The 106587-nt window shown below is 40.3% G+C and overlaps 1 protein-coding gene across 1 annotated transcript; it reads left to right on the top strand.

Annotated features, from left to right (window-relative positions):
- The first annotated feature begins 15342 nt into the window (after nucleotides 1-15342).
- Nucleotides 15343-94988, top strand: kcnb2b (potassium voltage-gated channel subfamily B member 2b). Its single transcript, XM_044338842.1, has 3 exons — nucleotides 15343-15716; nucleotides 16821-17534; nucleotides 92952-94988. The coding sequence occupies exons 2-3, from the start codon at nucleotides 16950-16952 to the stop codon at nucleotides 94941-94943; spliced, it is 2577 nt and encodes an 858-aa protein (XP_044194777.1). The 5' UTR covers nucleotides 15343-15716; nucleotides 16821-16949; the 3' UTR covers nucleotides 94944-94988.
- Nucleotides 94989-106587: the final 11599 nt, after the last annotated feature.

Here is a 106587-nt window from a genome sequence, read left to right on the forward strand (position 1 = left end):
CTTAACAGCAGCTAACTCAGCTGTTTTTGCATGTGTGTACACAATGGTGTCATCTGCATACATTTGTAGTTCTACATCATGACACTGTTGAAGGAGATCATTAATATATAAGCTAAATAATAGGGGACCTAACAATGACCCTTGCGGAACACCCATTGTGCACTTCATGTTACTGGACAGTGTGTCACCAACTTTAACACATTGTATCCTATTAGATAAATATGAAGACATCCATGCCAGTGCTCCAGATGAGTTAAAGTTAAATTTAAATTAAAATTAAAGTTAAGTTAAATTTAGAGAGTTTAAAACATTATGATTGACTGTGTCAAATGCTTTACGCAGATCTAAAAATACAGCACCAACTACTCCTCCTTTGTCAAGTCTTGATTTAATTTGCTCTATTAAGTGCAAGGTAGCAGTTTTGGTGGAATGATTTGCTCTAAAGCCAAATTGCATACAATGTAGACCAAAATTGCTTGTGTTAAGAAATGTTGTCAGTTGTTTAATGACAACTTTCTCGGCAACCTTTGAGAGTACTGGCAGTATACTTATTGGTCTGTAGTTACTGGCTTCAAGGCGGTCTCCAGATTTAAAAATAGGCATGACAATGGCACATTTCCAATCATCAGGAAAGGAGCTGTGTTTAAAAGACAAGTTAATTAAATGAGTAATAGGGGGAGTTAAAATATCTTTGTGTGATTTGACAAATATGGTGTCAAATTGGAAAGCATCTCTCCTATATAAATGCTATATATATAGATTTCCTAATAATGCTGTTTTTATTTACTTCTCTTTTTTCTTGTATAAATTTATTTCCGTTATTTTTGATCAATTTGTCCTTTTTTTGCAAAATATAATTGACTTTATTACCTTTTTATTAGTGTGCATTTATTAATTAATCTATCCATTTTATATTTATTTTCTCATTTGGCCCCCACAGATAACATTTATGGTTAAAGGAAAAATAAAATCCTTTAAAGATTCAACAATGTTTAGTGAGTTTGACAACAAGTAAATGCTTTTGACAGGGCACTATGCTGCTATTTGGGAGAAAGTTTCCTAGTTTGCTTTTAAACTTTGATTCTTGCTTTCTATGTGTGATATCCGTGAGTTTACTCACATGAGTTGATATGAGTCAGTTGTCCCCCAGCCCCCTCTCTCTATTCTTTGTTTTCCATCTCTCAAAGCCCCAGCTGGTCTGAGCTAAGCTGAGGTGAGCTCAACTGCATTGTCTTGAGACTGCGCGCATTATGACTGCTGGAACCCCCTAAGGTCTAAATCCTTGATCCTGGTGCCTGTGATTATCTGTGTGGATTCGCACAGGTCAAATTGGAAAAACAATCATGAGCTACACAGGCTGCTGTTGCTTGTCAGGTCAGAGACAGTATCATTTCTATCCCATCTAGCTACACCATCTGCTCAGTTTGTAAGGCTGCACCCTCACACACTTGGTAGTGAAGCATTGTATTTGTCAGTATTCCAGATCTTTCTCAATTTTTTTTTTTTAAATTGTGTGAATGTATTGTGCTGGATTTTTCTAGAAATAAAATTCAAGGTAGAGCATGAATCCAGATATTTTAATAGCCTGTTTCTTTGTAATCTTTTAAAGCAAAGTCAGAGATTTGTTTCAGTTGATGACACCAGAACAGTCCTTTTCATCAAATCACACAGATCAGCAATATCTCCAGACCAGGACTGAGGAAGAAGATGTGAAGGATGTGTGTTGCCGCTGCTTCCAGAGTGTAATCAATGCACTTCATGTGCTTCTCTGTGCTCCATCCCCTGATGTACCTGGTGGAACACTTCCCCTGAGCCAACCTTTAATCCTCTTTAACAGTATTCTTCCATCTGTCAATGTGGTGCCCTGTGCCGATCATTAACACTACATTTACACTTCAGCCACCGACCTGGTGGATTTTCTTATCCATAGTGGCTTACAATGTCAGTGAGAGAAAAGTAAGCTCCAGCTCTGAGATAACCAGCATCACCAGTAAACTGTATTTAGAAGTTAAATTGTTAAAAAAAACAAAAAAAAAACATGCTGCCCTGGATTAATCTAATCTTAAATTCATTACTAAATTTGTGTGTTAAGTATTTCATAGGTTCTTCATAAGCAAAAACTACCAGCTGGAACTGTGTAAGCAGGAAGTCATTGCCATCATAAGCTGTAGCATAACTGCCAAGAGTAGCCGTTTTAGCAGGGCTAGCAATTTATTCAATTTAACTGCCAATCCTGAATATATGTATACATATTACCTTGCCTTATTTAACAAGGCTATGCATACATGAAGAAATATGTATGGTTCAGTATTAGGATAGTATGCATAGTTCAGAGTGGAAAATGTCTGACTATGCTAATGTAAGAGACGCTCTGTAGTGATTTAGTTTGAGGTTATTAGCATAATGTTTCGTAATTTGAGGCATATTGTGTTATTTTTTTGTGAAATGTTTTTTAAAAGCTTTGCAGTTTACATCATTATTAAACAGCGTTTTGCAGAGGGAGATATGTTACTCCTCTATTTATTTGTGATGAATAAAAAAATAGAGTTTTTGGGATGTTTATGTACAGAATGGGGGGTTGTTCCTGCCATAGTGTTATCACCTGTTGTATCAAACTGACCTAACTGACACCTGGCATTTAGCAGGTGTAAATAACAACTAATATTGAAGAAAAAACAAGTTTGTGTAGTGCAACCTGCAGGCTCTACAAATGCTGGATGCGGATCAGTAAGCTGATCATGACTCGTGGTTAGTTCCACGTGCTTAGCCCAGACAAAGCTTGTTAACCCTGACACCAAGGGAGACATGCCTGGGTAAACTCAGCCACAACTAGAGCTGACCACCAGGGCAATGTGTCTGGGGAAGAAAGCGGTTTACTTATAATTGTGTTACATAATCACTCATCATTTGTTTTTGCACACAGTGGGGACTTACAGGTTTAGAAAATCAATGTATTGATTCATTTCCATTTATTTTTGAAGCTATGTATAATGACAGAGAGCAAATGAAAGTCAGAAGACACGGAGGAAGAGATTAGGTTGGAAGGCTCAGGAAAGAGGAGATAGAGATGAGAGTCAAGCTCTCACCACAACAGGATGACCTGTTTTCTTGCCCTTATTTAGTGATTGAGGATGTATGAGCTAGTGGACTGACAGGCATTGTGGGTAATGAACTGTCTCCACTCCACTGCAACCATTATTTTGAAGGTCAATGGACGGGTCAAGACAGCCAGCTCTTTCGGGCTGATACCTCCCAAACTGTGGTAATGAGTGGTTGGCTTCACCGTCTCACTTCACTGAACTGCTTTCAGCAGTGAATGATTTTGTATAGTCGCACATGGCACTTCATACTACAAGATAACAAGACAGTTTTAACTGACTGTAATAAACAATAAAATACACATGCACATTTATTCTAATATTTATGGGCTCAGATCTACTTTGCATCTTTCTTTCAGCAAATAATGTAGATATGGGAAGGGGTGAGGTTGTAGTTTGAGTATCACTCACACAACTATGTACACTGATGCAAGAGTCAGACTGGCTGTGAAAATGAGCTGCAACATTCAGCTAATGAGCATGACACCACCTTGTGGAGACAAGACAGATTTCCGACTGTAACATTGTGTGTGTGCTTAGAGATTGTGCTCAAACTGCTGGAAGACTTTCAGTAATTTAGACATCATTCATGAACATCATATTTTGCTTAGACAGGCAGGCTGTTAAATTTTTAATTGGAGAGGACATGCTTATCTGGCAAATGGATGAATATGCTAATGGAGTGCAGTACCATCTTGAAAACTGTGGCACATTGTGTTAATCTTTTTTACCTTGTGGCCATAGTCTATCCTACTTTATTTTTCCCAGCATTGCTGTATCAAGGACGTTAGTTTTGAAATGTGTTCCACTTCACTGTTTAGGAGGCAACACCAAATCAAATGGCGACACCTCCTTTTTCTCCCTCCAAAATCCAATCAGACCTGATGAATTTGAAATTGATGGCAAATCTTTATGAGCACCGGCACTTACTCGGGTGATGAGGGACGCTGAAAAATGAGAAATGAGTGGATGAAAAGGTGGAGGGAGAGATAGCGAGGTGGAGACAGCTCAACAGAGAGAGAGAGAGGGGGAGGGAGAGGAGAGGAGTGTGGATACACTGGTAGATTTATGACTTCTTGTTTAGAGCATACTGCTGAAACACACTCATAAATGTTTTTGATGGTCCGCAAATAAATAACTCCCAGCATGTCTGCTCAGCACACAATAAATAATCCTAAAAAGTTTAATCATTCACCATCCTTTCGATTTATTTTTGGGGATATTTATGTGAGCTCATATATATACAGTACATACAGTCAAGGCAGAGGCTTTACACTATCTTTCCATCTTACCCCATGTGTCATCTTCAAATATGTGATATTTTAGTGAAGTTGTATATTAAAGTAAAAATGTACCAGCAAGATTGTGAGAAACATGTACCGGCAAAGCTTTTTGTTACTACATCTGAAACTCTATTGGTTGTCTCCTCTGTGCAGTAATTTCAGTGTATTTGCTAAGAGCCGTGTTCACCCTTGAACCTCCTCCTCTCCCACAGCAAACAACTTCCCACATGCACAGGTCAAGAGACTCACTGTAAAGGTGCCCTTTGTATAACTCAGTACTCATTATAACATATCAGGCTCAGAAAAAGCCTTAAAAAGGAGACTGTATGTGTGTGTGTTTATGCACAAATGCATCTCTTATAGTTGCGTGTTGCATGCATGCATGAAATTGTACGGTATGTTCTGCAGGTGCATGTGTGTGCTCTCATAAGATGCATTTCTGTGTAGGAAGACATCTGCAGTGATGCATGTGTTGGTGGCGTGCCTGCAATTGACCAGTGTGTGGGACTGCATTTGTGTTTGTGTGTATGTGTGTGTGTGTGTGTGTGTGTGTGTGTGTGAGCTCATATGTGTTGGCGGAGGTTTCCCTGGAGGAGCCAAGCAACAGAGCTGACCTTGCAGTAAAAAAAAAGACAATAATTTATTCATTGGCATTGCACAAATTTCTCTCTATCTTATATTAGGTGTTCAGCTGTTATCTCAGCTGTTTTAAAGCGTCTCTTCCTGCTCTCTGTGGATTATTGATTTCTCCAAACACTCTGTCTTTAGTTTAGGACACAAAGATTGAAATCATAATTTATGATCTGATCAGTGTGTTTTCAGTAGCTTCTCCTTCATAGTTTGGAATCAGTTTATTCCTCTTACAACTTTAAGGGCCCACACTTACCAATCTGGCTGCATTGTGTATTTTTAAACCCTGAAGCTTAACCTCACTGTAAAAATGTCTCTTATCGGACAGGGTCCAGCTGGCAATGTCAAACAGATGGCTTTATACCCTCTAGGGTTTCCATTCAGAATAAATTAGTTCAATAAAATACCAAGAGGGCATTTAGAAAGCAGACAATTAAACACCTTGCATAAAACGCAGTCCAGCTGTATTTCAAATGACCAAAAGCTACTGATGAATGCAGTCATTAAAAAAGACATCACTCAATACCATTTCAACAATGGACACTAAAACACACAGCCAACCTTGAAGTGCAATCGGCCGCAGTCAAGATAAGGTTCAGAAACCATTCTTTTAATGTATCTATATAGTTGGGATGAAGCTGTTATATAAAGACTGCATTACTTAACAGGAAAGTGGTTATGTTTGCTTTTGATTTAAATTAACCATCACGTGACATGCTGAAACCTCTCAATTTGTGTATAACGCATGACTGAAGGATTTTTTACCAGTATTCTTGCCAACATAATCACTGTGCTGTATAATATCAGTACATTAATGGAAACCATGTATTGTTACACCATGAAAGATGATGGTTTTTAAATTGTTCTGTTCAAATTGAGGAGCTACCATTTTTTTCTATATCTTAAAAGATTCTGTAAAGTAGGAATGATAAACATCACAAATTGCTACTTTAATTACTTCTATAACCAGTGAAACAAAAAACAATTCTCTGGATGAATTATCAAACAGATTGCCTGCTCCTCTCAAGTGACTGTCGGCTTGTACAAGTTAAATAGCTGAGTGTGGTGGCTCTGGGAGTTTTAATTTCAGGACCCACGTTCAATCGAAACTGCCATCCAGTGATACATGTTGGTGGCACACCTATCTCACACTGCACTGCACTGCACTGCCTGTAACCATGGATAACAATGAAAGGCCCCCCGACTCTGGAACGCCTTATCAGAGAAATTTAGGCTCACCACCTGAGTTTCAACCTTCACATCTCTTCTTAAAACACACTTGTACAGACAGGCTTTCTCCTGTTCTCAATCTGGTCTGCTGTTAGCTTATTTCAAATTTATTGTGCTTGGATTTTGAGTATTTTTGTTTGTTTGCTTTGCTTTGCTTTGCTTTGTTTTTATTTTATCCTTTATTTTAATGAAGCTTTCAGTGTTCCAATGCTCTATGAAGCACTTTGTAACTATTTTTTTGAAAAGTGCTATACAAATAAAGTTATTATTATTATTAAACATTTATTGAATCCTACTCAACATAATTAAACTCTTTTCACTTAATTACCTCTGCCTCTGTCACGGTAATCAAATGGATAGAGTTCAGCTGTGCGCTAACCTTTCCCTCAGATGTGAGTTACACTCGAGGGATAGCATTACCACCGCTGCCAAGGGCCTGTCTGTCGTTTCTGTTGATGACTTCATTGCTTTTTTGTCTATCTGCCAGGCCCGGAAGCATTTTCAGCCAGAGGAGCTCCTTAACGTAGGTCTCTATGATTGCCCTCCAGAAACCAGAAAAGGTATTCTTAGAACAATGACCCAACTGCCTCGTGAAAGTAAGCTTGTGCCTGATCCCTTCACAGGAAGGTTAATGTGGGTGCAATGATCCACGGACTGCCATCTGTCCTCAGGGGTTCTCTTTTATGGTGACAGCAATAACTCATTTTGATACTTCTCATCATGACTCTGTTTTTGGACAAGGGCTTGAACCTGCGCGCTGCGTAGAGGGCGTGTTGAGCTGCACGGGGTTGCCTGGCACACCTCATGATGGATGAGGGGAAGGGAGTCTCACTCCTGACAGGATCCATTGGGATTTTTCAGTGCAGGACTCTTGTCAGATTTTTCAGTGCAGTAAAACTCTATCAGGGCACTGTTCCCTAAAATCACCTTAAGGTTAAGATACCACCTTACAACAGCAATAAGATCATCTTCACCTTAAGATTGTTTTGAGAAACATGGTCGAGTCCCTCACCCATGACCAACTTGATATATGTTTGGGCATCATCACCTCACAGGAACAATACGGATCAACTGAGCTTTTCCACGTCCAGAGAAATCTATCCACCAGGGTTTTACCTGGCTTAAACTGGATTTACAGATGTGCGTTTACGGGATTACTTAGCCTCAATTGCTGCACCATATCTGACATGCATCTCCTTAAAAATGTAACTACGCTGCAGGGCTATGGCGTCTATGGATATACCATGCTTGTGTTTTCTCCTTTTCTGATGCCAGTGCAACTTGAAGCACCTGCTACAGTACTTAGCAATCATTGATCTCAATGAACAAAAGAATGTAAATACTCAGAGTGCATGAAATTATTTCATACTGAGTAATGAAGTACCTTCCCGCCCTCGCTCCTACCAAGAAGTTAACAAAGGAATGTAAACACAGTTACTGTGAGGAATATTATTAAAGCAGGGCACAACCTGATTATGTACAATGTATCCGTCTAGTGTTGTTGTGGTTAACTATGAATCAAAACCAATGCCAGCTTATGGTGGTACCAAACAGAGAAGCCATGACACATGCGACTGAGTTTAAGGTTTGGCTAAACAGCATTTGGCCTTTCTGCTTAACTAGGAAGTCAAATTTAAAAAAAAAAAAGATGAAAGAAAAAAAAACCCTTAGGGTGGCATGTCTTAGACTTACAGAGGTAAGGAAGTCCCTATTGACTCCTACTGATGGCTAAGTGCAATGAAGTATCGGGCCATAAATAACTGTGTGTAAACCTCGTGCAAGCAGACCAAGACATAATCCATCCTAAAATGCACATGTCAGCCTTATAGAACATTTAGTGGCATTATACACTATATCTAAAAGGCGTGTGTATAAGCATTGGATGGTTTTCCCAGACATAAGCCTGGTCATCAGATCTATTTTTAAATTAGAATTCAGACACATCACGAGCATCAAAGATGATGACACTGGATCAGTATTTTTAACTTTATTAGTGAATCAATTGCCATGAATGACACGTATATGACCCTAAAGCATTGATCCCTCAACTATTGTGGTGCAGTACATTAAATGGCAAGAAGACTGTGGTCATATAGACTGACGTTGACATTGGAAAAAATGCCTTCAGACCACATCACTGCTAAATAAGTTTAAAAAATTGGGATACAGCCTTTTATTCCTCTGAAATGAAATGCAAAATTGTTCTGAAAGCATCTTGCATGTTTGTATGTGGTATTTGTGTGTGTGGGGAGCCAGGGAAATAAAGAGGGGAAGAGAGAAAGAAACACAAAGAGGACAAGTCCAATTTATCTTTTTCACAGAAGTGGCAGAGGGATTTTCTGGACTGTGCTATTTAAAATTAGAAAGTAGTTGTACAAAAGGTACAGTGTACAAAAATTTGAAAAAGAGGAAACTGGTGATGGCAGAATCAGTTGGTGCAGTTAAGGTAATGGCTATTAAATATCCATCTGGAACATTGCCCAAAGTGATGGTGTTCTTTTTTTAGGTATAATTTTACTCCTCTATACACAAATTGGAACGCCATGGCAAACATGAGCTGCTTGGCCCCATAACCCTCTGTTCTGTGTAATGTAAAGCTTCTCTTTAAATGATGGAACGGCTTTGCTGCACATTTACAAATATGCAACAAATGAGCATAAAAACAACATAATGACGGTTTTAAAACAAATTTTTGACAAAGGGATCCTTATCATTTCAGTTGATATTGAGCTTGAGCGGTGCAAATTCTCAAACAAATTTGCAATTAGTATAAATCAGTTCACAGGAGCCTTTGGGGCCCCTGGTTTTTGCCCGGTTGGCAATCCAGGCACGTCCCCAGTCCCACATGTTCCATCTCCCTATACCATGATGCTGGTCTAGGTCAATCACTGCAGCACATGTTCGGGGGCTCACCTACTGTCAAGGACAGAAATCAAGATCAGCACCAGTGACCTCTTTAAATAGACTGGTTTGAATTAGATGGTGCTCCCAGGGAGCGTGTACCAGAGTCCATCGGGGGCCTTGACATCAACAGCAGTTAGCATTATCTTTAAAGTCCAATATGTGTAACCTTGAAGGACACAGGCGAGATGGAATGATATCATATCGCCATCGGACATTGATAGTGATTGGATATATCAATTGTGTACATTGGATGGCTGCACGTCTGGTGATTTGATGAATTGGTTAATGCAAATATCCAAGGTTATCACTCATGTGTACATACACACACACACACACAGGCCAGTTGGCTGGGGGGCGAGGGACTGGATGTCAGCGCAATGCCATCTCCCATATTTAAAGCCCAGAAATGTCTCACTAATGCTCAATTTCCTCAACGTGACCGCGGACCCGAGCCAGCAGGTGAACAACAGCCTGAACAAGGAAACAAGATAAGGCAACATCACCTGTTTGACCTCGACACACCGACAATGTATGTCCACACACACCTAGACCTGTTTGTAAACATTTGCCACTGATTGGTCATTCACAGCAGGATGCAGAACGCAGACATGAATACATAAATCGAGTAAATCAGGATCAAGCATGAGGGAAATTAATGAAAAAGGGACACAAATAGAAATAACATAAAGATATAGATATAGATATAGATATAGATATATACTGTATATTAAATTATTATTGATGTCAGGGCATTTGCTGCTTTATGTGCTACAGAGATAGTGTCTTTTAACTTTAAAAGAAGCCATTAAACTAAACCAGAAAATGGACACACAACATATTGAATGTTGTTTTCTGCCAGCCAAGCCATTTAAGAAAGTGTATTCCGCCAAAAGGCCACCAAATTGGACTTGCAACACATTAGCAGTAAGTACAGTATCAATATTGCTGGGGGCCATTACACCTCAGTCAGATATGAGGCTGGCATCTGAACAAACTGCTTCTCTATTTTCCAATCATTGCCTTTTCTATTAACATTGTGTTATAATATATATTTGTGTTTGGGATTTTCTTAAATACATTTAAAGTATTCTGCCAAATTAAAGATGAGATCAGTTGTAAAAAAAAAAAAAAAGAAAGAAAAAAAAGAAAGAAAGAAAAAAGATACAAACACAGTCAGCATTTCTCTCCTCTCTCTTCTGTGTTCATTTGTGAGAGGATGAAAAAATTTCCCCATCACAATATTCCCCCTCAGGAGTCGGCAAGTTTTGGTTTCCTGTCCAAATGATTAATCTTTCACATTATTTTGCACAGGGACTCATAACACCATAACACAACCTGTGGACCCAATAGCACGACTGACAACAGTATCAATGCAACTCTCTGACTTATGGCAGCACAAACACGGCAACCTTTGCGTTACATCAGCTTAAGCGATTTACAGAAATTATCTGCATTGATTAGCACCCAGCATCAATGCATAAGGATGTACGAGCATCTCTTGTTAAAGATGCAAAACAGTGGGAAAGCTTATAATGATGATAAAAAAAAGTTTCACCAGATCCTGTAATATAAAAACTCACACCATATGTGCTGCAATATACTGTAGTAAACTGTGGCAGAGTTTTATGTATTGAAGGAACAAACCAGGTGCAGACTGAATATGCTAAAGGGCTCACCCCAAGTCCAGCTAGAATGTCAGCTACACTCTCCTCCCTGGTCTCCACCTTGTCTTTCAGTACAACGTACAACACAGTGATCAGTGAAACATGCCACATCTGCCATAATTACACAAATGCTTATTCTCATAGGACGACTCTTGACAGTGTAGTAGCAGGTCAAATTGCCAGCCTGGGTGTTTTTGCAGCAATTAGACCAAGTGCATTATATTCACATTATCATGCTGCCACAAGCACTTTGGGTTAAGGTGCAGCACTGAGCATGCTGTCTACCCTGCAAGGCAGCATTATTCACACTGATGAATGCTAATGAGTGTGGTGCAAACTCCTGAAATTTTGGAGGTTACACTGTCACTGTGCTGCAAAGGATGTGGCACTCTGGATTTGGTAAACAATGATGCTGACGTGTAGGAATCGAAGCAGAGTATACTGTAGCACCTCTGTGTGTTTCTTTCTGTATGCCTGTGGCAGTGTGCATGCTTTGCCTTGCCGGATGATGTGATTGAATGAGCAGTTGACCATCTGCGATCACAATAAAAATATCAAAACAAAACAACACCCATTCAATTAGGGCCTGGATGTAATATGCAAACATAACCAGCAGGATGGAGTAGTAATCAATCATGTTTGTTTGTCCTCTGCTGCACCAGACAGAATGCTGTGGCCAAAGCGCCATGGACATGTACATATCTAAAAAAAACAGGGTGTATTTTATTAAAAGATTGTTTTTATGGCAGTATTTGATTGATGGCAGTAGTGACAATAAACACTGGGAGATGCAAAGAGAGATGACATATCACAAAGTTCCTTGGTTGGATTCGAACCAAGTTGCAAGATTTTATTGCATGGATACACGGTATAGACATAGACTGCTAAGCCCCCGGGGACACCCCACATACTATAGTTGCAGTAACCAAATACCAAAGTATGTTCATGTTCAATGTGTTGTGTATATTTTTGACACGTTAAGTGTTGTCGGTAGTATCAGAGGTGAACAGGTGTGTTTGGCGGGATGAATGAAGAGATGACAGAGATTAATGACTGTGGTTTATGGCAGACCATTATATAGAAGGCCACTGCTGCCCACTGTGGGTGGGTGGTTGTGTGGACCTTGACATGGCCAGCAGCTAAAAATAGCCAAAGAGAATAAACAGGCTGCTGCTATGGTGTGTTTCCTCCCTCTTATTGACAACACACACAAGGGCGCTCAGACGCAGGCACACACACACACACACACACACACACACACACACACACACACACTTTTGTACATACAGCACTGTAGCATGGCGTACTTACAATGTGTTCAAGCTCACGGTTGGTGGTCTCACAGTGAGCCAGTCAGGGACCTTCCCCAACTTTGATTTTCATAGAATAATAAAGGACACCTTTAAAAATTGCATTATGCCAAGTCCTCAAAATATCATGCGCTGAAAGCTGGCAGGAGAGAAATAGAGTGGGAGAGAAAGAATGCCTGCATTTTTTAACCTTGCCCACCCATGAGATTTTTTTTTTCTTTTTTCCTTACAAGTATTCACATCTATTGAAGCTTTCTATTAATAGAAAAGTGTCCCACATTGATTGAATTATTGTAATTTGACTGAATGTGACTTTTGCTCTCTGCCTCCTGCAGAAGCTCACAATAAATTAGAGCCATCCACATTTATGTTTCTGTGTGTGTGCGTGTGTGCATACGTGTGTGTGTGTGTGTCTTACATCGAACACAGGCCCATTTTACATTCAAGGCAACATGACTTGTAAGCTTAATTCTGCTCAGCCTTTGCTAAAGAAAAGTCATGCGTAGGGCTTTTTCCATGCATAATATCTAATAATTTACAACCCCAATAATTTATCTATAAGCAAATACATTTAGGTATCCTGATGCTTAATGGGAACATGTTATTACTCTCTTAATAGCAAACCTTCTAGTGTGTCTCTCTAATGAGTACATTATGAACAGATGATGATGTGTCTCTCTTATGTGCTGACAGCATCAGAAGCAGGAGCTGTGGGGTGAAAGTGTGTCCACAGTGTTCTTTGGATGATGGAGTGGACACATTTTATGACAAATTGCAGGGAAAATACAGCAGGCTGTGATGGCTCAGGGATGAGGCAGCAGGTGTATTCAGTCAACTCTTTTTGGTCTGGGATTGATGAGAGTGTACTCACAAAGAGAGAAACTAGAGGTGGCTGTTATAAAGGTGAGCTCCTAACCTTTGAGTTCAGGACTTTCTTCTTCATAACTTTCTTTCCTCTGCCGTCTTGCACAGAATGAATAAAACTTCCGCGTAGCATTTCATCTCCACTCACATATCACTATTGTCAAGGTCCATAGTATATTCTGATAAAAACAGACACCAATGGTTAATTGACCAAACAGTTGATACAATCGCTGTCATAAAGAGCAACAATGGTAGCGTTCAAGTCTATCTGGCTCCATGGTCCAAAGTGTTTCTTCAGCATGATGCTACAATTTGGGTTGCTATGGCAACAGCCCACACAAGCACACATGCCCACATAGTACACAGGAATTTAAAAGAAAAAAAAAACCTGCACAACCTAATTTTTCCAAACACCATCCAGGAAAAAAAAAAACACAACGTTTTGTAGTCTTTGTAACCTGCAGTGCATCAACAGATTTCTATATGGAAAGTTAGTAATTACAGATATCAAGCTGCTAACAAATTATTCCGCCCATGTGGTGGGATGGGGGCTGGCTTCCACTCCCCGGAGTATATGCATGCAGATAGTGTTAGTATAGAGCTGGAAGCCTCTATTTCACAAGGTATTACATTATTCCACACAACACATTCAGTTCTGCTGGTTATTTTCTATCAACATCACTGCTACCTCACACATCATGAATCATAGCTGATTGGCTGCCAGTTTGGTAATAATTAATGTAAGGGGACACAGACAACCACCCTTAATAATTTCTCTGTTCCATAAGTAATTAACAACAGTGTCATCTGCAGTTTTGTTGTCATCAGGAGAATAATTTACTTCATTCAATCAGGGGTCAAGGAAATGCTTCACTACTCTGGACATGAATACTGTCAAATTTCATGATGTCAAGAAATAAAAGCTTCTATCTGCAAACCATGTCTGTATCTAAGTGGAAAACATTGTTGGGGAAAAAAAACTATGTTAACTGAATTGTTAAATATTAAACGTATATATTCTCCCCTATAACCATCTTGCCATATTCACATCAAATTTGCATGGCAAAGTGATGAAGGCAGCCCATGTGCTAGACAGCCAGAGTGCTGAAGTCACATTCAAATAATTAATCCATATGTGATTGCCATAAAAGTACTGTGGGACTGTACAGAATCTGTGTATCTGCATAGCTACAGATTCATATGTGACATCTGCACAGTGCCAAAGCCTTTGACCTTCAAACAACAGTACACGTACAGTTAAGATACACTATACGTGCACACAAAGGCCCCGTTTAGTCAATGCAGCATTATTGATCACTTGTCACTGGAAGGAAGGAACATGGCAAGGAAATCAATTACACATATGCAGGGTATAATCAAATTTCTGAAAACCGCTTGGCTAAGGGGAAATGTTCAACGGACACATAAGCTCTACAGGGAAATATCATTGCTGTATTGAACACTATTCATATGAACTGAGGCATAGAGGGAGTGAGAGAGAGAGGAGAGAGGGAGAGAGCAGTCCAGCAGTGTAGGTAATGATCTGAGGGATAATAAGGGATACATAATTTAATATCTCTATTTATTCATTTAAGACCAGGGAGTGGAGATCATTATATATTGATAGCTAATAGATAAGATGGGTTTTGATTACTTGGAGGCTTAAGGTGTGTTTGGTTTATCACTGACTTACTGCTTACTGCTCTCTCAAGTGGTCAAGAGAAAGGGTCAGGCCATCTCCTTGTCTTCTGCGGATCAGTTTACCGACTGTGGGTCAAACGGAGCATCTCAAATGGTCGGTTAGTTGTTACCTTTGAGGTTTTAGCTGTTTCACTTGTAATGGGTGACAGCCCTGCTTGTATGGGTGAGAGTGAGTAGAGGGGTGGGGGTGGGGGTAGTAATCTGCTGTGCTTACAGTCTTAAAATTAGTTAAATTAAATACCATGTACAATCTTTTTTGTGCATTTACAGACAGATGCATTATAAAGCTTGGTCATTTCACTTAAAGTCAGCAAAGTGTGCACCTCAAAATCAACCTTTATGGGGACTGATATGATTTCTAAGATATGAAATAACAGTTATGACCTGTGTGTTTGTGTTTTTGTTTGTGTTTTTACTGTTATAATATCTTATAATAACTAAACAATAAGGAAAAAAAATCTCAAAACAACACTCTTTACGTCCATACTTAATGTTCCTGCAGCCTGAGTTGAGAAATCTCGGTGTACGGAACAGAACGAGCTGCTTTCATTTTGTTGTGTGTGTGTGTGTGTGTGTATGTGTGTGTATGTGTGAGTGGAAATGCGCCCCTCCGCTCCTCCTCGTGTAGTATACAGCGGGACACTCCGCAGTTCGCTTATCCCGTTCCTTCCCGTTGCCTTTTACGCGCACGACGTCTGCAGATACAGTGATCCAGTTAGAGCCCGTCATCTCTGCACGCACCAAGCTTTTGGATGAAGGCAGGACTCTTTCTCAGTGTTCCCGATGGCGAAGCAGCGTCGGTTCAGTCCTGGTGATCATTTTTAGAGGAAAAAATTCACGGCTTTTTTCTTTTTCTTTTTCTTCTCGACTCATTTTTAACAAAATGTGGGACGCGCGTTCTCTGCGCGGCGTCCGCGGAGTGCTCTCGGTCGTGGCCGCTTGACTAAAGGGGGGATCCCGGCTCCCTTTTCATCCTCTACTCCCTTAGGAAAAAGAGGAGTTTGCATGCAAAAGGTGGTTTATCTCGGCAAGGTGAGGCTGACTATTATTCCCTGCTATTAAAAAAAAAAAACTGGATACCACTTTGAACACAGTCGAAAACAGAATTTGTGAGTTGTCACTATAGATTGTTTAGACAAATTTACATTGAAGGTGTCGGGTTATGAAGGTATCAAAACCTCCTCCGATCACAAAATACGTAACGTAACAGGTTTGCAGCAATGTTTTAGAATTTATAGGACTGCAGAACAAGTCGTTACCTACGGATTATTAATGTGATGCTGCTTTACATCCCTCCCTACACACAGCTATTCATATTCTTGCATTTGGATAAGAAAATGCTGCTTTGTGGCTCAATTTTTTTTAAAGAATAATCAGACAGAGCCAAATGTAAATAAAAACTGTTGCATTCAGGAACAATATAGTTTAGCCCTATTCATAATTAGAAATGGTTGCTTGCTTCAATTAATGATTAAAGACAAGAATGAACAACTTTTTAGAATATTTTTGAGGACTTATTAAGTGTAAAGGCAATTTCAATCAGTGTGTTAAATAAACATTTATGTACAGAGAATGCAGTGATTTGCAAAAAATGTGACTATAATCATCAGATGTGGCAGGGGAAAATATATTTAAAAATTAAGTTAAATAAGACAAGTAATTGCTGACATGCAGGGCTCTTCCATTCAAGCAGTAACAACATGAATGAATTTCAAGGCTCCTCTCAGTTCATTTGTTTTCTCAACCTACCACTGAGTCCCATTTTGACGATGGGCTGCATAGAAAGTAGTGCCTCAGCAGGAGTTCATTGCCTCACTACAGCCATAACCACGCTGGAGTGGAGTGCAAAGCAAAGCAGCCATGTTGACTGTTAAAACAAAATCATTGATTCAGCCCAACACCTTCTTAGAAATGTGATGAAAGGGATCGATAACACTGTAGCAGCTGCTACTATTTTTGACAGACAATATGAAGTAACAGGTGACTGTGTGCTTGCCCTGAAAAGAGATGATTTATTTTTCAATCTTTTAAACATGTAGTTGTGTAAAAATGTAATATGTATCTGCTTGGTACTGTTATTGATTTAACTAATGTGTCATCAGTCATTCTAACAAACTGTTTCTTCTCTTTCCTCAGCCATGGAGGGACTTGCCTAAAGAGGATCCAACATAACTCAGATTTTTAGACTTTTTTTTTCTATTTTCTTCTTTTCTTTCTTAACATCTTCCCAGTCAAGTCTCCCTCCCTCTGGCCTTTTCCATCACCATGGCTGAGAAGCTTGGACCAGCAGGGCTCAAGCCCACCAACATCCGAACCCCTAACTCCCTTCCCCCAGAACCTATCGACATCATCCGCACCAAAGCCCGCTCCCGCCGAGTTCGCCTTAACGTTGGGGGTCTGAACCATGAGGTCTTGTGGCGGACTCTGGACCGGCTACCTAGGACCCGACTCGGCAAGCTCCGAGACTGCAACACCCATGAGTCCCTGATGGAAGTGTGCGACGACTACAGCCTGAATGAAAACGAATACTTCTTTGACCGGCACCCGGGGGCCTTCACCTCCATTCTGAACTTTTACCGAACCGGCAAGTTACACATGATGGAGGAGATGTGCGCCCTTTCTTTTGGCCAGGAGTTAGACTACTGGGGGATCGATGAGATCTACCTGGAGTCCTGCTGCCAGGCCCGTTATCACCAGAAAAAGGAGCAGATGAATGAGGAGCTGCGGAGGGAGGCAGAGACAATGAGGGAAAGGGAGGGAGAGGGAGAGTTTGATAACACCTGCTGCCCAGACAAGAGGAAGAAGCTGTGGGATCTCCTGGAGAAGCCCAGCTCCTCAGTTGCTGCCAAGGTAGGGAACTGAAACTGGAAGTGTGATCGCACCGCCCCCATCTCACATTTCCTGTTCACTGTCAAAGCCGAGCACCCTGCCCGGATCATAACACATTACAGGCACACTTATTAAAGGCCTACTCCCACCTGTAAAAATAATCATGAGTTCATCAATTTGAATCTTAAACACGCGTGTATTGTACTCTTATTAGGTGTTTTCTTGTGCCATCTGCCTGTTTTCCATCTTTGTAAGCGACAACAGTATTCAGGGGTGGATTGGTTACAGAGAGAGCTGCAGTGTTTGTGGAATTATTTGTTTGGATGTAATAGAAAAAAAAAGAAAATATGCAGATTGTAGGTTGACGTGTGGTGTATATATCTCAAGACAAATAACGCTCATATCAGGGTAAAGTGAAACTCACAGTTATGGCACTGATAAATTAGTCATGGAATCACTGCAGGAGCCAGATTTAGACTCCATTTGCTTTGACAAAATAATTGGTACGTGTGTCAGCATCTAGTGTTGCTTTCCTAGTCGGATGAAGTATGTTAGTGTAGACCAGATCCGTCAATGACTTGTGACAGGGCACATCTCTGGGAGGGAACTGTGCAAGTCTCTTCTCTCGTCTAGTGCTATTATGTGTCAGTCTTACTCACTGATTGCGTGCACCGGATCTGGATCCAACTGTGAGTTGGCGAAGTGACAGGATGATGTCAAAAGTTTGTTGCAGGTGTATCGATGAAGCCGTTTACTATATTTAATTTGAGCTCATTTATCCGAGAACTGAGGTAGTCATAAGTGCTTCTCTCTTCTTCCCACGTACCACATGCTTAGAAAAACTGCTGCATCAGTCACATACAGTTCACATTCGCTCCCTGAATCAACATGATAAATCTTACAGAAATTAGATAATTGTGTCGCAATGTCAAGGCTGTCCCTGGTGAAATGATGACATCTCTTTCAACTCCCCCTCCTCCTCCATCTCATTGCATCCCCGCTCTGACTCAGTCCTCAATTAGGTAGGTCAACCTTGATGAAATCCAATCACTGGTAATTTACGTTAGGTCTCCAGTATCCTGATCTCATCATTGGGCGGTGCAGGCCAGGGCTGGCCAGGATTATATTCCATGTCAGAGGATCATAAACACAAGGTCCTGTGTGTGACCAACATCATAACCTGATGTGCTGTACGTGCTGTGTGCCCTGATGGAAAGGATGTTTTCAGCCCATTGTGCCTTGTGCTTTTAAAATGTCAAAAAATATGGTAATGACACTGAATATATAAGGTTCAGGATCTACTATATGACTTCTAAAAAGGAGTACTGATTCTGTTTACCCCTACTTCATTTATTATATCAGGATGGCTTGTTTTCCCTGAATCAACTAGTGATTTATAATTGACAAGGATCCCGCCTCAGCTTAATAATTGTATTCAGTCTCGGCAAGGAAGCTGTATATCACATGAATCAATTATAAGGAGGCTGCCAATATCTAATTTAAGGCAAACTCAGGTGACAGTGGCGGGGTAATTTGATCCGCTGTGTGATTTTTAAAGTGATTTACCTCTTCAGTGCAGTCCCCCTGTTCTCCAGACATATCTCAGTATTGCTGACCTGTTCACTTTCATGTGGGGGGAAGCCTGTGAGACCTTAAAGGGAAATCCCACCCTAATTCAAATTGCATTGACATTCTGCTGAGTGCTTTTCGAGGAGATCTTGAACGTGACTTTAATGGTTCAGCCCTGTGATCGTGCTAAGGTTATTCACAGCTGAAAGTACCTTTGGAAATAGGCTGCCAGGGCTGCTCGACTGTCAGATGACTGCTCCCCGAGGTCAGGGAAGCCTTTTATAGGGCACGAGCCATGCAGTGAGAACCCTTGAAAGCCCTTGACCAAGAAAATGCCATTATTAGGCTGGTACACAGCCATGTGCTATACAAAGCAACCTGAGCCCTTACACACATTCTCTCCTTCCTCTTTTTTTCTCTCATCCTTTTTCTTCCTCCCTTACTCAACCTTAATCAGATATTAGAGCCCAGTCCGCTGATGCATGGCACCTATGGCTCTCTCTGCCCTTAAGTAAAGGTTAAGCATGAGAGGACTGACCTTTTCTAGGATTACATTCATCAGCGGTAACAGTAGCACATGCTTTGGGAGAATGGGCAAACTCTCACACAATGGGAAGAGATAGAGACCAAGTAGACATTGTGCCAGGAAAACTGTCCTCCACAACTAGTGAAGGAGGCAAGGTAGTGAAAGAGATAGTGGTAGAGGAAAGCCCTGAGAGAGAGTGATGTAACATGTGCAGTCATGTAAGTTACGCCTCTGGGTGCTGAGCTGGATGTTTGCAAACCTTTCCCAATGAATAATGAATGAAATGGTCAAAACAAAGAGGACACTGCTAATGCAGTGGCTTCTCTGTGTTACTGCGTGATTTTTGGTTGAGTGCCTTGTCATGTGAGGGGGAGTTATTTTATGTCCAGTTCTATCTAGCGCTTGGCTTGGCTTGGTACAGGGGAGGGTCCAGGGGGAAAAGTGAGAAGTTCACATCGCATTAAGCCCCACCACAAGCTCTTGTACACCTGCAATATCCTCAGTTTGGGAAATGTAACTGAACATAAATGTTTAAAAATGAAACTGCAGACATTACTCACCAAAAAAAGATTAAAGTCGCATCAACAGCAACAGCTGGGAGCCTCTTTCTTAAGGGGTTGAGTGGTTCAGCTAGTAGTATCTCCACAGTTCATAGCCACTGGTGAAAGACTGTCATGTGCTACTAAATTATGTAAGATTAGAGTGGCAATCATATTTTGAAAAAATAAATCAGATGTATGTTTCCATTGTTTCCTTACCGTAGGCTATAATTTCTATTAATCCAGTAGAATGCGTCATCTTTGATATTGAGCCAGAAGGATTTGTGCTGTCCTGACCCTCTTTTGTTTACAATGAGTCACGGGTGTAGTTGTACAGCAAATACACTTAGCACAAGCTCATGCAAGGAAGCCCTATCCAAATTGTTGAACTGCTTTAAGGAGTTTGTTACAGCATACAGAATCACTGTGAAATTTGCTTTTATATTTCCCTGTGTAAATTTATTACCATTGCCAATAATCATTCCTGAAATGACAGATCTCGGTGTGTAAAACTTGCAGATGTAGTTTCTAACCTGCCTATATTTTTCCACTGGAGGTATATTTTGTCAGCGTGGTGGGAAATGTGATTAGATGCCTCAGACGAATTTTTTTCTGTGTTCAGAAAAACAGAGCGGTACACAGAAAATTGTGTAATAAATATCCACGCTTCACCAAGTGTTTGCTACCCCACTAGTGATTTAGTGAGAGCTTCAGCATTAACATATGACTCAGGCTGTGTTCCTGGGTTCATAGATGAATGCTATTAGTTTACATGGATGCTTACAGTACTCAGTCTATAGTTTGTGATTTACAAGAGCAGCATCTTTTTATTTTGATTTGCGTCCATGCAAAGCTTCAGGATAGGCTTTTCTGAATATTAACAATATAAAATATTAAAGCTGTAATACACTGATCGCTCTAAGAGAAGAAACATTTCACTGTTTAGGTTTTCTTCACTTTAGAGTCCATTCAATCTGGACAGCCCTGGAAAATAATGGCTGAGGATTCAGAGCATTTTAAAGAGATCAATGTTCCCACTTGCCAGACATTTCAAGTTGGGTTTTTTTTTATCTCCCCCCCTCCCTAAATCAGCCATGTTCAGCTCTGTCTTTGCTCCTAATGTAGATGTGCACCATTACTCTTTCCTTTATCTAATAAGCCAGTCTAGCTAGTGGGAATGCTAAGCAAGGCCTGCATGGGCATAGTCTAGTGCTGTTTGGTCCTCCCACGCTTAGACACAGCCAAAGTCAGTCCACCACAGACACTGTTGTTGATGAAGATGACACAATGTGAGGAAACTGTGGCATAATAAGGTACTGTAACAGACACCTCAAATGCCAATCTTTGTGAATGTCAGTGCTGTCATCTGTCTAGAAGCAGTGCACCAGCGAATGCACAATACACAGTGTTCATTTTTGTTTGTTGACTCATCAAGTTCTTCATAGAATCCCGGTTATGTGACACAGCAGAAGTGACAACATTAATGCACAGCTTAAAGTGAGACAGGTGAAAATTCAATTAGGACGCTGCTGTACTGTAACCTCACAGCACTTGGAGCTGTTGTTTCAGATCACTGCAGACAGCCTCTTACTCTCCATCCATCTGCTTCCTTCCAGGCTTTTACATCACTAAAGAAAGTGTTTGGCCTTGTGTGTATATCGATGTAGTTTCTGATAGTGGGTGAGTCAAAGATGAAGGGTGGTGGGGGTCGGGGAAAGTGAGGGAGAGGCCTCTAGTCAGCATTAAGTCCAATGTTCTCCATTCGCCCCTGGGTCAAATTCAAGCAGCAGGTCCGCTTCCTTGTGTTTCATTATTATCCTTTTATCTCTGCATGAATTGCGGTGGGTCTTCAGAAGGTTAAATCAATAGGCATTGACATTTTATGGATCAAATGTTCTCAGCTTGTTGGGTAAATGGATTTTAGTTACTTTTTTTCCCTTATTTTGTGAAAAGCCTGCCCGCTGGATGTTGACCTTGACTGTAGTAGCCCTTTGAAAGCAGATTTTGGTTTCCAGTCATAATTCAGAAGCATATTTTATTGTTTCCCAAGTCAGTTATTTATTTCAAGGTGATGCTGCTGTGCAAGTTGATAATAAACTCTGATCTGTATGAGTTATTATTATACTACATTATCTTATTTGGCCTTTAACAAGTTATCAGGATGCATTACAAGAGTGCAAGAGTGGAGATTGTCATTTAGGTAGAGTACACCTTCTCCCTTCCTGCAGTCTCCCGGTTACATAAGCCTTCCACTAGGCCTCTAATCAGTACAGCCTAGCATTTAGGCACCAGCACCTAAATCCTCTTTACCCCGCAATCATAATCAGATAAGAGAGAACCTCCTAGATTACAGGTGGCATGAGTTCTTATAGTCTCTGCATGGGCAGAGGCAGCAGCATGTATCATCTGGATGTTCCAGGTCACACTTTAACCCAGCCCCCTTGTCTTCATAAGTCACCTGCAACATTAAGATTACCTTACGTTGAAATTGATGTTATAATGTTCAGTTCAGAAGTATTAGAAGATATTAGGGGTAAAAGAAAAATGAAATCTTCACAGGCTCTTTAGATGGCTACTGCTAACTAACAAGCTTCTCCTGTGCTCATTTCTGTTCTTCAAATTGTACTCTTGTGTCAGTTTCATCTACAAAGAATAGCTCCAATTTGCTGTTAAGATGCACCCTCTATTGTTTTCATGAAAAGTGTCTCATTTGTTGTATATACAGTGAATACTCGCCATTTACTCACTCTAAACATGAATTTCCTCATATGGACAACAAACTGCACTAGTGTTGTAAGCAGTGGATAGAGCACTTTCCACTCTCCACAGTTTTGTTAGTGTTGTTTGAATTTATAGTTATGTTACCAAGCAGCAAATATCAACTTTCATAACAATAGCATTCTGTGTGTTCATTAGAACTGGGGCATTTGCTGATAGGGCAATGTTACCTGACTGTAAGATAGTAAAATCACTTTAAAAGCTATGAAATGATGCCTTTTAGCTGAAGATGTAGGATCAGATCTGTTTACATTCAGTGAATTTACACCCAAGCTGTGGGTGCATTTGATTTCTGCTGATAGTGTTGATGGACCACTCTGTGTATAAAAATAGAAATGTGCTGTATGTGACAAATGATACTCAAGGGGAGCATTAAATCAACCGTTAATCACACAAAAGCATTTTTAAATTTAAATGCTCTAAAAACTGTGCTGGTGTCAGATTATCTCCCACTCTTAAGAGGCCGACTAGATCTCATTTGGGTTATTACAGCAGAGGTATTCTAAGGTCATATTTAAAATGAAGAGGAGATTAGGACACTGCAGCCCTTTATTGATCTAAATAAAGCTTTGTATCTGTAGAGTTTCACCTGCATGGTTGAAAGGGAACATTTGAAGTGGAGAGGAAATTGTTGAGAGAAAGCTATTGATGCTGCTGACCCCGAAAATTCATCCACCTCAGTGTTGAAATCACGCTGTTGTACTTTTTTTTTTTTATCATTTCAGTACTCGCTGATCAGTGTGTGAGGTAATTGCAAAACGCACATCCATCCTCTTCTCTCTTTTTGCTTTGCTTTGCACAAATAACCCACTGCTGCTTTCTTCAATTTTCATGATTACCAGTGGGAACATTCATGCGGAGGAATTACACTCTTGATGCAGCTCAGTGGCAATGGTGTCCCAAAAGAGCCTGCTGGTCTGTCTTAGGGCTTATTGCGCTTGACCATGCACATATGATGACATAATTAAGGGAAACTCATGAGGCATGACAAATGCACACTATGCTATCCGCACAGTTTGAGGACTAGAGAAGGGAGAGAACAACAGGCAGAATTGGGTTTAGTGGAACTTCAGTAGAACAAGCAAAACTCTCTTTAGCGCAAGTCTAGTATAAACAACATGGCCAATACAAGCCAAGGCTAATGAGTGGCCAGATGGTATGAGAAGCCTGATGGCTGAAGTCTCATTAGTAATTCTACTGTTATATATTTTCTAACTGAACAATACTCATATGACATAGGGGCTGCAATGATTATTTTCATTATCAATTGAGCTGTGAATTATCATCACCTATAAAAGGTCAGAAAGGTCAGCTGCTCCTAATCTCCCAGACCCCAAGGCAAGTCTTTGAATCGCTTGTTTTGTCCGACCAACAGCACAAAACTCAAAGATGTTCAGTTTACAATGATTTGAATCAGAGAAAAACTGCACATCTGCACATTTTAGAAGCTGGAACTAGCAAATGTTTGGCTTTTTGTCTTTATGAATGACTGAAATGATTGATTTCTGTTACTCAACCAATCAGTAAATAAAAAACAATGCCACATGCCTACCACATACAGCACATGTGTGAAAGCATTTGTTGCTCTATCATCAGCATTATTATCTTTCCTTGGCCTACCAATTCTTGTTACACACTTTTTATAAGTTGCACACATAATGCCTGTTCAGTCTGCAAAAAGTCCAAGAAATGTAAAATTACAAAAAGCCTCAGGTCTGAGCACCATCAAAGCGAGACATAAATCCCACTGAAGGCTGGGAGTGGCTGCGGACCAGCAGCGAGCAGCAGCGCTGGCTGGCACTGCCAGCTTGAGTGACACTCTGGGTAAGAGGCTAATGTGTCCCTTCCTCCTCCCGCCTTAATCTCTTCCCTGTCCTCCTGCTCATTGCCTCCACCAGCGTTGCCTCTTTTGAGCTTTTGCTCACCCTGTCTTCAGTTGTTTTCCTAGTCCCAGAGGGTATCAGAAATCGGGGGCGGTGGAGAGAGGACAGGGGCTAAAGGAGAGTGATCTTTATAAACGCTATGAATACTGGGTATCTATTACGTCCTTCAGTGATCCCCCCTTTCACACAGACACACACACACACACACAGCTCACAGCTCACAGCCAGTCTTCCACATCACTACACATGCATACAATAAAACACATATTATGCCCTTGGTAAGCATAGCACACAAGCAGGCGGTCCCATACACACACACACACACACACACACACACACTTACATCTCTTTATCTGAAAATATTCTTATACTGCTGAGCCAGCTTTCCTTGGGTGCCACAACACAGTCAGTGCCACATCGTTGTCTCCATCACTCTCTCCATGCCATCTCTTTTTCAATATCCTACACCTCGTCTCCTTTCCCTGTTCACCACCCCAGCTCCTTTCATAGCCTCCCTTTACATTACTTTTTTTCTCACCATCGCCAACAACGCTCCATTTCCTCTTATAACTTCCTGTGCCCTTTCATCTCTATGTTCTTTTTTCCCGTCCCCTCCACATTTCTGTCTTCATTTTCCTCACAGGGTGTACGCTGAATTGTGATCCTGCTCACTGCTCCATGTTGGAAGCAGTGATAGAAAGTGCATTGGTATTCATTGTGGGGTTTTTCTACATTTGGCTCTGTATCAGTCATGTTTATGATTCAGCACCACTCGTCAGAGAAGTACTTCCTCAGGTGTCTCCACTTCGTGTTAGCTACCAGAGCTGCAAGCAGCACAGTGGTGCTCTGCTGCTTCTTGATAGAGAAACTGAATGGCTTTACATGCATGGCCAATAAATGCGTAAACCATTCAGGCACCTTGAAAAATGACTAGTGGAGAAACTAAACCAAGTGATGCACATTGAGAATCCTCAGAAAACAAAAGGGATATCCTTTAAAGGCATGGCAGTCTCCTCCAACCAAAGAAAAACCCTCAAAGAAGCTCTTGAGAAGGGAAAAAAAAAAGGAATGTGTAATCAACTTCATTTTACTTGTTTCCTCGGAAATGCTGTGTTTGTATAGTTTCCATGGTGACCGTGGTGTGCTATGGTGACTTATCGACACCCAGGGAGCAATTCATCTCTATACAGGCTGTGTGAGAGGCAGAGCAGCTGGTACATCAGCCCCCACAAACCAACCCCTAATGCAAATCTACAGGAAATGCTTTTGCTCTACCTCATGAGCACGTTTTAGGTCTCACTGACTTAAAGTTTCCCTCAGATTACACATTTTTTCAGTTGGATGAAGTGTCTTTAAAAATTTGTCTGTTTGAACAAAATGCTTAAATAGTTCTGACACTGAAATTACCTCTTTTTGTGCAGCGGAGTGTTTGAATGAGTTCAGCACTCGCACAGCTGCTGTGATATGATGAGCGTAAAATACCTTCGATTTTAATTGCACCAAGATGTAATAATCTGTTCTCCTCTGTTTGAGATTGTCTGAAGAGAAGTGAGAAGCAGGCAAGTTGGGTTTGTGTTTATGTGAAAGAAAGAAAAAAAATGGTGTCTGCCTTTCTGGCGGCCTGGCTCTCCAGACCAATCATAATGTCTCCAGAGCATCAGAACAGAACAGGGACTTGGTTTTGTTAGATAGAAGATGATTAATTAAGAACTTCTGCTCTATGAAGGAGCCTCTGAGGACATACAAGAGAAAAGAGACAGATAGTGCAGATCAGTGGGAGGTTGAAAAGAGTTGAAGTCACTTGTTAGCCAATGCCTAGCGGATACTGGGTGACGAAGCAGAAGCTATTGTGATTGGGTGTTTTATCACCACCACCACCACGCTTTTCCTGTCTTTTTTCCTATTTTAGCTCCTGTGTTGGACAGCCTCCATTTTCATAAACTGTCTTCCCCTCTTTCTCACTTCGCTTTTCTCTCATGTCATCATCACTGTTGGCGTCACTGTGGGCTGTGCTGCCAGCTGTTTACTGTCTCCCCGCACCCCAGGAAGTGACAGAAGAAATTATTATATCGCCTGCTCTTTGTTGTGCATGTGGGCCTCCCATGTCGTCTGCTGAGCCACAGCGGTGCTTCATTGCTGACCACAGTAACTCTGCCTTGCTTGAAATGCTGTGATGCTCCTTAAAATTCACTTGCTTGTCTACATTTGCTATCCATGCTGAAAAAAGTTAAACAAAAAGTTGCAGTTACAGTTTAATTACAGTTTACAGTGTGTGGCCCAAGGTATTTTTTTCTTGTTTCCACAGTTTTAAAATATGTGCCAAGAAAATCAAACCAAAGCTAACTGAACTAATTTCACTAGTAAAGACAAAACATTTATTTCAAGAAAATTGTTATATGGATTTAAAACTAAAATCACCATATTGGATTTCACCAGGTCAGGTTTTGCTCATTTTAAGAAAAAAAAGAGAAAATCTGTTTCAATCATAAAATTGAACAGTTCCTCTGGCAGCAGGGTTCCTATTACTCAAACCTTTCTACAACCCAGAGGTCATAGGTTTAACCCCGGCAAAAGCTAATGTGTGAAATGCGAGCCAAAAATGAATGGCTTTATAAACTCTATTCATCCCGCTCTTCCTATGTCATTTAGTTTTCACCCAAGCCACTCATAAAATCAGTAAATCTGTCATACACATCACTAAACAGGCTGTCAACTGGAACTGTCCATCTGTGTGTCTAGTCAGGCGAGGTGACAAGAGGCATTGATACAACCGTTTAGCACTCCAGTGTGATTGTAATCAGCTTACTGCCACTGGAGACAAGAACCCGGCTAGCCAGAGGGCGTGCAGGGACGAAGACGCACACTCATACCATGTGACCCGTGTCAATGTCAGGGAACCAAGCAGTAGGTCAAAGGATCAGCGTCTGACACACCTGAAAGGTCACACCAGCTTAGTGGTTTTCGCTGGTGTATATACAGATGTGGGTTTCGTCCACCGTCTGTACTGTAGGTGAACATTTGAAATGTGTGTGTGTCTTGAAAGTTAAAAGAGACTCTCTGAACCTCTTGAGAAGAGTTGTCAGACACGTCACAGCGCAAATTTCCTCGGTGTTCGTATGGGGTACTGCCAGGTAAAAAAAAAAAAAAAAAAGGGTCCGTCTTCCATCACTGCAGGATCAGGGAAGATTTTTGTCTGCTGGGTGTTGACATTTTGTAGAAGCCTTGCCAATCGATAGGTATTGACCGGTGCGCTGAAAGGCCCAACTGTCTCATTTTATTTCACAGCACAGGGCTGTGTACTATGTACAGTGCAAGTGTCATCTGAGAAACAGGAGAAGCCTGCTATAGTCGTACCAATTTCTGATATTTGCTGTTTCACTCCCTCGGCTGCAGATGATATCATGCATTTATGTCTGGATTATTTTTCTGAATGTGCTACTTTTACAGCAGCACACCTCTTCTTCTTTACACCTGCTGTGATTCACTCTCACTGGTTCTTTTTATGTCCTTCTATGATTATCCTCATCTCTTTTGTGAAATCTGCTTCCTCGCCTCCTCTTCTTTACCCTTCATCTTACCCTAGTATGCTCCAATCATACACCCTTGCTCGCAAATCACTCCTTTCCTCTTCAGTCTGCTCTTCCTCCTTTCCAGACAATCTTTCATACAAACCTTTATGGAGCTTCTCTACCTATTTTTCTTTAATTTGCCATGTGCTACTTTCAAATTAGCCTAACCCATAGTGCATCTGAGTTCTTCCCAGCAACCGTACTTACCAGTGCCGGCCAAAGTTTCTGGCCCTAGCCCAGCTAAAGATTTTTGAAGTATACTTGCTTCGCAATAAATCCCCCTTAAGTAGCGACAGTATCTAAAGGCCACCTAGCATTCTTAAGCATCCCTAGTTTTCGCCCCCTGTTCCAAGATAATGAATAAGGTGTCTGAAAGCGAATAACAATACTAATGTTGATGGATGACTGTTGATACAAGGCAAAGTAGCACCAGACTCTGTCACATTACCAGTGTTGCTATTCTCGCCTTTTGAGTGGTTGCTTTCCCCCGCTATACAGTAAGTAGTCTTGCTCTATTTGAATCACACTAATACCACTTTAAAACTGCATTAATGTTGCTATAAAAAGTCATCTAACGCAACAGATAGACATCATAAAGCTTAGTATTAAAAATGCTTAACACTTGCTGTACTTAGAGGCAGATGCAAAGCTCACCTCTAAAAATACCAACACAGCGGCCAGTCCCACCACATTATAACACACCGAGCGAGAGTAAACAACAATGTGTAATCATGTGGAGAATATAACCTGAAAAGCTAGATTTTCTCTTCTCTGGCTAGTCTCAGAGAATACTGGAAGAGATTAGAAGGTCTCATTTAAACATATAGCTGCATTGTGAATGGGTAAAGGCTAATGCGGATTATAATGTGAAGCATTAAATCGGGTAAGGCAGTGATTCATCCACCCTTGGATGCATGATTCATCCCCCTCTGTTATTACTTCAATATGTATTTATTCCCTTTCTTCACATGTCACAGCTGATGAAACCCTGGCCTTTAATCTTTGTTAAATTCAGCCGGGAAAATGTGGAATTTTATAAACACGCTTCCAGGGCAATATTTTGGTTGTTTGTGCCTGTGTATGTATGTTTCAGAAGACATACTAATTTAATGTTGAAGCGGTCTCAAGCACACAAGCCTGCATATGCACAGACACCATTGACTGAGGAATGTTATATTCAAGCAAGACAAATCAAAGCCAAAGAAGATAGCATGGTGTCAGTTTCATTTCCATTTCTTACACGACAATTTCACAAATTCTCTTGAAAGATGAGGAGGCAGCTGAAGAGGAAGACAGGGATGCATTAATCAAAAGATTAACATTTATCTGTATTTTCTCTGATGTGTCCGTTTATTTAACGTTAAAAAGCATAATTTTTTTTGTTTTTGTCTCATTCCTCCGGTTGAGATTCGCCTTTTCATTTATATCTCTGAGTTTACCACCAGATTTACAGGTTTATACAGCTGATGGATCTCCTCAGAGTTGGAGGAATGTGTCTGGAGAAACAGCACACACTTTGGCAGTGGAAAGTTGTGACTGGGGAATGCTGTTTATGTTTAATAGTTTAAAAGTTTAATAAATATTAATTTAAAGATGTTTACCATTTCAGCATGTTTAAGAGGTGCGCAGATTTAATCACGGCAATGTAATGTGTCTTACTGAACGCAAAAAAAAATTTCCACAAATTACTCTTTTCTAATTGAAAGCCCAAGTCTGCCTTCTTGAAAGGATTAACTCTGGTGTAGAGAAGTATAAATCCAGCCTCCTGTCTGTCTGACTGACAGGCAGACACACCCCCAACCTGATGTGCTGCCTGCTACCCTAATCCTCTCTGAGGACACCACAGAGTCTAAGGACAGAAATTAACCTTCCTGTTACGTAGTGTCAGCCGCAACGCTCCGCCTGCCAGTCATCACGACAGACACGCGCTCATGACGGCGACGACTCAATTAGCATTGCTGCCATATATCAGATTAAGGCTAAACAGGGCCAAAGGCGGGCTCATTAAAACGATTGTCTGTTTGGCTTGTCGAATAGAGGGCCAAACAGAGGCTTAAATGGGGAGGGTTAGAGTTGCTGAGGGACACTGTGGATTGCCAGGATTCACAGCCTAATCTGGAGCGATTGGCTTCTCTCTGTCTCCGGGCTGAATAAATAAAATCAGAGAAGGGGAGGAGGAACAGGTGGAGGTGGACATAAATGAGTAGTTTCTTTGCTTGACCTTAACAAAAAAGTGGAAAATAAATGTTTTTTTCATAATTTCATTGAAATCTACATTTCAGTCAACATATTAGTTTAGATAATCATTCACTCAGGAAACTAAAGTCTTTTACGCTGTGTGATTTTGGCCTGTCCCAGACGAAAGTTGGGAATTATGAGAGAAACGTGATGAAAATGATGGTCCTAGATCATATTGTGAGAAAAAGCTGCCAATGCCGATTTAGAACTCTGGCGATGAAAAAAAGCCTGAGTCTGAATTTGAGTATACTGCCAAGCTAGCGTAATGCTATTGATAAAAACATTTACCTCAAATTCACTTTGCAAAGTCAGCATTTCACGTTGCCTTTTTTAGTCTGGCAGCAACAGACTTCAAAGTCACCTCATTCTTCTCTTTTCAGGTTTTTCAACGCACAAAAGTGCCAACGATATGGCCAAAGTTAATTTACCGATGTGCTACATTTTTAAACATAAGAGTGGCACAGATGAATAACCTAAGTAGATGACGTGGACCTAACCATACTGTATTTACCAACTGAAGATATTGTAGAAATTATTAATCATTTAAAAACACTGTCAGAATAATTCAGGATTTTGCAGTCGGTCTTGAGATGTGGTTCTTCAGACACCAGACACATATTGAGTTTGTGGACATACAAGCCTTCCATTTCTCTTTGGGTATGTGTTTGTTTGTGATAACGAGAGTGTCTTCATGCATGTGTGCCCCCATTTTTTCCTCGTTTTCAGGTGGGGAAGCCTGCATCCCTGCAGAAACAGACTCGCCTTCTCATTGGTCCCCACAGGGCCCTGTACTGAAAGATGCAGAATACGCAGCATGCAGATTACATTAGTGTGCACAGCATGCATGTGTGTGTGCGTGCATGACTGTGTAGGAGTGCAAATGCAGCACGCAGCAGCCAGCCATGTAGAACATTGCATGGACAGCATCATGCAAAGCACGTTGCAGGTCAAGCGCTCTGCAGCAAACGTGGAGCTCCGTTCACAAGAATACATTAAATACAGTCTCAATAGAAAATGTCAGACAAATTTCTCTTTAGTTCTTTGCCCTCTAGATTAAACATGTGAGCTAACATTTTGCTGAGACAGTTTTTTTTTCTATGATCTTGGATAATATGATAATAAAATCCTATCAGCCGTAGATATCTGCTCTGCGTTCTGACAAACTCATTTGTATCTAGTAGCACCAGTGAAGCTCTATTCTAAAGGAGAGTTAGTAAGTGAGATATGAAATATTGATAGCTTGGACATTTGCTTGAATTGCAACAAAGTGCTTTCAGACACAAATGGGGAGTTTTGCCAAAAGAAAGCCAAAAGAAAAAAAGAAAAGAAAGATAGGGCAAGGACAGGGAAATTCCATGGAGAGAGGGGTGAGCTACAGTGTGTCAGAGTAACAGACTGTAGCAGTCAGAGGGATAAAAGCCTATTATGAAAAAGTGTGATAGACACAGCTACACAGGGATGGCGCTTTGGTTAAGGCTGTGACTCTGTGACCATAACAGGGAGGTGGCACCAATTGTCAAGACTTTACTGATAGCTTCAGGGCTCGATCCTCTCCTCTCTTCCTGCTTGCAACTACAGCCAGACTGTTTGCTGCTATGTCACACAGAAGACTGAACATTGAAAAACACACAAACAATACAATCAATAGCTCCTAAATATTTCCTAACTCAATTTATTTGATTTTTGGTTCGATCCAAGACTTTAAGCAACATTGCTGTCAAATGAAATAATGTTTTTGTCCATGTAAGCTGGCAACGCCCCCTCTTTCTTGGTAACTGCAGATTGAGATAAATCTTTAATGACCACGTGTATGTTCAGCCCTTGCCTTCAACTGTACCACTCTTTGCAAAGTATATTTTCCGCTCTTGAAATGAAATGTATTGCGGCACAGAATGCTTTTCCACAGCTATGAGTGGATGTACAGTAATCCCCCAGCTTATGCATCCCCCCCTTCTCCACATGAACTCTTTTTCACCTGACCAGTCCTCTGTGTTTGAAGTTCAAAGCTTCAGTTGTACCTTATATCTTTCTGTTTATATATATATGACACCTATTTGTGTTTGACAGGGCATAATGTGCTGTAGTAACAAACACAGCCACAGAGCCAAATCAAGGTGTCAGATTCGGTTTAGGACTTTGAAACCAAGCTGTCGTCACATCAGAGAATAAATATTCTGCGATGTGGAGCAGTGACCCGCTGTACCTGCACCTTATTGGTGCTGTGAAACGCATAAATTCCTTAAATTCCTTTTTTTATTCCTCTCATTCCCTTTCTTCATCTCCTTCCAACCTGCTGCTTTATCTTTCTTCCTGCCCTGATGCCAATCCCTTTTTCTGGCCTCTATTTGCTTCCACCCACACACCCACCCACTATCATCCACTCCTCTATCCAGCAGAGAAAACTGCCCTGCATTTTACCTTTCCCCCATGGAGGACACTATTCATAACCTTTATCATCCCAAATTTTATGTTACATTTGTACTAGCGAGCTAGTTAATTTTTCATGTGACCATTTTTCTCAACAACACCTGGCACCTGAATTTGTTTTGTCCTGAATGTGACCTCGTGTGATTGTGTGTGCATCGTCTACCACAGAGTGAACTCTGAATGACAAACCCATTGCACGCCACCTAATCTGAAGCCATCGCGTAAGACAATTTAGGCAAATTAGCGAGTGAGCCGTGCGTGCGCCGGTACTAATCTGGCATAAACATAGAGTGAGCTATTTAAAGTTCAGTTTCCACTGCGACAAGTCAAATTTAGCGTAGCTACAGAAGTGTATGGATATCACTTCATCATTCTGATAACTTAATCCCTTCTTTGTGTAGTCATGCTAGAGACAGAGATGGAGGGGATGGAGTTGGAGGTTGGATGGGTGTGAGTGTGTATTAATAAGCTCTTGGAACTCTGGCTGGAGCAGAGCAAAAGGAAAATACCGCATATTTCTGGAGATACTGGAAGGTGATGGAGAGGGAATGTCCATGATGGGCTTTGATGGATGGCAACTTGTGTTTATGCTTCTGGTTAAAACAGATTTTTTGAAACTGTTCAGAGAGAATGGGAAACTTGTCTGAGGTTGAAGTTGAAGCAGCTTCAAAAGAGGCAGAGGGAGTGTTCGCTTCAGATAGTGGGGTGTTTAAACACAAAGTACTCCCACACAACTGCTTCCAAGAAACTGAACTACCCGGTGAAAGTGATGTTTACTTTATTCCAAAATAAACTCTCTGGCTATGGGGGATGTGTGTATAAGTTTGTGTCTATGTGTGAGTGTGTCTATGCGTGTACGCATTTTTCTAAGCTCTATCACTACTCACAGTGCCACTGATTAACATTTAATCAAGACTTCTGTTGCAGTTTTCACTATAATTATGCTTACATCCTCATGCAGGGCTGTATCACTGACGGGTGGAACATACTTATTGCGGGACGGGATAGGTGAGGTGGGATTTACTGTACTGGAACAACTGATGAACTGTGGCGCAGTAAACAAAATGTAAATGTGGGGATGTAAGATAGGGGAGTGAGAGAAGCATAGAGAGGAAGATCAGAGGGACCAGCAGGAAGTGAAAGAGAGAGATGAGGGAGAAAGAAACGAGAGATGGTGGGATGAAGGGCGGGGGGACTAATGTGTCCTTCATGGGGTGAGGCTGGACAGAAATGGCTCAGCGTGGAGCTAAATTGACTCCATTACAGAAGCAGCGCACCGGAAAGCATCAGTGACATCACCCACCCATCCCAGACATGCAGTTACAACTCTCAGAGGGAATGAAGGGAGCAGCCTATCTGCAGGATGCAGGAACCGCTGTGGTTTAGGCATGTTTACTGCTGCTTTGAATGTTTTACACGTGACACTGGGGGGAGAACAGCATGTCAGATGTTTTCCTACATGCTTGTGAAACAGCAGACACAGTAAACATGTGAATATCATAGGTTCCAACACAAAAAGTGCAACCACAAACATTTCTTCACTGGTGTAGTTGGAGTGAAACATGCAGGCAAATGTTGATATTGACTATTTAAATGCATGTAGGGTGTGTGTACTGCACTATAAGGGCTGCAACTAATAATTATTTGCATTATAGATTAATCTGTTGATTATTTCAATTAATTAGTTAATTGTTTGGTCTAAAAAATGTCACAAAATTGTAAAACCAACAATTTCCCAAAGCCAAGGTTGGCATTATTCAAGTGTTTGGTTTTGCCAGACCAACATCTAAAGCTATTTAGCCATACATCATAGATGACAGTACATTTTCCTAATTGAGAAGTTCTAACCAGCTGATTTTTTTCTCCGAAAATGACTTAAAAGATTCATAGATGATCAAAATAGCTGCCTGTTTTTTTTTCTGGTGATCGATTAATCATTTCAGCTCTACGCCTCATTAGCCTTCATGTACATGCATTTTTGTGTGTTTGAAAGATTAAAAATGCTGCAAAACATTATGCATCAGAAGAAATATTACATGCTGGGTCACAGATATTTCCATATATTCAAATTCAGTTAGTCCAAGTTCAAAATGGAAGGCAACATCTGCTATCAGGCTTGGAGACAATTTCATATTTCAATAATTCAAAATGATTTATCAACTTTCAGTGAAAAAGTGAAAAAACATACATCTCCCACAGCAAGTTACAGTATGTATCAATATTGGAAACATATTAACATGGTTATTTTGTATGGCAGGCCACCTCATGCGTGCAATGGTGTCTTCGTGTCACCTTACCACCTTATCTGGACTAGCTGGAGTCTGTCTGCATGTTGCCCGTGTTTCACAGAAAACAGGTGCAGTTTTTGAACAACACATTCAACCATCAACACCTGCACTAAAAGCAGAGCAACTGAATACAAGATGTAGTTAAAATTCTGTGCTAAATCCTACCTGCCAGAATGGATCAACAGCAACGCACAATGGAATCCATATCGTCTCTTTTCCAGTGTCGGATTGCTCATGCACAGGCTTAAGAGAAGGTCATGCAACCACAAGTATGCGAATCACATGCCATTGTGTCATGTTGCTTTGTGTATTTGTTCTCTAATAAACAATATGGTTATATGCTCATTAATTAAGCCTCGTTAATGATACGGTGACAGATTGTAAGGTTCAAATTAATCTCTTGTGTCCGACCTTGCCTCCTAATCTGGATCAATTCAGTTTATATGACAACGTACCTGTTTTCAAATGTAATTTTTTTTTTACATTCTGCCATTCATTTTGTCTTCTTCACACTCTGTTCCAACTGTTGACTCATACCATTGGGGGCTTCCTCTGAGTTCAGACCCCTCAGCGTTATTTATAGAGGCAGAAAAGACAAGAAGGAAGATGTAACCAAGACAACAGTGGATACTTTCACGCTTCACACTGGATTGGGCTGAATGGAAAAGAAAGCATACAATTATGTCTCTTCCCTTACCGCGATACAGCTGCCTGATTATAGAGACAGAACATGCACAAGCTGGTGAATACATCCAAACAGAAGCAACTGCAGAACAGACTGTGCAGCATGTAAACAGCTTTTAGACAATAACATCTCATAAAGTAATTCCACTGGCGTTTGTCTTTGTATCGTGCTCATGGATCGACTCAGTGCCAAACTTATCTGAAACAGCGCTGCCATTGGCTTAGACTGCACCCCCTATTGTTCAAAAGAGGCAGCACTGAGTAGTCTCTTGGCTTTAGGGATATGCAACAGTCAGGTAATGAACAATGAACAAGGGCAGAAAAATATGGTATGCACCAGTGAGCGACTGATTAGAGGAGGTTAGAGGAGTAATTATGTAGCTGTATAGAGTAGTTAATTAAAAGGAGCAATTGGCAGATCAAGCGTGTTAGACACACAGAGCACAAGATGGAGGCGCCTTCGCCATGGCCCTGGCCAGGACAGTGGGAATTGTGCAGCTGCGTTCTCTCTGGCCACTGGCCCAGGCCTCGGTTTGTGCCCATGGCCTCTCCTCCATTTCCCCGATCAATCCCTGGTCATTCCACAAAGCCAGAGCACCTGCTGTCTGTTCCTACCCGGATTGATTTCCATCTGGTCTTTTTTGAATAAGCTAGGGGAAGACAAAGGAGGGACACCCTCTCATGGTTAATGCAAGAGAACCACGTTGTCTACTCGTCTCATCTCTCTGGCCCATTACATTATTGATGGCTTTTTCCAAAAGAATTGCACGGCTACTGATTCCAGCCAGCTGGTTTTGATCCATGAGTGACAGTCATAGATCATAGGTCTCCTTCAGAGGGAAACCTTTGCACAGAAAGGTCCAACTATCCTTCATAGCAAAAGGAAGTGCATGTCCTGTATATTATATTTCAAATTTAATGCAGCCTATAGTGAAATATTTCCTCGAATCTCTTGTTCCTGAATGACATTTGATACCTCTAACTAAAGCTTAAGCCTTGTATTTGTCTCACACTGTCATCTTTTGTGTTGGGAAGAGCAACAACAATGGAGATTATAATATGGAATTGAGTTTGTCATTGCTAATAGTAATTAGTGCATCAGAAGAATACGGAGGGACAATCTGGTCTTTACAATTCACTTAACCCCTATTATCTGCACTGATTTGATCTAGTCTCCCCCTTACTCTCATTAGAAGTGTAATTATCAAACAGAGCCCCAAGACACAGAACTGGAGCACAACATTTGGTGGAGCAGGATAGCTCTGTTATCATAACTCTATTAATTAGGCACATCCTGACTCAGCATTTTTTAACTGCTCTGATGTTTTCTGAGTGAGCGGGGTACGATAACGCTCTCACTCTTCTCACACCTGCATCACTGCGCCTCTGTTTCTGGTGTACCTGTTGCCCCTGTCATCACAGTGTGACATTTGGGAAGAAATATAACTAGAAACTGAATTTGAATCATTTATATTTGAATTTGAATTGCTCGACCTGAATAATTGCATTAAAAAACTGAATTTGAATCACATAATTTGAATTTGTATTGTTTAACTTGAATAATTGCGTTGAAAAACTGAATCTGAATAGCATAATTTGAAATTTAATTTATTAGTTTGGAACTGATATCCAATGAACTTGAAACTGGATGTAATATTATGAAATTGAAGTTGCTCTGAAACTGTATTTGATCCTGACTGAAAATTCAACTCTGTATATACTTTCACATTCAGTTCTTGTAATTCAATTTCAGTTCACTTGGACACACATCTGGTTGTTGGGGAAGAGCAATCAAATGCAAATTCACAGAACTCCTTTTCGGCCAAACAGCACCTATTCCTTCTGCACCAGCATCTATTTTTGAGCACTACCTCCACTTCCATTGATCCATTGGGTGCTTTTCATTTAGCTAATTTATGCTTCCTCGCATCCTCTCTCCTCCGTCCTCCGGTCGTGACCTGGAAACCAATATTCTTCTGCCATCATGGAAGATTTTCCAATCCCTTAAATGCACCTTAAGGAGACAAGGAGAGAGGGGAGAGGAGGTTCCTGAGGGAGTTTAGAGCTTCTCTGCTAAAGTTTTTTACCAGACAGCAACACCCCTTTGATCAAATGTGTTTACTGATTGGTCAGCTGATCTGACGGGACAGTGAACAGTCGGGCTGTTGTTGCAATACAGCAGATCAGGAAAACTACCTGTGGAACAGGACTGAAAGCACAAACAGCAGCTTTTCATGTTTATTCATAAAATAAACATTACTGAATCATGAATCAATCATAAAAAGACACCCTTGTAACTTTATTGTTTTTATTCATAAGCCAGCAGGCGTCTCCTTTCTTCTTTTCCATTTCAAGTACATTTCAGCTCCTTCAGGAAAATATGTTGCTGCACAGTTGCGTGTCTCTTATAATATCATCCTGAGCCTGAAAGGACGCCAGACTTTCACAGACTAAACAAGCTTTTAAGATTTTATAAGATTTATTTAAACATATTGTGCAGGCTACAGCTGTTTGTATTGCCCCTTTTCATCTGTTCTGTTCTTTCGGTAAAACAGATGTAGATTGTCTATTTGTGTCTTATTCTTGTGTCTTGACAGCCAGATGATGCAATAGATCTATAATCAAATGATAAAACATTAGAGCAGTTATCAGGTGTTTTCCTTCCAGCTATCACTATGTAGCCTAGAAATTATTAACTAACACTTGTTAATGTCTTAATGTACATGAATTTTAAGTTTAAACTTTTACTTAATCATTTCTACATATTGATAGCTGACTCGTTCATATTTGACAGTGAGATGATGCACGTCATGAGTAGTTGCCGTCTCCTCAAAATGACGATGGAGTGAACCAGGACGTCCCGTTTGATGAATTAAATTCCTCCGTCCCTGCACCTCCTCCTTGCATCTCTCTCTCGCATCCTCACTGGGAGGAGCTGAGATGCAGTTGAGGGAAGCGAGGAGACATGTTAGCTAAATGAAAAGCATCCGTCGTAACAGCACTTCTGTGAATCTGCACTCGATTGCTCGTCCAGTTTCTTGGAACTGAATTTGAATTACGAGATTCAGTTTCTAGTGACACATATTTCTGCCCATAGCGACACTCCATCACCACAATTAAAGCTTTATGTTTCAGGTCACTAGGTCTCCCACTCCAGAGGAGGTGAAATGAAAGGCACTTCATGTTAAAGGGGACTCATGGGAAAGGAAGGCGGGTGTGTTTGAAAGGGTAGGGGGATTATCTGCCCTTGCATTTATGCTAATAACGAAGTTTCCTACTTCACAGTATTTCACAGGGAGGGGAGGGTTGTTATATTTCATCAGCAAGGAAAGAAAAAACTGGCTGATGAAGGGAAAAGGGAAAAGAGAGAAGAAGTTACCTCTCAGACAAAGTGAGGGAGCTGGGAAGAAAGGAGAAAGAGTGGCCATGAAAGGCAGAGGACAGGACAAAGGTCTTTTGATTTAGAGTTGCTTTGGCTCTGGTGAGAGGTCCACCTTTATTGTTCAGGTGCACCTTGCCCATATCTGAAACGGGCTGACTCGGATGGCTCTTTGGAGTTCTCTGAGGCTTATTTCCTTATCAAAGACTGCTACCTCTTAGAAATCATGACTGCAGGGCTGGCTTACTGTCTCCCTTGTCAGTTTATTTAAATGAATCCACCTTTTATGCAAGCTAGTCAGGAGAACGGGGCAGGCGTTGCATACATTTCCATTTCTGTCTTTGCAATGGAGGACTTCACTCCTAAGTGATTTGTTGATATGCCTGGCAGTAACCACTTTTTTTTTTTCTTTTTTGCATTTTGAATTCAAAATATTCACTTAAACAGCTGAACACAGTTTTAATTTTATCTAATTGATATTAGCCACATTGTTTACTGTTCACTATCCTAAGGCTGTATCACAATGTTATGAAATAGCTGCTAATGCCATCTGAACATTTCCTGCTGTTGCTGGTTCACATTAAAAGGATTTAACTGGCGAAACAGGGGGAAATGTAATGTATTTGGTTAGTGCTGATAGTGCTGTTCCATCAAAAATGTGCCTACAAAACAAAACAGTGGTCATTTTCACTTTTTGATCAGTTTTAAATATCGCTGTCTCTTCTGTTATATTTTTGATAAGGTAGCTGTAGGAAAGTAGCAAATATTTGCCAGAACTCTGGGACTGATTAGTATTAAACCGCGCTTATTACAGTAACCGAGGGTGTTGCCAAATCAATCAGGACTGAACTCTGAAGGATTATGAATTTACTATAAAATATGGATTTTTTGAAAAAGCCTTAATGAGGTCTATCCCAGCTTGGATGAATACTATATTTAGCTACATACAGGTGTGTGTCTTTTCAGAGCATTTTGGCTTCTGTTTGTTTAGTCAGCCATTCATAGTTTAAAGCAGAAATACAAGGAGAAAAACGAACAAGCCTGTTTGGTCTAAATATATCCAGTTGGAGGTTAAGTGTATTCTAAGGTGGAAACAGACAAGTCTGTCCCTGTGGGCGCTCTGTCCCAGGCTTTATTTTTATGTCTCGACAGCAGGACTGACTTTATTGTGCTCTACCTGTCCTATGAATGTGGCAGACTCCCCCTCATCCTTCTGTGATCCCTCCCACACAACAGCAAGCCGACATGGCCGTTGGCAAAGTTAGCTTTTCCGCATCCATGAGAGAATGTACACCCAGGAAAAAATAGTGGAGAGAGAAAAGAGAGTGAGACGATGTCGAGAAATGAACGACATGAACCATAACCTGCGAGATTAATAACGAGGAAAGAAAGAAAGAAACAAAGAAAGAAAGAAGGAAAGGAATAAACAAAGAAAGAGAGAAAAGGATGAAAAGAGATGCAGGAAAAAGAAAAGATGAGATGAGATGATAGAATACAGTAGAGACAGCTGAGTCACTTGGCTTCTGTCTGAATAATCAGATATTGTTATTCATGTGGAGCAAGCTGCTCCACACTGCCATGGGCCATGTGCAAAAGCTGAATGACTGTGAAGAAAACGAATGACAAGCTAATGGACGTCTGTGGGAGTACGAGCACTATGCACTATGAGGGAAACTATGGGGATGTGCACACTGTTTACTTAGTGACTTTTGCAACATCATCATGGCTCATTATTGGCTTGTTTTCCTGTTGTTGTTGTTTTTCTCTCTTTTTTTATGCATGTGGATCATCGGGCCTGTCCAAATAACAGAGGAGCAGTGAGAGAGAAAGAGAAATATTTTTCATCTTAAACTGATGAAGAGTATTAACCTGTTTTCAGTGTGATGGTGTTGGCGGTTTGAAAAGCAATCTCTCCTAGATTATTCCTTTCTCTTGTATTTACTTCACAGAGAACAATAACTCTATATTACATGACCTGACCAGAGCTGGGGCACACACACACACACAGACCTACACAGAGATCTGCACAGAACTACACCCACACCTCCATGTAGAAAGGAAGAATGAAAAAAATGAAAGCTCCCGCAATATGCTCCACCGAGCACCATAGTGATATATTTAAGCAAATCATATAACCGTACCCTATGCATAAATGCACATGCCCCTAATACCTTTGGTCTTTCTCTTTCATGTGCACACACCAAGCCAAACCTGTGCACACACATGTGTCCCCTCACCTCATCAAACCTCATAATATCCTGACATTTCATCTAAAACCCAGAGGAAGAGCAGAACAGGAGCTGTGAGGCGCGTGTGAAGCTAAAGTCTCACTTTCTCATCCAATAAAAAGTCCAATCTGTCTACAGTTTCTGTCTCTCCTTCCACCTCTACATGGTGTTGGCACCTGTAATGCACCGCTCTAAACACAGTGAATGTGCCATCCTCATGTTTTAACCAAACAATGAGACAGCGTTGCATCCTCATCTTCCAGTCTCACGTTACTGCAGGCCATCAATTATGAACAAATGCAGAGGTTTGATGTAGGGCTGAACAGCTGGATACAATACATGGAGAGGAGAGTTGGCAAATTAGTTATTCTTTATGTGGTGCGAATGAATGCCCCCCCGCCAAATATTAGAATTAGTCTGTGGGAATGCATCTACTCAAAATCAATACTACATACATATATTTATAGTCAGTGTTGGGCAAATTTATTCAATTACTCATTACACATTACTAATTACTCAATAGCAAAAGTAAATATTTGCATTACTGGGCTCAGTAAAAGTAATGTAATCACTTAATTTCAAATTGTAATCCCTTAAACTACTCGAGTCATTACTGAGAAAAGTAATCACATTATAATATTGTGTTTTTAAGTAATGCCTATCACGTGGTGGTCACATGCAGCTTGGCCTCAAATTTAAAGGGGACGTATGAGGCACATTTTCAGGTCTATATTTCTATTCTGGGGCTCTTCTGGAACATCTTTGCATGATTAACAGTTCAAAAAACTCAGTAGTAGTAATAAAACAGAAGCAGTAAGATTTCACTTCTTTTTCTTTACTCCAAATATAAAATTCTCAAATACATCCATACATGTTCGAGCCCAAAATAGGCGAGTGGACAACGTGAACAACCTGTGGACCAAACTTAGCAACAAAGACTAAGGATGCTAAATTCCATAAAAACATCTTTTTAAAAAATACAATTCAACTAGATAAATCAATGTTTTGTCCTTTTCAGGTTTTTTTTTTACTTTTACCTTCAAAAGTAAGGTTCAAAGGTAGTGCAATTTATAAACTGGCTGGTCTTCAGGTCCTATTATGCCTTGCTGGGTCACTGTGTATCTCCAGAGAACTCTCACAACTCACTGAATTGCAATGAAATGAAGTACAACCTGTCTCTTTGCTGTAATGGTCTCATGTCAGAGTCCTCTCTGGAAAAGCCAGGTGCATGTGATAAGTGATTTGTTGTTATCATTACGTGCAACAATTTACTTGTGTTCAGGGAGCAAATGCAGTCATCAGTGAAGGCTGAAAATTGGCAAATGAGTTCATATAAATTCTGCCTCACATGTGATGCAGTTGTCCAATCTATTACATGAGAACAGCCTCTGTGACAAAGGGAAGAGCAGACTGTAAGTAGGCTCCTATAGCTGGTATTAGTTTGATATCCGGGTATGGAGGAAGGGGGGGGGGGGGGGATCTTTACAGTATGAAGGCCATACTATCCCATATTTTCCTCCTCACAGGAACCATTAATCTGTTTCATTTGTCACATGAGGCATGCAGGACAGCCCTGTGATTAATGGGGGTTTTACGTAGGTGTGCATGTCTCCTTCTTCTCCCTCCTTACATCCCTGTCTTCATTTCATGCCTGTTCTCTCTCTCGTTTCCACATCTCTTTCCCTCTTTTTTGGACAACCCACAGTAGTTGTAATGCTTGAGGAATTTGTGATTGATAGGAACCAGGAAGTTAGAGATGGCTATCGTAGATAGATACTTTAGCTAGAGATAGATAGATAGATAGATAGATAGATAGATAGATAGATAGATAGATAGATAGATAGATAGATAGATAGATAGATAGATAGATCTGGCAAAATCTAAATACAATATATCAAAGTTGTCAGGGTTGATCCATAGTGCGTCTCCCAATTTCATTTCTATTCCTCTTTCAAATTCTTTAGCCTTCGACTTTGTTGTCGTGGTTGTCATGGCCTTCTCTGCAACCTCACATCTCCAGGGGATGAATGGATGGGTGACAATAATTAGCGACCCTGTTAAGATTGGGGTGACATTAGCCTCGGTCTAATTTGATGCAAGCTGATTATATGACACCCTGACATACCTGAAGGGTTTGATTGCTGCATAAAAGGACGTGCGCAGAATTTCTGTGGATCTGCCCTTAGCCTGGTTCCAATGAAAACATTGATTGACTCTTTTATGATGAATGCCTGTAAACAATTTCTGAGGTCCAGTGCTATTAGCAATCTTCTCTGTGAATGAGAGGTTGAGAGATGTAAGGAGGTTCAATATAGAGCGTGCTATATAACCAACACATTGTAGAACATTCCCTAAACCTCCATCCCATCAAATTGCTGGCTGTTAAGAGGTAACATCATCTATGTGGATTTTTTTCAATGATGGGAGTTAAATGCATGTGATGTGTGTTTGGCAGGCTTACTAATGGCCAAGAGGCCTGCTGCGATCTCCTATTACTATTGAATGTTGTAATTTGCTGTACTCTACATGAAAGCCCTCATTAACATGAGCAGTTGAATGATGCTTTGTTGCTGATTGCAGGAAGCAGTGCTGGATCTCTTGTATCATTCCTCAGTTTGACGACGTTTCATAGATTCACATGCAGAAGCATAGACCACATTCACAATGTGTTCATTAGGATATTATCATGCAGGATTATCACATTACACAGGCAGACACATAATCAAAACCACATGTACAAAAACACAGATTGCAAAGATAATGTGTGAGTGCATAGTGAGGCTCATCTATGCCCTAACAGCGTGTCCCAGGATATATTGACTTTATTACTGCACCAATGATGGCTCCACCCACTGATAACCATCAGCTGCATCAGCCGCTGGTCTCAAGCACGTTTCACTTCATTAACAAGGCCATTATCACTGACGATGCTTATCAAGATGGGATGGACACTGAGCATGAATGTGCGTGTGAAGGTCTATGGGGAAAATTATTTTTGCAACTGTCAAGGACTTGATGACTTTCCTCATCATATTTAGATCCAAGGTGTCTAATGTGTTTTTGTGTATGTGTGTGTGTGTATGTGTGTGTGGTGTTGTCATGGCCTGAAATATAGGATGTGCCAGCCCATTCAACACGCAGCGCAGCAGGTGTGACACTGCATGAAAGGATCTGTTAACTGAGACAGAGAGTTTGTCTGTGTTCTATGATGGGGCCTATTTCAGGAAGTTAGAGAAGCAAGCCATCATCATAACGCCGCACCATTGTCCATCTCCGCAGCAATTTGCAGATCCAGTCTAGTAGCTAGCACCAGCTCATGACTCAGTGCGAGCCAATTGTGATTTATCCATGGCTTTTGCCATGTGAAAATGATTCATTGCTCTACTTTATCCAAGCCTATACAGCGTGCATGGAGTGTGGCACATTCCCTTTACCTCTCTGCTTTCATAAATCATGTTCTGAGTATGTATCGATTTACTTTTATGGTTGGACTTCATATTGTTTATACATCTTCCAATTTTGGGTAACCCCTCCCCTGATGTGCTACACTATTTAGTGGGAGCTATGTTGATTTTATGTGGCCTAGCATATTTTACTCATTCATTAAGGCAATCATTTACATTTTCTTTGAAAAGCTATCAAATGATTGGAAATATAAAAGCAGTTGTCCTTATGGAGTCATATCAGGACACAATGCCGCATTATATGTGCAACACATACAAATATGCATTACCATCAGCTTAGTGCCTGGCCAAAATGTCTTTGTGGACATTAATGATACACTCTGGCATCCTTGTGATATAACTGCTAATTGTCAGATATTGGAGCCTCCCTAAAGTCTGTTCTGGGAAATAGAGATGTTAAAAGCTCTTCCATCACAAGGGAATGCTTTCTCACCGCACGTAGCCATCTTCACTTGCCAGTACAACTGTACAGTGTGTTCCTCCTTCGAAAGCTAAATACACTTGTTGGAAGATACACACAAAGGAGAAGAGCATAATGGGTCAGAAGGAATTCATTTAGAGACGCGCACATATGGCGATTCCAGAAATAGAATGCTGCGGTGTCTTACACGGCAAGATGGAAGTGAACTTGAGACTGCTCCCCCATTGTTACCGTTTTACAAACATTAAACTCTTATAGTAACAAGATATTGTCATATTCTCAAGATATTGCTACCCATTATCCTGTTATTTCTGGGCTGTAATATAAAGTACAACCTAACTCTTTTGTCTATCTGTTAATTGGAAGATTGTTTCAGCAACACAGGAGAGAGCACATTGTTCATCTTTCAGTGATGCTTTCAGCCATTTATAGATAAAAATGTCACAGCGTACTTTTTGCATGAGCACCAGACCCACAGTCTCAAGAGTTGAGGCAGGGGCTGTGAAGCGTGCTGTCTCCAAGTTCATCATATCTTTTATGTGTACTGTCAGAGTGCCCTCCCGGAAAAGACAACAGTGACAGTCACCGTATTAAGAGGATGGATGCTGGCATCTGGCCTACCTGTCACTTTACTGAGGCTTGACACAAAGCGGTACACAATGTATGCACACAGCATGAAAAAGTGACAGTCACCCTACCACAACCTGTATTTAACTCACCCACATGTACAAATTCATGGACAAATAGCATGCACACATACTGTGCATACTGTACACATGTGTGCAAAAGGGTAAAACTAAATAAATATATAGACATACTGTAGTACCATTTGCTCCCTCTCTCTAAGATATGACACATATTAATCAGTTGGCACTGCATTGCCTTTTCCACCTTCACTACAGACAATGGTGCAGGACATCCATAATTCATAACATCATTACACATGTACAGAGGGATACTCACTTTGATTTCTCCTTGCACATGTGTGTGTGTGAGACAGAGAGTGTTGGGTCATGTTTAACAAGCCACATGGTCAGAGTTGCTGTACAACCTGCCTGAGTCATAGTTGCATGTTCACTAAGCGTTTGGGGTTAATCTAGTTAAATGGGATTGCACCACACAGTGTGTACACGTGCGTGTGTGTCAGTGTTTGTTGCACCACTGTTTGGCATAAAAGTTCTCAAAGAGATAAGGGGATAGGAGGGAAAGTGTGTGTAAATGTGTTTTGACAGGTTTACAGGAGACAAGCCCGGGCCTCATTTATAAATGTAACTGCACAAAAAGGAGCTTAAAACATGATGTGCTTGTGATGCAAAAGTATGGATTTTTAAAAAATAAACTTAAGTGGGAATTGCTAACACTAAATCCGTTTCATAGGTTTAAACACCGATTTTGGTTTGTTTCAGAGGCCATTTACAGCTTACAAGTGTCCTGTGAAGTGTGTAATTAGGTGCTTTCGTGCTTTGTAACGCACAATAAAGGAACCTCTCAGGTACGAGCAGCGACTTCATCCATTAAAATGTTTGTGTCTCCTTCCGTCTGAGGAAAAACACCTCAGACGAGACTGTCTCCAATTATAGAAGCCAAACACCACAGAGGAGACCGAGCTCAGGTGTCTTCTGAACCTCACCAGCGGTGTTTGTAGCTGAAAGTGTCAGTGTTGCTGTGACATTTTGCCACCTAATAAACCTTCTCTTATGACAACCAAGGTATGACCTGTGAACTATGAATTACAACATGCAAACAAGCACGACCTTTGCAACAATCACATCTGTTTCATACTTCTCACTTAGTCACGTTGCAATTCCCTTACAAACACCTGAATGAGAAGCTAATTTATATGCATATCAGTATTGACAAGTGGTGTTTCATTAACCTTTTTGAAGTTTTATGGGGACTTGGAGGTGGGTTTCATTCCACTCTGGTCAACGTGCATTTAAATTACATTATAACTAATTATCAAGGGGAAATTGCAAGTGGAGGGCGCTATGGATGGTACCATAAATCAGTGTATTTTTATGCTTTGGGTTTTTATTTAGCATTTTAACATGGAATATGCTGTATAGCTATATCTCTAAATGAAGTCTAATTTGATCAACATTGATTTCAGTTACTTAAAGATAAAACATTGGTGAAACAATCTTCACTAGACGGTAAAATGGGCAGCAAGACATTGTTAAAGACTGAAGCAACAGATATAAAGATACAATCTGCTTGTGTTCGAGAGGCTGAGGTGGTGTGTGCAATATGTAATTGGTATGCAGGAACAAGAAAGAAAGTGAGAGGAGGATCATTATGAGCTTTTATGAGTGCAGGAACAAAAAATGCTTCTGTTTCTGCTCAAATGTTGAGCTTTTTCCCACTGACTCTCTGTCTGTCTCTTTCTTTCTCTTCCCATGCCTTAGAGCTCATCCTACACAGCCCTAATCTTGTGTTCCAATGGGGATTAGCCCAAAATTCAGACTGTTCTTAAACCCTGGCATCACCGTCTTGCCTCAGCAGGCAGCATCACGCACATTATGTCTCAAGATTAAGATGTGGCCTGTATGCTTTATTCTTACAGCCCTCTAAGCCTGAAACACAATTCAATTAAAGAACAATTGCAACCCTAATTGCATTCTAATTGCCATTGCATCACTGGCTTGTTGGCAGAGTCACTAAGATGTCTCGGTGTGTTTTCCGGAAAGCTGCCCACCCGCATAACAAGGAGGGATTGTACAGGAAGTTTTGAGTGGATAGAGAAAGACCCACTCGGATTGAATTACTTTGCCATTACTGACCACTTAACAGTGGAGACTTTACCCCCCCACCCCCCCCATACACACAGCTGCATCTAGCTTATGAAAGTCTAGATGATAGGCACTCTATTTCTTCCACTTCCCGGAGACAGAGGTTGGAGACAGAAAACTAAGAAATACACATCAAGCTGCCAAAGTCTACTGTTGGGACTTGAAACTCTCTAATGTATCATAAAAGTCAGAACTGCAGGAAACATTGCAGGAAAAATGTTGATGTTTGATACATACTCTGACTTAATTGCTCCTGAAGAAGCATCAGAGCCATGTGGCATCCACCTTGTGGTTGATTGAAGGATAGTGGTGGGTTCCATTATGTTGCATCTGTCTGTCAATTCAGCCTTAATGTCTTTGTTATAAACCCCAAATCATCACAACCTCAAGAGCATGAGCAGCATGAATTCTTACAGTTGGTTTTCATGTTAACCACCCTGACACTGATGACAGACAACTTACTTGTTATACTGTCTTTTTTCTCCTCTGGCGACTGCTGATATGTGCTAATTTACTCTGTCAAGACTAAACATAATACCCCTCTCTATGAGCTAGTGATTTCTCATCAGCATGAATGATCTGCAGAGAGAGGTGTCTAGTATAATTTTGCAGATTACATGCTGTCGTGTCCAGCCGGGGCTCTTGTCTGGGATTATTGCCCTACATTTAGATGACATTGCCGCACAGGTCGAATCCTTTAGAAGAATGGATGCCAATTGACAAGTAAGAAGGACGTTCAATGGTGTCCGCTGATAAGGCTAGTTACCATGGTGATAAAATGTAATGAGTTGTAAAGGGCTTTGATGATTCTGCCATTGTTGTAGCGATTGGGATGTGATGAGATTAAATCAGTTACAGGTCTACATTACATTATTCAAGGGACAAGGCTGCATAGATCGCAGTACTTAGTAAGCATTGATGATTTGAAGGTCCAGAATGGAAATATAGACCTCTATGTTGAAAACAAACTACAGTTTGAAGTTTGAAAAGTGATTGATTTCAGCGATTAGTTGCTTTACTCTCAGATGTAGTCATCATTTCAACTAAGTTTAGCCTCATTTTAAAGCAACACTGTGCCCACTAGTAGTGCTATGGAGCAATGTTTTTGAGAGTGGTTCCCAGATTTGTGCACATGCACGAGTATGCACATGCCTGTACACGAGAGCATGACGATACAATACACTTTTCTGCCAACAGTTTCAAACTATTCCTCTCATTGACAATCTGTGGTTAACAATATTTATGTTTTAGGAGTAAGCAAGTGCACTCAACATATTTGTTAGACCTCAAGGATACACACTATGCATTATGGTGAGAAACACTACAATTTAGTTTTGAGTAATTCAAGAATTGGTACCAGAGAACTCATTCTCCTTACCCGTAAGAAGAAAAACAACTCTCTCATCTGTCTCTCCTTTTCATTTATTTAGAGCTGTTTCACTCTCATTATTAAAGCAAATAGAAGCAACCTGGGCATTTCCGTGCCCATTTCTCGATTTCATGAACTGAGCCTCCTACTTTTCCTCTGAAGTGATTTATTCATTAATTAGCTGCAACAGAGCACTCCAGAGGCAGCGCTTGTTAGCCGCTGTGCAGAATATCATCTATTCTGAGTGGGACTGTACTGCTGACCCTTTGCTTGTTGCACAGATGATTGTTTGCTCCTCGCCTGGTGTAACACATTGTTCTATTCAGTCAGGTCAGCATGGAGACACACTTGTTGTATTGGTTATATAAGTGCTGGTTTTGGAGAATGAATATTTGATTGGGACCCTTAATGCAGAGTGAGCGTTCAGATGAGGAGGCGGTCAGTAGGCGGAGAGCAGCGAGCTGCATCTCTGTCCAGGGGCTGGCAGTATGCCAACACAGAGGAGAGCTTTTACTGTACCCACTCTTCTACTCTTCTCTCTACTCTCCAATGTTCTTTTCCACTTTTCTCCTCCTCTCCTCTCCTCTCCTCTCCTCTCCTCTCCTCTCCTCTCCTGTCCTCTCCTCTCTTCTCCTCTCCTCTTCTCCTTCATTTCTCGGACGTCATCTTTTTTTGCACTTTAGCTGTCAGTTTTCACTCTACTTTGCCCTTAGATTTCTCTTTATTGCTATTGGGAGCATTTGGGTGTTTTCAAAAACATTGAAAAAATGTGACTGCCTTGCATGGAGAGGGGGTGAAATCAGTATGGTGGGAATGGGATGCGTGTATGCACATGGCTAGGCAAGTGCTCATGTTTATGTATACGACTACATGCGCATCACAGCTCAGGAAAGACATGAGGGAGTTCAGTCACATGTATGAGGGTTTACATTTTCATTTTCATTTAAGGTTGTCGGTTAGTAAGATGAAGGCTGATTACAATAATATGTAAATGTGAAGGGTTATGTAAACCTGAATAACCTAACAGCATGTGCAGCTGGAGCTAATATCAGCAATCAATCAATGCTAAACTAATAATACTAAAGAGATTCAAGAGAGGAGGTGGAGGGAAATCCCTGCAGGTCATATTCTCTTCTGAGGAAATAACGGCAAAGGGGTGACACAGGAAAGTTTTCTCCTGTAATTATCTTTTGATGTTATTCAAATCCTGCCCAAATAATAGTGGGATGAGCCATGCAGAGAAAGAAAATGAGCCTCAGGGCCACATTCAGGTGTGGAATAGCAAGTGCTGCTCTCAGAATGCCTTGCACTTTCATATTCCCAACTATATTTTTCCAGTGAATCAAGCTGCAGCTGCATTATTATGGTCGTAATGCTTAAACAATTAATCAGCCAGCTAAGGAAATTTCATAACCAATAAGCAAACATGATCGTTAATAGTTATTTATCCAGCAGAAATTAAAAAGCATTCCCTATTTTCAGCTTCCTAAATCTGAGGATATGCTTCTTCTCTCAGTTTTTTAAATTTGGGGTTTTTGACTGATGGCTAGAAGAATTGTATGTTTCCACTGTTTCTTTTTAATTTGTGTTATATAACTAGTTATTACTGTAAGATTGAACATGGTTAGACAGTGATGTTGCACTCTAAAAACAAATGTTTTGGCTCAACAAAAAAAATTAACACAACAGTTTGCATCAAGCTTTTTGAGTTATGACAACCTCTGATAAAAATTATGTTGAACCAACAAACTACATTGAGTAAGGGGAATTAGTGTTTACTCTATAATCAAAGACATTTTTAATTACCACATACTTAATAATTGACAGTGTAAACACAAGTTTTTAAGTTGATTACTCAGGAAAATTAAGCTCTTCCACAATATTTAAAAGACATTTTGGTGGGAAAAAAAGTGGGGGGGAAATGTGTTTGTGGCTGAATTGAGATTACACAACATAGTTAACAGTTACATGAATAAGCAAAAACTGAAACATGTTTTTCCTCCCCACTGCACAAATGAAAAGCTTTATCATTCTAATCCACTGCTATGCTAAACTAAAGGGTATTAAATGGTAAAGGGTATAAATATGACTAGCCTTAGCTATGTGTAGTAGTAACAGATTCCATCAAGTTGTGTGTTAGCAGGTGTAGCCTAATTTCTGTGCGCAAGTCCACTATTGGTCATATCACAATTGAGAACATGCTCAGACATTTGTTTAGTAAGATTTGTTTGTAAATGAAATAATACCCACCTTTAAAATGCCCTCTGTATCCCCGTGTGATATTTGTTCAGCCTACAGCTCTTCTAATACACAGTCTGAACTGTCTGATTATATCCAGGCATATTAGGTGGGTGGCGGACGGTACTTGAAATCCTGCACTCAAGGTGGAGAGAAATTAAGTAATCAAGCCAATTTCATTAAGTTACTACAATTTAAATTTTGTTTTAAATCAATGAATGTGGACATTTACTCACAATATAAGGTTGATGTAATTACCAACATCATTATGTCAACACAACTCATTAAAATAATGTTTGCAGTTTAAAAAGCTCATCTAAATCATTAAATTCAAATTTTTATCTTGAAAGTATGCATTAAATTAAGTTTTTTAGAGTGTGTATGCATGATTGGTGAGGTGGTCTCTAATGTTAGTTCATATGGTGGAGTGAATCAGGTTGAAGACTAGTTTGGCCATCAATCTTAGAGTTTGTAGCAACATCCTATTGACCTGTTGTTCTTGATGAGTGGGCCAGATTTTGCAAGGCATGGTCATGTGAAAATACAAGACTACACTCTTATATGCAGTCATACCTAAAAGAGGAAATTGCCTACTGCAATTTTTATTAAAAATAGCCCAATTCTGGTGAAATGGTTTGCCATGACTAAAAATGAAATGAATGGAATGATGTTGATTGTGTGGTTATTTACCTCATTTTTTAAAGTTGAGTCAAGGATAACGTTTTTTTCTGCTCACATGGTCATAAACTTAATAATAAGAACGTCTCGCAGGAAGCTCTTCAAGTCTCCTGTTTTTGTTTTGTTTTTCTGTCAATTTATTGCTTAACAAAAAACAGAATGCCTGAGAGGAAAGACATAAACAATGTGAGTTGTGGACAAAAAACAATATATATAAGCCAGACAGGTTAGGTTGTGGTCAGGTTTGCTGCAGCTCACTGACAAGCAAGGTCAGATAGACAAAGGCTGCTGTAAATTATGTCGCCCCCTTGACTTCCCTTTCTCTCCTTCCACCGTGGGTACGTCTTGACTATTGGGCTGCTACAGTTCCATGTATCTTTTTCCCTTTTCTCAACTAGCTTCTCCCTCTGTTCATCTGGGAGTGCTTTTTAGAGGTTACAGCCTTTGAGGGAGGGGTGCAGCTGTGTGCTGATGCTTTTTCAGCTCTCCTCTCTAAGTTGTCTCCAGGCTCGCTTGCCTTCCCCATGGGGGAGGGCATGGAGAGAGGCGGTTTGGTGCACCAGTCTAATGCCTCCCTAATTGTCGCTCCCAGGTGGGTGAGTGTGGGTGAGCGAATGATAGGGAAGAAGAGAGGAGGGAGAGGTAAGAAGGGGGGAGACAGAGGGATGCGAGGGTCAGTTCTCTCACAAAGGCACAGGCTAATGATAAAAGCACGGATGGCCAAGGAGAGCCAGGTATGTGTGTCCACCTTGTCTTCTCAGACTGGTGGATGAGGGACAATGATGAGGGTTCAAAGGCTCCAGCCATGGTCACATGGACCTTCACTGCCATTCTGGGCAGACACCAACCAGCCATATGGAGAGTCAGCACAACAAAGAAAGACGTAGGAAGAGAGAGGGTAGAAGGCACAAAGGAGGAGATAATGGAGGAGAAAAGGACAAATGGTGATAGGTCAACAGCATCAACACTTACATGTATTTATGGTTTTCACAACACATCAGTTTACAATAAAGGTTGCTCTTGTGTCACTATAATACATCTTGAATAATCTGCAATGGCCTTTTCTCCAAAAACATCAATCTTGTAGTTTCAGCATCTGTTTTTCTCACATGCTGAGACCTCTCAGATCGAATTTCTCACAATCAAGTGGCGATGCAGATATGTTAAATAGAACTAAACAGGACACCGGTGTTTGTTTTTATTTCCCCCGAGTTATGACATAGTTTATTTGAATATTCTTTTGACATTTAGTTGGATTTGTGGTGTGAGTTCCCAGTGGGTAAAATGTGCTCCACTTGTGCTGTGGCATTTAGCCGTTGCCATGGTCGTGTACCGTATTTACCGACTGCAGGCCACCGTGAGTTCTTGACAGCTGTGTGTGTGTGTATGTGTGTGTGTGTGTGCATGTAAGTTCAGGGCTTGTGTGCTTAGGTGTCCCTCATAAACAATATTTAACCCCTCACACACAATTTTAGGCGCATTAAATCAATTTTTTTGTGTATTTAAATTTTTTTATCCTTAAATGAATCTGTCCCTCTGTGCTCTTTATGCTCTGTGCCATAAACTGTTCCCAATAGGGCCACATCCTTCATAAATATGTAATATTTACATAAAGATAAGGAGTCAAATTACTTTCTGATATCGTAATTAGGCATGATTGATTCCCTCTATCATTGTTATTAATTTTGTTGTGAAGGGATCATTATGTAAATTGAAAGGACTGCATTTCATTAAAATTAACTGTCAACATGAGAGGAAAGACTCATTAACTGGAACCGCAAAGGTTTCTTGTGAATGATTTCTCTCTAGCCCTTGTTCCAAAATCGAGTTATTCTTAGCTTTTGTAGCTCCAGGCAACTGTTGCCATGCATACATATCCATAGATACGCTTGGTGGCGCAGGCTTTTTTTTTTTTTTTTCAGCAGTGGGGAGGCGCAGTGGTAAGGAGGGCAAAAAGAAGGTGATTGGTGAAATGAACCCAAGGGACCATTGATTTCCGAAGAGTGGAAGATATAGCAGTTTGTTTCCACAGTAGGCTATGGAACCATGAAATGTCCATTGTTTAACGGTAATGCTTGAATTGCCTCCGGGTCGATGGAGAGGGTCCCTGGTGGTGTGCAAAAGCAAGAAATAAAGTCGGAAATAAAAATGTGAGGCGAAAAATTTATGGGAGTGGTGGTTGGTAGTACGAGCGGTTTGGTTGTGCATGAGCATGTACCTGCACTTGTGTTTGTGCTCATCTGTCTGTGTGTGTGTGTGTGTGTGTTTGTGTGTGTGTGTGTGTTGATGTGTGCACTATGGCTTAGTTGTTCCTCCTGGCCTGGTGTGGGCAGATGTTTGTGGAAAGCTTCCCAGAAAAGAAAGCTCTCTCATGTAAACATTTCAACAATATCTTAAGCTTCTTATAGACTTATATGTCATAGCCGTGTTTGACCCGCATGGCTTTAATTTACTTTTCTTCATCTGCTATTCAGAGCTCTGTCATGTCAATAGCTTACACATTCCAATAATGAGGAAATGAATGCAGCAATTGTAACTGCAGTCTGAAGGTGAAATTTGTGATAGAGAGAATGTGACAGATGCAGTGTGTAATGAGCACCTCGTCACATTTACGTTTCCTGTAATAGAATGCGGTTAGATTACTTAATGTGCATCCTTTTCGATCTGAAACCTAACTCTGAAATTTAACACTTAACAGGACATGTCATTAATCTCATGCCGTTGCTATTCTGTTTCACATCATTCTTGTCATCAAATTTCAGGAGCCCAGATTAATATATTTTGGGTGGGGGTGGGGGTGGGGCGCTTTAGGATTTTTATTTTGTGACTGACTGCTGACAGCTACTTTGGTCATGTCCAGAGTAACTCCAGTACTCGTAAACTCAATTAACTGCTTTCACTCTCCCTCAGTGTTGGACTTGCTGACTTCTGACAACATAGAGCTTACATAAGACCTTGCTATGCAACTGACCTGAAGTGTGCTTGAACTGCTGTCTTGAAAATAAAAGGCAGGCAGATTATATTTTTTTTCATTTACTTCCTTTTCTTCTTGTACTTCTTCTTGCTCAGTTTCATTGGCAACTCACACTCTTGAAACTATAACACTATTATTACTATCAGAGAGATGGTGTAGGTGGGTGTTTCCACTGTAAGCCTCAGGAAGCTAGTTGAAAGACATTCTTATTAGGTTTTAGGTACTTTTTTGGTTGATTGCTCTCCCTCATTAAAGAGAGTGGACTTGATGGATGGAAGCTGTATTGGCTGAACCTTCCAATGTCAGATGTCCAGTGATCACAAATGAAAGGGGGAGGCAAGGAAAGCCTGTGTGTTAGCCTTGGCGGCAAAGGTTAGGACAACAGATTGAATTTCCTCAGCTCTGCTTCATCCATACATGGATTTATCTCAAGTGAGCCTTAAGCTGGCATTCTTACCTCATTAATTCTGTACTTGAAGTGTGTGTGCATTTATGTGTGTGTGTGTGTGTGAGAGTGTGTATGAGCACTTGCTGACAACATGACGTTCCCAAAGCTTTGATGCGTCAAAGCACAGGTGCAGCGACTGATAGAAGGTGGCTGTGTGGGAAGCTAAGGGAACTTGCCTCTGCCAACTTTTTAACTCACTGATTGGCTCCTGATCAATGTAATTATTTATCTTTCAATTTCATGGAGTATGAGCTGAAAGGAGGCAAGGAGTTCTCTCTGCATGAGGAAGTTGGGAGGAGGATGAAAAAGCGTAATTTGACTTCCCTAGTGCCTGTACTGAAAGATAAATTAAACTCGTGTTGTGACATTATTTTCAGATTTCAAAAGTAAGTGAGTATAATCATCACAACCCTGCTGTCATTCTAAGGCAGATGAATTTGTTTGTTTTTACTTTATTTCTGTATGCACTAAGAGAATCATTGTCCCTTCTTACAAAGAGAACCATCTACAGCTAATCATACGCCGGCTGATCAAAGTCTCATGGGATGCTCCGCGGAAGTTCAGCAAGCACAAAGCCGGAGTGACAGTAGCTGCATTTGCTTCTTAATTTAATCACATACATGAGAGGCTGTAATCTAACCACTTAAAAGCTGTGTTATGGCAGAGGGAATGTGCTGGGTGTCACAGCAGATTATGGTTTGTTTGTGTCAGGTGCTCTCAGATTGTGCATTTTACAGTTTAATGCGTTTTTAGTCAAAGAGAGCGGCAGATGATACATTTTCACTCTGACCTAAAATAGAGAGCTGTCAACGGAGGGTTCAAACTTTCGGCCTGGTGACACAGAATTTAAAACAGAAAAATCTTGAAGCATTTTAATGCTTCATCATCATCAACAGCATCATTGTAATGGAATTGCTACAATTAGTAGATTTGCCCATGTGGGCAACATTGGTTGCAACATTGGTCAACTGTGACTCACAAATTTGGACCATAGCAATAGCAAGCCATCTTGACCCATCTTGACAGTACTGATCTTTAGGGTCAGAGAGCTTGAGAGTCCAAAATGGAGAAAGCTACTGTAGCTTATTAGCTGAGTGCCACCATCCATTTTTAACCTCCTCCATTGGAGTAATTGCTCCACAAAAGATGCAATTTGCAAATAGTTTTAGTTGATAGTACAAATACATCTTTTCAGTAAACTAAGGGACCTTATTGTCTCATTACTAACTGGCTAACTGATGGTTAGCGAGCAAACTAGTGAGCTCAGAGTGTTTTTCCTTCCCTCTTCAATAACTCTATATTGTATAAAATGATGTACAATCCCAAGAACAAAATGCCAGGGGGGAGTACATGGCCCAGTAGAGAAAATAGACAGAAGCTCAGGGAGGCCAGGCTGGCTAGCTTGTTAGCAGTTAGAGTAGTAACTAGCCCTGCAAGTAGTCCTTACATCAAGCTTTTAGAACCAAATATTTTGTGAGATGTAAGTGCAGATGAATTTCACAGTGCCACTTGTGACCAGACTGTAATCAGAGATGTATTTTATGAGCAGAAACAGGCTGCATCTATTCCATCTTTTTCACTTAAGTCCAAATCCTTATGTGATCCAACCCTTCATTTCCTCTTGGAATTTTACCTTTGGTGCATTATCTACCATCATGTTTCCTTAACCATACCTCTTTCCTCTCGGTTCGCAGATATTCTCCCTTTTTCTTCACCTCTATTCTGTTCTTGCCTCACCTGAAGACAACCGACCACCACAGTTCAACTTTGCATAATCCTTTTCCCATTTCCATATTGCTGACTCTCTTCCTTCTCTTCCTAATCACTACCCTCCAGTCATGTCCCTGACAATCCACAACCCACCTCGACCTCCTACCTTGTCATGTACTCTTTGGCCTGAGAATAGATTTCACCTCTACTACCATCTGTCATTTTGCATTCTCCTCATCTGTATGTTACTATCACTGACTGGGCTTCCACAGGAAATGGATACATCTTACAATTATGCTTTTGAGTAAACACTAACTGTGACTATTCACACTACACACACACACTTCTCTACAGGATCGTATCAGAGAGCTGCAGCCTGCAATGTGTTCCTAAAGACAAACAAGCCACCAGGAGTCTTTTTCTTTGTATTTCACACCCACAACCTTGCGAGAAGAAATGCCTCTGCTGCTTATTTCCACCCAACTTCAAAGTTATGTTTTGAGCTGGAATTGTGTTTTCAGCAGTAAGAACTAATGTTAATCTTCTTTTCATGTTTCAAGCTGCTTTTGACAAGCTTATCGTCATAAAACAAGACAGTTTTAAGCAGCATTTTATGCAAATCAAGCTGGCATGAAGAGTCATAGCTGTGTCTCCATTCTATTTATACCGCTGGTTGAGTGTGTAATATTTATATCCCTAACACTTTTGATTTAAACTGAAACAACCCAACGCCAAATGGAAATACATTGTTATGCAAAACATAAAAACCTCTCAGTTTTAACAATGAAACCACTTTGTGTGCTTTGATTTGCCTTATGGTGCCTTATAAGTTAAATACTGATTCATATATATGCAGGTGATAAAAGTCTGGGGAGTAACTAACAGTGACGCTACAAATCTGTATTTATGGCTGTTATCACTACAGTTTATTATTATGATCGCCTGGGGCTGGGGTTTGAGAGTTGAGCTGTGTTTGTCTGTCCATCCATCTGTCCACTGCTCTGATATTAACAAAACCTAGGAAGATGGTGTGTCTTGGCATCGCACTATAATATATAAAGCAGCATTAAACTATATTTCCGAATCAACATTCAATCAAATGACTCCCTGTAAAAATCAATGAACCAAGTCAATGCCAGTTCCTATAACACCATGGGCAGCCACTGTCCAGCTGTCCAGCTCACAAAAACTGGTTGAGTGCTACCTAAGCTGATGTAGTGTAATTGTCAGTTTGTTTCAGAGTCTCTCTGACTATAGTTGTGAAAAATGTGCTACGTGCAGTTTTTTAAAAGTACCCTGAAATTTGAATTAAAACATTTCGAATCTTACTATAATAGTATTTCAGAAACTGTGATTGTGAGGTATTATTTTCTGTCTATTTGGCTTTTACAAAAACAACACTAATTGGACTGATGAAGTGTATTGCAGTTGAATTGTATCAAGATGATATGATCATATAGTGTTACCACTTACATTACATTCTGTTCTCCAAATGGCACCAAGCAAAATGCAATTTAATACAAACAAAATGAGACATTGACATTTTTGATTTTGTCTGACGTAATGCATAATTGCACAGAGCATCAATTTGAATTATTAACCCAAGAAAAATCTTAATTCAAGGTCCATTTACTATTTAATTTTTCCAGAGCATTCAACCACATCTAATCTGCAAAAGGCAAGAAGATTCTTTCCATCTACTATTTCTAAGTTCAAGAAAGAACTTGCACGTTCACTGATATGTAATTCAGCATAAAGGTTCCATACAATGAAATATATTGATATGAGAAAAATAATTGTTTTAATATTGTGATATTGATTTTAACCATATCATCCAGCACCCCCAACAAACTGGCACCAGTATCAAATCATTTTAGGGTCAGAAGTGGAGAATAGTCATATCAAAAGTCAATATGGACAAAACTGTGACAAATGTTAAATCAACAACAAACATAACAGCTATGCCTCAACCCAGCAAAATCTGTAAGCTGCACGGAGTGTGAGCAACTGATTGAGAGGATAACACAGCTTTAAAAGAAGCAATTCATTGACTCTGTAGTAGCTACTGTACAAGGTGCCGAGACACCAAATGCTAACGGACAGACACAGACTTTTATACACGGGATTGCACTGGATGTGGAGCATCCTGTTGTGGACTTAGCTAATGTCCTTCCTTGGATGGCCTAACACCACTGGATTAGCTGCCATTATTATTGTTATTATTATTGTTGTTGTTGTTGTTGTTGTTGTTGTTGTTGTTGTTGTTGTTGTTGTTGTTGTTGTTGGCATGTTTTCATAAAACTGTAATCTGACTGGCAGGTTCTGGTGCCTGACTTTAAGGATACAGCTATGTTGCATACTACTGTACATATTATGCCATTTCCTATCAACAGTAGTCTGTGAAACAAAGGATCTTTTTGGAAGTCTAACAGTAAGATTTGATATGTGTAGGAAATAAAGCTCAATGGGCCAGGGGAAATGGAGGGCTGCCACACCCTGAGCAATGACCAAACACTCCAGTGGCTCAGCAAACGGATCACTCTGCTTGGCCAAAAGACACCTCAAACTAGGGATGACATATTTTACTTTTATTCTATTCTGTTGAAAAAAAAGAAGGAAGAATATGAGGGGAACCTTACAGCCCATAGTAGAGCAAATTACCTCATGGATACCCTGCCAGCAGCATGATATAGGAAAAGGCAATAGAAATTTGACCATATAAAGAAATATGACTGTCATAGCCCATACTGTAGATACTTGGTCATCCTTACAGGCTGTAATGCTTGACAATAGCCACCAGTTCATAAGGTACGATTGATTATACTGCTCTACCATGGACACCTTATCCATCCTCTTGCACTGGGGGCTGGAGAAAACCGTAACCATGACCACTTCATTAAAGGAGCAAGAGGAAAAGAAAGGAAAATCATAGCAGAAGAGACAGCCGTATAGCTCTACAAAATACCACACACACTCACACATACTCACACATACACCCACACATTCACAAGCACTGTGAGTTCATAAAGGACTACCACAGTATTAAATGTGAGTTACGTTAAGTAAGTAGTTACAGGTAGTGTAAGTGGTGATGTCAGCTCTGTGTCACGTTGCGTGACTTCAGGTCAGGGATATTTCTGCTTTTTAATTGAATGCCTTCGAACAAATATATTCGATTTATAAAACAGGTGCTATTTTGACATCATTAGAAAGGAGCAGTCGTGTTCCAACGTAGCATTGCTATTTTAAAAGCACATCAAAAGAAAAGCTTGTTGAAATGTTCCTGGGAAACACTTAGGATTTTTCTCCGATCGTATCATCTCTCTTGGACCAAAATGTGGAAAACTCAATACACCCACTTTATACACCCACTTTGTCATTGTGCCTGGAATAGCTGTGGCAGTATCGATCATGGTATTCTTCGGTTTTTGGCAAGGAGTACCAGTCTCTCCCTCTGGAGGACAGAGCACTCAAAAAAAGTGTTCCCCCAAAATACACCATCCTTCAGCCCTCACCCTCTCAATTGGACCGGCTAAAAGAAGCCTGCTGTCAAATAATTACATCAGTCCATTTTGGGGGTTTTGATATTAGTAATGGATATGAATCTCATTATCTGAATCGTCTCAGCAATGTGTTGTTTGGATTAATGTACACTTTGACATGATGGGTTAGATTTTGTACTTTCATCATCTGAGAGTTTGAAATGTACATCATATCATATCATATCTTACAAAGTGAGGCCATTGCTGTATATAAATGTGAAGCCTTTTAGGAATCCAACATTTTATTAGTCAGCTGCTTTACAGCTACTCAACAACCAATAAATAATTGAATGGGTTTGGAAAATCAAGCAGGATGAAATGTCTATATTGGCCACCACTGTTAGATTAGATGAAAGTTTAATCAACCCCTCCAGGGAAATGAGGAAATACGTAACTTCTCAGCATAATAATTTTGAAATTCCAGATGAACAGCTTTGAAATGAGCATTTCAGATTTCCATGTAATACCATAACTTAATACACTTCAATAACACAATTAGTCTGTGACAGAGTTCTTCTGTGTCTACTAGGTGTTTTGTCATTTCCCAATAATAACACTTTCTCCAAGTTTCATTTTTATGTTTTATGATAAAGATTTCTTTTATATGTTGAGACATTTCTACTACCTGTTCAGCTCACTTAAGCCTTTAAATAATATTAATAAAAGCAAGCAGCTTGGCAGCAAGCAGAGAGGTGTTGAAATTTAGAGATAAAGAGTTTTCACTGGACAGGGGCCACAACTTTACTGCTCACATATGATGATGTGATAATTGAACTGCACAAGAATCACAGTTCTACAGAGAGAATAAGCAAAAGCAAGCAAAGATAAGTAGGAAACATTGATGTTTTTGTGATTTTATTGAATGTAGTATTCAGTGCCAAAGACAATTTCACCATTTTTTTATACTTAGGCTGAAAACAAAAGGATGAGGAAAATAGAAGTTCCTGTCAAACACAAAAGACAGTATATGTGTGTAGCAGCACAGTACAATGTATAAAGTCCCCCCAAGCAGCACAGGTATTTTATCACTGCAGTCCCCTGACAAAATGTTGGCTCCTGATGACCCCTTAGATCTGTCATTTCCCTGGAAAGGATTACAAAGTGATGCAGATCTAAATCTCCCTCAGGGCACAGGTCAAGGAGATAGATATACTTCTCCTCCCCATATTTCCTTTCATCTGGAAATGGGCTGCGTCAGTCACCAGAGATACATGGATAAACAACACAAGGAGGATTATATTTATTTCTATCTGTGATTCTGTTTTTTTTTCTGGCTTCTCTGATGCCTGACATTAAATTTATTTGTAGTGGCATATACAATAACATTTTCAATGGAAAGTTGCTGTTTGAATAAATAGAAACATCTTGTTCTACACAGACTCCGCACCTCACAGTGTGAGAGAAAAAAACAAGATTACATTGCAGGAGAGATAAATTCAAAATGTGTACATAATTATGCTTTAGCCATATGGTCATTCGGGAATACAAGAGAGGAGGGCGCAAAGCAAAGATGTTCAGCCCTCCTGCAGCAGCTAATGATGCTACTTTATGCTGTTTGTTGTACAAGTATGCTGTGTGGACAAGCTGTTCAGCCCAGTCTGTGCATGATGTCAAGGCGGGCATGGTGCTGTGCTTTATGTTGAGACTGCATGTATACATTATTTGTGTGTCATGCCTGTTGATTGCTTGCAGCATGTATTTTTAATCCTGTACTTAATTTCTATATCACACCCGAGAATATTTTATGATCTACCATGCATATGCCTGCTGTAACTGCCAGAGTTACTTATTCGCTTTCCTGACAAGAGCAGATTGATTCCACTCTTATAGTGATTAGTTTAGCTTAGACAGGAAGCAGGGAGAAACAGATAATCTGGCTCTGTCCAAAGAGTCACCCACCAGCACCTCTAAAACGTACTAATATGTTAAATTATGTTTTTTAATCCATACAAAAAGCAAAGTGTGAAAACAAGAAGTTGTAGGTTTAGGGGGCAACAGAGATTTATCATTGTTACACTTCACTTTGGTAGGTGTAGTTGTGTAACATAACAAAACAATATCCAAAGAGAAATCATCATCATCTAGTATTTATGTTCTGTTTCCTGTATCATTTTGTTAAATATAAGAACATAAATAAAAGAAACAAAATGTGTCTGTTTGTAAATGCATACTCACTGTAGATGGCTGTTGTGTCTCTGCAGGTATGTCTGCTGCTTTGTGTCATCATCCGTACGTATGTATATGGGCATCATGGGCCAAACTTCAGATAATGTTTAGTTTTCATGATGTCACATGTGATTATATGAGAAAATTGCACCCCTGTCATTTGTTGAAGAATATGCTTGTTATTGCCATTAAAAAGTCCTGAGTCAAAGCCAAAAAACGGACATAATTTGTACTGTTCCTTTATATTTCCTTAATTAACTTTTTAAAATGTGAACATCTACCAACCACTAAATGTCGACATTCACCAGCCACTCAATAGTAAATCATTATTTTGTGTCTGAAATCTACCAGCCACTTTTATATTTTACCAGCATTTAGTGGCTGGTGTTAATTTCCCACCCACACAGGGAAGTACTAGAGCACACACTTATCTCTCCACCCATGCGACTAATTGTAACAGGCTGGACCATGAGGCAGTAAAGTGAAGGTCACCTTGTGTTTGGCCCCAGCTGATAAGCTGTAATGTTGTCTTTTATGTGATGCCACGCTCTCCAAGGACCCTCTGTAGCTTACAACGGCTGATCAATACACTAAATCAGACAGTCTCATTATGGCACCCATGGGCATGTGTGTGTGTTTCTGTGTGAGTCTGTATGTGTGTGCCAGGATTTTATTTTGCACAGGGTGTAGTTTATCGAGTGTGTACATATGGGCATTTTGCATAATATTACTCAAGGTTTGTGCATTTTCGAATGTCTCGTGAATGCTAATATCTCACATTAGTAATGCGATTATTTACCCAGTCAGTAGCTCACAGAGAACATATCAAATTAAGGCAATTTAAGGTTGCTGAGCTAACCCTAACCCTGTCTTCGCTGACATTTCAAGACATTCACTTCTCTTAATATGGTATGAAATTAGGATTTTAAGGTAAAATGTCATTTTTATAAGCCATAGCATTTGACATTCTTTGAAATCGTTCTCCAGTTCATCAGCAAATTTTGGTTTGTGTAAGCCCTCTAATGTTAAATGAATGACAATCCACTGACTTGGAAACAGTAGCAAGCAACTTGACCTTTTCGTGGAAAGTGGAAAGTTTGTGCATAAGAGAGATTTTGTGTATGTGTGTGTGTGTGTGTGTGTGTATGTGTGTGTGTGTGTGTGTGTGTGTGCACACAGGATCACATGTGAGCTGGAAGAATAGAGTTCAGCCAAGTGCCCAGAGCCAGTAATAGCTACCTTGGAGGTTCACCTTCAAAACTCCAGATTACAAGTTGCACTTACCTCTTTCCTCAGTTCTCTTTATTCCCCTGCTCCCCAAGTTTTTCCATTTGCCTTTGCTGTAATTCATGCATGTCGTCGAAACCCATCACGCCGCTGTCTGGGAATATCACAGAAATCAGAAAATGCTCCCAAGAATTGTGTCCTTCGGTCTCATTGGACGCTGTGTATGTGTGAGATGCCAGTCTTGATAGCCATACAGATATGAATAGTGTTATTGTTTTGCAACATGCATATCTTTAGTCTGTTTTAGAGTCAGTACTACTACTGCAAAATATCTCATTAGCACATTGGAATGTGGAAAACTAGATGTTCATTGTATTGTAGGGACATAAGGATTGATCATCAGTTTATGTCCCTGATGACTGATATTTTTTATTTAGCTCATTGTGTCCTCATCTCATACACCCAGCCACACAGGCCTGTAATTTCTCCTGCCAGCTTGTTTTTATCTCCTCTATAAACGATAAACATAATTCTCCACTCCTAGCGCGAGGCAGAGGAGGACTTCCAAATCAGCAGCGGGATATGTTGCTATAAACAATCCTGTGACAGTAGTTTTGGGTTTCTTCATCTCACTCTGAGTAGTAATACGTGTAGCTGGAGGAGGTGGAGGATGGCTGTGTGGGAAAAGGTCGAGCTATTGTGAGCAGGAGAGGAAGAGGAAGAAGAGGGGAGGGGGGGAGGGAAAGGAGGAGAAAGTCTCGGAGTCAGCTGAAGAGAATGAAGAGAAATCCAAATCTTTCAATTAATCTCCTTAGCTCCCCTGTGGGCAGATGTTGGAGAGACTGCAGCAGGGCACAGGTCAGAAAAATAAATAGACAAGGGGAATAAAGAGTGAAAAAAAGAAATCAGAACTTCGTCGCCGTCCCAGAGTTGTTATATACCACTAACAGACTTCTACATAATCTTTTCTGCCCTTCCAGCCACCTTGTCTAAATCTTTTCTTCCGTTTCTTTTTTTTATATTTCTATCCACACCAACCATCTGGGTTCTGGGGGTACAAATAACTCATCACCAGTGATGCCAGTAATGCTCAGAGTCTGTCTTTATGCCCTAGAAAATTACTCATCCTTGACTACTTACAGTCTGTTGACCACTGAGACAACCTAATGTGTATCATGAGATTTGTCAAATAATTGTCTAATATGATAATTATGGCATGATAGCAACATACACTGTATAAGGGCTCTTATTTGGTAAGAGTAGGCAATATGGTTATAATATTCTTTGATGTAAGTTCCTATACTGTGTATTAAAATGCTTGTTATTTGTAATATTTGTGCAATAGCAAAGCAGATACACCTTTCTGTAGTTTTATTTTATAGAAACATAGATTTACACTTAAGATTTAACATGATATTTACAATTAACAATTTACAATTATTGCAATGAATATTGCTTGTAATTTTGAATGTTGTAAGCAATGTATATTAATGCAATGCACAATCATTTGTAATATGAATATCCCTTTTATTTCACTCTTTCTTTTACTTTAATTTTATTGTTATTATAGTCTGTATGTATATTGTATTTTGATATGTATGTATAGGTAGTGTATTTATTTATTTCACTATGCAAATCAAGTCTTTTGAGTCCAATAATTTCCTTTGAGATGAAAAAGGCTTTATCTTGTATCTTTTTTATTTTATATTGCAATATTTCTTTATTGTGATATAAAAATGTTTGTGGAAATGTTGCTGTGAAACCATTTCTAGATAAAATATCCATATTGGAATGTATATTATCTAGTGAATTTAATAACTTACTAATCAAGGTACTTCATTCACACACTGATGCAAAAATCCTATAAATCCAATATTGCCATTAACCTTTCCTGCTCATCTGCAGCGGGTTACAACCAGAGATATTAAAGGGATATTCACTTAAGTATAATCAGTATAACACAATCTTTGGTGGTAAACAAGTTTTATGTGTGTCATATTGCCCAAGTTGTATCTATATTTGACATTCTGCTTTTCATCTCTGCCTCCTCCCACCACTTTGTAGTTGTTTCTTTTTTTTCTAGTTTATGAAAGAGAAATTTGCAATAAGGGACATTACAGCAATGTCTCGCTGCAAAATAATGGTGCAGTTTGCTTTGTGCCAAGATGGGAAGGTCATATTTTTTGAACATCGGAATGACAATAGGTGAAGACAGAGAGTGCAGCCTGAGGGATAAGTTAAACTCTTGAATTTTACAGTACATGAAGCCAATAAAAAAGAAAAAGACCTTTTCTTTCCTTCTTCCTCTTTATCTCTGTATCCAAGTGATACTGAGCCGCACTCAGCCTTCCAATTAACTACATATCACAGACAAAGAAGCAGAGTCCATTTCCTCACCTAGCAGAGATCATATCAGACTTTAATCAGTGAGAGGAAACTAAAAATTGCACATGTAATGATGAATACCAGATGATTAGCCACACTGTGTGTCAAAGTGGGAAACTCCTATCCTCATTATTTTCCTATGCACATTGTAATTTAGCAAACAGCAGTGGTCTCTCATATTTTTAGGAACCCCCTTCTTCTCAGGCAGGGGGTCTGACGGCAATCTACTATATGGTTCAATTTGTGTTTCCAAGGAATTGAGATTGTTCAGCAAGGTTTTAATCAGCACTGACACGCTTTCCACTATCTGATAAACAGGCTAACTTTATTCAGGTGGACAGTGCTGAAAGGGACATCAGATAGGGAGGGAGAGAAGACAGGAGGGAGAGGTGGGTGGGAGGCAAAAAGAATAGACAATCAACCCTAATACTCTGTGAGCATATAGACTGCGCGCATTGAGGAACTGTATAAATACCCTGTTATTTACTGTAATGGGGCTTGTGAATTATAGTAATTGAGTTATTTCAACCAATAAGCTGTGTTTTGTTTTAAAGAATCGCTCTGCACAGCGCAGTTGATATTCCCATGTGTAAATTATGTTCATCTCCCAAATAACAAGGTGAAGTGAGCTGCACAAACACTGTTGCTTTTGCTCAATCGAGCATACGGGAGCTGGCCTAATACCTCAGTCTACAGTAAGGGATTTTAGTTCTTCTTTCATAAGCAATAAAACTGTGATAGGTGTATGAAATGGCTTTTCCTAAGGCATATATCTGCTGAGAGCTCCCCATATATGGATTATCTCTTTCTGAATATGCTGGAGTAATACCTTCTTTGATAACGTGCCTCTGTGAGACAGCCTAGGTGTAACATTGGTATTGCTTCTGCTGGAAATATTCGTAGATCTATTTTCAAGCTGAACAAACTATATTCAGGGCGTGAAAAGAGTGCCTTGAGTAGAAAGATCTTATAGCTCTAAAGAGAGACAGATTAAGCCTGTATTTTTCTTCTCGTTGCAAATGGAAATGATTGATTTGGCTATTATATCTTAAAGGAAATAAAATTATATTTTTCTACCCCAGACTGTGGACAATTCTCCTGTTAAGGTTTCCATTAACATTGTCTGGTTTCAGCCAGCCTGTATGCAACATTCTCACTGGGGATCATCGTGTGGATTAGAGAAAATCTCAGCGTACATAAATCTTTTCATTAAGGCTTTCCTTTCTACGTCACAATGTAATCTTAAATCAAGTAAGTCAACCATATACGTACATCATCCCATGGGATTGTTACATTAATATTACTTATTCTCACCTGCTTTTTATGTGAAATCTCTGGGGGGTAGGATAGCCAATATATCACACAGGTCAGTTTTGTCATGTGGTATAGTTTTTTTGTTCCTTCCAAATGAAAGACTCATCTTTCATCACTGATTCCAGTCTGGCTACATCAGCACCACATGCTTGTTATGATAAGACCTTTGTAAACCCTCTGTGACTAGTAGAGGCTGCTGCAGATTTAGTGTCTTGTGATGTGAGAAAGAAGGTATTACTAAAACAAGAATAAGAGACTACAGCTATGCTTGTGGCCCCGTATGACTGTACTCAGCAATGCTAACATGCTGGTGTATAGCTGATATAACGTTAACCATGTTCACAATTTTATTTTAGCATGTTAGCAACTACAGCTGAGGCTGGTGGAAATGTCATTAGTTTTGCAAGTATTTGGTCATAAGCCAAAATATTGTACAAAACATCAAAGTTCTTACATTTCATCTGAAGGGGAACAGGAATGTCTTTACCGAATTCCATAGGCAGCGCTAATAAGAGGCTAGGGGAGGCTAGGCTTCTCCAAAATGATCATAGAAATATTATGCTGAATCTTTTTGTGAATTACTTAGCTTGCTGATTGTTATTTGGATGCAATAGCCAACAGGTTATTTTGGTGAGAGAGAGAGCGAGCAAGCAAGAGAGACAGCTGAAAGACAAAGTGGGAGAGATCGAAGCCTCTAGTTACTGATTATAACAACCAAAGCAAGCAGTGCTCCAACCGTTTCCTGAATTTGTTTTGCCTGTCTGTGTATTTCGGTACCGAGTACAGCACGCACACTGCACAGGTGGGAGGAGAGGAACAAATAGGTGGGGGGGTTTATTCAGATGAAGCAGTGCAAAGCAAGTTGTTGGTGTTGCTGTGCTGAGAATAGATGTATCAGTGCCAGGTCTGTTTCTGAAGCAATGTCTCTCCACTGTCACTTCAGTGATTTTATCAACAAGAGCAAACTAAGTTATTTCAGTAAATGCACAGAAATAACAGAATAATGCTTAAAATATAAATAATAAATAATAATAAATAATCAAATAGATGCATTTAAATTGGCATAAAAATATAAAGTATAATGTGGTTAAAGCAGGAAAGTAATCTGCATTGATTTATAAATCAGTACAATTGATTCTGACAGCATCTGTTGTCCACAGCTGCTTTATACTATATGAAAAGCTTCAGGTCATTACAATCCCCTGCAGCCATCTGAAGGAAGCAGTACACATATGTTAATTAAACTGCAGCCTCTATACACTTCAGATTGGTCAGTTAGAACTCGGCATTCTGCCTGTTATGCAGGAGACATCGGATTACCCGAGCTCTTTAATCCTGTGCGTCATGAAACTTCTTTCCAACTTTGCAGATTTTCAGTGGTTCATGTTTTATTGTTAAAAGCCTTACAATATTAATACTGTTGCATCACATTTTGCAATATGATGTGACAATTTACAACATTAGAAAAAGCATTTCTGACTTTTAGCCTCTCCACACATGATGTCTTGGTGCTGCCAATGCCAAATTCCACGAAAATCCATCCAATAGTTGTCAAGACATTTCACTCAAAACAACAAATGTCATCTTTGTGTTTGAACCAGTGGATGTCAGGAGATCACCAACGTCATTAGGATACATCATCTGAGAGCCATGAATGTCCATCCAATAGATGTTGAAATATTTTACAGAATAAATGAAAACATTGATGTGCTGATGGCGCTAAAGGAAATGGCAGGGGTGCACCAAAGTCATTAGGAGTCATCCTTTCAAAGTCTGTACCAAATTTAATGGCACCCCCTACAATACTTGTTGAGACAAAGTATATCATTAAAAGCCAAAAATGTCAACCTCATTTTGGTTCTATGGTAAAGTCTGGATCAGCAAAGTCAGTAGGATTCATCCTTTGGGGCCCATGAATGTTTGTACAAAATGTCATGGCAATCAATTTAATAGTTGTTGCCAGGACCAAAGTGTCCGACAAACCCACATTGCCATCCCTAGAGCCACTCTGCTAACGTGGCTTGAAACCTAATGCATGGCACTTTCTCAAATTCTAGTTTCCCAAACGGCCTATCTATCAGCCAGCAGTAGCTAGTACATCTGGTCCCTCTGCTCTGTGTGTAGCCATGCCTTATTAGCACCAACAAATTTGTTCTTGACACTAATTACAGCTTCACAGTAAGCAGTGCAGTGGGCTAGACAAATGAAAGGCAGCAATCTCCCCATCACCGAGGCCTTTTTGTAAGCACGAACAGTGACAGGTGTGGGGGAAGAGGGAGGAAAACAATGGATCCTCTTCTCATTGCTGGGTTAAAGGTGGCCTCTTCAAAGGAAGGAGAAGGAGGAGTAGAGAGGATAGGAGGGTAACAGTGGCAAGGTTATCCAGAGGGGATTTCTTTTTGTCTTTTTTTAGGGTTAAGGGAAGTTAAGGGGAGGTTCCCTGAGCCTTAGTGCTCCATGCATCATTGGAGAGGTGATATGTCTCTGTCGGGATCTGTCCTCCTCCTGCTGCAGCACTCTAGGTTCCCACTTTTATTTCATGTTTTCCATCTAACAGGCTTTTATAATCCATTGCAATAGGAGCTCAGCTAGTGGACACCATCTTAGGATGTTTTCCATTTCTGTTGAGTGAGACAAGTCTGCATTTCCTGTTAAAGGTTTCAGTTCCACTCTCTATGTATCCCCATGTGAAATGAGTTCACTCAGTACATCCCGAGGAGCAGTGATGGCCTGCAACTATGCAAGTATCTAAAAGTGGAACAGTTCCCTGATGTCAAGTTACTCTCAACCCTCCAAAGATCTACAGTGGGGGCTTACGGTGGCAAAATGTTGGCATCAGTAATGGGCTCACTCATAGGACTTACTACTTTAGAGGAGTCAGGATGCAACTGATGATGAGGAAGGTGTGTAGGCGGCCCCACCAACGCTGCTGCAGATCAGAAGAGAGAGCAGCAGGCAGGAGGAGCTGCAGTATGCACACATACACACACACACACACACACACACGCACACACACATACATATGCACAAATACAGATACTAACTTGTTTTCCTACACTCAGGTATTGCTCTGTAGAGAAAAACAGTGAGAGACAAAGAGATGAGAGTGTGTATATGTGTAAGCGTGTGTGTTTGGGGAGTGTAGATCATAAAGCAGATACCAGGGATTGTGCTTGTTCCTGGTCAGGGATCATAAGCCAGGCTTCAGGAATGCCTGGAGCATACTTTAAACAGCTGGGAGGACAGTGGCCCTTTCAGTAGGGCCAACAAGCTTGGGCTGGCCTATTATTTACAGCCGAGTGTAGTTTAATGTCACACAAGGGTTGGTATGGTTTGTTTGAGCTGACTTTGTTGTATTTTAGGTGCCAAATGGGTTGGATTTGTCACATAGGCACCTAGCACCAGCCTGAGTTGCAGAAAGTTTAGTCGATCCCTGGAAAGTATTTTGAAGTCAATTTATTATACATTTTCTGTGAGCGACAACATCTGGCACATCTGAATAGTCCTGATACCGTAAATGCCAACCTTCGGGTAGTCCAAGCAGGGTTAAACAAACACTAGAAATTATTTGGAAAAGCTTTTTATCCAAGGTCCACTGGATGTACACACTGTACTTGAAACTTGGCTTGACTGACAGCGAAACTCTGAAGCACCAAATATGGCGTGGATGCAGCACGGACTCTTGGGGAGATTCCGTGGTCCTCCCACATGTACTCCCATCTGCAGTATTTTGTGGTAATGTGTGACTCCCCACTCCTCCCAACAAACACACACACATGCTTGTGTACGTGAGTGTGTGCACATGTAAGTAAGGCATCTAATCTTTCATGCCTGCTGCAGATTTCTCATATGCAAGTATTTGGTCATGTTGCTGCACTCCCTGGAATTTACAGAGAAATTGAAATGAGAGACTGAAGACGTTTGCTGAAAAGTAGCACCTATTTTTGTCAGTGTGTGTGTGTGTGTGCAGCTCATTAGTCATGAAAGAGGGAGTGGCCAGAGATATTTATACTCATTACCTCAGATAGTCATGCACGTGACCTCTTTTCTTCTCTTTTATTCTACTCTTCTCTGATTCACCCTCTTGATACTTTCTGCATTTTCCCTCCCTTCTCTGTCGTTCATTCATCTTTATATCTTGTTCACAGAGGCATTCAAGTTAGAGATGATTTACTTCCTTATTTTACTTCATTCATTAATATATGCACTGTCACTGATAAAGACACACTCCATCCACAAAAATGAAATAAATAAATGGAATATAATCTTTTGCATAAGGCATGCTCACAAGTCACAAGGATGTGTGAGTGTCGCATTAAATACATAGTCCTTTTCAAATGTGTTTCACAGTAAACAAATGACTAATGGTCAGTCAGTGTGCTATAGAAGTCCACCAGTCACTACCAGCCAGCATCCACCTGATCCGCCATCTACCCTCCACAGCTTCCCTTTGGGACCTGTGAGAGTCTTTGAAAATTTGAACTCCCGTAAATAGCCTACCTGCCGAAAGTGCTGACCCAGAACAGCCAGCTCCAAATAAAGATAAAGCCAGTCTGGGATATTTGTAACTTACAGAGGGATCAGCATTATATGTCTGTGTATCCATTAAGGCCAAAGTAATGGCACACTTGGGAGAAAAGACAGAAAGTTGCATCTGTTTCTTCTTAAATTAATAATTGAGAGAGATTGATTTACTGAGCAAGGAATGCTTCACTAATCAGTGTCATATATTCTATTTAAATGGGTCATTTATCTCTTATAATCACTGTCTGGTCCTTTAAAGGTCTGTGCAGGTTAACTCCGAGATCATTATATAGAAGAAGGAAAGGAGCAATTTAGCTAATTAAAAAAAATAGAGCTGAAGAAATGAATGTTCCAGCATATTTATGGCATTAGTGTGTCTTGCATGTGTGCATGCTTGGGTGATTATTTGTGTATTTTCACACCCACATGCAGTATATAGTCATTCGAGTGCCTAAAATGCTGCAACCCCCATTGCCCCAAAGGCATCCACATGTTCTATGTTCTCTGGCTTGCCTCATTTCACAGCCTGGCCTCACACATCATCTCAAAGACATGAGGGAAAAGAATATTGCTTGTTTATCCAGCAGCCCACAGTGAAGCCACATGCTCCAGCGCAATGCAGCATATGAGCGGTGCCACTTACTATCATCAATATCTGCCTTGTTGGTGTTAATAAACCTGAGTCTGCCACACAGAGTCATTAGGGGTTTGCCTGTCAGGAGGGATTACTCTCGATCCTCCTACAGACAGATTAAGCAACTTGTCTCTCTTCTTGTCCTGAACGGAGACGTCAGAGAAAAAACAAAAGACCTTGTCACACAGTTTTGGTTCTTCATCCAGTCAGTCAGTCACAAGTGATGAAATGTTAGTTAGATGCTCGTCTAAGACACTGCTGTTCTCTTATAGGAGTTTGAGTGAAATGAGGAGATGAATAGAGAGGGAAAGGGGGAGGAGGAGAGACAGAAGGGAAGGAGGGGTTTTTTTTGCTACATTTATATATCACACTGAAGTCAGAGGGAGGAAGTCGGGTGAATGGCAGGTGTCCTGCATGTGGTTAGGTTTAGGCAACAAAAGCACTTTGGTTAAGGTTAGTGAAAGATTGAGGTTTTGCTTGAATGATAATAAACATGTTGTGCTTCAAGTCATTGCAGAGTTTTCTTTCTGTATCAAACCAAGACCTCTCACTCTAACTTTAAGCAAGTGCTGCCAGTGCCTAAACATAACCATAAAAAGTTTAATACTGCTGTAGTTACTTCTAGAGGTTAATGTACAGCAAGATTATATATTTTCGTGGAGAAAAAAAAGAACTATGTTGTCACTGAACATTTCACTCATTATGGACGGTATCAACAGTTTTACAATTTGCCAAATATGGTAATAAACATTTTCTCATTATGTTGAGAGAAATGTAAATCAGCCAGCATTATATTTCTGGCAAAACATATTTGCTGTTGCCATTTAGTCATATATAAATGTAATTTTTAGAAGACAGGGTTAAAGTAGACTTAGGCCTTTCTCAGTCTCTGTTCTTGTCTGTACTTGTGGACTTGTTCAACGTCATCAGTCCTGGCCGAAGTACATGCTGCACCACCCCAAATCAAAGTCTCTATTTAGCCTAGAATGGTCTAAATGGATTGTTCTTGCTCTTCCCATTTTTCTTCGGGATTTCTTTGGGATATCCCAGTATACTGTACATTTCACATCAACTAGCAGTGATGGCGAAAGACAGCCAAACCCACAATTGTAAGATTATGTTCATATTAGAACTGTCATCCTCACTGAGAACAACCTTATCTATCTTATCTATCCTTATCTAACATTGTATTTATTATATTGAAGATAACAGGTGTACAGTTGTATGGAAGTGTAATCACCTGACCTTAGCAGAGCTGGTGATGTCAGCAAGAACACTGTGATCCCAGTTGAAAAGGGGTTTGCTGCATCTTCCTGTTATTGCGTGTCTGAACTCTCAACTTAGAACTTTGGGTATGCTGTATTGAGAGAGGCTTATTACTTCAACCACGGGAATTGAGGGGGTGAAGAAGAAACAGTGTGGGAGAGGAAGGAGAAGAGGGCAAATGAGGTGTTGTCTCATTGATCACGGGGCAAGAGAGTTGAATGAGAAAGTGGGGATAGTTCAAGGGGGATGCAGCAGTGGAATGCAATGTAAGATGGGTGCCAAGGTTAAAGCCACCGTTGTTCATGTGGCAACTGTTCTTAGGTCCCCAATGACATCAGAGTGTGGTGTGCTGTCCCCAAGCCTAATTTAGCCGCATGCACTGGCAGCCATGGGATCCACTGTTCCTGTTTGTCAAGCAGGAAACACTGATGCCAGCAATGACATCATCTTTCAGATGCACAGGAAAGCTTTTAAACCAAAGACATGCACACACCCACACATACATACACATACACACACATATACACCAGTCTACAGGCATTCAGTATCCCTACAGGAATATCATCTTTACGTGCTACAAATGTAGTCGATGTTATTTGTGTTACAGTGGTGTCGTGTCACAGTCCAGCCACACTTCTTTTTATTCTTCACCGGACAGAAAGGTGAGCAGAAGCAAAGTAGGAAACAAAGGAATGAGCTGTTTATCACCATAGTATATCTGAGCTTTGGTTCCGCTCTCCTAAATCCATGATTACAAACACACACACCCCCAGTTTACGCAACCCCATTTCTCCACCAACCAATCCCCATTAATTCTGATGAAAATTTCGAATGGGATTTCAGAGCAAAAAGCTGCACGCTAGGAGGGCCTGTGACTGGACTTAATGAAAAAGAATCAATATTTGACATTGATTGTGGGATTTTCTAAGAGTATGGTGTGCCTCAATGGGACATCCAAGCGGCATAAATTTTGTATTTTAACCGGAGCATGAAACCGAACAGTGAGGGGAGGTCAACACAGGAAATAAGAGGCTTCAAATGCTGCTCATTAATACTGGTTGTTAATGTGCCAGTAGCTAAGAGCTGGGTGATTTACAGCAGGTTTCTCACTGTCACTTACACACATACCCTAACACAATACACACAGATATAGTACCAGTCAAAAGTTTGGACACACCTTCCCATTTTCTTGAATGAGAAAATGTGTCTGATATTGTACTTATTTTTCTCACATAGACAATGATGATCCTGTTCCTGGTCCATACAATAAAGTCAGATTAAAAGAATATCCGATCCGATAACAAACATCCTGTAACAATGTTTGTTATAGTATAATGACTCTAGTAATTTGAGAGTTATTTTGTCATGCTATTTCTCATAAAATGTGAGTGTATTCAACCTTGTAAGCCAGGGGCACAGGTTTACACTCATTATATTGTACATTATTCAGTGTGTGTGTGTGTGTGTGTATGTGTCTGAGAGAGAGAGAGTTGCCTGCTGTTTCCTAAGACTTGCCCCAAGCGTATCACTCACGTTAAGCTCAGTGTTGTGGAGAGTGGTTATGTTTGTTTGCTCAGCGAAGAAACACTTTGTGAGGTGTTAGCTTGATGTGTATCACTAGCGGGGCGAGACAGAGGGGACTTATGTTCCTGTATCCTGGCTTAAATTATGAAGAGGAAGAGTTCCCCTGCTGTTACGGGGGTAACTATAATAAATTGTTTACCTGCTATTACATAGCCGAGGCAACATAGCGTGAAAAAGAATAGGATCAGTGACACCAAAAGAGACAAGGCCAATTATTTTGGCCTTGAGTTTCTTTAGCTAAGGCAGCAGATCAGCGTCACTGTATAAAGTGTTGTGCAACTGTTTTCTTACTCAGATTTGCAGAGCTGGGGTAAGCAAGTGAAAAAAATAAAAGTTCAAAAAGCAGGCCAATTACTGCAAGCCTGAAAGTTTGAGAACTCTTACTACATAATAATTTGCAGCTTTTTCACACACGCAGTCAGAACTGAGACCACAGTTATAAATTATACATACCAGAGTTCACTAAACTAAACCATTAAACTTTTCATGAGATTTCTGCCTTTCAAAAGAATGACTAATTTTGGATTTGCAGTGCTCTCACCTCCTTTAAATAATAATATGGCAAATATATTTATCTAATATTTTATTTAAATATCTAGGCTGGTAGATGTTTGTTATCCAGAAACAAACTAAACACATCATTGGTTTATACAGCCGACTTCTCTCTTCTCACTATTAGTAATAACTTATATGGCTGTTAGAGATGGACTGTTTTCAAAGATGTTTACAGACTTAAAAGGGAAGATTAGGTCACTGGATAAAGTCTCTATTTTGCAATCTTTTTGCATGCCAAAGAAGAAATTCTCCTATCTCCCTCTTAATCAAGATATAATTTACACTCAATTCTACATTAACATGTTTTATGGTGTTTTCTCTGTGTAGTGCATAGGAATTACTAGGCTTTTAACAATGTAATAGCCCCCTACATGGTGGCACTGTTTATTAGTCTATGTAATAAGAATGATTAATAGACACTTAAAACCCTGGCAGAGCCTTGTTAACATCAACAAAATATATTGTCGTCTGACAGTGATAAAAGGTTTGTGCTTGCTTATCATGGCATCACAGGCCTTTAAACTTGAGGGAACAAAAAACATGTGGGCAAATCGGAGTATTGTATGACATCAGCTTTTGATCAACAAAATGTCTAAACTAAAAGCAGAGATACAGATGTGAAAGAATTGTTGATTCACAGAATTTAGAATTTTTAAAGAATTTTTACAGCATCGTGTCAACGAAGAAGATCACCTCTGCAAACCTGATGATCTAAAAGTAGAAGACACCTTGGCCTGACGTATTTTGGGGCAGTGCCAGGGTCATGCAGAATCCTGATTGCATTAGGTTCTTAGGAGCTGACTGGCAACATTAGAAGTTGCTTTAGAAGAGCTTGTGTGCTTCTGATTTTCTCAGCATTGGCTACAGGCAGCATTGTATCTTTTTGTCTCCTTCTATCCCTTATAGTGTGTGTTATTGACAGAACTGTATAATGAATGTGATGTTTGATTTTGAAGTTATTATCTTTGTTAACACAGCTGATCCTCTTCACAAGACACTAGCACTGGAGTTCTTTCAGTAATAGGATTACACATCCAAGAATGTCAGTGTAAAGGTTTAATTGTTTGTTTTCACTCTTCACTGGCTTTTAGTATGAGCACAATACGCCACCTATTCAACTAATCTGCCATCCCAGATGCATGAGCCCTCATTATTATTTACTTTCTGTTCTGTTTATGTACTATGTGGAGTTATTTCCACAAATCCTGTATTCTGATCCTCCTAAGTAAGAACTGTTTGTAGTGTCTTGTAAGTTGTATTTTATGTAAAATAGTATTGCAGTAACAAAGTAATTCATAACTGTAGTAGGCCTGCAACTAACAATAATTTTGACTACATTATTTTTCTGATTAATTGATTTATTATTAAGTCTACAAATTTTCAGAAAATAGTGAAAAATGCCCATCACAAATTCAGAGAGTCCAAAGTTATGCCTTCAATTTTTGTGTTTTGTCCAACCAACAATACAAAATCTAAACTTGTTCAGTTACAATCATATAAAACGGACAAGTCCAAATCCTCACATTTGAGAGGCAGGAACTAGCAAATGTTAGCCATTTTTTCATGAAAAATGATTCAAACAAATAATCAATCAATTAACAATCAATTATTCGACCTATCGAATACATTTTTCTGTCTATTCTGTTAATTCATTTGTTTCAGAATGTCAGCACGCATGTACACATTATCGCTCTGTACTGCTCGGTTTATAGATATTATAGAGTGGTGTGGCATTGCAGCTAATCATTATTGTTCATGAGACACAAGAAGTACCATGAATACTAATATTGCCAGTATTTCTCTCCACAGGGAGTTCTAAGGTCATGGTCAGCCACAGAGCTGATCGTAATTTGGTGTCGTGCACACTCAGCAGGGCAGACGATTGCCAACATGTGGGCTTAAAATGGCTCTTCTGCTTAAAGGGCAGCATGTATTATCACTAAAACACTTCATGCCGCCACATATGAACTTCTCATATGTCCTGATCCATGCATCTGCAAATGAATCAGCCCCTGGGGGCATGATGACTAGATTATTATCAGCAAATGTTCAGCTGTGATTTGTGTCTCTTGCTGCGTCTGCTCATGTACGTTCAACCCCCCAATTTTCTTATCTCCCACCGTCAGCCCACACACTAGGGTGTAATAACTGTGCAACAGTGTACTTAACCCATGTTGTGTGAGGAAAACATCTCGAATGTTGTTGTTCAGTGTGTTGGTGCAACAGCAGAGACTCTCCTTTCGTTCCTCCTTGCCCTCCTGCGGGGACCTTCAGTTTTGGTTGTTGAATCTGCAGGGGCACTCATACCATTCAATCTGAGGATGATTCAGGATAATTGTAATAGGATTTGAAGTCTATCTTTAGTAAGGATAAGAGTGTGTAAGCAGTTACTCACTCTTTCCTTCACATAAGGGGTAATAAGCAAATAATCTGATAGCAAACCTAGCTTTTCATTTTCAGCTCTCCCCCCACCTGCATGGAAATACTCTTGGTGTTTGTGGAAATGTTATGGGAGCTTATCGTCTTATAGACACAGATTTGTTAATCCTATACCTGCTCCGACACAGCTGCGCTGATTACCTGATTTGACTGGGCCATAAGCCGGATGGCCTCAGTGGCTCACATCAAACTTGAACATTTGCCAATACAAAACGGACACAAAGATAAAAAGAAAAAAGGGAAAAGAAAGGAATTTAAAAAAAAAAAAACCCATTTAAGTGAAGCATTTAGGCGGAAATGTAAAAGATATTCCTCCTCTGAAGACATTTATTTATTAACATATTAAACATGAATTTCAGCATGTAACCTTTACAATAAAATCTAAAATTCAGACATACAACTGCTATACTGTCATCCTCTCCCTTGCTACTGTGGTTGTGGTAATCATTGCATGCAGGCATCTGTGTGCATGTGCGTGTGTGTACGCCTGCGTTGCAAGTGTGTCCTCATTTGGATTAATTAAAGGAAATCTCCCGTGAAGAGTGGGGGCGTCCCAATCTGGCCTTCTCAAGGACAGGCAACCTATCAATACCCCAACCTCCACCCCAACCTACACACAATACTGCCACCCACTCAGATCTACACACACACACACACACATACACGGGCGTACCTCGTTCTAACGCCATGGAAACAGTCTCCTAGTGCCGCTCCCAAGCCTGATGATCATCACTCTCATTTGCTGTGGAACAAAGGCTGTGAAATTCTGTCCATTATTACAGCTCCCTTATCAGCGCTCCCTGCTTGCCTCTGCCATGAAGCAGCACTCAGCTCAATTGCTCAGTCATTCTTACCACTTTTTTTTTTTTTTTTTTTTTTCAAAGTCACTTTCCATTGTGGTATGTTGGCTGTTCTTTTGTTGCCGACAACCACGGAGTATTATCCAGCATGAGTCATTACTAAAGTAAACATCATGGCACATTGCGAGAGAGAGAGCAGCATGTGTTGTTGTAAGTAAGGGGTTGCCCCGGCGAAGATAATTGCTGAAATCACTCAGCTGATCTGTGGCTTTACTAAAACCTTTAGATGCAGTGTGTACATGTATAAGTGTTTTATCAACTTTCGGTGGCAAAATAGGACATCTAAAGCCATGATGGGCACAGAATCTCTTACAGTTTTCCTGTGATGATGGCCACCTTTCAGATCAAGTTCACAAGTTTCTATGGTTACGGAGGCAAGCGTCAATATGTTGTTGACACCATGGTCGCTAAGCTTCTCTCTTTTCCCGGGAGCAGACGGCAATGTCAAGGTGTTGTTTGGTAATTGGGATGAAGAGGACAAAACGGATATTGGTATAAAACAGGACTAAGGTGGCAAGCTGGTGCAGAGTCAGAGACATGCATAGTCGTGTGGAGGCTCAAGCATGACAATATAGTTTCCTCATAAGATAGAAAATGCATTTTCAAAAGAGGTCATATTTCTTAATTTATCATTATTTGGTTTGCTATCTGTTTGTTGGTCTTGCTGTATAATGTTTGACTATTCATTTACTTATTCACTTTGTTGGCTGCTGTTGTGCCTGTCTTGTTTCTCCTCCCGTGTCGGTCTCAGTCATAAAAAATAATAATGCAAACATCATCCAGGTGAATCTCAGTAGAGAGGAAACCATGTTGTCAATTGGGTGTGTTTTTCATGCAGAGTTTGGTTCATATTCCTCCTACTCACCTCACTTCCCCAGAGAGACAGAAATATATATTTTAAAAAGTCAGGGAAGGCGGAAAGTATATTTGAGTGTGCATGTGTGTGAATTCCTCTTTTCTATGGTACAGTAAGTAAGTAAGTATGAGTGAGTATGAGTGAAGTGTAAAGACAGACAGTGATGGAGGCACAGGTCTGTCCTTGAAAGTGAAGGTGAATAACAATAAATCAGCCAAACCACGATTGAGAGTTTTGCACAGCCAGCACATAATTTGAAAGAGACTTTGTGAGAGGGACAATTGAGATTGACACAATGTGCACATCCAAAGCCAATAGTCAAACAGCCACACACTGCAACAGTCCACATTTTGGAGCAATGGTGTTGGAGTGGGTAGTGGATGCTGGTGTCGTAGGGAATATAAATGAAGGGGAGTGCCACCCAGGGCTCAAGGTTGTGCTTTATTCTTAATGCTTCATACTTGATTAGGATTAGCTGACTCTTCGGTGACCACTTGTGTTCCTGCAGTCCCAACTGAGAGATGGAGAAGGAGAAAGAAAGAGAAAGAGTGTTTTTCATGCTCTGCGTGAAGGATAGATGGAATAACCAAAGGATTATCACAACTCCTATGCACATAAAAACTCAGTAGCCACTTTTCTCCCCACCTCCAAACGACCTCCTTGGGAAAACAAGTCATAAAAAGGCATTCTCACTAGTTGAATTCAGCTGTAATGGAAAGAGGAGCTCCCTCTTGTGGGCACAGCTCTCACAAAATTACAGTCCAACAGCACCACACTACTGGCCTCTCTAATGTCTCTGAGGTCATTTACACTGTTTTCTTCAGTGTGTGTCACATAGACTGCATATAAAGATAGATGACAAGACAGCTCTCCAAAAGTGAAGCCAAAATATCTCAATCGCCCCCTGGTGGCTGGTTTCAGTATATCTCCTAAAACAGGGGTGTGGTGTCATGTTTGACAGCCACCCTCAAACTTCCGTCAGACGAGCCAAGTGACCGCGGCAGTTTCTGATGGAAGACACTAATGTATGTTTTCATGTGTGATTCACTACTAGCTGTAGCTGCTAGTTACAGGCTGGTTTTGGCTGGTTTACCTCTCAATGGTGGCTCTTCTTGGCTATCAGTCAAGTTGAGGGGGCGGGTCTACCAACTCTACTGCGCAGACTCTGGTTGTAAATGATGTCACACAAGCAAGATGGCAGCGCCCGCAAACAAGATATTTTGGCTTCACTTTTGAATAGCAGCAGGAAGTGGAGACACGTTGTCCATCTTTATATACACTCTATGGTGTGACGTCCTAAAATGTTCCTCCTCGTAGCACTGTAAGCCACTTTAAACAAAAGTTTCCCCTAAATGGCATATGTTATCTCATATTGTTGGAATTCATTATGGCATTCACTGGGGCTGACTGTTCCGACTGTTGCTTTGAATTCCAATGCACTTAGTAACCTCTCTTCACCCTGAAATCTGTCTCCATCATCCCACAGCTCAAAGGGCTTCTGCGGATCGCTCGGCTGAATGGTAAAGACTCTGCATCACAGGAAAAAAAAACAGTGTTTAAGACACAAAGCTGCTTTCTGCTCAACTTGCGCTAGTAGTGCTGGGAGACATCTCCATGGTTACACAGTTTGACTCAGACAGCAAGGTGAGGCGTAGTTATTGAGGATAACAGATAGAGGTACGACAGGAGAGGGGAGAGAGGAGAGAGGTTGGAATTCTCTTCTTTAATGTGAGGGTGTAGTGCCGAGAACTGTAAGAGCCTGCTGAGTGCAGCTGAATGTGACAGTGTGTGTTTTGGAAAGAGAGAAAAAAAGAGGGAAAGCAAGAGGCGAGGGAGGGCATTTTACAAGCATTTGTACTGTATGTTTGTACGTGAGTGTGTGTGGGGGAGGTGTAGGTAAGAGTGAGGTTTCTCCTGTGAGGTTTTCCTGGTCTTATCTGTGAAAGACAAGCACACAGGAGAGGTGACAGGAGAGTAATTCTTATTCTAAGTAAATTTCTGGAAAGCACCACACACACACATATATACCTCTTCACCACCACTACCCCACCTTCCTATCTTCCCTCAGCCTCCGAGCTCAGATGGATGATGATATTAGGAGACTGAGGGGTAGAGAGGAGCAGGGAGCTTGTAAGAGATCCTTCCCTTGTTGTTATCTGCACATGTACAGGCGCGCTCTGGAGCAGCTAAGAGCCTGGCAAGTTATTTGCAGCACTCAGCTCATCGTGAATATTAACTGTTACACGGTCCGAGCTACGTGTTTGTTTCTCCTTCCGTCCACTGGTCTGTGGCTTTAGGAAGTGTTGATTATGGTGTCCTGGCCGAGTGATTAACACAGTGATCGCTACTCAGGCGCAGGGGCTAGCACACTTAGCGGTAATTACACTTAGCCCTGTTGACTGCTCACTCAGGGTGTCTCTCTCTCGCTCTCGGTCACACATGAAGACACAGACCCCTGCGGGAACACAGAGCTGCTCAGCTGAAAATTACTCAAAACATAAGAAGGTTATCTATTGTAATTATGTTGTTTTCACTTGATAATATGGCATCCTTTTTAAAAGATTCCTCTTTAGCACATGCAGTTCTTTAGTGTAAGAAGCATGTGTATAGATTTGCAAATATACAGTATATGCATATACTATAAAAGACCTTGTGCATTTACATGTTGTAGGGGGTACTGGCTGTATCTCTGGTCTGCCTGCTGCTCTTTTCTCTCAGGGGGGGGATGTCGGAGGCATATAGGTTAATAATGTTGTCACGCCATAAGGGCCGAAGGCTTGTTCTCCTCAGAAATACACACACGTGTACACATAAAGGAACACATGCACACACAAGCGCATGCACAGAAACATATGCACGTGCACACATACTTTTTTCATGTCATCACTCCAGGCGGAGAAAGGACATGGAGGAAGAACATTGTTAAAATTGGTTTCTAATGTAAATATGTATATCTATCTTTCAAATCCCTCTTCAGAAAGATTTTTTATTATGCTAAGACATTTCCAAAGAAAGTACATTGAAACAGAAGACAATGCTTTGCAGGCAACAAACTATAGCTTATGGGAGGTTCTTATTTATTTTACTGCAAGAGAAATGAATTTTATTGGATTTTCTCCCATTGGGAGTATATCTTTTGTTTATTACTGCAGGTTTTAATCTTGTTATAAATTAGTTTTATTTCATAAATGATTTTTGCTCCCATATCTTTGTAATTTTGACAGTAAAAGGAAATACAGCTCTTATGTTTTTCCCATAGAGTTAGCGCAGCCTGCTCTCTCTCTCTCTCTCTCTCTCTCTCTCTCTCTGTTTTTCCCTGACATTTGTGGTGTGAAAGTCACAAGCACTGATTGGTTGCAAGGCAGCTAAGAGGGCAATAATGATGGACAGATTACAGGGAAAGGACAGTGAGATCCAGATAAAGATTGGCGCGATTAGAGTTAGTTTGGGCTGCCAAAAGTGAAAAGAACTGAACGAAAAGAATCTCACTAAGACTAATCAAGTCATTGTCCTAAAATTTAGTGTGCTTTTGTATTAAATGCTTTGTGACGCAGTGTGTATGACTTTCCTCACTGCCCTTCCTATGAGGCTGGATCCCTGTGGGAACCACTTTTACATCCAACACTTAATTCAGAAAACTGCTGAGTTGTCCACGGAAATAGCATCAACACGCTGTGGGATATCTTTTTTTAATGGAGTTATGAAGTATTGTTCAGCCGCAATCAGATCTGTCCTGAAGACTATAGTTACTGGGTGTAGAAATCTGATCACAGACACAGAGGGCTATGTTACAGGATATACAGGAGGATGGACCAAGCATTAGGTATCTATTTCAGTCAGTGGATGGCTCAAGGATCCTATCAGAGCTTTAAATAAATTCATCAATACATTTGATTGAAAAGAGGAGTTGGCTGATTTTCTCTCAAGGTTGAGTCCAGGAATGGTCTAGCTGCTGTAGCTCCTGGTATGAAGTTTAGCATTTGAAGCATTGCCATTGTGTGTATGACTGTGAATTTGTTGTGTGGCAGCACACTCATAAATGTTTAAGTTCACCTGAGTGCTGTTGTGCTTGGTTGATTGTGGCCTAAAAAAAAAGCTACACTGGTCAGCATTACTGGATGTCATATAGATTTTTTTTTTATCCAATCAGTAGCATTCAACAGGATATTTTCTATATTTTTTAGAATTATTCATAATTTTTGTTAAAAAAAAAAAATGACATAGACCCACTGTATTTTTTCTATAAAACTAATAAAGGAGTAAGAGAAATACTCTGCATATTTCTGTTAGGGTTGTATCTTTTGTTTTTAGTCTTACCAAAATTAAAAAACACAAGAGGAAAATTAGCAGGAATGGATAAACAGTGTGTTTATCTGCTCTAATGTATCTAAGCTGCAAAACTTTAGCATGCCCGGTTAACTAGCTTACTACAATTAGTAGTAACCGATCATTACTTTCAAAGCCAAGGAACGTTAGCTACAACTACATTACTTTTGGGACAGCAGGTTACATTAGAAAAACTATCTTTCAGGACTAGGACATCTATTGTGTGGGAACCAAGATGCTACTACAGCAGAGTGTAGGTGTTAGCAGCTCTCCACTCCAGCAGCCGACTTGTTATGTTAGCCGAACACCTCGGTTTAGTCCTCATTATCAAAACCTTTTCTCTTGTTAAACTGAAACATACAGTTTGAAAATATGAGCAGTAAAGCATAAATCTAACGTCTGTGTTGCTTCTCAAAAAATTCATCCAAACAGGGTTATGTTTCAGCAAATAACATATTAATTACATGTTTATTTGAAATACTGCACTATATATATATTTATTTGCAAGAGCAGAAAGCAAACGTGGATAGTGTATATGCATTGATTTTTCTGAACTTTTCAACTTCCTATTTGTATTTGGTTGTCTACAGAGTTAAGGCCCAAACGCACTGAAAGTGCCTGACGCGCGTTTCGCCCAAGCGGGCTGAGAGCACAAGCAAGACATAGAGAGAGCGCGGTGGTGGTCGAGCGAGGAGAAGGAGCTGTGGTAGAGTGAATGAGAGATATAAAACGTTATTTTCAGATTATTTCATGGCAGTTACATTCTAAAGCACAAATAAATAACCATCAAACACTCAACAGATGATTTACTGTGGAAACAGATGCTCTTAGTTTTGTTTTCTTCCTCTGCCTTTTCTCCTTTTCATTCATTCATTACATCCAATTCATGCAGCAGTAAATACACAGAACAACAGAACAAATCTGTGTTGGTTTTGTGTTGTTGGCATTTCAAATCTGATGCCTGGAGTGCGCAATAGGAGCATCAAATGAGGCGCATCAAATGAGGCACGTCAATTATCGCTTTCAGTGTGTTAGGGCCTTTAGGCAGAAGTTTGAAGAAATGAGACTGTTAGTCTTAGGTAGCAGGCTGCACTATACTGAAAAACAACAAACATCTGATTTGCTGTCTCCTCCATACCACCACAATGTGACTGTAGCATCAAATAAAGTCAGACTCTTCTCTTCTCTATGCTGTTTGCCAATTCTTAGGACTCATAGGGATTCCTACACTGGCACATTTCCCTTGCAATGTTATTGTTAAAATTAATTAGCATGTGTATTAATGGGATTCCAGTAATGTGTCATTTAAATAAACACCAAAGGAGGAATTGTCGGTACAATGTGTCATCTAATGCGTCATTTTATGTGTGATAGTTCAATCTACTAATCATGGACGTGTCACTCAACCCAAACTCCTGTGAGCTGTAATGGAGCGCCACATGCTGACACATGGCTGTGTTGCTTGTTGTGTGCAGGCGTGTTTGTGCAACTGGCCCGACGGATGAAGGCACTCTATAAATATTTTATACTAGCCCACTTTCCTCCCTGGTTCTACAAAAAGGGCTTTGAGGAGAAGGGTATGAACAATGTGTTTACAAGAATGGAAAGAAAAGGGGACACAATGAAGTTCGGTGAAGAGATCAAAATAAACACTACAGTAACCAGGCAGGGAATACACTCTAGCAGCAGGAGATGTTTGTCAATAATGCAGAAGGGTCATTTAAATTTCTGTTTTACTTATTTATTTATTGGTTGTTCCTCTTTTTTCTGTCTTGTAATATTATGGCCGAAAACAATCTCCATATAGCAAAAAGTGCAGGTGGTCTGCAAGATTATGAGAAGTGGTTACTGATTAAGGTTCCTCCCATATGCTGTCAACCCACTACAACTAGTTTTTGTGCACCTAAGTGTATGGTATGGCCTGAATCGCCAGGACCCCCACTGTTGCATGCCTCCAGCAATGATAATATAAGAGTCAATTCACAAGTGAGAGAGAGAGTTCGGCATCTTTTATGGATGTCACACCGAAGGCCTTATGCTTTAAAGAAAAACACTACAAGAAAAATCATTTATATGCAGAGTTTGTCTCTCATACTGATTTTAAGGCACCTCACTGAGATTGACCGTGAAATTGTGACTTCAATCATATCATGCCAATACTCTTGACAAAGGTTGCCAAACACAGAGGGACGCATAATATAGTCTAGCTGACTGATGACAAATTAAATTGTAAGGGACACAGTATGGTGATGCTGTGTTATGCCAAGACAAATCGGTTATATCCACTGTAATTATTGACTACACTGTGAGCTGTCAAAGATTTATGAACAGCTCAATAGTTTTTCTTGGAATAATAAACCGTCGTTAATATGTTCTAAACTCCCACTGTAGTTGCCAAACATAGTTAGCCAGATGGACACCGGAGTAGTTTCTTTTATCTGATTTTGCTGCAAAGTTGTAAAACACAAAAAAGGCTTGGGACATATTTCAATTGCATATATTGTCCCAGTTTCAAGAATTCTGTTGGGTCAGTTTTACATCATTTATTTTTCTCCAGTGCTTTGTGAACTCAATTATCTTGTCCGCAGACTACGGCTTAAGAATTGAGGCCCAAATCGTAATGACTGTGGCATTCCTCCAAACCTCTCTGAACCTTGGAGCTGTGGGAAAACACAGTGGACGGCCACCAAATATCACAATCCTTCTCTGCTTTTCTCTGTCTCCCTCTCTCGCTCTGTGAAGTCTTTGGAAACTGGCCACAGAAAAGGCACTCAACCAGCAGAATCTTGAGAGAGTGGGAGGGAAGATGTCTCTCCTCCTTTGTTGATTAATGTTGAGTCTCTCTAAGGGCGCTTGTATTAGAGTCAAACCCTAACTATCCATGGCTTATAAATCTCTCTTAAAGTATCTGTGCCAGTTTCCTATATAATGCCATATTTGCTCTGTGCCTTCATTAATTGCTGGTAATGGCTCACTAACAGAATTTGTGCACATTTAGGAGTCAAACTTTGTCATTTGGGTAGTCCTAAACCTACTTCAAGCATATAAAGCCATTTGTCTGAATAATAAAAGGAAATTGCCCATATGTAAGCTTAGTACAATAATTAAACCATTAAAATTGTGTACAAAAACAAAGTGTCAAAGCATGCACAAGTGCATGCTTTGACAGGGTCATCACACTGGAAGAGATACAGTCTCAGAAGATAAAATACCACAGAAGTCCTGGGATCAATCCACATTACCATAGCCATAATCGGCTGGATTGATTCTGCAGCAAAAAAATTATCATATCTGAGGAATGACACAATTTGTCCAGCACAAATTGATGACACAAGTGAGGAAGAGGGGGTGGAGGGTGGTCAGTCAGGATCTCAGAGGTGGATCATGGTCCATAAGAGCTCTGAGCAGGGAGATCAATACAAGCTCAGTGGGCCTGCTTCAGTGGCCATAATTTGATGTGTACACAATCGATAGCCTCCCCCTAGCTGGCAGATGGGCCACTGGTGTGGCGCTGGTTATTTCTCTTCCTCGCAGCAGCTGTCCTCCCTCAAACGAAGGAATGGTGGTGGGGATGTCGTGAGGGGGAGGATGTGGGCATAAGAGGTGATGCAAAAAGTGGGGTGTAAGTGTTAGTGACCACAGGGCTGTCACTGATAAGAGTGGAGTTAGTGTCCCTATTAACTGCCTTTTGTGGGAAGAGAACCAAAAGAAGATGGGATAAGGTGATTCTCGCAATTTCAAGAGTAGTTGTTGAGATGACAGGCAGCTTAAGATGGAAATCAAGAGAGGCTCAGAGGAGAGGCTCAAGAGAGCTCTCAAGTCAGTGGCTGCTACGTGTTTTCTCCTCTGGATCAACTTCACACTTCCTGCTCAGGTCTCCCAGAGGATCAAATACTATCATGGAGAAGCGGTGGAATGAAATTGCGAGAGTGGGTGTTGGTGGCTGAAGCACATTCACTCTACAGATATCCACCTAAATTGCTGCTTACACTTTCACTATTTGGACTATTTTTTTTAAGCTGTCCCAAAAAGAATTGAGCCAGCTGTGTTTTTGCTTTTGTGAGGACATTCATCAAGTGATTTATTTATTTTTTTTCATGATGTGTTTTATAATGTGCTCAGGAGTTAAGAGCAAAAGCATCAAGGGAAATCCTCAGAGTATTGTATGAAAAATAAAAGTCAGATGACATTTACTAATTCTCTCCCGCCATCTGTCTTTCATCTCATTGTAAATCTCAAAATGAAGCAGGTTCACTGGTGGTCACAGCACAGTCATGCTAAGCAATCATTGCAATAGAGTTGGTGGAGGGAGAGTCAAGGAGCCAGAATAGCCACAGACAATTAAGCATGGTACACATCACCTGATCATCGGAAGACATTACCATCCCGTCTAAGCCAATAATGTCTCATGAACTGCCTGGCCATGACCTGACCATGACATCCTGGGGTCAAAACCTTCACAGGAACAGGGGCAGAGAAAGATTAATATAGAAAGAGGCAGAGAAAAATGTAAGAGAAAGGGATTGATCATTTGACATTTAATTTTGCTCTTTAACCTTAAAATTAGCTAGCCTATTTCTGTTGTAAGTGATACAGATTTCTTTAAAATTGCTTTGCATTTTAGCTATCAAAGACAAATATTCCAGTGAAATCACAGCAAAACACCGCTCGCTAGCTTCTTGTCTCTGACAGTAGATAGGTATGTAGCTTAGTCGGCAGGTAGCATTGATTAGTTTAGTAAAATAATCAGGGTACTAGTGACATTTTAATCCCATGTTGTCTAACTCTTGAACTCCTTTTCAAAGAACACATCCACAGATTTAAATGTGTCCGGTGGAGTAAGACATCTTGTCTCATTTCCTGTCTCCGTTAGCTTTCCGTCACCAGGTCACTTCTAGGTCAAGTGGCATGGCTGCACTTATTTCCGTTTTTTAATCCACCACTCCCGGCATTTGATGCTATACTTAATGCCACCGCACATGCAAATCAGGGGCAAAGAAGACTGAGTCCAAGTAATTGATCTTCTTAACTACTCCCACTCAATTACAGTAGGTTAATGCAAGCCCCCTCAGGATTGCTCATTCGCACACTCAAATGCCATTTGCTGGTGTCCATGAGCAAGGGAAGCATGGGGTGTGTAGGAAGGTGAGATTGGGTATGGGTCAGTGAAAACATTAATCACTCTCTCTCTTTCTGTGTGTGTGTGTGTGTGTGTGAGTGTGTGTTTGCGTGCATTCCCACAAGTCCATTCATTCAGCTGTTCATAGTGTGACTTTAAAGGGCTCTCGTGCTGCAACGTGTGGAACAGTTGAAGATTAACTGTCTCCTCTGATACGGTTAATGTGAATCTAAATACAGAATAGTTGACCTCTAAAGAATGAGTTACCTTTTGCTTGTATTACCACAAATCATATTTACTCTTATACTATATCTGAAAAATCATCTGCCTAAGCCATACAATTTACCGCCAGTAAGCCTATAAACTAAGAAAAATCATTATCTCATGGTCTAATCTACTCTTCTACCTTTGAAGCTGACTTGGTGCCAAGATGTTCAGCAACAGGAACACAAGCAAAGATCCTCTGATAGAGTGTCTTGGCACCAGGGGGTGAGCTTCAAATGAGCTTGCCAAAAAGTTCATGAGTATGGAAGCAATGTGCGTCCTTACTGTGACTCCACAGTCTTTCAGCTTGGTGCTGGGCCAGGCCCAGGTTGCCTCACTTAGCTGCTAATAGATTTAACCTAATCAGCACCAGCATTCATTTAGTGATAACACTTCCTCTGCTCAGCCATGACACTTATTTGACTCTATTTCGCTCTCTGTCTCTGTTCATTTTTCAGTCTTTCTCATTTATTAGAGGGGATTTTCTTCCTTTGAAAACATTTTTTTATGTATCATAATTGTGTGTCACTTAAGAGTTGAAAATGTTGCAATGTCACTAGCCTTTAGCCAATGTTTTCCAGTATGCCAATGCGTGCCAAAGGCTAATGGACGGGCTACGGTAATGACTGACCTCTGAACAATTCTGCAAAATCCTTGAGCTCCATTCATGCATGGTATTTGCTCAATTAGGGAAGTCTTAAAAGCAATACAGTGAGTATCTCCAGGCAGCAATGCGTAAATTCATGTAAGATAATCAGTGTGTTCTGCAACTTAATGTGGTTTGTAATTAGTATTCAGGGTGCCTTGTTTTCCTATCTTGACTGAGACGCTTCAATCTTTGTTTATTAGATTTTAATGGGTTTTATATTGCTCGGGTCATAGAGGACTCCTCACAAAAGAATCTTTATTTTTCCATGCACTGGATTTCGGTTGATAGGTTATACTGCAGTACCATAGAGAGTGTAGGAAAGAGACTTTTCACCTGTGGGTTAAGACACTGTTGAGCTGTGGAAAAAGGACCTGGAATAATCCCAGCAGCATTATAAGGAGTTTTATCTTTGGTTCTGGTGCAAGGCAGAAGCAGAGATAAAATATGGAGTGGCACTGCAGAAGAACAGTGAAGGGATGATGAAAGAGCCAGACTCAACTCATCTCATATTTAAACTTACTGTGACATTCAAGAATACTCTTCCACACGCCATACATTGCGCACACGCTTTCATTTAATAAATATCAAACCTCAGCTGGAACATCTAAAGCCAGATTTAATATATAGAGGTCAATAACGCCTGGTCAAGGTAAAGAGCTGCAGTTGGAACACAGCCTCATGGTGTGCTGACCTCCTAGGATAATGCAGGATGTTCTTTACCCATCCCCTTAATAAGCAGAAGGCATCAGAAATGACATAAGCACACTATATATTGTGCATTTCAAAAGAATAAACGATAACTTTTAAAAACCCAGTCACCTTTCTTTGATTATTGAAAGCAATCAATTATATTTTAAGAATGAGTGAGTTTTAAACTGTTGCCAACAGGTGGAGCTGAAATCCTTTTATCCTTTTATCTATTGTAGATGGGATCACACACACACACACATACAATTTCCAAAATAGGATTCTGGCCTAGTTATTTCCCCTGATTTTAATGTCTTCCTTATTTAATAACTCTCCTGCAATGCTGCATTCATTCAAAGACTTAAGTACTTGTTTGGTACCTTCTTTTGTCATTTTACTTTACAATTCATCAGTCTGTCTGAATGTACAACGCTGAGGCATATTCTATATTCTATATGCATAATGTGTTTCCATTCAGGAACACACCTCACAGTTCCTTTTAAGCTAAGACACTAATTCATTGTATTCATATCATTTATACTTCACACCTTTCAGCATTTATTTGTGCATCTCCTCCTGTCCCTAATGCAAACCACACACCTCCACACTGTTATTCAAGATGTATCCCATATCTGTCACAAACAACTGAGCCATAACATGCTGATTAAGAGAGACAAAGTATCTTGAGTCAACATGTTATGGTGTGTTATATTTTGACACTGAATATCGAGTCTCTTTTTCAGTTTATTAGGGTTAGAGCTATAAAAGTCATTTTTCATATGAACATGGATTTCTTATTGTATCTCTCTAATATTGTTTTCCTCTGTGCTTCTCTTCTCTAGATTCTGGCCATCATATCAATCCTGTTCATCGTCCTCTCCACCATCGCTCTGTCTCTCAACACCTTACCAGAGCTTCAGGTCATAGACGAATTCGGCCAGGCCAATGACAATCCCCAACTGGCCCACGTGGAGGCTGTGTGCATTGCTTGGTTCACCATGGAGTACCTCCTTCGCTTCCTCTCCTCTCCTAACAAGTGGAAGTTCTTCAAAGGCCCACTGAATGTCATTGACTTGCTGGCCATCCTGCCCTACTATGTCACCATCTTCCTAACTGAGTCCAACAAGAGCGTGCTGCAGTTCCAAAATGTGCGCCGTGTGGTGCAGATATTCAGGATCATGAGAATATTGAGGATCCTGAAGTTGGCCAGGCACTCAACAGGGCTCCAGTCTCTAGGATTTACTTTGAGAAGGAGCTACAATGAATTGGGGCTGCTTATTTTATTTCTTGCCATGGGCATCATGATATTTTCCAGCTTGGTCTTCTTTGCTGAGAAAGATGAAGATGCCACAAAATTCACCAGTATCCCTGCCTCATTCTGGTGGGCCACCATTACGATGACTACAGTGGGCTATGGTGACATTTATCCACAGACTTTACTTGGAAAGATTGTGGGTGGGCTCTGCTGCATTGCAGGAGTGCTGGTAATTGCCCTACCCATCCCCATTATTGTTAACAACTTCTCTGAGTTCTATAAAGAGCAAAAGAGGCAGGAGAAGGCCATCAAGAGGAGGGAGGCACTTGAGAGAGCCAAGAGGAATGGCAGTATTGTGTCAATGAACCTAAAAGATGCCTTTGCCCGCAGTATGGAACTGATGGATGTGGTAGTGGAGAAAGGAGAGGACAAAACTTCCCTGGACAACCACCTGTCGCCTAGCCGCTGGGGTGGCTCAACCAGGCATGCCACCTCTGAAACCAACCTAAAGTCGCCAGACAAAAGAAACCCAGATACTCTGCCACAAGGCTCCCCTAATCGTATATCTACCACCACCACTGGAGGTACCCAGTGGGTAAACAGGACCCCACAGCACCTTAATGTTCAGAAACTGGAGGAGATGTACAACCAGATGACCAAGTCACAGTCCTTCACCAATCTCAACACTACAAGTTCCATGAGCACTCTGAGCACAACTGTGACTGCCCCGGTCTCACCTAAGAAATCTTACAGCCCTGAATACACATTAAAAGAAGAGGTGGAGTTGGAGATGAGGGAGGTCCAACCCTCCTCTGCAGATGACTTTGCCAGCTGCTCAACGGACTATACAAAGCAGGGCCCCAACTCAGGTGAGGAAGAAGCTGGGCTAGATCAGATCAGACACCCCAAAGCCCCACCACCTCTTGATCTTAGCCAACTGAGGGCAATTGATGACCAGAGCTCTCCTGACACCATGCTCAAAGATGGCCTCTATGAATCCGTCAACCCACGTGATGGATCAGAGCTCCATATAGGGGTAGGGGACAGCTTTAACAATTCTGTAGAGAAAATCCAGAGCTCTATCAGAGGGAATAACCCTCTTAAAATAAAGGGGTTAAAGGTCAACTTCACCAAAACCTCTGCTGAAGGCCCACTAACACCACCCAGCACTACCTCTCCTGGAGACATCAGCTCCAGCATCCTGGAAGACGAGTCTCCAGAGGGAGAGACCTCACCACTCATCCGCAATTCAGAGGCGTTACTCCCAGTCACAGAGGAGGAAACCTGCCCCTTGTCCCCTAAGCGGTTGGTGGTAGACACACCACCCGGCGATGAAGATCAATCCACAGAGAACCACGAGGAGAAGCATCTGATGGAGGTGGCAGGCGCTGCAGTCGCACCCTTGTCACCCAAGACAGCAGCACAAAATTGCACCCAAGATGTGGTTGGGGCAGGCGAAGAGGTCAAGGCTGACAGTAACCAAAGTGGACACAAAGTAGAGAACCACATGTTTACATCCGATATCCACCTGAGACCCGGGGATGGCAGCCTCTCTCCAACCTGTGAAACCAGCATGTGACTGTAAGAGGAGCTTTGAGGGACAATAGACCCACTGCAACCTCAGCCTGGTGTGTGGGAGAGCAGGAAGAAAAGACAAGAGTGCAGTTGTAGTGAAAGATATTTTTGCATGGCATGACAAGTCCCTTTTACTTGTGTTGTTGTGTATTGCTGAAAAAGAAACTGCAGTGCTTCGTGCAGAATTTAGAATGACTTTGGGACAAACAGTGGGCTCAAAGAGGAAAAACAGAGGGAATTCATCAACTAATGTAGACATTTTGGTCCTCTCAATGTACATAATGACAGTCTCCTTTTTCTAGCAAAAGAAGGAAATGCACAGAGGGACTTATCTGTAAAAAGCATGCATTTAAAAAAGACAGATATTTTACGGTGCTTAGTTTGCTGAAAGTGCTCCACTGTAAATACTAGGACATCTAAGGCAATGACAATGCACAGGATGGCAAAGGAAAACTGTCACTGAAGGTACAAATATTTGCAATGTGAAAAGGGAGGGGTGGGGTGGGAGTTGAATTGAGAGCCCTCAGACTGGGTGTTGCATCGTAGCGACCTATAAAAAAAACATATCATTACCTTTTGTGGAAATGCAAAGTGTTCCCATGACGACCCTGTAATGTTTTTTGTGTGAAAAATTGTGTATGAAACTGTAACGTTGACATTATTGCTTTTGGTTTTCATAACGACTGTTGAACTTTCAGTTGAGAATCTGATATTCAAATGAATTAATGACCGTGGGTAAGAAGGACAAAAGCACCCGGGGCCAGATGCGTAAAACTCTGTGTAGATTCATGACTAAAACTGTGTGTACGCACAAAGTCAGAAATATGCATATACATTCTTTTCATCAGATTTATAAAGCCGTGCGTATGCATGGTTCAGTTTTATGAATCTCAGTCACTGAGTAACTGGGCGCACATGCACTAGCCTCATTTGCACTCCCACAATTAGCTGTAAATGGATGAAGACACACCCTTAACCAGCTGTTTTCATATCAGTTCGCCGCCTGCTCCACCAGTCTGTACACGTCAGTGAAACAAAGAGGGAAGAAGAAATGTCGTTTCACCGACTGTGTTGCACCAGCAAGGCTCTCCAACAGCAGAACAGCTTTCATTACATAACTGTGCAGCTCTTTATACTGTCCATATCATTAATTCATCACATGGACCTGTAAACCATTGTCGGCAGTGATATCTCAGAAATGTAATCAATGATTAGTTTGTAGCACTCATATCTAAACCAACTTTAAAAGATGTGATACAACTAAGGATAAAATAAAAACAATATTAACAGTAAATAAAATGTTGACTCTTATGTAAATTAAAAGAATGATCAAATTAATCACACAAAAGTAATAAATGTTACGTTTGTAAGTGTGGTTTTAATCGGCATTTTACAAATCTCTGTGTAAATGCAGAAAAAAAATCACACAATCAGTGCAGCTGGTTATCAACTTAAACAATGTTTACTAAAAGATTCACATTATATTTCACCTCCACCTCATCACATCACCCTCAGATCGCTTTAGAAAACCATGTGTACGCCTGGTCTAAAGAATGTGTGAGGTTTGCACATTCTCACCGTACATTCTGCATCTATCAATACCCATTTATGTGCAGAAAATGGCGTATGTATGGTTTTTGTGTGTACACATTGTTTATGCATCTGACCCCTGGATTCTTCTAAAGCGCATGTAGTTGCCAAATACGTACTGTATGTAACAAGTAAGGACAGGAACTATCAGATGCTACAACTACTGAAAATATTTATCATCTGGTTTCAGAAGCTAGGACAAGGTTTAAGATTGTTTTGCTCCTTGTTCAACTTTTTGATTCCATACAAATCACAGAAATAAATCTTATTTACTCTCTGACATCAAATATATACATCTAAAAGTAGTTTTAAGATTAAAATATGAAATAAGTAGGACTAGATTGGTTGTAGAAAAATTCGACAGTAGGTAAGTGAGATTCCATAAAACAGAATTAAGACTATTTATTAATTAAACACAGTAGATCTGGTCATCAATACACATATATGCTCTGTAATTATCTATTTTGGCAATTCAAAAGTGAGTCTACTACAAGAAAATGACAGTAATCTTTGTGATATCAATGGACCAAATCAAGCACACTGACGAGCTTTCATCTATCTCAGCTGCATAATATCATATACGATAATAACATGTATTATGACAGTAGTTATGTTTTTTTGGTTTTGTTTTCCTTATGGTTTGTTTACCTGCATTGTGTTCATTGTCCTATCCTCAGCGCCCTGATGTCGTTGTTGAAATTTGTTCCATACTACTGCAAGTTTATCCGATCCTGCTGATAAATTTAATGCATCATTTTTTGTATATCCGTAGTGTCTTGGACTGTAATTTATTGTGTTTTCTTGTGAACAAAACTATTTTCAGTCAAACTTAAACCCAAAGGATTTTTTTTTTCTTGTCTTCTTTCTCACTTTTGTTTTACACTGACTGAAAATATCTGTTGTATGTTGCCTTTGATTCCAATTTATTGCTGGAATATTTGTCTATTGTTTCAGCATGACACTTGGCTGAGTGTACTAGAGGTGTGTTTGTGAAAGCCACACAAACTAGAATGGTACTGACAGGAAGTATATGGGTGAGTTATTTGTCGTTTGTCAGTTTGTTATATTGTTTTCTTTCTTTTTTCTTATTATTATTATTATTATTGTTATTATCATGTTTTGTCTTCTCACAGAGAGGTGTGGAATGTGCAATACCGCATACTGCAATCTATGCAGGCCAAGAATTGTGGCACTTTATTTTCTGTCTATGGGATTTGTAAGTGTACAGGCAGAAATTACTTGTATTTTTCAAATGTTATATCTTTAATATGAGGCAAAACAGTATTACAACTACCAGAATCTCACAAACAATGCAAATGAGAATTTGACTTTTACTTTTTAATATTATATGGCTGGCATATGCTGTCAGGCATCTTAATGCCAGATATCAATGGACCTCAAATTTGATTATCTGTGGGAATAGGGATCCAAATTGACCACTTGGGCCTTTTATATTGCTGTTAGATTTACATAAAAATCTAACAAATGTCTGTGGAAGATATTAAGATAATCTAATTTAAATGGCCACACACAAAGGATTTTATGTTTTTTGTGAATTAACGTTGAAAATGATTCTATTTTTTCTAAACCAAAATGGAGCACGACCACAATTTCCTGCCATATGGTGGTTGAAATGATGCGTGCCTTTTCATAACACTGCTGTTTATGAGAAGGTAGCAAGTCATTTTGCTTTGTTCATATAGCACTGTACAGAAAATTCTAATTTTATAGGAGAAATCAGGTCTTTATGTAATAGATACAAGTAATGTTATTGAGTTCTCAGGTTTTCTATAACTCTCTGATGTTTCCGATTGGATAGATTCTCTGTTTTTCTTTAACAGCTAATGTTAACTAGTTACTTCTGTACTTTTTGAAAGGTGATGTTGTCAAATCCACATTGATGTCTTGGCTCCCGGAGTAAGGAGCGGCAATATTTCTCCCTCCTCCTGGGTAATCTGTGTACCACATTCAGTATCCACCCCCATCAGTCTTCAGTGAGGCAGGAAGGAGCACAAACAAAGGGATTGAAGTTTGAAAAGTCAGAGTTTCAGAGCTGAGAACTAGACAGAAGAGGAGAGTTGTGTGTCTAACTGACCTCAGGCAAGAAGAGATCCCTACTGTCACTGAACTGATCCATCTAATTATTTCCCATGCTGACACCACTGGGTGCTCCAATCCCTACAGCTTCAGAGGCTCTAACCCCATGGCATGCCCTCAGGAACAGTGATCAATGGGTAAAACAAAGGCTAAAATAAGGGAAAGCTATGAGAGTTAAGAGAAGAGATGATGTGGAGTCCTCCCAAATGGTTACATCACGTCAGTGCTCAGTTGTGGTCCATATTTCCATTTGTCTGTATACATACTGTATGCCCAGACCAACATAATTTGACTCAGTAATCAGAGATTCATGTGAGAGCTCATGGAATTATCTTTCATGTGAAATGATCGATCCCTCATTGGAAACACAGTTTCAAATTCTTTGGTACTCTCCAAAGTAAAGTGCGTGGTCAGTGGTGGGTGTTGTTGTTTGGGGTTTTCATTTGTCTTTCTTTCTTTATGTTTTGTAAGGAAGGTTAGAAAATAACCTTCGTGTTAAAGCTCTTTTTTTCTGTACCTGTATGTTCAATTTATGTTTTTTTCCGTCATCCCTTGTTTGTAGTAATCATGTCTCCGTGTTAGCCTTGAGTAATCCTTCATTTTGACAGGTAGGGTAGATAAACAAGGGATTTGGACTGATCAGCTATATTCCCTCGGGATGATGTTTGTGTGGATACTGAAATTAATTCTGTGAGCTGACAGCAAAAGGACTGTGCTCTGTCTTACTGTCTCACAGTGACATTATCATCTGTGATACTGTACAGAGTGGAAAGGTTGTGTCTTTATTTTCTCTGAGAGAATGGGTATTGTCCGTGTCACTCATGCGTGCTTACCAAACCTTGCTCCCTAAAAATGCATAAAGCTACATTGTTTCTTCTTATGTCTCTGTGTACTCTGCCTCTTACATTTGTTGTTTTTTTTTTTTCTTTTTTCCTGTTCAGCTTTGGAGAATATTATCATTAGACACATTCTGAGCTACAGACTGTTTCTGTACAAAGCAACATCTTTGTATGCATGTAGTAGTCCAAACAATTATGTGACCACAGAACACTTTGTTATGGTACATGTATGTCAACATTTCTGTAGAGCATTGTTCCCCATTACGTCTATTAGCATATGCAGAATAACAAATAAATGTGTATATAACTCGTGTGCGTGTTTTCATAAGTGCGTGTGTGTGTCAAGTGTTCTTTACTCAACAAATGTGCTGATGTTTGTAGGCCACATCTGCATTTTCTGGATGCATATTTTGCATATTAAGGATCAATGCATAGTCAGATACAAATATGAGTTTATACATGATTTCTACACAGCGCTAATAGAATTTATATTGCACTTGCTACACCCAGGTATGCCCAGTTATTATAATATCCAAAAGTTAGTTACTGTTTTAATATACTGGTAAGATAAACGGTTTTCCCAAACTTGAAAACCAGAAGCTCTAGTATGTCTTTAGTACAAGAAGACCAAGGGAACCCATTCACTATAATGGAAATAAAAGAGGCTATTAACCCATTACACTAATGCATTGGTCTATAATGACAATATCAATTGCATAACAAGGGACTGTAATCACAATATTTATTTCAGTACAGAGGACTATAATGACAGGATCCATTACATCTATTGTCTCACAGAGGATTATATTTACAGAATATATTGCATGACAGAGGCCAAAAATAATAAGTTTCAATGCATAACAGTGAGGATATCTGCACATTCATTTCTTAGCAGCAAAAACTTATTTCAGGTGTAGATTCAGAAAGTCACACAGTACAAAAGCAAGTCCCAAAAGGTGCTAACTGATACTTAATGGCTCTTCTTTTCCTTGTTGTGTGTGGATAAGCACAGACACGCTCATCCACTCGTGCCAATGGGCCTTTTTCAAAGCAGACCTTTTAAAATGTGATAGTTAGAAAAGCACAGGTGTTACTAATGACATTAGTGATGGCTCTGTTCCATTCAAGTGTCCCAGTAAGCCATGACAGTGTGAAAGTGAGCCAGAATGCACAATATACCAGGACCATGAAAACAAAGCAGCTAAAATGGATTTCAGCCATCATTGTGTGATTGATGGCTCATTGTCTGATTCACACTTTGTTCTTCACACTCTTTATTATCGTGTGATTGCTGGTATCTTTTGTACTTTTGGAGCAATTTAAGTCCAAAGTGAGGGCTTTTATAGCAGTTTCCAGTCCTCATCAGTGTGTCATGTGATCAGGCACATTGCAGAAAGGTGATTTTTTTTTAGACCAGAAAAAAAATTCCAAACACATCTCACTCCCTCAGTTTTAATCTCTAAACATGTATCATACCTCAAAATGTTGCCACAAGCCTCCTCTCTCTAAAAATGTAAATGTATTTCCCATATGAGTTATAGTTTTTGAGATCTAAACCTTAATTGATGCTCCTTGACTGCAATAGAATCAGCAGGCTCAGTCTCCCATCAGTCACCTCACTCTCCTGTTTCTTAAACTTACAGATTCTCTCTTCCTTCAAACGCTTTGTGCGCAAATTATACTTTTTCATGCTCAGCAAGTCCTCCTGCCACTAATAATGTACAAATCTAATTAATTTTTTGTTCAACAAGATGTGCATTTGTGCTCCATGTTTCAGGGATTCCCCGCTGGCTCTGCAGTTAAGCCCTGGTAATGGCCAGCTTTCCCTGTTAGACTGCAATGTTCTGGATTCAATATTAATATTAATTTTTAAAGATCAAAATTTATAATGGCAGTAAATGGGAGAAATAATCCAACTGAGTTGGAGCCTTTGTCACTTTGAAACTCAATTGCTCGGACATCCCTTATCCCACAGACTTCATTCAAATTTTAAAACATTCACAAAACTTTAAAATTCAAAGTTGTATTCTGTGTTGTTATACCTTTTGTACTCTTGGAGCAATTTAAGTCCAAAGTGAGGGCTTTTACAGCAGTTTTCTCTGGGGCAAACAGATGTTCGGTGCAATGTGATTTGTGTGTTTTGATTTGTTGCCATCCACTGCTGGATCCAAAAGGCCACTATCCTGTTTCTGCTGCTGGGCTCCCACAAGGCCACATGACAAACTTTCATGTCCAACAAACCACAACAGCCAGGAAACTCAGACCATGTCTACACAACATTAAACCTATGAAGAGCCACATGAAGTTCTGAGAGTGTGTGTGTTCAGAGGAAGTGTGTGTATGCTGAATACTCAAACCTCCATCGCTATGTTCTTGTTGCTGTACTGCAGAAAGCTGTCAATATGATGATGCTATACCACTTTGTCATATAGCATAAACATAAGGTTGTAACTTAATTTAGTAAAAACAATGTGTGGGCCTTTAATGGGTTAGTGATGAGCTGCTATTTCAGGTTTCCCAAATGGACAACATGTGGAAAAACTTGGAAGAGGTGTGTTGAAAATCCCCCCCCAAAAAAAAGAAAAATACATGAATTAACTCGTTAATCTATACATGACCCACAGATAGCATTCAGAAGTGCCTCACTTGTATCCCACTTTGGTCAAGTTGTTAGCCCACATGCTGTACGTGATCAAATGGGTCCACATAAGGATAAATACTCAAATATGCTCCAGCTCACCTTGGTCCTTTTAGCAACTTTCACTGGCAGACACACATGGGGCCTGTACAGACAGAGGGCCCAAAAGACCATGTGGGTCCACATAGGTTTGTGACTGGGTATAAAATATATACTTTAGTAAATTTAGGTCACAAAGAATCTGCATAATTTACTTAACAGGTACAAGATTTAACCTCCCTGAATTCTTAAAGGATAGGTTCACTTTTTTCAAGTCTGTCTTAAAACAACAGTCAGGTGCCCAAGCTTATATAAGGCATCAGCAGTCTGAGTCAGTCATATTAAGTGGATATCTGCCACATGTGCAGTCTCTTTAGCATCAAATTCCCTCTTTGTGTTTTCTCAGATAGTGTTTCCCTGTTGAGCTGTGATGGAAGTATAGTGACAATAAGAGGAACTTTAGCACTAAAAAGACAGTATCGTTGAAAGATATCTACTTGATTTGACTCATTTGGGTGGCTGAAGCTACATATTAGCTTCAGATGAACTTTTAATACATTTTTTTCCCAGAGAGAGGACTGTAGATTTTCCCTCATCACTTACAGTGTATTTGCATTGTGAGGGGATCTTCTAATGGTCACTATGAACAGAAGGACTGATTATGGCAAGAAAAACATGTTTCAATGTTCATTTGAGCACCTGACTGTTGTTTTAAGACAGACTTGAAAAATTGTGAACCACTTTTTCAACTAACTCTAAGCTCCAATCCCTGTCTGGTGGAGGTTATACAATCTGTTTTTAAGTATGTACCATACCTTATCCCCACCTAAAACTATTCCTTACTGTAATCCTGACTCTCAGTTCTAATCTTAAACTCATTAAGTTAAGCAGTATAAAAACACTGAAATACATACTAAATGTGTCTTGTCTGTTCTCCTTTCCAGACACATTGAGAACTGCATCGGTGTGATGGCTGTAGCCACAGCCACACAACTGAAGACTTAAGGTTTCACACACTCACAAACATCAGTACCACATGTTAAGATACTTTCATTGCAGTCACTTAAATTACATAAAACCAGCCAGTTTCTTTGGTTTAGAATTTGTATATTAGCACCTTTGACAATACACTGTTTTCTAGATGAAGCACACACATTTAGTTTATATTGTTTTGTCATATTACTTAATTTATCTTTTCCTTTGAGTTAACTGGCTGCTGAATTCTCCTTCATGGTCTGACAGAAGATGGAGCTGATGGTGAAGGATGGTTTAACACAGAATCCCAAGCCAAGGACCATACCAAGAGCTCTGATGGCATGGCAGGGGGATGGATTGAGGCTTCTTTGTGTTGAGTTTTAGTTATTGTCTATGTTGTCCTCCCCTTCGTGTGTTTATTGGTTTGATCAGCCAGTATACAGTATATATGTTTCCCTCATGTCTCATTCTGGAGGTTGGCTGTCAATTCGAAGGTGGAAGGAAAACGGAAGATGAGAGTTTTGAAGTTAAAAGTGGCAGAGCCTCAGGGAAGAGAAAGAAAAAAAAGTTGATTTATCGATTCATAGTGAGAGTAAACATGAAAAAGAAAGCTACGTGGTTGGAATGAAGATTCAGGGTTTGAGTGAAAATGTTGGATGTGGAGCTTTGTCAGAAAAGCACACTGTGGCAGGATGGATTAAGAATGACTTGGGTGAAGTTAAACTGATTGACATTAAACGGTCTGGCTTGATAGATGTCAAGTGTAAGTCACTGATGGAAAAAGCCTTGAAAATCCAGGTGTTGGACTCTGGGATGGATGTACCAAGTGACATGTTTTCCACTCAGTAAGACAGCTCCAATAAAAGGTGTCGTTGATTGAGTCTCACACAGAGTGGATGCAAGGAGATTTAAAGAGCACAAAGGGGTGACAGACAGCTATAGAATGAAGAGGGTTGACGAAGCAGTTAATGAAAAGTATGAAACTAAATCTATTATGCTTCACTTTGCCTAGAGTACTTGCCCGATAGTGTTCTTGGATCACGTGTTGTACCCAGTAAGGCAGCATGTTCCCAAACCTTTGCAGTGCAAGAATTGTTGGAAGTTTGGCCATAGTTTGTTTGTATGTAGGAGTGGTTTTGCCACATGTGGTAAATGTGGGGAGAATGATTGTGAAGGAGACTGTGAGAAAGATCCAGTGTCCTCTTTGCAAAGGGAATCATGCAGCATGGAAGGGTGACTGTCCAAAGAGAGTAAGGGCGGCAGAAATAATCAGGGTCAGATCTAAGAACAGATTTAAGCACTAGGAAGTAGGTAAGAAATGTTATGATGGAGGACAAATCAGTCAGGAAGCATGCTGAGATTTGCTTTTGTAAGAATCAGGTTAAGTTTTTTGGCCTTCTTGGCAATGGGCAATGAGCAGCAGATGTTGAGAGATGCTTTTAGGCTCTCTCAAACACCTGAAAAATAGGGAATTTAGAGCAGAGTGGGAAGGGGTTATTACTATTTTATTTAGTCAGTGCACATTTTAAGTCCAGTAGATGGCGGTAATACAACATTTTGGACACTAACCACCAATAAAAACCAATACAATGAAGAAGAAGATTCTGGAGGTCTGTTAGGTTTTTTGTTAGCCTTATTTTTCAGTATTTACATTTTGTTGACCTCTTTTTAAGGGCCCTATAACTCTGTTAATTCAGTCGCCTTCATTTATTTGTTTGTGTGGAATATTTTGGGGGAAAATAAACCCAATGTTGACGTTTCCCATGACAACCGGTCTGCAGACAATGTGGAATGTGGATATGGAGCACTACACCAGCTTACAGAGGCTGTACATATTTGTGTGAAGTTTTCCTCAGATAAGCAAGCAAGTTTGTTTTAGGGGTTTTTTTTCATCTTTGTGGTGATACACATATATTTTGGTTGCACAGTGCAGATAGAGTCTGCCCCCTACCACCTTCCACTCTGGACAGGTTTCCCCATAGTAAGACTTTAAGATTGCAATTGAAAACACTGGAAAAAGCTAGCAAATGTACCTTGGTTCAAGATTGTTTTTTTTTTTTTTGTTTTTTGTTTGGGTTTTTTTTTTTTTTTCCCACCCGATTTTACCTATTCATCCCACCCTTTGTCCTCACAAGCTGATTTTTATTGAACACCACTCTGCGGGAGAGGACGTTCATATGTCCTTCACATTTCAAGCTGTAAGACATTCAGTTGGGGTGGATTTATCAGATTTCACACAGCTCCCTCTAGAGACACAAGACTTTATACTACTTTTTAACATGCAGTAAAACTCCCCACCACCTGGAAAAACAGTTTGATATGGAATATTGATGGATCCACAATGTCCTGTGCATTGTGGTGATTTTAAAGAAGTTCTCCAGTGACTCACTATTGCACTCCATGAAATTGGGACTCAAAAGAGACAGATTTTTTTATGAATGGTGAGAATTGAAACAGCTAAAATGTCCTGACTTTTAGTATGAATCAAGTTTAACAACTGCTGGATCCTACACTTCCCATAATGCAACCTCTTTGTTCCCTTCCTGCATGTTACTTGGCCACATCTTTCAAACTCTACACCTCCACTTCGTGACACAGGCTTTCTGGTTAACATTTGTTGTCTCCATGCCAAGCTGAGATAACCCTGATGACATCACAATGACATCATCAGGGTTATTTTCTCAGACAACACTCTCTTTTCTTTCTCCAGGGCCACAGAAGACATTATACAGCAGGCTACTCTGTACTGGTACTAGTCATGACAACTCAACTGATTTTATGTTTAAAATGGGATGCCTTTAAAACAAAGTATTGTTTAACTGAAATATTTTTTTTTAATTCCTGTGTCCATGTTGGCCTGATTAAGAGGTCTCAGTCGATCAGTCAGCTGTGGTTGTCGTGGCTTCATCCTCAGATTTATTTGCCTGAAAATAACTGAAAATGATGACAGCAAGTTGAAACATAGCTTTGTATTGTCTCTATGGGTGTTGTCACAGATCTGATTATGTTTTTTATAGTCACATAATTTCAGCTGGAATTTTCTCCTCAAAAATGATGTATCTGAGGCGCTGTTCTGATAGCAAATGTTTAAAGCCTTCAGTTTCCTTCAGTAGTCTGATAAAGATTAATGAAGTGTTAGTACTGGTTATTGTGTTTGGGTTCCTCTGTGATTTGTGTGACCTGTGCGACCTCCTATCTGCTCACCAGCAGGCACTGCCAGTCTCACAGTCAGAACACCTGCTCTCATCCATATGCTGTAAGCAACAGGTGTCACACTGAATCCTCCATAGTTTAGATATTCATTTGTTCAGTGTCTCCAGCATCATTTCATTGAGAACCAATAACTTGTGTTAGCAGCACTGGAAATTAATGTAATAAACATCTTTGCTGTTTTTCATTGTTTTCCTTTGTAGCAAGTCTTGCTGCTACCGTGGGTGCCCTGGGCATATAACACCAACACGACAGATCAG

The sequence above is a fragment of the Thunnus albacares genome, chromosome 21, assembly GCF_914725855.1.
Source record: "Thunnus albacares chromosome 21, fThuAlb1.1, whole genome shotgun sequence".
In the NCBI taxonomy this organism is placed as follows: Eukaryota; Metazoa; Chordata; class Actinopteri; order Scombriformes; family Scombridae; genus Thunnus; species Thunnus albacares.

Excerpts from the sequence above, each read along its gene's own strand:
- kcnb2b (XM_044338842.1), top strand. The coding sequence starts at position 16,950 with ATGGCTGAGAAGCTTGGACCAGCAGGGCTCAAGCCCACCAACATCCGA. Across the intron at positions 17,535-92,951 it reads GCTCCTCAGTTGCTGCCAAG|ATTCTGGCCATCATATCAAT; the intron begins GTAGGGAACTGA and ends TCTCTTCTCTAG.